Source organism: Bubalus kerabau, chromosome 8 (genome assembly GCF_029407905.1).
Source record: "Bubalus kerabau isolate K-KA32 ecotype Philippines breed swamp buffalo chromosome 8, PCC_UOA_SB_1v2, whole genome shotgun sequence".
NCBI lineage: Eukaryota > Metazoa > Chordata > Mammalia > Artiodactyla > Bovidae > Bubalus > Bubalus kerabau.
This window is the reverse complement of record NC_073631.1, coordinates 18044152-18188330: the sequence shown is the minus strand read 5'-3', so window position 1 is coordinate 18188330 and position 144179 is coordinate 18044152. Positions and strand designations below refer to the sequence as shown.

Genomic DNA, 144179 nt, shown 5'->3' with positions numbered 1-144179 from the left:
TGTGAGGTTCAGGCAATCACAGATAAGAAATGGGAGTAGAAGGCCTCATTCTCTCTTTTTCCTTTTCTTTTTCTGTAATATAATCAGATGTCTTTGTAACCTGATCACGATTCACAGAGGCTGAGCAAAATGTTAATGACTTATAATTACTTCTGTTGGCAAATGAGATTCTTGGGACCCATTTTCTCTCTTAAGAAATGAAACTCGAGTCATGTAGGATGATGACTGACATGCCTTATCTTAGAATTAGGTCTTGAGAGCAAGATTATAGGAAACCAGAGTGGGGCTCCTTCTGTTTTGCTGTTTTCCAGCATAGATCGGAGAGGTTCAAGCACACAGCAATAATAGTAAAAGAATTGCTAAGTTCTTGCATGTCCAAGAATCTGCCTACAGTGCAGGAAACTGGGGTTTGATCCATGGGTTGAACCGGGGGAAGATCCCTTGGAGAAGGGAAGGGCTACCCACTCCAGTATTCTTGCCTGGAGAATTTAATGGACTGTATAGTCCGTGGGGTCGCTAAGAGTCGGACATGACTGAGCAACTTTCACGTCACTGCATGTCCAAGGCACTATGCTAAGAAACTTACACGCATGCCCATGACATTGCTTACCCCTATCTTATAGATGGGGCTTCCCTGGTGGCTCAGTGCCAGAGTCTGCCCGTCAATGTATGTGATGTGGGTTCGATCCCTGGGTCAGAAAGATCCCCTGGAGAAGGAAACGGCAACCCATTCCAGTATTCTTACTTAGGACATCCCATGGACAGAGTAATCTAGCAGGCTACGGTCCATGGGGTCATAAAAAGGTTAGACATGACTTAGAGACTAAACAACAACTATTTTATAGATGAGGAAAGTAAGTTTCAAACTTTTCATAAATTTAAGACTCGCCACTTGGTAAGATGCACAGCTGGGATTCGCACCCAAGAAAATTGCTTAATTTCAGACTCATTAGTAAATTGGGACAAATAATTTACCATGCAGAGTTGATTGTTCAACAAATAAGTAAATATGTGGCAGTTACCTGATGTCTAGTACTAGATATTGAGACATACATTGAAAATCTATTATTAACTTTTGCTTCTCCTAAATGTCTTCTCTGCAGACTAAGTTACAGCTTCTGTCCATTTCATCTTTTCCAAACTATGGATTAAAACTCATTTAGTATCCAATTTCATTCTGTTTGCTTCTCCTTTTAAACTATTTGAGTGTGTGCTGCCCATTGTCCTGGACCTCTGCCTATCACATCATTTTTTAAATCGAAGCAAGATAAAAGAGAGGTGTCTTTTTCTTACACTCTTTTCTTTAAAAAAAAAAAAATGTTTTACCATGCATATGTATAAACTCCTCAAAAAGTAATAAGCATTTAAAAAATTGACCTAAGGCATATTGCAACATACTTGCCTACCAAACCTCATCAGTTACATGATTTCTGTGTCGCATTTCTAAAGGAAATGCTTTCCTTGAAATGTATATATTTTAGGATTGGCAAATTCTTTAGCAGTTAAGCTAATATTTTGACCTATCTAGTACTTACTTCCCCACTCCAGTGTTCTTGCCTGGAGAATCCCAGGGATGGGGGAGCCTGGTGGGCTGCCGTCTATGGGGTCGCACAGAGTCGGACACGACTGAAGCGACTTAGCAGCAGCAGCACTACTTACTTAAGGAGATATATTTTCATCCAGAAAGTGTTTATGCAATTGAGTATCACCAACACCTAAATCTCTCTGGAGAGGCACTGCAAAAGTCCCAAACAGTCGACATCCAGACCTGAGAGGAAGACTTGCTATTTGTCATAGATAAACGTCCTTCTTCAATCAAGACATAGTTGATTTACGTTTAAACAAAACTTTCACACCTGTCCATCAAAAGCTAACACTATTGTTTCAGGAACTCTTTTCTTTGGAAAACTACCACTGTCTCTAAAGGGTCTCAGCATTTCTCAGGCTTTAGCTATTAAGGTTTCTAGCCATCCAGGTAGGCCAGCTCTGTGTGTGTCTCTTCTTCCTGGTGGGGCCAACTGCAGATCCAGGCCTGTTGAGAGTTAGGGTTTAAAGACCATATACACATACAACTGACAATTTTAATCTGACATAGAATCAGATCTCATGTTACCTCTTTGTATGCCCTTTAATTTCTCTAAACTTCCTGATGGCTCAATCTCCATGCAATGCTGGCCTGAAATTAGTACTCAGTGAACTTGTGGGGGAGGAGAATTTTGCCCTTTCCCCTCCTCAGTTCTTCTGGCTGGCAATGAAAATGACATAAGGCAGTTTAACAGGAGAAAATTAAATTTATTACTTGTGTACAGGGAAACCACAAGAGCATGAAGAATTCAAAGATAGCAAGGCAAGATAGAGTGTATATATACATATACATACCATTCTGAATTCGGGAAGGGGAGGCTGGGGTTTGGGACTTTGAGGGGAAGTTCCAGGTGGCTCAGTGGTAAAGAACCTGCCCGTCATGTATTGACACAAGAAACATGGGTTTGATCCCTGGATTGGGAAAATCCCCTGGAAAAGGAAATGGCAACCCACTCCAGTATTCTTGACTGGGAACTCCTATGGATGGAGGAGCCTGGCAGGTGTAGTCCATGGAGTCACAAAGAGTCAGACATGACTGAGCACACAGTTATCCACCAAATATCCTGGATTACACATTCCTAAGTGCTTCCCTCCATGCGTGTTAATAAGGCAATTTCAGAGGAAGATGAGAAGAATTAATACTTTGTAAACAAATGTTTGCTGAGTCATTTAAAGACAATGTGACACAGAGAAACTTTGATCAAAAGGGACTTGCTAGCTAAGAGTCGGGCACGACTGAGTGACTTCACTTTCACTTTTCACTTTCATGCATTGGAGAAGGGAATGGCAACCCACTCCAGTATTCTTGCCTGGAGAATCCCAGGGACGGCGGAGCCTAGTGGGCTGCGGTCTATGTGGTCGCACAGAGTCGGACACGACTGAAGCGACTTAGCAGCAGCAGCAGCAGCAGCAGCAGATTCTTCCCTGTGTCGCTGAGTGCATACTTTCTGATAGTCATCTATGGTGATAGCTACTTCCTGGAATAAGCCTTCTATTTTAAATTCTTTAAGCAGTAAAGGGGAAGTTCAACGGTTCTTCCTGAATCTTTTGAGCCTTGCTTGTTTTCAGCTCAAAATAATCCACATGCCAGAGTGGCACATCTTGGTGTGGTCTCCCCTGAACCCCATCAAACTCATTCATTCAACAAAGGACTTAATCTCATAGTTTTAGGCCAGTAGGCCCTCACTCACTGTAAATATAATTTAAAACTCAAGTAGTGGATAAAGCCAACTTCAACCATTCCCACTGTATTAATCTTTTGAAAAAGGAAACTAGTAAGTAATATTGTTGCAGTGAAAAGGAAAAAGAGAAGAATGAGTGTTTTTTTTTTTTCCCTTTCCTGAGAACAAAGAAGATAAAGAGGACAGTGAACAGGCCTGAACATTCTTAGCTTTTTACTTTAATTGCTCCTAACTCTGCATGTCCGTAACTAAGTTTGCTTTTCTGCCCCCATAACATTGCAGAAGCTACACTTCACATCTATTTTCCTTTGACTCTATGCTAAATGCATTCTATATCTGGTGTTTAGCATTACAACACCCTTTCCCTTGTAGTTCCATATCAGAAAGAAGGCCACAGGACCACAAACTGCCAGACTCAATTACTGGGTTACTGACATCAGCCCATGACTGTCTTTAAAACAATGCAAGAGGAAGAAATTAAGATCCTAAGACCTTTGTTCCTCATCACTGACTCCTGACTGTGAGCCCTTATCTTATATAAGCCCCTAGACTTCTCACGGGGTGGTGGTGGGGGGGCACAATTCTTGAGGCATGAGCCTACTGTGTTTCCCTGTCCATCAGCTGAGGATTAAAGCCATCTTTCTATTTCCTCGAAACTCTGTCTCCATATATTTTATTTGGTGGTCAGAGAAAACCAAGATTTTGGCCAGCAACAATATTAAAAACAAGGGCCTCGGTGGTTGGGGCAGTGGGGGTGTCAGGGAGTTGCTCAGGAACAGGAAAGGCAGGTGCCTGCAGATAGCTTTGCCTATGCCATTGCAGTCCTGCTTCACTGTGCTTCTCCTGGCACCCCATGGGAAAGAGCCCCTTCATCAGGGAGAAGGCTGTCCTGACCAATGTGGAACAGATAACCATTCAGAGATCAAATTGCCAACATCTGCTGGATCATCGAAAAAGCAAGAGAGTTCCAGAAAAACATCTATTTCTGCTTTACTGACTATGCCAAAGCCTTTGACTGTGTGGATCACAATAAACTGTGGAAAATTCTGAAGGAGCTGGGAATACCAGACCACCTGATCTGCCTCTTGAGAAACCTATATGCAGGTCAGGAAGCAACAGTTAGAGCTGGACATGGAACAACAGACTGGTTCCAAATAGGAAAAGGAGTACGTCAAGGCTGTACATTGTCACCCTGCTTATTTAACTTATATGCAGAGTACATCATGAGAAATGTCGGGTTGGAAGAAGCACAAGCTGGAATCAAGATTGCCAGGAGAAATATCAATAACCTCAGATATGCAGATGACACCACCCTTATGGCAAAAAGTGAAGAGGAACTCAAAAGCCTCTTGATGGAAGTGAAAGAGGTGAGGGAAAAAGCTGGCTTAAAGCTCAACATTCAGAAAACAAAGATCATGGCATCTGGTCCCATCACTTCATGGGAAATAGATGGGGAAACAGTGGAAACAGTGTCAGACTTTATTTTTGGGGGCTCCAAAATCACTGCAGATGGCAATTACAGCCATGAAATTAAAAGACTCTTACTCCTTGGAAGGAAAGTTATGACCAAGCTAGATAGCATATTAAAAAGCAGAGATATTACTTTGCCAACAAAGATCTGTCTAGTCAAGGCTATGGTTTTTCCAGTGGTCATGTATGGATGTGAGAGTTGGACTGTGAAGAAAGCTGAGTGCCGAAGAATTGATGCTTTTGAACTGTGGTGTTAGAGAAGACTCATGCGAATCCCTTGGACTACAAGGAGATCCAACTAGTCCATTCTAAAGGAGACCAGTCCTGGGTGTTGATTGGAAGGATTGATGCTGAAGCTGAAACTCCAGTACTATGGCCACCTCATGTGAAGAGTTGACTCATTGGAAAAGACCCTGAAGCTGGGAGAGATTGGGGGCAGGAGGAGAAGGGGACGACAGAGGATGAGATGGCTGGATGGCATCATCAACTCGATGGATGTGGGTTTGAGTGAACTCCGGGAGTTGGTGATGAACAGGGAGGCCTGGCGTGCTGCGATTCATGGGGTCACAAAGAGTCGGACATGACTGAGCGACTGAACTGAACTGAAGTGAACCATTCAGACAACCAACATTTACGGGACCTAAGATATAGGTCCAAATTGGTCAGAACAGCCTTCTCCCTGTATGAAGGGGTCTTTCCCATGGGCTCCCAGGAGAACCATTCAGACAACCAACGTTTATTGACTATATCTTAGGTCCAAGTGCTCCCCTTGTGGCTCAGTTGGTAAAGAATCTTCCTGCAATGCGGGAGACCTGGGTTCGATCCCTGGTTTGGGAAGATCCCCCGGAGAAGGGAAAGGCTACCCATTCCAGTATTCTGGCTTGGAGAATTCCATGGACTATATAGCCCATAGTGTCACAAAGAGTCGGACGTGACTGAGCAACTTTCATTTTCACTTTAGGTCTAAGGCCTTGTCCTGGACACTGTAGGACACATAAAGACACAGACTGAGTCCTTGCATTCTAAGAAGTGCCAATCAATTTAATAGAAGATAAGAGGCATACACTAACTGGTTCTGACAAGTGCCATGGGAAAGACAGGAAGAAGTGGTGGGAGCTCCCTGGAGCATCTGAACTGAGCCTGGGGAGACAAGGAGGACTTGAGCAGTTGGAGACACAGAATGAGGACGTGCAAAGACAGCGAGCACAGGCAGGAGGGAGGTGTGTTCTGCAAGCACCGCAGGGTCACTGAGAAGCAAGAGGCTGTCAGTGACGTTGGCAGGAAGCACAGGGCTGAGTTCTCTCCATCAAGTGAAGGAACTCCCCCAGCTCCTTGAGACTCAGCGTCTCCATCTACACAGTGTAAGGGTTAAACAACACTGGATGAGAAACTATGGTGATAGGTTGTTATTTCCCCACATATTCCTCCAAAAATGAGTTGTCAATTACAATTCAACAGGGAAAGTGTGTCAGTTTTATTATTGGACAGGAGGCCAACCCACAACCAAGAATATACGTCTTCAATTCATTGGAAAAGGTTTACTTCCCTCTCAGATGATCCACTAATTCTTTTGATATTGGAGCAGTTAAGAAACTTGAATTCTGAGTCCTCTGTTTGTTGTCGTTTGTTTTCCAGTTTATAAAAACTTTGCCAAAAGGTAAGAAACATCTCTTTGGTGAATCTGGGGAAAATGAGTATTCTTTAAAAAAAAAGTTTCCTAATTTATTTTTAAGATCATTTTACTCTTTGACCATTACAATCTACTATAAACAGCAATTTTAACATATTTCCATTTGCTATGTAAGGTTTGTTTCCTTGTTGGTTTGTTCTGTCCTCAAATAAGTTCTCTCAGGTTTGGAATGGACTTTCTGGTTTGGGAACTCTTGAATGTGATCTGTAGGATCTGTACTATCTTTGAGAGGCTATCTGTCTGAACTGGGGAGGAGGTCTTCTTGCTCTCACACAGCAGAAATCCCACACTGATCAAAGGGGCTCTTACGTGATGTCTGGAAGGGGACAGCTAGAACTGTCTGCACTAGGAAAACAGCAGCTCCTCCTGACCAAGCTTGATTTCATCCACATTTTAAGGATATTTAGGCAAGTCTTTCTCTTGATATTTAGCCATCATGGACCAGAATCCCTGTTATGATGTACACATTTTTCTTTTAAATGCCAGAATGTTATTTGCTGAGGGTAAAGAATTTCCTCTCCTCTCCACATAATCTTCATAGAGAAGATATGTTGGAAGTTAGTTTTAAAGGAGGGTGATTTTGAATGGAGTTGGCTTCAGACTATACCACAAAACTATAGTAATCAAAACAGTATGGTACTGGCACAAAAACGGAAATACAGATCAATGGAACAGCATAGAAAGCCCAGAAAAATAAACTCACACAACTGTACAACAAGAGAAGCAAGAATATAAAATGGAGAAAAGACAGTCTCTTCAATAAGTGGTCCTGGGAAAACTGGACAGCTGTATGTAAAAAAATGAAACTAGAACATTATCTAATACCATACACAAAAATAAACTCAAAATGGATCAAAGACCTAAATGTAAAGCCAGACATTCTAGAACTCTTAGAGGAAAACATAGGCAGAACACTCTTTGACATAAATTGCAGCAGTATCTTTTTGGATTCACTTCCTAGAGTAATGAAAATAAAAAACAAAAACAAACAAGTGGGACCTAATTAAACTTAAAAGCTTCTGCACAGCAAAAGAAACCATAAACAAAATGAAAAGACAACCCACAGAATGGGAGAAAATATTTGCAAATAAAGTGATGGACAAGGGATTAATCTCCAAAATATACAAACAGCTCACTCAGCTCTATGTTAAAAAAAACCCAGCAATCCAATTTTAAAAAGTGAGAAGAAGACCGAAATAGACATTTCTCCAAAGAAGACATGCAGATGGCCATAAAACACATGGAAAAATGCTCAACATCACTAATTACCAGAGAAATGTAAATCAAAATTATAGTGAGGTATCACCTCATACCAGTCAAAAAAGGCATAATCAAAAAAAAAAAAAAACCCTATAAATAATAAATGCTGGAGAGGGTGTAGATAAAAGGAAAGCCTCCTACACTGTTGGTGGGAATGTAAGTTGGTACAACCACTATGAAGAACGGTATGGCAGTACCTTAAAAAACTACCATATGATCCAGCAAACCCACTCCTGGGCATATATCTGGAGAAAACTATAATCCAAAAATATACATGCACCCCAAAGTCCACTGTGGCTCTATTTACAACAGCCAAGACATGGAAGCAACCTAAATGTCCACTGACAGAGGAAGGGATAAGGAAGATGTGGTACATACATACAATGGAATACTTTGGTGGTGGTGTTTCGTCACTAAGTCATGTTCACCCGGCCATAAAAAAGAATGAAATAATGCCATTTGTAGCGATGTGGATGCACCTAGAGATTATCATACTAAGTGAAGTAAGTCAGGCTGAGAAAGATAAATATATGAAATCACTCATATGTGGAAACTAAAACAAGATACGAATGAACTTGTTTACAAAACAGAAACAGACGTACAGATATTGAAAACAAACGGACAGTTATTAAAGGGGAAACACGGAGGGGGAATAAATCAGGAGCTTGGGATGAACACAAGCACACTACCATATATTAATATAAGATAACTGATGAGGATCTACAGCACAGGTGATTCTACTTGATATTCTGTGACAATCTATATAAGAATCTAAAGTAGATTGAATATATTATGTATAACTGAATCACTGTGCTGTACCCCTGAAACTAACACAACACTGGAAATCAGCTGTACTTCAATAAAATTAAGCCACCAAAAAATAAAGAAAGAAGGGTGAATTGGGCATTGTGAGAAATGAGTCTGGGAGGAGGAGCAGGGAATAAATACAGACAGAACTGGCTCTGCAACTGTTTAGCTCCGTGACCTGTAGGAAGTACTTTGTTCTTCAGTGTTGGGGCTCTATCTGAGAGAATGAACTAATGACACATTCCTGGTGCTTCACAAAACACCAGTTCCCAAGAAGGCACTTGCTCTCTGGGTGTTTGGGACTTTGCAGTTGACTCTGGGTGAACACCTTCTACTTTGTTCAAAGCACTGTGCTTTAAACTATGGATAGGATAACAAACAAAAGGGAGATGGCTGCTCTTTTCAAGGAGCTAATATACAATTTTCTGTGTGTTGAATCACTTCTAAATTGGTTAAATAGAGAGGGCTCTGGGGGTCAAGATGAAGATATGACACTCCAAAAGGTAAGTCTGTAAGATTTTTAAACAAAGAGATCTTGTCTCTACATAGCTCTAGATAACTAGGGTGTGTTCTGATATGTGGAGTTAGCATATTAATTAAAAGTTGTGTGAACTGATTATTCTGAGCATTTTCAGAGACCCTGGGAGCTGTATCCTTCATCAGATCCTCTGCAATTTTTATAAAAAGTGAGTGCTATTTTGATTACTCTCTCTCTTCCCTCATCCCTCCCCACAGACTGTTGTTGTTCAGTCACTCAGTCGTGTCTGACTGTTTGCTACCTCATGGACTGCAACACGCCAGGCTCCCCTGTCCTTCACTATCTCCCAGAGCTTGCTCAAACTCATGTCCATTGAGTCGGTGATACCATCCAACCATCTCATCTTCTGTCATCCCCTTTTCCTCCTGCTCTCAATTGTTCCCAGCCTCAGTGCCTTTTCCAATGAGTCAGCTCTTCACATCAGGTGGCCAAAGTATTGGAGCTTCAGCTTCAGCATCAGTCCTTCCAATGAATATTCAGGATTTCCTTTAGGACTGACTGGTTTGATCTCCTTGCAGTCCAAGGAACTCTCAAGAATCTTCTCCAACATTGCAGTTCAACAGCATCAATTCTTCAGCGCTCAGCCTTCTTTATGGTCCAACTCTGACATCCCTACATGACTACTGGAAAAACCATCAGATCAGATCAGTCGCTCAGTCGTGTCTGACTTTTTGCGACCCCATGAATCGAAGCACGCCAGGCCTCCCTGTCCATCACCATCTCCCGGAGTTCACTCAGACTCACGTCCATCAAGTCAGTGATGCCATCCAGCCATCTCATCCTCTGTCGTCCCCTTCTCCTCCTGCCCCCAATCCCTCCCAGCATCATAGTATTTTCCAATAAGTCAATTCTTCGCATGAGGTGGCCAAAGTACTGGAGTTTCAGCTTTAGCATCATTCCTTCCAAAGAAATCCCAGGGCTGATCTCCTTCAGAATGGACTGGTTGGATCTCCTTGCACTCCAAGGGACCCTCAAGAGTGCTTTCCAACACCACAGTTCAAAAGCATCAATTCTTTGGCGCTCAGCCTTCTTCACAGTCCAACTCTCACATCCATACATGACCACAGGAAAAACCATAGCCTTGACTAGATGAAACTTTGTTGGCAAAGTAATGTCTCTGCTTTTGAATATGCTATCTAGCTTGGTCATAACTTTCCTTCCAAGGAGTAAGCGTCTTTTAATTTCATGGCTGCAGTCACCATCTGTAGTGATTTTGGAGCCCAGAAAAATAAAGTCAGCCACTGTTTCCACTGTTTCCCCATCTATTTCCCATGAAGTGATGGGACCGGATGCCATGATCTTCGTTTTCTGAATGTTGAGCTTTAAGCCAACTTTTTCACTCTCCTCTTTCACTTTTATCAAGAGGATTTTTAGTTCCTCTTCACTTTCTGCCATAACGGTGGTGTCATCTGCGTATCTGAGGTTATTGATATTTCTCCTGGCAATCTTGATTCCAGCTTGTGTTTCTTCCAGTCCAGCGTTTCTCATGATGTACTCTGCATATAAGTTAAATAAACAGGAGCCTTGACTAAATGGACCTTTGTCAGCAAAGTGATGTCTCTGCTTTTTAATACGCTGTCTAGGTTTGTCATAGCTTTTGTTCCAACAGACCTATTATTTCCCAATTTATATGCAAATACACATTTTACAAACAGTTTTTTTCAATTTGAAAGTTATAGATGTGTTTTCTCCAGTTTCTTTCTTTACCTAATATTGCCTTGTGTACAGTTAGAAATGCTTTCAGGTGCAAGCCACAGAAGATACAATAGTAATCTAATTATCTCAAGTAACAAGTCTACTAATAACAGTTCCAGGGCTGGCGCAGTTTGGAGGTCATCAGGGTCCCAGGCTTGCTTGCTTTCTATTCTACTGTCTCAGCGCGTCGGCTTCGCACCTTAGAGCTCATAGCCATGACTGATGCTGTTCCCTGTGCTCCATTTAAGAATGGCACCAGGCAGCTGGTGCCCCATCTTTGTTTTCCAGGAGAAAAATCTTTCCTAGAAACTCCACACCATGGTAGAGTCTCCTTATATGTGTTTGGCCAGAACTGTGTTACTGGTTGCCTCTAGCTGCAAAGAGATAGGAAGGTTTTTGAGGAAGTGCAATGGGATAGCATGGCTAGAGTATAAAATTGAGCGACTATGATTTATCCCCTAAGGTAGGGCACATAGCCACTGGAACAGAACTGGGACTGTGTTGTACATGAAGAAGTAGGGGATGGTTGTCACAGAGACAACAATTGTGCCTGCCCCAGCACTGAGGGGGACTCCGACACAGGTGTGCAGGGACCACGATTTAAACCAGGGATTCTCAAATATCACCTGCTTACATCAGAATCATTGAAAGACGTTTAAAAAGTGCCAGGAGTGCATTTCTATCCTCACTGCAGCATTATTTACAACAGCCAAGGTATGAAGGCAACCTAAGTGCTCATCAATAGATGAACAGATAAAGAAGATGCAGTATATATACACAATGGACTACTACTTATCCAAAAAAAAAAAAAGATGAAATCTTGCCATTTGTGGCAACATAGATTGACCTAGAGGGTATTAAATGAAATGTCAGACAAACATTATATGATTCACTTACATTGGGAATCAAAAAAACCAAAGCAAATGAATAAACAGAAATAGTCACAGATAAAAGAGAATGAACAGATGGTTATCAGAGCAGAAGAAGATAAGATAAGGGGGATAAGAGAAATACGTGCAGGGGATTAAAAGGTAACAAATTTTCAGTTACAAAAAAATGAGTTCCGTGTATGAAATGTGTAATTAATGTGGTGAATAGAGTCAATAATCTTGTATTTTATGGTGACAGATGGTAACTAGACTTATCATGGTGACCATTTTGAAATGTAGAGAAATACTGAATCATTATGTTGTATACCAAGAACTAAGCGAGTGCAACAGATCAGCAATATTTCAAAAACATGTAAACTCACAGAAAAAGAGAACAAATATCTGATACCAGAGGTAGTAGGTGTTGGGGAGGGGGAATTGGAGGAAGGCAGTCCAAAGGCACAAACCTCCAGTTATAAGATATGCAGGTAGTAGGGATGTAAAGAAAGGCAATGCCAAGGAATGCTCAAACTACCACACAATTGGACTCATCTCACACGCTAGTAAAGTAATGCTCAAAATTCTCCAAGCCAGGCTTCAGCAATACGTGAACGGTGAACTTCCAGATGTTCAAGCTGGTGTTAGAAAAGGGAGAGGAACCAGAGATCAAATTGACAACATCTGCTGGATCATCGAAATAGCAAGAGAGTTCCAGAAAAACATCTATTTCTGCTTTACTGACTATGCCAAAGCCTTTGACTGTGTGGATCACAATAAACTGTGGAAAATTCTGAAAGAGATGGGAATACCAGACCACCTGACCTGCCTCTTGAGAAACCTATATGCAGGTCAGAAAGCAACAGTTAGAACTCAACATGGAACAACAGACTGGTTCCAAATAGGAAATGGAGAACATCAAGGCTGTATATTGTCACCCTGCTTATTTAACTTATATGCAGAGTACATCATGAGAAATGTCGGGCTGGAAGAAGCACAAGCTGGAATCAAGATTGCCGGGAGAAATATCAATAACCTCAGATATGCAGATGACACCACCCTTATGGCAGAAAGTGAAGAGGAACTCAAAAGCCTCTTGATGAAAGTGAAAGAGGAGAGTGAAAAAGTTGGCTTAAAGCTCAACATTCAGAAAATTAAGATCATGGCATCTGGTCTCATCACTTCATGGGAAATAGATGGGGAAACAGTGGAAATAATGTCAGACTTTATTTTTGGGGGCTCCAAAATCACTACAGATGGTGACTGCAGCCATGAAATTAAAAGACGCTTACTTCTTGGAAGGATAGTTATGACGAACCTAGATAGCATACTGAAAAGCAGAGACATTACTTTGTCAACAAAGGTCCGTCTAGTCAAGGCTATGGTTTTTCCAGTGGTCATGTATGGATGTGAGAGTTGGACTGTGAAGAAAGCTGAGCACCGAAGAATTGATGCTTTTGAACTGTGGTGTTGGAGAAGACTCTTGAGAGTCCCTTGGAGTGCAAGGAGATCCAACCAGTCCATTCTAAAGGAGATCAGCCCTAGATGTTCTTTGGAAGGAATGATGTTAAAGCTGAAACTCCAGTACTTTGGCCATCTCATGTGAAGAGTTGACTTATTGGAAAAGATTCTGATGCTGGGAGGGATTGGGGGCAGGAGGAGAAGGGGACGACAGAGGATGAGATGGCTGGATGGCATCACCAACTCGATGGACGTGGGTTTGAGTGAACTCCGGGAGATGGTGATGGACAGGGAGGCCTGGTGTGCTGCGATTCATGGGGTCACAAAAAACTGGACATGACTGAGTGACTGAACTGAACTGAGGGATGTAAGTACAACATGATAAAGATACTGGCAATGGCACCCCACTCCAGTACTCTTGCCTGGAAAATCCCATGGGCGGAAGAGCCTGGTAGGCTGCAATCCATGGGGTCGCTAAGAGTCGGACACGACTGGGCGACTTCACTTTCACTTTTCACTTTCATGCATTGGAGAAGGAAATGGCCACCCACTCCAGTGTTCTTGTCTGGAGAATCCCAGGGATGGGGGAGCCTGGTGGGCTGCCATCCATGGCGTCGCACAGAGTTGGACACGACTGAAGTGACTTAGCCATAGCCATAGGTATATGTTATAACTGAAAGTTAAAGTCCTAAGAGTTTTCACACAAGAAAAACATTTGTTTTTCTATTTCTTTAATGTTGAGTCTATGTGAGATGATGGATGTTCACTAAATTTATTTTGCTCATCGTTTCATGATGTATATAAGTCAAATTATTATACTGTAGACCTTCAACTTATACAGATCAGATCTGTCGCTTAGTCATGTCCGACTTTTTGCGACCCCATGAATCACAGCACGCCAGGCCTCCTTGTCCAACACCAACTCCCGGAGTTCACTGAGACATCCATCGAGTCAGTGATGCCATCCAGCCATCTCATCCTCTGTCGTCCCCTTCTCCTCCTGCCCCCACTTATACAGGGCTATATTTAAATTACATGTCAATAAAATTGGAAGACAAGTAAACAGTAAATAAATAAATAAGCCCTGTGACTAAAACTGAGTAAAAAAAAAAAATTAAAAGTGCCAGAGGCCTGGACTGCACCGACTCAGGACTGTGCCATAGGAATTTCAAAAGCTCATGAGGTGATTTTGGTGTGCACCAAGACTGAGAGCTCACTGGACTCATCTCTTAGTTTCTGTGAACACCAGTCAGCAGTCTATGATGGTACTAGGATGCTAACAGCATTTGCCACATAGGATAGGTGTTTGGAGTGCAGGTACATAAAGCTCCAGCTCAAGTCAGCACATAATGATGCATAATACACTTTGGATCTCAGGCTACCCTCCCCTCCTGACAGACTGGTTTTAGAGGCAGATGTTAATTTTCTCCAAAGAAACAAGGGCTTTACAAAATAGTGAGGAGTGAACTTGTTGATTTTGGCTACTGTACTAGCTCTCTGTTGTTGCAGTAACAAATTACCACACATTTATCAGCTTAAAACAGCACCGATCTGTAATGTCACAGTTCTGTAGGTCAGAAGTCCAGACAGGCTCCTGCTCCGGGTCTCCTATCCGGCAGCTTGGGTAAAAAATACACTTCAGGCTCACTGAGGGTGATAGCACGACTCAGGCCCTTGCAGCTGAGGACTGAGACCCCGTTTTCTCACTGGATGTCAGCTGGGGTTCGCTCTGCGGCTAGAGGACATGCACGTTTATTTTCACGTGGTCCCCCTTAGCTTCAAAGCAACAACAGGGTGTCAAGTTTATCCATGCTTCAGATCTGACGTCCTTTTCTACTCTGGTTGGAGAAAGCTCTCTATTCCTAAAGGCTCTTGTGATTACACTGAGTTCATCTGGATAATGCCAGATAATCTTGTTTTAAGAAAGTAAACGATGATTCTTGGCACTTTTTTTTTTTTCACACTTTACAATATTGTATTGGTTTTGCCATACATTAACATGTGTCTGCCACGGGTGTACACGTGTTCCCCATCCTGAACCCCCCTCCCACCTCCCTCCCCATGCCATCCCTCTGGGTCATCCCAGTGCACCAGGCCCAAGCTTCCTGTTTCCTGCATCGAACCTGGACTGACGATTTGTTTCTTGTATGATGTTATACATGTTTTAATGCCATTCTCCCAAATCATCCTCCCCTCCGTCTCCCACAGAGTCCAAAAGACTGTTCTATACATTTGTGTCTCTTTTGCTGTCTCACATACAGGGTTATTGTTACCATCTTTCTAAGTTCCATATATATGCGTTGGTATACTGTATTGGTGTTTTTCTTTCTGGCTTACTTCACTCTGTATAATAGGCTCCAGTTTCATCCACCTCATTAGAACTGATTCAAATGTATTCTTTTTTTTGGCACGTTTTTGCCTAGGAACCTTCTATGAATGTGAAAATGTTCTTAGTAATGACAGACAACCTCGTTGCAGACTGCTTTGTATACAGCTTCCTTTGGTTTACACAAAGTGGATATTAAAATTGGATTTTGATGCCAAAAAAAAAAAAAAGAAAGAAAGTAAACGATGATTTGGGCTTCCCAGGCGGCTCAGTGATAAAGAATTTGCCTGCCAATGCAGGCGATGTGGGTTGGATCCCTGGGTTGGAAAGATCCCTTAGAGGAGGGCGTGGCAACCGACTCCAGTACTCTTGCCTGGAGAATCCCATGGACAGAGGAGCCTGGCGGGCTACAGGCCATGGGGTCACGGAGTCAGATACGACTGAGCGACAGCACAGCACGGCAAACTATACTTTAGCACGACAGAATCACGCAAGTGTTATTTCCTCAGATTCACAGGTTCTGGGGATTAGGCTGGCACACTTTTGGAGAGGGGAGGCTATTTTACAAATTCTATCTACTGTAACTGCCCATCTGCTTCACAGTTGAGCACTCCTTTACCCCAGAGGCCCTCGTTCATTCTTCAATCGTGTTTTCAGCAGGTATTCAGCAATCCCCAGGTAAGTGCTAGTACCTCTCATGTCTTTTACTACAGCTCCAACAGGTACAATTTAGCTCACGTATTAGGTAAAAACCAGGGCAGGAATGATGTCAGCTTCACATGTGTGCCCTTTCATGGACAACAGAGGAACAGCAGGCTGACCTCACCTCGAGGTGTCAGAGGTATCAGGCAGCCAAGCCTGGAAATCCCAATCAGACACAACGTGATGAACAAAACGAAACAGTTCGCCCTAAGGGCAAAGTGAATGACACTGACGGGTGAGCAACACCAGGGTTTCAGAGGTAGTTATGAATGGAGACAATTTCAGAACTGAGTGACCCTGGGCAATCTCCATGACCATCCTAGCCACTCTGCACAGGCAGCTCCCAACTTTCCTACCTACTCAATTCACTTTTCTCAGAAGCCCAGATTGGTTCAGGACACTATTCTTTTGAGCAAAGCATACCTGGGAGTTGTTCAGAGCAGTCTAAGGGGTTCCCAGGCAAGTATTGTTTTAAGCTTCACTCTCAGTCTTTAAACTGGGAATGTTTTAAAGCATTGAAAAATCAAAGCACAAATGGTGAGGGAGTGGGAAGAAGGTCTGGATACTCTTGAAGAGCCAAAAGAAAACAAAACGATAAAGGACTGAAGACAGAAGCCACAGGTGAGCTTTCATGGCCAGATTTTTACTGAGATTCTTTAGTGGACACTGCTACAGTGGATTCTGTAGTGAGGTGGGGTCCAGTCTCCCCTGCATGTCTGAGGCACCTGTTATTCCCCAGCTGCTGGGAATGAGAGCAGCTGATGGTTCTCAATCAAGTTCCAAGAATTACCCTCAACTGAAGAGAGCTACCTTGTCCAAAATCATGCCGTTTCCTTGGGCAGTCCTTATCCAGTGACCAGCTAAATAGAGGTTTCCTGGCTCTCTGAAAGTGCAGCATTCCTATGAAAGCTTTTATAAGCTGAAATGGCATAATGCAAACAACCAATTACCTGGGGACACATCTTGCTAACAGATGCACAAAATAAATTGAGATGGAGCACAGATGCTCACAGACACAGTTCAAAACGAGGGTGGTGTGATGCTGAGATACTGAGTGCAGTCCCTGGGGAAGGGCTTGGGGCCATGCTCCCCCCTCTCAGGAGGGTGTGCTCTGTCTCTGTAATGGCTCCATCGCAGCAAAATCAGTGCTGTGGAATGGTATTTTCACTTTTCTTACCTTCTCCATAGAAATGAAAATCTTCTTTGGATTTCTGTGTGTTAGCAAGTGAAAGTCGTTCAGTCGTGTCCGACTCTTTGCAGCCCCATGGGCTATATAGTCCATGGAGAAAGGCCAGAATACTGGAGTGGGGAGCCTTTCCCTTCTCCAGGGGATCTTCCCAACCCATGGATCAAACCCAGGTCTCCCACATTGCAGGCGGATTCTTTACCAACTGAGCCACAAGGGGAGCCCAAGACTATCTTACCAGGGAAACAGGTACTAATATAGGTGTCTTGTAAAAGCAAAGTGGAGGAGAGCGACTTTTAAAGCGGGGGATACCTGCATTGGTATCTAAGGGCCAGGCAGCCTTGCCCCAAGTGTACAGAATATGAAAGACTGAAGGGCCCACCCTCCTCCAGGGGATCTTCCTGGAGAGTTTCCCTGTTCCCTCTCCCTAGGTGTGACTCTCAAGGCCACTTACCATCTACCTTTTTGCATGCTCTGCTCAGGTCAGCAGCAGATCCTCACAAGTCCCATTAATCCTGACAATAGATTGTTCACCAGAGGTCACCCAAGTGTGTGCGTGTGTGTACAGGCACGCAAGAGTGTGTTGTGCTTAATTCAAGAAAGAATGGGCAAATGATCTGGCAGTTTAACATATGACTGGAAAATAAATTTGTTGTATTTTAAAATTGCATTATGAGCTTTGCTTTTGCTTTTTTAAAGCCTCAATTTCACCTACCAAAAACGGTACTGAAAGCTAACAATGAAAAGGTGAAAAATCCAGAGGTGCAGAAGTTGTAAATATATTTTGACTCTGTATGTTCAAGTCACATGCCTGATGTGATTTCAGCTTGACAGCACAGTTGATTGGAATTATTCACCAATACTCCCATTCACCACCCTGGTCTTGATCTTAGAGTGGAGAGATGAATTGAAAGCAAAAAATAAAATTACTAGTTGGAACTGTATGAGTATTAAACGATGTCCAGGAGACAATCTTACACGAAGAACTGCAAGAATAAAGAGTATTGGGGGAAAATTCAATTACATATTTAGTTGAAAATTAGAAAGACATTGAAGATTGAGAAAGCACGAATTATATCTATCCTTTTATCTCCCACAGAGGCTTGCAGAGAGTAAGTCATCCATAAATATTTGCTCAACTAAAGGATCTAAGATTGTGACTTCATTACACCTTATACCACACCCATCTGCTGTGGTTATAATCCAAGAGGTTTGGGCTAGGTAACATTCCTCTAGCCCTAAAGCAAGCCATCCTATTATGCCAGTTTTTCTTATAGCTTAGTGTACCTTGACTCTAGAAGCCGGATTGTTTCTTGTTGTCATTCTTTCTCATGTGGAAGAGAATACTAATTGACGGGCTTAGAATTAGGGTATTAGGAGATCTGAAGTCTCTATTACCACACCCCAGCTGCCTGGGTGTGATTCTGACTTATATTAATCTAACAAAATAAATCAAATGTTTGCTGACCTTCTGTACACAGAATAGCTTGGGCTGAACCTTGGGAAGAATTACCTATGGAGAGATGAAAGAAGAGGTAACCATGACAGCTCCTGATTTTAACGTGATATGCCATGGGGTGAGGTTAATTTTTAATTCTTAGGTGTGAGAAGTACAGTCACTTTTAGAGGAAATCACTAACATCTTTCTATCCTATCACATAAGGTGGAGTCTGGAGAAAACAGTGTCAAAGTAGACCAATCTACTTTAATTTCATTAAAAAAAAAAAACAAACTCACTGATGATAATAACTGTGCTTTTGGGTAAAATCACCGCCTTATATTTTCACACCTTCTATTTCCCTTGCTTCGCTTATTTGGATTTAAGTAATGGCAAGAAGTCTGGGTAATTCTACATCAAAAGTTCTACATGCAAACAGTTAAAAAAGAAAACTCTTGAAAAGATACTCTGATAAGTGAGTTTCAAATAATCTATGTGGTGATCTAGAGTTATTAGAGAGCAAATTTATTTACATTATTATGAGATAATCAATTAGCCCTAAATGAGGTCACTTGTGATCTTAAAATTTGTGAGCACCAAGTAATTTTTCATTTCATCCCACTTTTAAGTCAGTAAAGGAAACTGGGTCTTGGTGTTTTTTGAAACTGCAGACTCAGATTAAATTTCACTACTCAGTTCTGCTTCACTTGTTGAGTCACTTGACTTCTGAACAGCTTTCCATCTGGTAAATCTGAGGATTTAGTAGCCTAAGAGTGTAAGGACAATAAAACATGAAAAGAAAGTCTAACTTAGTAAAATTATGAGACTCTCAGATGGAAAATAACACCAAATGTCATTATTACTTACAGATTGCAGAAATAGCAGGGCACATGTCTAATTTAGGATCACTAAGGAAACACAGGTGATTCACTCATTATTTCCCAATTCTTTTGTTCTGCTTCCACTTCTAAAATTTTGACACCTTAAAGATGATGAAGATTTGAAAGTGGCTAATTTTTAAAGAGGAAAATGATATAAATGAAGTTATCAAGCAACCTCTGTTAAGTTTCAAGGTTGATGACTATTATAGTGAAGTGAGCATATAGCTGAAATTGGATCCTAAGACCAGTTTAAAACCCTTACTGCGGTGAGACAGAACAGGTACAGGACTGAGCCTGGCATGCCTTCACCTGGCTTTGGCTGTTGCTGCTCCACATGGGATTTAAGAATGAACAACACAGACTTCACGAAATACACTGAAGTCAGATTACTGGCTATTTCCACATGGGGATCACAAATCCAGACACACTCCTCTGGGTAAAGATGGGATTTCCTCTGAAGACTTGGGCTTCCCTTGTGGCTTAGCTGGTAAAGAATCCGCTTGCAATGTGGGAGACCTCGGTTCGATCCCTGGGTTGGGAAGATCCCTGGAGAAGGGAAAAGCTAACCACTCCAGTATTCTGGCCTGGAGAGTTCCATGGAGTCACAAAGAGTTGAACACGACTGAGCGACTTTCACTTTCACAGATTACTGGGTATTTCCACATGGGGACCACAAATCCAGACCACACTCTTCTGGGTGAAGACGGGATTTCCTCTGAAGACAGTGAATGTTTTCCCTATCAGTTTCCCAGGAGAGGAGTCAGTTTTCCAGCAGGAAGTGAAGTGTGAGAGCTGTAACCTGGGGTGAAGGAAGAGCTTCTTTATTTTACACAGGGTAGATGTCAATTGGGTGGACACTCTACAAAACGTAGCGGTATCTGGAATGCTTCTAGTGGGGGTAGTTCAGCTACTGCTGGTGCTTTGGAAATAAGGCAAGGGAAAGACAGTCTGGTGAGTGGCAAGAGGATCCCAATCCTTCTAGGCAGCTCTCATAAATTATTCTCTGCACCCTTTCTTCTGTTATTCTGGAACATCCAGGAACATCTGGCCTCTGCTCTGCTGCATAAGGGAGAGGACAAGTTCCTTCCTCAGGACCAAACACGGTGGTAGGTGGAAGTCACAGCACAAGACGACAGCACACAGAGAAGCTGGCAGCAGCCAACCAGAGGGGAAGTCTCCGCCTCACTGTTTCAAATGAAACAGAAAAATACTTGTGATCCTGTTCTGGAGGGATACCTCTGCCACGATGAAAGTGCAAGTCGCTCAGTCGTGTCTGACTCTTTGCGACCCCATGGACTATACAGTCGTCTCCAGGCCAGAATACTGGAGTGGGTAGCCTTTCCCTTCTCCAGGGGATCTCCCCAACCCAGGTCTCCCACACTGCAGGCGGATTCTTTACCACTTGAGCCACAGGGAAGCCCACGGGTGCCACGAAGAGCACCACTCAAAGCCTCGCGCACCACTTTTGCCAGACAAGATGATACCAACTTGGGGTTAAAAACAGGAAAGCAGATTCTCACTGGTTTTCAAATACTGAAAAAAAGAAAATGCACCTATATTTTTGGAGAGGTAGGTTCTAGAAGGAAATGTTTCCATACAAAAGAGAAAATTCTAGGATTCTGATGACATGTATTCTCTGAGTCCTTTCTACTAGTTCTAGGAAATTATTTCTTCCTTCTCCTTTCTGTTGATTCTAGGAAGTTTCTTCAGCTGGTGGGAGGGAACTGAAATTCACCAAAAAACACGTGATTAAAAAAAAAAAAATCTTTAAAACACATCTGCTGATAGGAAATGGGGGCAAAAAAAAAAAAAAAAAAAAAAGCCGAAAGAAACGAAAGTACTGCTGCCAATGGGAGGAAAAGAAAAAAGCAAAGACATGGGATGAGAGAAGCAAAGAACAGGGGAAGGTTCAAAGAACCAGAAATTCAAAGGCAAGAAGTGAGGAAAATTCAACCAAGTGAGTAGGTTGCAAACATTAATTTTTATGAACAACAAATCATTTCTGTGCCTAATTATTCTAAGCATATACCTTCATCTCATCAAATAAAATTACTACATAAATCTTACCAGTATGAAAAAGTAACAAATAATACTTTAAAGAAAAAATTCAACTATTAAAATACTCACACCTTTCTAGTCTTATCTCTCAAACACATGTCCACTGAACAGTACAGTTATAAGGATGATATTCTTGCATAAAACTGAAGAAACTGAATCATTAGTTCTTTTTCAAACTCCTGCCTAGATTTTACCATTGCTCTACAATCTGACAGCAACAATGAAATTCAACCCTAAATGTTACAAGGAGTATGATTCCAGTGCTACAGGAATAGGAGGAAAGACAAGGAGGTGAGCCTTCACATATGCCCAAAGCATGATTAAGCAGAGGTGGGAAACAATATTATTACTATTTTTTTACATAGGAGGAACAAAGAACTTCATAGATATAAATATCTTTGAAGTATATAAAATGTCTGTCATTCAGGTTAGCTCAAAGATTACCTCTTCAGAGGTGTTCCCTGACCCCACACCCAGAAAATTCTTCTACCATATCACAGTTTTATTTTCCTAACACCACTCTGAACCATGGTGTTCCTTCATCTACTACCTTGTTTATTGCCTCACTGTAGAATTAAGGCCCTATGGGAACAGAAACCTTATATATGTGGCTCACCTCTGTATTTCTAGTACATTCTGGGCACAATTATTAAATAATTAGCTGAATAAATAAATTTCTCAAGTGTACATGACAGATAAAAGCATACCAAGAAATAGGAAAGCAATCTTTTCTTTTCATATGTTCTTTCTATAACATATATGTATACCTGTAAACATACATACACAGATACACACTTACCTGGACAAAAGCATAAGTGTTTCTGTTTTTTTTAATGTAGATTATTCAAAATCAGAAGTGGAATGTTTTGTTGCTTTAAAGAAAAATAACATGTTGCAGTAAAAATTATTTAAGCCTATTTAAATTGAATAACTTTGATGGGAAAACTGCTTAATATTTTTGGTAAAATAACCCCAAAACTACCCGTTAAAGACAATGTTTCTCCCACAACTTTTACATCAGTTAAAAATAATCAGATAAAGCAGCTTTAAAATGGTAATTTATTTTATGCAGTTTTTTAAATCCATTGTTTAAAAATGTTCAAAAGGCACTTTAAAAAACATTTAAAAATACATTTTTTCTGACTTATTGGTGATCACTTAAAATAAGCAAGTCACCAGACATTTTAAAATCATTCATGATACTATTACGTTACATAATTTTTAAATTCCAAAACACAAACATTCTCTGGGCAATATAACACACTGCTTAGCAGTAAGATTAGTTCCCCTCTAATAATATACTTTATATGGATCGCTGCAGGGCCCTGTAAAGTTATTTAAACTTTGCTGATATAAACTAAAAACTAGAGAGGTAAAGGAGTTGAAACAGAGCCCTATTCAACTGTGAAACTAGTTTTAGAGTTGGTTTCTCTAAATAGAATTTATAAAATTTCTCATTCATATCTGAACTAAAATTTCTATTTCAACTCCAATATATAAACATAAGCCATCTTTTTAATTAACAGAGGTTATATTTAGTCCAACATAAACCACAGGTTGTCTCCCAGATTTCTTAAGTACGCTTCTGTGAAGCCTACTATAAATAAGCAGTGAAATGAGGCAAATGAGGGGTTTTTTTTGTTTTTTTTTTTGAGAAAAAGGGAAGTTGGGGAGTGGAAGAATCCAAATAATTTAAAATAATTTTACTTCATTTAATTGAATATCTAAAATTAGTTTAAAATTGTAGACTTTTAAGTAGGTCAAGTATCCTGAGAGCCAGCAGGCATTGTTCTTAGACAAACTTTTACTTCCAATCTCATAGGGAAACAATATCAATAGGTATAAAATTATGTAAGTGATATATACAAACTCTAATCACTAAGAATAGCTGAATTAATCTTGTGAGGGCAGCATTAGGAGTAATTAGAAAGCGGAAGTTAGTTATCAAGGAAATAAAGATGGGCAATAAATACAAAGAAGTAGAAATTGTCAATATTCTAAAGAAGTAAAATATTCTAAAGAAATGAAAATTTAAATGAATAAAAGGGTGGATTTCATCTAATCTATCAAATGAGGGATTTTTCAAGCCTCAGTCTGGTAATAATACAGTATAACAGGCTCAAGGAAGTGAAAAATTAATACTTAAAACAATTATGAAAATAACCAATTAGCAAATTTAATGCTCAAATTCAATTACCATACTTTTAAAAATATTAAAAACTGGTCAGTCATTTATTTCCAAATCTTCTTACATGTAACAGGAACTCCTCTGAAGTTCAAGGCATTTGAAAACAACTGAACTCTGGGAAAAAATCTGCTTTGTATCATCTACAAACTTCCCACTTGCAATACAAGTATACTGTTATTGGAGAACAAAAGACAGTGAAGCCTGTTTTAGGACCATACTAAAGTCATTTACCCAGATGACAAAAACCTTCATTTAAAAGAGAGTCATTATCCTCATCAAATCTGGTTTTATGTGCTCTATTAAATACTTGGAGAGTTTTTTGCTTTACTACGTCCTATAGGACAGTCAACTGATCCTTGAAAGTGATGAATTTTGATAGAATTAGCAGAAAAACATTCTGCATTTTATATAATAGTACTTTACTATCTCTATTGAAAATTTTTTTTTACCACCAATTGTGGACATTTTTGATGACATTCATTTAGGTATGCTTTTAATGAATTAATGTGTACTTAACTAGCAATTACTGAACATTTTCTGCCCTAATATGAAACTACTAAACTTCATATTTTACTGTGGGCCCTGATATTAGTCACCCTGAAGCAGCTAAAGGATTTTGTCAAACAAATGATTCACTGACCTTTTATATTATCTTTAGTCTCTTACTAAATATATTTATATTATCTTTAGTCTTTTACTAATATAGTGTGATTCTATATTAGATCCATAGTACAGAACTACATTATACTATGCTGTATCTAAATTTTGAAAGATAACCACACTTAAGGGGAAGTAATCCTCAGTGTGTTATAAGGATGATTTGCATATGATCACCAGGTTTAGTGGGGAATTGGAGGGCTTATTTAAACATAATTCTTTGCTTCCACCACTCGAGTTTCAGAATTCAGCAGGTCCGGGGTGAGCTCCAGGACGCATTACTGACAAGTTCCCGGGTGATGCTGCCACTGCGGGTTGGGACCACTTTGAGAACTGGTGCCCAAGGGAATCTGGGAGAAGGCATACTTCTGGGTCCCAAGAAAGAATCAAAATTTCTGGAATTGGGGTCTTGAAACCTCCAGTTTAACAAGTTCCCAGGCAAAAGTATATGAACCACAATTTAAGAATCATTATGACAATTTGGCTGGTTAATTTGACAACTACTGGCCAATGTATCAGATGTCACATGTCATTAAGTAAAAATGGAAGTAATGTTACATGATTAACCTCAAGGCTGACATGGTGCAAAGAACACACAGGCTCTGAATATAAACCTTAGCTCTGTTACTTACTAACTTTCTGACAGTGGAAAAATGACTGTAGTTCTCTGAGCCTCAGTTTTCTCATCTATAATATGGGAGTAACCCCCAATTTGTGAGGATTAACACAGAGTATCTAAGCACATTACCTGGTGTATAGTAGGCATCAAATAAAAACTAGCTATTACTTATTATAAGAAATGTATGAAATATTTCCTTTGATATCCGATTTCATTAAAGCAGATTTCTCACTCATGTAAAATAAATACACTCCAAGGTAAAGAATAATAAAAAAAACTTTACACTTAGCACTCCACACTCTGGGACAAACAGTGTTCTTAAAACCCATACACATAGTCACTCATTTAATCCTCATAAAAGTCCTGTGAGGTAGGTAGTATTCCTGTCCTGTCCCTAGTCTACAGATGAGGAAATTGAGGCACAGAGTTAAGATTAAGTTAATTGCTCAAGGCTACAAAACCAGTGACGGAACAAGAATTTAAACCCAGGTGGTCCCACTCCAGACCTCAGGATTCATCACAATGCTGATTTCATATGAGTCAATTTTAAGGTTTTTGGATGTTTATGGTAAACAATTTATAATTCTAGTACAGAAAAGTAGCATATATGGACTGCAAGTAAATTCATATTCATACCAAGGTAAAGAGTTGCTCAAAGAATAGAACGCCTTGAAAGTTTGGCAGCTGATATCACCAAGAAAATAACAAAACACAATTTAATAGGTAAAAACTAGGGTAAGTTTTCACTATGTTGACAGAGTAATGCCATCATTAGCCACTAGGATGAACATTCTCTCAAATACACAACACAAAGAGGTCTTGGTTTTGACATATTTTGGCACAATAAATATAAACCATGTAGCTAAGCAGCAGAATCAATGGCATGACAGCCACATAAAATTAGCATTATGATAAAACATAAGAGAAATGTAAATTATTTGTAACATTTAAGATAATCATATAGAAGGTGTATTCTGTTATGATACACTCAGATGATAGTTGCTAAAAACAACTAAAATTTAACATTTTCTTTCCTTCCAGAAATTCTTTAAATAGAGGGTTAGATGAAATAGAGGGTTAAAATTAGAATGAAACATTTATGTGTTTTTGATGACAGTCTTGAACGGGTATTCTGGTCTATTCCAACTGTCCAATGACAAAAACAATCATCCTCAAAGAAGTCAGCATCAAAATTCAGTGTTACTCATAAATTAAGCATTTGGTCTTTTAATATTTGACACATTTCAGTTTGTTTAAGCATTCTGCATTTTTTAATGTTTTTAATTAACTCTGGTCAAAATCTTACAAATTACTTAGCCAGTGTAACTAACAGCCACCTCAGAACCGAAAAATGAATCTCAAATCTCTGCTTTAAACAAGTTATGCAAGGCACAAACAAGTTCTCATCTCTCAACAGAATGAGAAAGAAAGGAACTATAATTATGTATTTGGACAAAGTTTTAAATAATCAATTAAAAACGTTACTTATTGATTCCTGAGAATAGCACTATTATAAGAAATGCATCTCCAAACAGCATTAAATTTACTATTCATTAGTTACCCATAATTAACAACGGGTAAAACTAGGAATAAAATATTTTAAAATGCATGTTTATAGAATGCTATTAATGCTTTCAGTAAATAAATATTAATAGTTGAAATGGCATTTGAGAATGGTTAAGCATGTTTAGAAAAGAGGCAATGGGGACTCCGCAGAAGATTAACTATTAGAATGAAGTATATAATACAGTCAAGGCCCATGATAATTTCAAAATGTGGTTTTATTAATGCACTTAAAGACAAGTGCCATTCTTATTCTACCTTCTTCTGGAAGAAATACTACCAATTATAAATAGTCACAGCAAATTTTCATTAGACAAAAACTGTACGTGTGTGTGTCAGGGGGTGGTTGGTTCATTTATATCATACTGCGAATATAAACTCATGTTCTGAGTCTACAGACAACACTGAGCAACAGTATTTCCTTCTAAATTTTCTTTAAGGCAGATCTGTTTAGCATCGTGTGTGAGTTACTAACATGGTGCAGTGTAGTTTTAGCAAATTTAACTTTTAATTGCCCAGTGAAAGTAATACATGTGGTCAGGAATAGGCAACAAATCTCTCTTCTAGTCCCTCTGCCTGGCCACCATTTTAAAAACACAAGTTTTTTTTATACATATATATATTACTGTATCAAAACACATTTTAACAGACTTCACAGCGCACTTAAAGCTTCAGTTTACAGTCATTCATACGAAAGGTTTCTAACATGGAACGTTCACTTGGAAAGAATTCCTCACTGGGGTTCCAGTGTTCTCGATCAGAAGTGGAGAGGTTCTTCTTCAGTGCAACACTAGGCATTTTACCTCTGTTCATTTATGTTTTTCTTTCAAGGGCTCCTGATTTACTTTTGTATCTTCATTTTTGTATATCTGACTTACTTCCTTTAGCATCTTCTCAGGTAAGGCAGGTTGATATCTGTATAAATAACCATACGGACGAAGATGATAAACGAGGTATTCTAACTCATACATAGTTGTAGGATCAACATAGTGAAAAGAAACTGCAAGATCGGAACAGCAACCAGGACCCTAAAAAAGTAGCAGAAACAGGCATTATTAATAAATGGCATATTATTACGTACAATATTAACATACGGATAAAAAAGGAAACACTAGTTTTAACAGAATCAAAGCATTAAAGCTGGCAAACTAAAGCAGAGCCACATGCTTTATTAGACCCATGAAAGAAACCAAGCGTTTTCAGAGTTCCCAACAATGTAAAATCAAACATGAAATTGCTGAAGTATATCTAACTGAAATAAAATTCTCTCATACCCTATAGATTAGCGCCCCTCCAAAAACACCAAACCTAGAAAACCATGAGACTTCTTCAAATGAAAGAGTCAGCTATACAAAGGACAAAGTTCTGTTTCTCCAAGTTTTGCTTTCTCTTCATAATTTTCTCATTATAAATTTTTGCTTGGCTCAGCCTGAGAAAGACACCTTTAGAACATTGACTACAAAGCCTTGCCCATAATGTATCTGCAAGCTAAAACTTCATCGATACATTAACCCAAACAATCTGGTATTTTTTTAAAAGAGGAAGTGCTAAGTCATACCTAGGTTTGAGCCTGTATTTTGCCTACTAGTGTATAATCTGGGGCAAGTTACTTAATCTCTATAAGCTTCAATTTCGCCACGTGCAAAAGAAGATGGTTACTTAGAGGAGACAATGTGTATAAAATGGCTGGTACCATGCTTTACCTGTGGTAAATACTCAATAAATGTCAGCTTACACTGTCAGAATAATCACATTCAGGTGGCCCTCAGTTAAACTTTTGTTCAGTTATATAATTCTCATAGATTTCTGAGCTGGCATGAGAGCAGTTAAGTCAAAGAAGACAGAAACAAAATAACAACAAAAATACAAAAGCAGGAAAGAATAAAAAAGGAATAAAAGAGAATTTAAAAAACTGGTCCCAGAATTAAGTAGTCAGAAACAAGGTCATTCTAGGGTCAAAACTGGCATCTGGAGACTGTTTCACTCAGATAACTCCAAGAAAACTTAAGACTATCTACCGTCTTTGCAATGACCCACGGAGAAAAATAGTCAGGCAAGTTCCCAGAGAAGATTCATAGTGATCCACTAAATCAAACATTTAATAATTCATGTTTGGAAGTATGCAGCTTACAATGCAGTAAAAATCATAAAGAAATTGTCCATTGTATTTTCTCTGGCCTTTTCTCTAAACTCCTTTGAAACAAACACTGAATAGATGGGTTTCTTGGACCAACATGTAGACACTGAAAAATTATCTGGTGTCTACTTTTTACATTTTTAGGGAATTTAAAAGTAGAAATAAATATGAAAAGTAAACAGATAAGTCAACTTGTGATTATCAAACCAGTTCTATTCAGTAGATATATGTAACCAAAAAATGCAGCAGTCATACTTAAAAAGTAGATAGAAATAGGTGAAATTAATTTGTTTTAACTGAATAAATCTGTATTATTTTAATATTTAGATAGGTGATCAATATTTTCTAAATTATTGATGAAATCATTCTTTTTATTTGTGCTAAGTCCTTGAAATCAAGTATGACTTCTATTACTGGGCACATCTAAATTTCAGAAGTCATACTGCAAATGCTCAATAGTCATATGTGGTTAGTGGCTACTATAGTGGCCAGTGCATAGTAAACTTGGAGAAGGCAATGGCACCCCACTCCAGCACTCTTGCCTGGAAAATCCCATGGACGGAGGAGCCTGGACAGTCCATGGGGTCACTGAGGGCCAGACACGACTGACTGACTTCACTTTCACTTTTCACTTTCCTGCATTGGAGAAGGAAATGGCAACCCACTCCAGTGTTCTTGCCTGGAGAATCCCAGGGATGGGGGAGCCTGGTGGGCTGCCGTCTATGGGGTCGCACAGAGTCGGACATGACTGAAATGACTTAGTAGCAGCATAGTAAATTAAAGAGTAGAACAAAAGCGGTTAGTATTAAATTCCTGGATTCTCTCTGGAAGCAATTTTATATAACTCTGAAATATTATAATAATATCTTGCTTAGATTTACTGTAGTAATTATGTTATACTCCATTGTGCTGTTTTTTTTTTTACTGGATGGCCAGGATAACTGCTTAATGATAACGGTTTTTTATTTATTATTTATTTAGTTAATATTTATAAGCAATAAAAGGCAATATAATAAAATAGTTATAATCCTTAGAAACAAAGTACCTAGTTCTTTGCATATGATCATGGATACCCCCAAAACTCAACAGAGTTGAGTGAAAAATCACCAGAAATAAAAAAAAATCCAGGAACAGAGCCAGATTTTAAAGATGTTCCAGTGTTCTTGCCTGGAGAATCCCAGGGACGGGGGAGCCTGGTGGGCTGCCGTCTATGGGGTCACACAGAGTCGGACACGACTGAAGCGACTTAGCAGCAGCAGCAGCAGGGGAAAAAAAAGAGCTTTCATATATATACACATATACACACTAGTTTAAAAGTATTAAGCAAAGAAACCAATTACAAGAGTAACAAAAATTCTAAAAACCTAAGGAGATATTTAAGAAGTAAAGATTTACTTGAATAGAACTATAAAAATTTACTAAGGGACCTAAAAGGAAATTTAAAAAATAATGGGGAAAGATATCCATTGTTCCTAAAGTAATTAGTTTATGCACAAGTATAAAACTTGAGAGTTGCCAAAACAATTTAAAAGAAAAAGAGAGGGAGCAATAAAGGAGAAAAGACACAGTCTTAGATGAATAATTTGAAGACTTTGTAAAGCTACAAGGTTCAAAACAATATGGTACTGAGCCAAAACCAAATAGAACAATGGAACAGAACTGAAACCTCAGATATCGACCCCACTGTAAGTAATGCTATAGTGAATGATAATAATGGAGGTATTTTTAAATCAGCAGTGAACAAAGGACTATTAATAAATGGCACTGGAATAATTAGTTAACAATCTGGAAAAATCAGGAGTTCTGTACATCAACCATATACACTAAGTTTCAAATGGATTAGAGGTAATATAAATAAAACTGAAGAATTAATATGCTAAAACCACATTTGATCATTTCTGACCTATAAAAAAGGCAATTTCACACATAGAGGAATGTTTTTTAATATCTGAAAATCCACTATATTTTAAATCTGCTGTATTAAGACTGACTTCAAAATTTTCTTGTGAAAAAAAATCTACTGCTAGGAAACAGACTGGAGTCCTAGGGAAAAGATTTCATTCCTAGGAACAGATTCACTTCTAAGTGAGAAGGTAGTGTGAAAGGGAACAGCATGAAAAGTTCTGAACAACTAATATAAGAACATAACTTTTTGATTAACTACAGTATTTCACACCCTAACCTGCTAGATAAAATCTTCTTTTTAGGAGCTTCTTTTTTTTTTTTTTTTTTTTTAAATTAGAGTATAACTGCTTTATAATGTTGAATTACAGACAAATCTTTCCCACACTGTATTTTTAGTGACTACTAAGGAAAGAAAGCAAGTATGTATGAGATTCAGGACAGCTTTGCAAACAGCAACTCCCTTAGAGAGAAGACAATTTATTAAATGATGAATAATAACAGAAGTGTGGTTTCACTTTGGGTTTATATAGAACCTCCTGAGAGAGAAGAGGCAAAATTAGGCTGGGTCAATTTTGGAACTTACAAGTCTGTTTTACAGATTTTAAAATAACTTATAAATTTTTAGAGAATAAACGTAAATTTTCCCATCCATTTAAAAAGCTAGTACAATTTAAATAAGATATGTGCCTGGATGGGAGAAGGGTTTGGGTGAGAATGGATATATATATACATGTATGGATGAGTCCCTTTGCTGTTCACCTGAAATGATCACAACATTGTTAATCAGCTATATCCCAATGCAAAACAAAAAGTTCAAAAGAAAAAAAAAAAAAAAACAAAAACATGATACAACTAAAAATAAATAAAATATGTGCTCTGTAAATATTTGTTAATATAAACTATATTATTAGGTGTACCTTATTTGCAGGTGGGAACTGTTGGCAGTACTTTTAAAGGCCAAGTGGGATATCTTACTGGTTAAAAATAATAACAATTATTATGCTCCTTTGCTATTACTGTTATGTGTATCCAACATCAAAAACTCTTAGTGAAATCTTACATGCATTTAGGTGTTTTCATTATTATGTACTTGTAATGTTCTTGAGTGTAGGTATATTTTTGTATGGTAGGGGTACAGAATTGAGATGGGAAGAGGTCAAGTAATCCTGGATAGCTTAAAAAAACTTTGCACTGAAAAAGCATCCCAAGTAGTACCTCACTAAAACCAAACCAAAACAGACTATCAAGAGTCAGACTTGGGAATACATGTGTTTTACAGTTTAGGAAATTCTTGCATCTATAATAGCAGTAAGATGCTAGCATATGGATTCAAAGAACCTCATTACATAAAACTGAACTTTAAAATGTTTGTTTATTCAAGTGGAATTTATCCCAACAAAAATATATTTACTCTAATACACTCTACACTCCTTTGGGGAGCACATATAAGATTAATCAGACTGCAGTGGCCATGATAGAAATAATAAGATCTTTAAAAATCAGAGAGGGATTGCAAATACTGCCAAGGCTACTCATCAGGATAGTCAAGTTACGTGACTCTCTTGAGTCTGTTTTGTCACTTGTTAAATGTAGGTTTACCGTTAAGGATTAGCTATCACTTCTGTGTAAGTACCAGGAACACACTGGTGGTTGAGAGCTGAAAAAGTAGTAATTTGCTTTAAAATTTCTTTTTAAAGCTGAAAACTTAAAAGCTCAGGTCAGATGTTTCAGGTCAAGGTTAGAAACTTCAGTGCTACTGACATTTTGGGCTGGATAATTCTCTGTTGTGAGGGGCTGTCCTGTGCACTGTAGAATATTCAGCATCTAGTAAGTTTACAATCTTGTGGATTTCTACCCTTTAGATGCCAGTAGCAACCACTAAGTAAACAACCAAAATGGTCTCTAGATTTTCCCAAATGTCCTCTGGGAGGCAAAAAAGAGCCCCTGGTTGAGAACCACTGTTTTAGATGGTGATTTGAAAACAATGGCTTATAAAGAAGAGAACAGTACCATAAAGTGTATTATTGGACCTCAGGGCCAGAGAAAAGGTAAACAGTGCCAGTAACTTGCCTCAAGACATTAATCAATAACAGAACTGAGTCTAAAAGCTAGACTCTGTGATTCCTGGTCTCCAGTCAATCATTGATGTAATGCTCATATAGTGAAAAAATGGCAACAGCTTACTAAATATATACAGGCAGGAGGATGGGTAAGTTACAGTATATTCATGTATTAGATTATTATACAGCAGTCTAAAATTAATGAAGCAGAGACATATATTAATGTTGATAAATTTTAATGTTGCATGAAAAAAGCATATGTTCAAATATGCCTATGGTACAACTCTACTTATTTAAAAACCTGCAAAACAACATACTATGTATTATTTACAAATAGGAAACATGTAGGAAAAACATAAAAACACGCATGGTAATGATAAATACTAAACTCATTACAGTGGTTAATTCTCAGGAAGGAGCTAAGAGAAATGGATTGGGGCAAGGACACTGGCCTCACCTATTTCTACACCTTTTTGTTTTTTTAAAAAAAATCTAAAGCAAATGTGGCAAAAGACTAATATCTGCTAAAGCTGGTTGTGTTGTGTGTGCATACCCAGTCATTGGTGGGTACAAAACAGTATATCCACAAATACTTAGCTGTGCATTTGAAATATTTAATAATTTTTTTAGACAAAATTCTCAGGAACGTAAGCTAAGTGTCAAGTGAGGTCCAGGACTTCAGGTCCTCCCTGCATGACAGACACTGTCCTGTATCGTGATGACCACTGATAAGACAGGTAGATCAGGTCCATCTTACAAATGAGGAAACTCCGGGGTTAGGCAAATTCTGTCCATCCAAGGTCATTCAACTATTAAGTGGGAGAGCAGGCTTTGAACCTAGGTCTTTCTGAACCTCAAAATCTTTGCAGGCATTGTTCCTAAAGATGAGAAGGCTCTTTACCTAGATCTTCCCATAGCCTGCTTTCTAACCTCACTCAGGTTTCTGTTCAAAAGTTACCCTTCTAGCAAAGCCTTCTTCATTTGCCCAAACTGAAGTATCCCTTCCAACTCTGGGCCACTCTCCATCCTCTTACCTGGCTCCACTGTTCTCCAGGGCACTTGCACTACCTAAAATCGTTTTATAACTGGACTTGTCCACCTGTTTATTGTATGCCTCCTCATCAAGAATGTAAGGCTTATAAGAATTGGAACTTGACAATACTTATTGCTATCTTCTTAGCACCAGGCATGCAGCAATACTAGTATTTATTGGAATTACTATTGCCGACACCTTTGTTCATCTGCTCTGTTATACTGCCATTCGATATAAAAAGACTAAGGAAGATTCTTGACTACTGATACTAAAGAACATCACATTATTAGTTTTTTAAATAAACACAAGTCAAAGTACCTATACAGTAGTAAAATTTCTAAACTTACCTCTACAGGAGGATAATAGTTATAATTCCAGTACCAAAAGGTTCTCGGCAGATAACCCTTGATTAAGTGGTGTTCTGGTACAAAAGGATGAAAAGTTTCTTTTCCAGTGGTATCTCTGGAATCTCCTGCTTCTACATTTATAATTTCCATGCATCTCCCCAGTGCTAAATCTTCGATTGAGGAACTGTGCGTACATTTGTCTGTTTTAAATGCCTCAACAAATCTCTTCAAAGCTTCTTTGCTCAGTACATATCCTGCTCCTCCACTCATGTAGCCCTGCTTTACATAGGGCTTAAATCTTCTCCCAAAGTAAATGGGTTCTTCAGGGTTGTATTTTGAGAGAAGCCATCTCAAGTTATCTAGTATAACGTAAGTATCATCATCTGCTTTCATAAACCAATCAGCATCTTCTAAATAATGATCGTGAACATACTGAAAGGCTTTAATTGTTTTCCAGTACAGTTGGTCTCTGCCTTCTCTGGTTTTTAATCCCACAGCAGGGAAGTCCTTGTTTTCTTCTGAACTCATAAACAACACTTTATTACAACGCTGGGCCCATGTGGCTTTGACATGTTTAGCCTTTTTTTCTAGATTTTGAGGCCCTGTCATTACCCAGCAAAGAATTTTAACCTTCTGATAGAGCTTTTCAGCGATGTCAGTGTTCTCATCTATTAAACAAAAATTGCTTAAAGTTAATTTACATAGTTGTAAATTCAAAATAAATTATACCAAAGAAGACATTTTCTTGAACAATTTCAAAAGACTCCCCTCCCCCTTCTATATACCTCTCTACTGTTAGTGATTCAGCTGAAAGAAACACAACATTGACAGGAAATTTTCACTGCTCTGAATAAGCTTCTGAAGGGCAGGAAACACGGACTAATGAAGTGGCAGTTCATCTCGGAGTCCACATCTTGTGTTATGCATTTCTACAAGTACCCTGAGGTGATTTTAAAAAGATTTTCATGACTTCCCCAGTTCGAAAAAGATGAGTTAATGCAAAGCTGAGATAATTTCTTACAGTAACATACCTCATTCCAAAGTGCAACTCCACCAGAAACAGAACAGAAGAACAAGCAGAGGTAGTATTTCCAAGATTGTCAAGAGCAGTGTTTTTCATAGTATTGGTTTGCAAAGAAACAGGGAGCTTATGCCAAAATATAAAGCAATACATTGGGCTTCCCTGGTGGTGCAGAGGACAAGAATCCGCCTGCCAATGCAGGGGACATGGGTTCAATCCGTGCTCCAGGAAGATGCCACATCCCTCAGGGTAACTAAGCCCATGCGCCACAACTAGAGAAAGCCCATGAGCAGCAATGAAGACCCAGCACAGCCAAAAATAAAACAAACAATTAAAAAAAAAGTAAAGCAACATCTTACTTCTTTCATCAAGGAAGTCTTGCTACAATCTACCAAAAAGTCCATTTAACTAAGCAGTAAGCTTAACTGAGTTACTTTCTGGTGCAAGCTTCTAATCAGGATGCAGACAGGTTAACAAACAATTCACAGGCTGTTGGGCCAGGACTACATTTTGAGTAACACTGCTCCAGAGAAAGACTCCAACTATGAGATTCCAGATCAGTGCTTGGTGAAGGATCAATTTTTATTTCCAGTAGTTAGAGACCTATACTTTTGCAACATGCCAAAAATGAATAATAAAATAAAATTTCAAAAATAAATACAAAAAACACAAGCCCTAAGTTTTTATGTTTAGATTTACACAAAATTATTGTCCAATTACCATAAAAGGTTCTAACTGTTTAATTCTGAGGTCAATACTTTTTTAGTTGTAGAGCAAACCAGCATGACTCTACAAAATTGCACTTTGTGTAGCAACGCTCTAGGCAGCATGCTGAGGAAATGTCCTTGAAGTTAAGGTCAATCAGTTACAAAAGCTCAGTCCTGTGAAAAATTAACAACTGGAGGCATACATTTCTAGTTAACTGACTGAGAGCGAGTAAAGGGAAATGCTGGGAAGGGGATGAAAATATTCTAATTGTCCCTCTGAATATCAAGAATTTGCAATCCAAAACCAGACAAAACTGCCCTCTTTTCAGGCAGAGAGCATTCATATTTCATACAGAGGAGGGGTTCAATCTCCTAGTTGTACATATACGCCAAATCCTGGGCGGGAAGGACTGTGGTGGGAGCAGAAATCCTTAATATGTTTCACATAGAGCAAGACATCCTTTTCCCTACAGCTGCAATCTGGTAGACAGCGTTTCTCATTCTTTCAATTACTCACTCATTCATTACTCTGTGATGGGCATGCGCTGGTAAAGGAGATTAAAAGATGAATAAAACACATATTTTGCCACAGAAGAATTCATTCTAGCATGGGAACTTGGCATGCAAATCAATACTCGCTGTATATTAAGAGATGATGTAACAGAAGTATGTGTAAAGGTTTCAACGAACTGAGGGGTAAAGTAATGCCTGATAAAGACTACAGAATAGTGAATGGGAAGCTGGCTAGAACAGAGAAGAAGGGGATATAAGGCACTATCAGGAAAAATAAGAGACGATGCAGAAATTAGGTCTTTAAATGAAATTCACCAGAAGAAAGGACAAAAGACACGGTGAAGTTTGCTTGAGTGCAAGTACATGGATATAGCTGAAGGTCTGATTTAGGGGAAGTATGCTACAGACTGAGAGAAGTAACCTAAAAAACGGCAAAGAAGTAGACTGTCAACATTTATGAGAAACAGGATTGATTGGTAAGCAGAGGAAAGCACCTACCATGACTTAGGCAGAAAGTAGTGAGTTATATAAAAATAGGAGGAAGAAAACATTTTAAGATTGTAAAAGAAAGGAAGGAGTATGATTTACATGTTAAGTCTGTGAGAAACCTTTAGCATACCTACATTTTGCAGACCATCAAGTAGGACAAGTAGGTCCTAAATTATGTGCCTGCAGTGAGGCTGATCTAGAACAGCCTACCAGTAGAGAAGCCTGGCTCCCACTGAACAACTAGAGCCTAGTAACGGTGCAGAGCCAGTGCACAGCAATCAAACTGCACTATGGTAAGAACACAGCTGCTCAGAGATGAACCACTGTCACAGAATCACTCACACACAAGACACTTTGTCATTGTATGCATGTACTTGCTAGTTCATAAAATAACCAGGATGTGTACCTCACCCTCAACCTTAGACTGAGAGGTAGGAAAGAAGCAATTTACTGCCAAAAAGATAAGACAAACACCCCTTAATGTGGGACCCCGTTGCATCCCAGAATTCCAACCTTTTTTTCAAGCTACTGTATTTTCTGTCAAATAAATCACCATTTGCAGAGACCTTTGAATTGTGAATGCCTTCTCATACTGTCTGGAACTAGGTTAAGGGAAAGACAGCAAGGAACAGATGGAAACTAAAATTATGAGGACTGATGACATCACACAGGCAAAGAAAGAGCCAAAGAACAGAGGCTGAGAGCAAAGCAGCATTCAAGGGGCACGGAGAGGACACGGTTGGGAACACCTGGTCGGAGGCAGAGGACCAGGGGAAAGTGAAGTCACATCATATCGATGTAACACATGCCTGGTTCTACTTCCCTAACAGTTTTATGCCTCTCAAAAGGAGAAAAGAGTAGTTATGTCAGACACTGATAAACAGTAAATTGAAATTTATATATACCTCTTGAGTTTCTCTAGGAAAACAACACTAAGCAAAAAAAAAGACTAAAACAAGGTAACAGCAAAAACCAGACATAGATATGAACCATGAAAACAAAATTAAAATTTTTAGAACTAAATCTAATCTGAAAGTTTTGTCTTTCTCCAAGTTATGTTTTCTGAACTATTTAAAAATAAATTCAAAATTAATGTCTTACATCCTAAATAAATCTGGGTTTTAGTAATTTCTTTCTCCTGAGGCAAACCAAGAATTGTCATTTAATATCTGGAGTTAAGCTCATTTCCATCAAAAGATACAGTGATATAACAAGATTCATGTAAGCAACTTTTTCTAATTCTCTCAACAATTAAACATATTGAAAAATACAGTTTCTATTTACTCCTTAATACAGTAAACCACACCTTTATGTTGGCTGGCATCTGCATCGAAGTTCATCTGTCCTTCTAGATGATTCTGTTCATTGTCATCTGAATGCCTAGCATGAGGATCATTATGAAGAATACTAGGCTGGATGTCCTTCTGTTCTTCCAACAAAATACTAAGTAGCTGAGAGCATAAAACAAATCCGACTGCTGATCCACAAAGGAAGGTTAAAATATTCAGCCAAGATTTAGAGGCCATTTCCCGAAAATGTATCTCTGTAAGAAAAAAATTATTACGGTGTTATAAATTATAAAGTAATACACATACCAAGAGGACTGGTAACTGTTAGCTATGTTACTGATGTTGTTGTTTTAGTTGCTAAGGCACATCTAATGCTTTGCAACCCTATGGACTGTGGTGGTGCTGGTGGTAAAGAACCTGCCTGCCGATGCAGGAGACAGAAGACGCAGGTTTGATCCCTGCATCGGGAAGATCCCCTGAGGAGGGCATGACAATTCACTTCAGTGTTCTTGCCTGGAGAATCCCATGGACAGAGGAGGCTGGTGGGCTACAGTCCATGGGTCGCAAAGAGCTGGACATGAATGAAGTGACAGAATGAAGCAGCAGAACTGTAACCCACCAGGCTCCTCTGTTCATAGCATTTCCCAGGCAAGGATACTAGAGTAGGTTGCCATTTCCTTCTCCAGGAGATCTTCCTGATCTTGGAATGATAATTCCTTTACAAGGAGAACATTTCTAAGAGTATTTAACTTTCATCCCTCTATTTGCTGCTGAAACACACATTATGGACAGTTTGATAAAATAAATGAGTAGCAACTAGGAGGATCACTGTTGGGGCAGCACACAGGTAAATATGTCTCTATTTGCACACAGAATTATCTATTCTTCTCACCAAGATCCTCCATGGATCCAAGACAGATTGCCACATTCTTTTTCTTTCTTTGCTATCAAAGTACTTATATATACTTTTTTCCTCTACGTACTCTAATAAGGGGTCAGCAATTTTTTTCTATAAAGAATTAGAAATAAAATACTTAAGGATTTGTGGACCACAGATGGTCTTTTGTATATTATCTTTCTTCCTTTTTAAACCACCTTTAAAAATATAAGAAACAGTCTTAGCTTGTGAAGGCTAGAGTCAGCACTGTTTCAGGACTTTTGGGCCAAACCTATCTGCCACCTGATTTTGTAAATGAGGTTTAACTGGAACATACCCAGGCCCAATTTGGAGAACGGCTGCTTCTGCTCTACAACAGCAAAGCTGAGTAGAGGCAGAGGCGGCAGTTTGTCCCACAAAGCCTCATCTAGCCCTTTAAAGACAAAGGTTGCCAACCCCTGTGCCCCAATGCCTGGGGCTCACTGCAACGTTGGATGCGGCCACCCTCTGCTCACTGCTGAGGGTGTTCACTGTTATCCCACTGGACTGCAAGACCCTGAACAGCTTCCACATATCACTAGGATTAAGGGGGGTGCCTGGAACAGTGGCTGCTGGATAAAGGCCTGCTGAACTGCCTGACAACCAAACGGGTCCATTTTAAGGGTTTGCTAATAATCACTACATGCTGAACTTATAAATTCCTATGAGAACAGTCCTAAATCTATAGTTTCCAATGCCCCAAGATAATATTTTTAAATGTTTGCTAAGCATCGACCACATGCCAGATGCAGTCCACACTTCATTCCACTTGAAAAAAGTTTTAATTTCACTCTTCATTCTCACTGTGACCTCTGTGCAGACAAGAGAACAGGAACAGAAATTTGGGACTTCCCTGGTGGTCCGGTGGTTAAGAATCTGCCTGCTAATGCAGAGGACACAAGTTCCACGCCCGGTCTGGGAAGATTCCACATGCCTCAAGGCAACTGAGCCCATGGCCACAGCCGCTGAAGCCTGCACACCACAGTACTGAGCGAGCCGACGTGCTGCAAGTACCGGAGCGTGCACACCCCAGCGTCTGTGCTCTGCGACAAGAGAAGCCACCACCACGAGAAGCCCACGCACCACAACGAGAAAGGAGACCCCACTCAACACAACTAGAGAAAGCCCTCACGCAGCAGCAAAGACCCAGAACAGCCATAAAATGAATAAGTAACTTTAAAAAAGAAAACAGAAAAATTTAAAAACCTAACTTGCACAGGCTGACACAATCGATAAAAGCTATGACTTGAATCCAAGTCTGTCTGCTTAAAAAGTCAGCGCTCTTCCCACTGCGTTTTTCAGACTCTTTACCCACTCACCACTAACAGCACAGGACAATGGACGTGTGTAGTGAAGGCAGGGGTCTGGGAAATATGACCATCAAAATAAAAATTGTTTTGAAATATTTTGTAAAATAAACAAACCAATGATCACCACTGGAACAACAAACAACTTCATGTGGTACAACCAGCAAAACTGAACAAAATGTAAAAAGATATAAATCTGGTGACAGCGCTAAGATATCAAGGCCGTGAGAATTGCAGAGGGCTGGGGGAGGCAAGATCTGGAAACAGAAAGAAGCCAAGAAAGGAGGGCTGGACATCTAGCGTGGCTTCATTCCTCAAGACAACCGCTGACTCTGATAGAGAAAAGAAGAGCTAAGGCAAAAAAGGTAAGGAAAAAATGGAGCCCAACATCTGCCTAAGAGAAGAGGTTCTGGAAAACACCCAGGCTTTTATTTGGACCCTGAAAAGCCACAATCTAGGAACAAGGATGGAGCAGAAATTAGGCCAACTTTCACCAGGACTGAAGCCCAAGTTGGAATCATCTTAACCACTGACGGATTAGGGTGATCTGGCCCTAGCCCAACTGCAAAACATAAAAGTCTTCTGGAGAAGTAAAAAATTATGGAGCACTTCAAATTATCACTATAATTTTTTATAGTGATAAATTTTTATAAATTTTTAAAACCTTGAATGAAGACAGAAAATAGTAGGAAATAGAAACAGACCCACAGGAGACTTAGGTAAGAGATTTTCCTACTAATAACTTTTAGTTAGTCAATAAGTTAAATGACAAGACAAAGATATAAGGTATAGAAAAAACACAGATAAAGAGAAAAATTAATAAGCCAAAAGCCAGGTCAGAAGAAATTACACAGACTAAAGTACAAAAAGAGACAAAGATGGTCAGTAAAGAACTGAGCAAAAGAAACATAAGAAACAGAATAAAAAGGTCTAACATATGTGTTAACTGGGATCTTTGAAGAAAAAAAGATAACTGATTGATGAGAAAGAGCATGTGAACAACAAATGACTGAACATTTCCTAAAACAGACAAAAGACTACCAACTCTCAGATTCAGGAGGCTCCATAAAACACACACACACACACACACACACACACCCCTACAAAGAAAATGATACCAAGATAAACCACAGCAAGACTGCCAAAAATCAAAGACAAAGAAAGCATTCTATATCTAGCAAAAATAGCCTTCAAAAATAAACCTGAAAAAGATTAAAAAACAAAAATCAGTTTTATTCTTAAAAGAAATACTAAAAGGAGTACTTCAGGCAGAAAGAAAAGAATTTTAGATGAAAATTCAGAATTGTAAGAAGGAAGGTGAACCATAAAAAGTTACTGTATGTATTGATGTGTATGAGACTGTTTGCAACCCTATGTGCTATAGCCAACTAGGCTCCTCTCTCCATGGGATTCTCCAGGCAAGAATACTGGAGTGGCGTGTCATGCCTTTTTCCAGGGGATCTTCCCAACTCAAGAATCGAACCTAGGTTTCTTACGCATCTCCTGTTTCAGCAGGTAGGTTTTTTTTTACCACTAGTGCCACCTGGGATTCCATATATGTATTGCTAAGTAAATCCAAATGAACACTGGCTAGATAAAACATTAAAATGTTCCCACAAGACATTGTTACTATTATCATTACAATAAATGATAAAACTGGCACAAAAACTGTGAGGCTACAAGGAGTTTAAGTGTTCTAAAATCATTTTGTTGTGTAAAAATACTAATATCAGACTGTAAAAGACTAGGAGAGTATAAAAGGAGGACTATTGTAATCATTAAAAAAAAAGTAAAAATATGTAAGTAAAACTCTAACAGAAAAAAATAAAACAACACTTAATGATTAATACATTAATCAAAGGTATTTTCAAGGCAAGAAAAAAGGAAGAAATGGATAAAAATAAATGAGACAGAAAGAAAACAAATAGTAATATGACTGACTTAAACACAAGTTTATTGGCAATGGCATTAACTGTAAAAAGACTAAAATTCGAATTCAAAGATAAAGATTACCTACCAGTCTAGAAGAAAAATAAACCCAAGTATACACTGCTTACAAGAGACATACATTAAATACATACAGAAAGTTAAGAGCAAAAGGATGGGAAAAGATATGTTATTCAAACACCTATAAAAAGAAAGTATTTTATAATCAGATAAAACAAATCAGTAGTGGCTACATGATGTTGTCTTCAAGATATTAAATTCTGCATTTATGATTTACATATTTTTCTATATTAATATTTATTAGGAAAAGCTTTATATAAAAATACTTTCATATGACCTTTTGTTTTATCAATTTAATACATATTTACTGTATGTATGTTTGATATGGAAATATTTATTCCAATGGGGCTTCCCTGATAGCTCAGAGGGTAAAGAATCTGCCTGCAATGCAGGAGACCCTGGTTTGATTCCTGGGTCTATACTATGCTTATTCTATATCTTGTATCTCAGGACCTCTTTTGAATAGTAATTCCAATTTGCAAAGAATGACACTAAGGGGAAGTAGAGAATACAGTTGCTCAATATCAGAGATGGAAATTACCAATATGAAACGAGCAGGCACTTGTTTACTTCTTTTGCTTTATCTTACCTGTAACTTTAAGTTCATGGGTAATAAAGTATAGATGAGTACAGATGTCCTGCTCAACTTCCCCCATTTAATTTCCCAGAGGAAAGCAGAAATCAGTTTGTCCAGTCTTCCTGCTGTTTTCCCTGAGGGCCAGGGCCCTCAAATTCTTCTTCCTGCTGTCCTTATCTCCATTCAGATTTCAAGAGGTGTAATCTACTATTTCAGGAAAAATACCTTTCCTGCTTTAAGTGCTTCTTTTTGAAATTCTAAAATTTTCTAGATTATTTGAAGCCCTGTTCTTTAGACTTTGCTGTAACCAGAATCTTGGTCTGAGATTACATTTTAAAACGTCTGTTCAATTCTGTTTGCTATTATGTGGAGTGTGCATTAACACCTGACCTACAATTGAGGTTAGTGATTTGAAAGCACCATGAATTGAAAACAAGCTGAGAGAAGTAAGTGAAAGGTATCGTAACTCCAAATTTCTTATGGTAAATATAGAAAGACTGGCAGGGTAATACTGAAGTGGTGAACCAGGAGGAAAGCTACTGAGGTAACACTAGCAGACACTTAAGAAGCCAAGACATCGACTAGGAGTCAGACTGCAACCAAGTCCCCATGTTATCTGATTCTCCCACTGACACTCAACTCTGTCTTCTAACACAGTAGTTTTGACTTTTTCTTCTTTTTGTACTGGCTGTGACTTTCCTTATCTTAACACCAAATATAATTACGTCACAGCCTCAGAAGGGAACAAATCCAATTGAAATTTCCACGGCTGCAGAGTCTACCACTCCAGGTACAGGAAAGCAATAGTTACAATGGTATTCAATAATAGTAACACTCAGACAAGAAGCACTGTGACTGAGAAGAGGATGTAAGGACTGCAGGGCCAGAGAAAATTCTTATTTCTATCATCACAGCAACTATCTGAAGTGAAGGAAGTGCTGATCGAGCTCCAGTAAGCATGAATACTAACCTGTTACCCAACCATTTCCCAAGATTCTGTGCTTCAAAACAAGCCTACTTTGGAAGCATGGAGGTTTTATTATTTGTAGAAAGCTAGTGACATGTTATGGACAGGGTTTTCTTAGTTGAGGTGGCACTTTTTGAGAAAGACACCTGTTCTGGGGTGAATGGAAGGAAAGTTAACTTCTTGATTTTATGAAATTTGTTTTTAACTTTAAAATATTTTGTGATGCTGTTTGATGCCTGACATAGTCTTACCCTTTCCTGTCTAGAGAAGTTTCAGCCGGCATGGGTTGACTTATCCCTACTGCTTTTAGCCCATTTCCTTTCAAGGGCTCCTGTCTTATGACTAAATTTCTGTATACCTTCACTTTTCTTTCCTGTTCCTGGCATAAAAGAGCTATTTCATGTCAGTGGAATGTACCCCAAGCCTCACTCCAATTTTTGGCCAAAATCATCACCCTCGTCTCTTCAGATTCTTGACAAGAGTGCTGAAGTAGACCACACTGGAGGAAGACATAGCTTACCCAAACCACACTTTCTAGGGGCTTCAATATATACTAAACAGAACAGAGTGCAGGGAAATTATTAATGCCAATCACTTTCCAAATCTGATGCATAATCAGAATCATTTGAGGAGACTTAAAAAATATAGATTTTAGATGCAAAAGTGCTGGAACAACTGAAATTCAGTTTCATTTTTTAAGGAACAGTTTTGTGCTCTTTACTGGTTTAAAAAAAAAAAAAAAATCAAGCAAACACAGAACTACCTGAGAAAGAAACTGCCCCAAATCCCATCACTTAGAAACAATTACCATTAACACATGGTGAGTACCCTTACACACATGAATAACATCTTTATGAATAACAGAGATGAAAGGAACAGGTAATTGTACCTAACATTTGAGCCCTGTACTGATAACAGCTTTATATAGATCACCAACAAATCATGAACTAGGGACTATTAATCCCATTTTACAGATGAACTCAGACACAGAGAGATTAGTAAGCTTCCCTGGGTCATACTAGCAATCGGAAACAAGAGGTCAGACTCTTAACCACTGTACTATCATTTTACAGAATTGGGATTATATTAGTCATGTTACTTTAAAGATTTAACATGTTAAATTAGATTTGAATTTATAGAATAAAAGGAAAATTAAATGAATCTAAATTAACTTTGAACATCAGCTAAACATGTATGATGTGATCTCCCTCCTCTAAACAATCCCAGTAAAGAGAAAGATTATGAAAAACATAAAGCAATCTGAGGCCTTATTTTTATTACACAGTTCAAATTTAGATTGATTTCTTGCTTTGGGAATGTGTAAATCAGCATACATACACACATACACACACACACACTTCCAACGCAATCAGTTTTTGTGAACTACTTTTATTTTGTAAAATTTACATAGATTATATTCTATAAATTACACTGGAATTCCCATGACTGCTTGATCTTAAATATATTTTAAATTGGATTCTATGCTCATTAATAGTTCTTTTATCACAGCTGCTCTAAAGGTGAGTTCTTCATTAATGTCACATTTTTGTTGGCTGGGTTTCAGCAAGTAATTTTTGCAATGGCACTCATTGGTGCTATATTCTAAACTTCTGCAGGCTGGCGAATGTTTATTACTGCCTTTATACATGAAGTACAACTTGACCGAGTACAGTCTCTCATCTTAAAACTCTGTAAAAATCACTCATGGTCTTCCCATTGGTGCTGAAACTGAGGGCAGACTGATCTTTTACCCTTGTAGATAAATGTTCCTCTTTTCCTATGCTTGCTTTTCAGTCACTCCATTGGTCACTAATGTCCTTCTCACCAAGACTTCAAAGCCCTTTATTACATGAGCAAATCGTTCCTCCAGTTCTTCAGGCTTTAAGAAAGTCGGTGAAATTCACAACAAAGCCCCTAAAATCCTAGACTTTCAGTGTTTTTTTTTTTTTTTTAATTTTAGTACTTTATATCATATCTTGCTAGGGTTGTCAGTCTAGTATTTATAAATCTGTTCTGGATTATCGTATTTACTTGTGTCATTTACATATTCAAAATATATTTCTCCCTTCAAACCACATTAAAATGATTTTCAAAAACTTTTCCCCCCAAACACTTTCCTTGTAAAGCTGGGATGAATCTTATACAGTGACACAATTATAAATACTTATGAATACACTATATGTGAGGTGCTATATTTGAAACTTTCATGTTTTCTCTGATTCTCCCTCTGATTCTCACAGTAGGAGGAATCAGTCAACCTGAATTCAAGACATCATAAAGCTACTGAAAACAAGTACTGAAGAACTGAAATCAATTTTACAGTACTGGTGGAGGGACAGACTTGTGGATCTATCCATGGAATAGAATAGAGAGAACCAGAAACAGACCACCTAAATATGCTCAACTTACATTTGACAAAGATACAAAAAGCAACTAAATAGAGAAAAGATAAACTTTTTGATAAATGGTGCTGGATATTTCTAGGCAAAAATTAAACCCTGACCCAAATCTCATATATCACATAAAAATGAAATCAAAATGGATTATGGACTTAAATGTAAAACATGCAGCTTTCCCTGGTAGCTCAGTTGGTAAAGAATCTGCCTGCAGTGCAGGAGACCCGAGTTCAATCCCTGGGTCGGGAAGATCCCCTAGAGAAGGAAATGGCAACCCATTCCAGTACTCTTCCCCAGGAATTCCACGGACAGAAGAGACTGGCGGGCCACAATACATGGGGTCGCAAGAGTCGGACACAACTGAGCACTTAAACCACCAATAAACCACAAATGTAAAACATGGACTTAAATGTAAAACATGCAACTATAAAATTTTTATAGTTTCATGAGAAAAATTTTTATAGTTGCAGAAGAAAAATCTTTGAGATTGAGAGCTAGGCAAAGAGTTCTTAGACTTGACTCCAAACGCACAATTCATAAAAGGGAAAAATTGATAAACTTTTGCTCTGTAAAAGACCCTACTGAAAGAATGAAAAGATAAGCTACAAACTGGAAGAAAATACTTACAAATCACATAACTAACAAAGAACTAGCATTTAGAATATATTAAAAAATCCTAAAACAGCAAAAAAATAAATAAATAAATAAACAATCTAGTCAGAAAATAGGCAAAGGACATGAACAGATAGTTCACTGAAGAGGATGTACAGATGACAAGCACATGAGAAAATGTTCAACTTCATTCAGCAGGAGCAAAAATGCAAATTAAAACCACAATGAGATATCTCTACTTACCCATAAGGATGCCTAAAATAAAAAGTAGTGATACCATCAAACGTTGGTGATGTGGAAAAGCTAGATCACTATATACTGCTGATGAGAATGTAAAATGATGTCCAGTCACTATAGATCAAAGGTAACTATGCAGAGAAAAATATTCTGACCCATAAAACAAACCCAGCCTCTTCTTAAGGTGAACTATTAATCCTGACAGAATGGAAAGCAACAACAAATTTGAATGATATGCCTTCAATCTGGTAAGGCCCCTCTACTGCCTAGAGTCTTAAAAAAAAAAAAAAAATTAAAAAGTCAGAGACAAAGTTCCTAGTTGCAGCTGTCCAAGGTCCTAGTTCCCCAATTTACCTCTCTCAGGTAACTAAATGACTAGAAACAGAAGCTGTCAGCCAGCAGCAGCACAGATGTCTAGCTCAAAATTTAAAGGAAAGATCCAAATGGTGCAATAAAACAATTATCTATACGTAAAAGGTAATAAAGGGCTTCCCAAGTGGCGCAGTAGTAAAGAATCTGCCTGCCAATGCAGGAGATACAGGAGATGCAGGTTCAATTCCTGGGTCAGGAAGATCCCCTGGAGTAGGAAATGGTAACCCACTCCACTATTCTTGCCTGGAGAAACACAAGGACAGAGGAGCCTGGCAGGCTACAGTCCACGGGGTCACACAGAGTCAGATGCAACTGAGCACACACACACAAGGTAAAAAGAGATTTTCATCTACATAATTTTTAAGCAAAGCTACCTGGAATTGATTCTATTTAAAAATTAAAAAGCAGAAATAAAAGGAACCTACATAAAACCTTGTAGTGGGAAAAAATTTATAAACACAGGATGCAAAAGACAAGGGAAAAGCACAGACCTGAATGCTTACTCTACAAAAAAGAAAATCTTAAGCTAACTAGGACCATTTTGTAGTTTTTTAGAGACTGAAGGGATTGAAGCAATTATGGAGAAACTGAGAGCTATAAAAGATGGGCAAGGAAGAGCCAACAGAGAACTTATTTCTCAAGACAGAATACAACAAATGAAACCGAAAACAAAGTCAAAGATATAAAGGAAAATGCACTGAAATGAAGGCTATGCATCAAAATATTTAAAGGTCTCACATACAACCAAGAAAAATGTAATATAAATAGATGGGGCAGTGTTGAGAGATTCTGAACTTCACTTACAGCAAAACAAAACAAAACAAAACTCTAAGTATCCAGGACAAACCAAGCATGTTAAATGGAAAAAAACAGGCATAAATGCAAGGAAAAAATTATTAGGCAGCTTTCTCCTGTGTATCCTCGTATGTCAAAGAAATGGTGCAAAACTCCCAAATTTTTGAGGGGAAAAACACGCCCATAGACTTAAATATTCAGCAAATTGTCATTCAAAAATCCATGTAACAGGAAGACATTCTCAAATATGCAAAGGACTTAGTATCCACACATCCTTGGTACATTATCTACTTAAAGATATAATCCAGGGGGAGGAAGAAGATGGCAGAGGAGTAGGTGGATGTGGAATACATCTTTCTCCATGGATACATCAGGAATAAACCTTCAGACACAGAAGAGCATGCAGAACACCAGCTGAGAATGGACAGGAGTACCTGACCAGCAGAAAAGAATATATAGACCCACGCAAAACTCAGTAGGACGAAGGAACTAGTGGGAAAACAGAAGTGTGAGTAGGACTGGACCTGCCCTCAGGGGTGGGGGAACTGAAGCAGGGGTCCGATCCCCACACTGGGGCAACTTGCTGAGTCAGAGGAGAAACATGTAAGGCTGAGAGTGAAACAGCTGATCTGTGGCAGCCTAAATGGAATGAGAATCAGACAGTCCTTGCTGCTGCCATACATACCCTGGAATCAGACAGTCCTTGCCACAGCCATACATACCCTAGATGCTGCAGTGGCTGGGAGCTGGAGTTTAGGGATTGTGGAGCAATCCCAGGAGGAGGGCTGCTGTTGACTGCGGAGAGTGGGATGTGAGGGAGGAGACTGTGGTGGGAAACGCCTGTGAAGGAAAGCTGGGCAGCCATGGAAGCAAGGCGATACTGCTGAGTCATGCACAGGGGGGTGGAGCCATCACCATAGCCTCTATCCCCCCACACCAACACTGGCAGCTGAACAATAGAGAAACCGGCCCATCAAACGCCTGATACACTGATTTATATTGTAGGACCCCAGGCGGGGGCCCCTCTATGTGCCTGATGCACTGAACAACAGAGAAGGACCCCAGGCAAGGGAGCCCTCTAAGTGCCTGAACGGGTGGAGCTATGGAGAAAAACTGGCCAAAGAGGCCTTCTGATGGCCAGCTACAAGAGGCTTGAAAAAAGACTCTAATGGGGCCATAACTCCTGTGACAGAGGCAGTCATGTCCCTGCACACTTGGCGGCGCCAGGGCCTGCGCAAGCCAAGCAGCTGCGCCACCTTCACGCTCAACACTCATTGGGGCAGAGCTGCCACAGGCAAAAACGTCTGGTGCCTATGCTCACAGGTTTGCTTCGGTAGTGTCTGACTCGTTGTAACCCTGTGGACTGTGGCCTGCCAGGCTTCTCTGACAGAGAGGGGTTCTCTAGGCAAGAAGACTGGAGTGTATTGGCCAATACTGGTTGCCACACCCTTCTAGAGCACTATATATGTCCTGCAGCCCTCGCTGCCAACTCCCCTGAGTACCTGGTGCTGCCAGAACTCCTGCAACCCCGGCAGCTGCACCACCTCCACACCTGGCCCTCAGAGAGGCAAACCCAAGTCCTCCAGGGCAGCCTCAGGAGCAAACTCCAGTGGACGACCCACGTGCAGAGGTGGAAATAAAATCACAATTGAAAACCAGGGGCAGTGTGGCTAAGGAAGAAGACCCCAAACCCTCCCACCAGCTGTACAAGCTGCAGATTAAACCCATATGATCAACCAGGCAGACTCTGTGTCTGTGGAATATATAAAAGGTCATTGAGAGCTCCCACAAAAGAAAAAGCACTAGTTCTGATAGCTGGACACTGGAGGCAAGAACATAGAGTAGGAGCAGATCAGAATCTGAGCTGCCCTCACAGCAGACCCAGAGATCAGCAGTGTTGGAAGGCATCCTAGGGAGGCGAGGTGGACTGTGACTCCCAGCTGGGGAAAGGACTCTGACAGCAGTGACTCAGGAAAAACATTTATTATTCTGATGTTTTGACTTGTTCTGTAGATTCTTTAGGATTTTTCCTTCTCCCCGCTGCCGCCCGTCCACCCCTCCCCCCGCAGTTGTAGTTGTCAATTTTATTGGCACTACGAAATCTAACCAAGTTTTTTCCTTTTGTTCTCAGTCACATTTTTTATTGGTATTATAAACCTCTGCCTCTTTATCAGGCTTTTGCAGTTCTGGGGAAATTCCCCCCCTCCTTTTTAATTGTAATTTTTTTAAACAATTATTATTATTCTACATTTATTCCTTTGTTTGCTTTTCCTACTTTTTTTTCCCCTTGCAGTTAATTTTTTAATATATGTAAATATCTTTATCTACTTCTATTTAATTTGCATATCTATTGTTTCTTTCTTTTCTTTCCTCTCAACATATTTGTTAATTTTGTTTTCATTGCTTTATTCCTCACTTGGCACCTTGCTTTAGTTTTGTTTTTCAGTTTGTGTTTTAGTTAGTTTTGTTCTTAACCAGTAAATATAATTTTTTTAACTTCGTTTGTTAACCGGGTCAATCTATTATACTTTATTTTCGTTGAACTGTTTTGACTTTGCTCATGGGCGTTTATGTATATGTGCATATTCCATTATTTTAGATATTATTTGCCTGATTTTGTAACTGCCATTTGTCTGGGGTTCATCTTTGGTTTCTTGTTTTTGGATATTTGTTTGCCCGCAATGCAGGAGACCTGGGTTCGATCCCTGGGTTGGGAAGATCCCCTGGAGAAGGAAATGGCAACCCACTCCAGTACTCTTGCCTAGGAAATTCCATGGATGGAGGAGCCTAGTGGGCTATAGTTCATGGGGTCGCAAAGAGTCGGACACGACTGAGTGACTTCACTTCTTCACTTAATGCCATAACAAACCACTTGTGGAATCTTCGTTCCTGACCAGAGATCAAGCCCTGAGCCTTTGCAGTGGGAGCACTGACTCCAAGACCCTATACTACCAGAGAATTAACCCTAGGTGGGTATCAAATAGTGAGAACTCATACAAAGGAAACCACTGTAATACAAGACCCAGCATCACCCAACCACCAGTAGCACCCCATGCAGGATGCCTCATCTAAACAACAAACAAAACAAAACTACAAACCCAATCATCAGCAGACAGGATTACCACCTCACTCAGCCTTGCCCATCAGAGGAAAAACAAACAAACAAAAACTCAGCACAAATCTCACCCTGTGAGAAACTTACACAAACCCCTGGATCAATTTTAGAGGGGAGAAATCAAAAAGGAAGAAAGAATTCAACCTTGAAGCCTGGGAAAAGGAGAACTCAAACACATAAGTTAAAAACAAAAAATGAAAAGGCAGAGAAATACTATACAAATGAAGGAACAAACTAGAAACACAGAAGTCCAAATAAATGAAGAGGAAATAGGCAAACTACCTGAAAAAGAATTCAGAATAATAACAGTAAAGATGACCAAAAACCTGGAAAGCAAAATGGATAAAATTCAGCAATCAATTTAAAAAGATCTAGAAGAATTACAGAATAAACATGCAGAGACAAACAACACAATTACTGAAATTAAAAATACTCTAGAAGGTATCAACAGCAGAATATCTGAAGCAGAAGAATGAATCAGTGAGCTGGAAGATAAAATGGTGGAAATAACTTCTGAAGAGCAGAATAAAGTGAAAAGAATGAAAAGAACTGAGGACAGTTTCAGAGACCTCTGGGACAATACCAAATGCACCATCTTTTGAATAATAGGGGTCTCAGAAGACGAGAAGAAGAAAGGGTATGAGAAAATTTTTGAAGAGATTACAGTTGAAAATTTCCCCAACATGGAAAAGGAAATAGTCAATCAAGTCCAAGAGGCACAAAGAGTCCCATACAGGACAAACCCAAGGAGAAACACACCAAAACACACACTAATCAAACAAACAAAGGCTAAACACAAAGAAAGAATATTAAAAGCAGCAAGGGAGAAGCAACAAATAACATACAAGGGAAACCCCATATGCTTAACAGCTGATCTTTCAGCAGAAACTCTGCAGGTCAGAAGGGAATGGCAGGATATATTTAAAGTACTGAAAGGGAAAAACCTACAACCAAGATTACTGTACCCAGCAAGGATCTCATTCAAAATTGATGGAGAAATCAAAAGCTTTTCAGACAAGCAAAATTTAAGAGAATTCAGTACCACCAAACTAGCTTTACAACGAATTAACATTCGTTAATTCGTTATGGACTTGCATTTCTCTAATAATGAGCAATGTCGAGCATCTTTTCATGTGTTTGTTAGCCATCTGTATGTCTTCTTTAGAGAAATGTCTGTTTAGGTCTTTTCCCCACTTTTTGATTGTGTTGTTTGTGTTCCTGGTATTGAGTTGTATGAGCTGCTAGTATATTTTGGAAATTAATCCTTTGTCAGTTGTTCCATTTGCTATTATTTTCTCCCATTCTGAGGGATGTCTTTTCACCTTGTATATAGTTTGCTTTGCTGTGCAAAAGCTTTTAAGTTTAATCAGGTCCCATTTGTTTACTTGTGTTTTTACATGTTACTCTAGGAGGTGGGTCATAGAGGACCTTGCTTTGATTTATGTCATCGAGTGTTCTGCCTCTGTTTTCCTCTAAGAGTGTTTATGGTCTTGCATTTAGGTCTTTAATCCATTTTGAGTTTATCTTTGTGTATGGTGATAGGAAGTGTTCTAATTTCATTCTTTTACGTGTAGCTGTCCAGTTTTCCCAGCACCATTTATTGAAGAGGCTGTCTTTGCCCCAGTGTATATTCTCACCTCCTTTGTCATGAAGATCTTTATTGTACAGTTCTTCTGTGTATTCTTGTACCTCTTCTTAACATCTTCTGCTTCTGTCAGGTGCATATAGACCTAACATCTAATATATCCTTTACTGTGCCAATCTTTGAAATGTTCCCTTGGTATCTCTAATTGTCTTGAAGAGATCTCTAGCCTTTCCCAGTCTATTGTTTTCCTCTGTTTCTTTGCATAGATCACTGAGGAAGCCCTTCTTATCTCTCCTTGGTTTTCATTGGAAATCTGCATTCAAATGGGTTGAATTTTCTCCTTTGCCTTTAGCTTCTCTTCCTTTCTCAGCTATTTGTAAGGCCTCCTCAGACAACCATTTTGCCTTTTTGCATTTCTTCTTGGGGATGGTTTTGGTCACTGCTTCCTCTACAGTGTCAGGAACCTCCATCCATAGTTCTTCAGGCACTCTGTCTATCAGTTCTAATCCCTTGAATCTATTTGTCACTTCCACTGTATAATCATAAGGGATTTGATATAGGTCATACCTGAGTGGTCTAGTGGTTTTCCCTACTTTCTTCAATTTAAATCTGAATTTTACAGTAAGGAGGAATGGGCGAATTTAATTCAGATGACCATTATATCTACTACTGTTTGCAAGAATCCCTTAGAAGAAATGGAGTAGCCCTCATAGTCAACAAAAAAGTCCAAGATGCATTACTTGGGTGCAATCTCAAAAACGACAGAATGATCTCTGTTTGTTTCCAAGACAACCATTCAATATCACAGTAATCCAAGTCTGTGCGCCGACCAGTAATGCTGAAGAAGCTAAAGGTGAACGGTTCAATGAAGACTTACAAGACCTTCTAGAACTAACACCCCCAAAAGATGTCCTTTTCATTATAGGGGGCTGGAATGGAAAAGTAAGAAGTCTACAGATACCTGGAGTAACAGGCAAATTTGGCCTTGGAGTACAAAATGAAGCAGGGGAAAGGCTAACAGAGTTTTGCCAAGAGAATGCACTGGTCATAGCAAACACCCTCTTCCAACAACACAAGAGAAGACTCTACACATGGACATCACCAGATGGTCAATACTGAAATCAGACTGATTATATTCCTTGCAGCCAAAGACAGAGAAGCTCTATACTGTTAACAAAAACAAAACCGGGAGCTGACTGTGGCTCAGAGCATGAATTCCTTATTGCAAAATGACATGTATAGAGATTTCAGTTATCTTTTAAGTATCTACTCTAAAACATAAATAGCCAGTTAAGAGTCACCAGATATTTTAAAGAAAACCTGTAATATGAAAGAAAAAAATTAACATAGTCAAATTTAAAGTAACTTGAAAAGGACTATGTAATGACATGAAAACTTAATCATGCCATCATATTCTTGAAATAAGAACAAGACACCACCTTAAAATTTTTATTCCTGACAATAAAAAGTGCAAGGGACTTTCCTGGCAGTCTAGTAGTTGAGACTTTGCCTTCCACTACAGAGGGTGCAGGTTCGATCCCTGGTCAGGAAGCTAAGATCTCATATGCCTCTCAGCCAAAAAACTGAAACATAAAACAGAAGCAATACTGTAACAAACACAATAAAGACTTCAACATGGTCTGTACCAAAAAAAAAAAAAGAGAAGTACTTCAAGAAATTAAGATATAAGAAAATAAAAAACCTCAATACAACAGCTATAGGAAAAAGTTAAGAAAATTACCCTAAAAGTGAGCAAAATGGCCAGGTAATAGGAAAACAAGAAATCTGATAACTAATGATTATAGATGTAGATAAAACAGAGGACGATACCAACAACCAAACATTTCAAGGAAATTTCCAGACTGAAAAGATTCAGTAATACCCAGCACAGTGAATAAGAAAAGACCCATAAAGATACATTATAATAAAATTTCACAACAATTGAGTTAACAAAACCATTCTGTAAACTTTCATAGAAAGGGGCAAAAGGTCACATATAAGAGATCAGGAATTCAATGGTTTTGAACTTTCAAACAGCAATGATGAAAGCTGAAGATAATGGAGAAACTCCCTAAAAATTAGGAGAAAAAATGATTTTGAACCTACAATTTTATTCTCTGCCAAACTATCCAATAAGAATGAAGGATAAGTAAAGGTATTTTAAATACATGACAGGCTTGGTCAGGTCAAATATCCAGTGTATCACACTATCTATTTTAAAGCATTAGTAGGGGACTGATGCAGAAATGATGAGACAGCATCAGTGAAGAGATGCAGGTCTGCAACTTGGGAAACATTCAGTTGGTCATCTGTATATCTGAAATACAACATTAAAAATAAAAGCCAAATCTATAATAAAATATGATCTAGCAAATAAAAATAGGTAACATTGAATGATGATTCAATGCAAAGAATACTGTTCTAAGTGATTTAAATTCATTCACTTAATCTTTCCCTAGCATGATATAGGTTAAACGAGTTACATAAATTTCTGATACTTTTGATATTTTGCCAAGTGACCTGATCTGGTATCATTAAAAACTCAAGACAATTTAAAATTTTCTATAGTGTATTCCCGGAGAAGGCAATGGCACCCCACTCCAGTACTCTTGCCTGGAAAATCCCATGGATGGAGGAGCCTGGTGGGCTGCAGTCCATGGGGTCGCTAAGAGTCAGACATGACTGAGCGACTTCACTTTCACTTTTCACTTTCATGCATTGGAGAAGGAAATGGCAACCCACTCCAGTGTTCTTGCCTGGAGAATCCCAGGGACGGAGGAGCCTGGTGGGCTGCTGTCTATGGGGTCACACAGAGTCAGACATGACTGAAGCGACTTAGCAGCAGCAGCACAGCGTATGTCTTCAAACTGTAGCTTAGTAGCTGAACACTTAATATAATTGAAGGAAATCATTTTAATAAAATATAGAAAAGCATTTAAACAATGCCTGTACAAATCAAATCCCTTATGATTATACAGTGGAAGTGAGAAATAGATTTAAGGGACCAGTCTGATAGACAGAATGCCTGATAACTATGGATGGAGGTTCGCGACATTGTACAGCAGACAGGGATCAAGACCATCCCCAAGAAAAAGAAATGCAAAAAAGCAAAATGGCTGTCTGAGGAGGCCTTACAAATAGCTGTGAAAAGAAGAGAAGCGAAAAGCAAAGGAGAAAAGGAAAGATATAAGCATCTGAATGCAGAGTTCCAAAGAATAGCAAGAAGAGATAAGAAAGCCTTCCTCAGAGATCAATGCAAAGAAATAGAGGAAAACAATAGAATGGGAAAGACTAGAGATCTCTTCAAGAAAATTAGAGATACCAAGGGAACATTTCATGCAAAGATGGGTTCAATAAAGGACAGAAATGGTATAGACCTAACAGAAGCAGAAGATATTAAGAAGAGGTGGCAAGAATACACAGAAGAACTGTACAAAAAAGATCTTCACGACCCAGATAGTCACGATGGTGTGATCACTCACCTAGAGCCAGACATCCTGGAATGTGAAGTCAAGGGGGCCTTAGAAAGCATCACTACAAACAAAGCTAGTGGAGGTGATGGAATTCCAGTTGAGCTATTTCAAATCCTGAAAGATGATGCTGTGAAAGTGCTGCGCTCAATATGCCAGCAAATTTGGAAAACTCAGCAGTGGCCACAGGACTGGAAAAGGTCAGTTTTCATTCCAATCCCAAAGAAAGGCAATGCCAAAGAATGCTCAAACTACCACACAATTGTACTCATCTCATATGCTAGTAAAGTAATGCTCAAAATTCTCCAAGCCAGGCTTCAGCAATATGTGAACCATGAACTTCCAGATGTTCAAGCTGGTTTTAGAAAAGGCAGAGGAACCAGAGATCAATTTGCCAACATTTGCTGGATCATGGAAAAAGGAAGAGAGTTTCAGAAAAACATCTATTTCTGCTTTACTGACTATGCCAAAGCCTTTGACTGTGTGGATCACAATAAACTGTGGAAAATTCTGAAAGAGATAGGAATACCAGACCACCTGACCTTCCTCTTGAGAAACCTGAATGCAGGTCAGGAAGCAACAGTTAGAACTGGACATGGAACAACAACAGACTGGTTCATCATGAGAAACGCTGGGCTGGAAGAAGCACAAGCTGAAATTAAGATTGCCGGGAGAAATATCAATAACCTCAGATACGCAGATGACACCACCCTTATGGCAGAAAGTGAAGAGGAACTAAAAAGCCTCTTGATGAAAGTGAGAGAGGAGAGTGAAAAAGTTGGCTTAAAGCTCAACATTCAGAAAACAAAGATCATGGCATCTTGTCCCATCACTTCATGGCAAATAGATGGGGAAACAGTGGCTGACTTTAGTTTTTTGGGCTCCAAATCACTGCAGATGGTGACTGCAGCCATGAAATTAAAAGATGCTTGCTCCCTGGAAGAAAGTTATGACCAACCTAGATAACATATTCAAAAGCAGAGACATTACTTTGCCAACAAAGGTCCATCTAGTCAAGGCTATGGTTTTTCCAGTGGTCATGTATGGATGTGAGAGTTGGACTGTGAAGAAAGCTGAGCGCTGAAGAATTGATGCTTTTGAACTGTGGTGTTGGAGAAGACTCTTGAGAGTCCCTTGGACTGCAAGGAGATCCAACCAGTCCATCCTAAAGGAGATCAGTCCTGGGTGTTCATTGGAAGGACTGATGCTAAAGCTGAAACTCCAATACTTTGGCCACCTCATGCGAAGAGTTGACTCATTGGAAAAGACCCTGATGCTGGGAGGGATTGGGGGCAGGAGGAGAAGGGGACGATAGAGGATGAGATGGCTGGATGGTATCACCGACTCAATGGACATGAGTTTGAGTGAACTCCAGGAGTTGGTGATGGACAGGGAAGCCTGGCGTGCTGCGATTCATGGTGTCGCAAATAGTTGGATACTACTGAGCGACTGAACTGAACTGAACTGAAACTTTTCAAATTACATAACATAAAATACAGTTAGCATGCAAGTGAAAAAAGGCTACAAAGTTTTATATATAATATTATTATAGTTTTGTGCTTTAAAAAAAATCTATCCTAAAAAAAAGCAACTATATATATATATATATATATATACCAAAATGTTAAAATTTTCTCATTTCTAATTTCAACTCTAATTTCTAATTTCAGTGGTGGAATTAGTGGTAACTAAGACTATTTTTCTTTCCAAAATTTTTCCAAATTGAGTGAGATGAATTTGAATACCGGAGTGATAGTGATAGCCATTCCCTTCTCCAGGGGATCTTCCCAAACCAGGGGGCAGATTCATCACCATCTGAGCCACCAGGCAAGCTCATACATTACTTGTGCAGTTCTCAAAAAATTTAGTCTCAAGATCCCTTTAAACTCTGCATCATGGAAGATCTCAAACAGCTTTTATGTGGGTTACATTTATAGATTAGATTTGTATTAAAAATTAAAATGAGAATATATATTAATTCATAAATAGTAGTGACAAATCCACTACCTGTTTTATAAGTTATGTTTACAACTACCTGCTTACAACTTATTTTATGAAAAAAAAAATTATATTTTCTAAAAAACTTATTGAGAAGAGTAGCATTGCTTAAAATTTTGTAAATCTCAGCATCTGGTTTAATAGAAGACGCCTGGATCTGGAACTCCATATCTCCTTCTGCATTCAATTTGCTGCAATATCATATATTATGTAGCTACTTAAATAACCAGACTGCAAACTTATATAAGAATGACTGAAGAAAAGCAAATAATATATTGATATTAGTATAAATAGACTGACTTTATCAACCTCCTAAAACAATATAAAGGACTTCACTTTTCCTGGACCACACTTTGAGAATTAGTTACTGCATTATTTTGAAAAAAATTCTTTCTCTGCAAAAATACTGAATGGTGGCTGGTAGCTTGCTACATCATGAAACAGAGACTTAAGAGTTCTGATTTCTGGGTGAATAAAACTCAAAAAAGAAGATGCTGTATTCAACTTTCCTTCTTGACTCAGAGAGTAATGTTTAAAGTAAGCCTTTTTCCTTAGTTCGATGCTCTTTTCATTGGGTTTAGATTTAATTCTCTTTGAGTTACTGGTAGTTATACTCAGGCTTGGAAATCCCAGTCTGAAGGTTAGTCAATAAGTAGAACAGATGTGAAATGAAATCTGTATGGCACTCTTTCCCCTTCTCTTTTTCTTCAATTTGATATAAAGCAGTATAATATAGCACTAACTTTGGGTATTACAGAAATCACTAAGGATGCAAAAAATATCTGTGAAACTCACAGAACAGCAAAAGGCATTCTCACATTTTGATCATTTAACCTAGAACTGGTGGGAACATTTTTTTAAACGTAGAATTACACTTTGAGATTTACACAACTTGATTTTTAACATGACCATGAGGTTTTACGAAATCTCTGGGAGGCACTACTGACTGAGTACCTTTCAATTTGTCAAATACTATCCCAGGAACTAAGGATTCAGTCATTGGTATATTTTCTCATGTTCACAGAATGTAAACTCCCAGAAGGCAAGAAATAGCTTCCTACCTCTCAGAGTTGCTGACTAAGATGCTTTTCACAAGACAGTGGTACAAAACATATCAGCTGATTTGAACTGAGAGGGCATGTCCTTATTCATGCCCCAAGTCCACAAACCTGATCATATTTCCACATCTATTTTATACTCTGTGGACACTTTTATCCCTCCATTCCTTGATAATTTTCCCTTGGGCTCAGCTCTTTTATTGCTCTTTCCCAACAACTAATAAAGGTTTCACATAGCAGTCTTATTCTTTAAAAAATGTTTCCCAATGCCACAGGATCATGCCCATACTGCTTACTTGGTGGACAAGATCTAGCTCTAGTTTACCTAAAGCCTATATTCAGACATCCTCCAATCTGCCATGGTCTTTCATATGGATGACTTTGGGCTTTCTATTCTTTCTGCCTGGAGTGCCTGCCTCAGTTATGTCTACCAGATAAATGCAGGATTATCTTTCATGGTTACCTTGGTTTCAGTACTTTTTATGACCAGTCTTATCCATTGCCCATGATCAAATTAACTGCTCTTCAATCAAATGTTTTCTTGTTCCTTCATTCACATCTCCTGCTATATACTTACACTGCATCACAGTATGTATGTGCATACATGTATGTATGTGCATCTCTTTCCTCTAGACTATACATTCTTCAAGAACAACAGCTATGACTCTTTTATCCCTATCTCCTCAGCATCTAACACATTGCCTGGCTTATAAAATGCAAACAAATGTCTGTTCTAAGTGTGTGTACGTGGGAGGCACAGTTGTTGTTGTTTAGTTGCTAAGTCATGTCCAATTCTTTGTGACTCCATGGACTATAACCCGCCAGGCTCCTCTGTCCATGGGATTTTTCTAGGCAAGAATACTAGAGTGAGTTGCCATTTCCTTCTCCAGAGGATCCTCCCCACCCAGGGATTGAACCCACATCTCTGGTGTTGGGAGGCATATTGTTTACCACTGAGTCACCAGGGAAGACTGTGCAGTTGAAATTATATTTTCCAAATAGGTTATCTTCATCTATACTACCTAATTTACTAAATACTAGGTTGGTGCAAATGTAATTACAATTTCAGACTGTGAATTTTAAATCATTTTGACTAGGCTCAAACACATTATTTATTAATCAAAATAGGAACCATTACAATCAACACATTTTTGCCAACAAGAAGTAAGTTTGTTCACTCCTATAGCATAAAAATCCATGTCTTGGAATTCGAGGAACTCTTGGAACACATTTTCTGCATCCTGCTGCTTGTGGAAGCATTTTTCCTGCAAAAAGTTGTCAAGATGCTTGAAGAAGTGGTAGTTGGTTGGCAAGACGTCAGGTGAATGTGGTGGATAAGGCAAAACTTAGTAGCCCAATTCGTTCCACTTTTGAAGTACTGGTTGTGCGATGAGCAGTTGGGTATTGAGGAGAAGAATGGAGCACTTTTTGTTGACCCATGCCCGCTGCAGGCACTCCAATTTTTGGTACTTCTCATCGATTTGCTGAGCATACTTCTCATATGTAATGGTTTCTCTAGGATTCAGAAATCTATAGTGGATCAGACCAGCAGCAGACCACCAAACAGTGACCATGCCCTTTTTTTGGTGCAAGTCTGACTCTGGGAAATGCTTTGGAGCTTCTTCTTGGTTAAAATCACTAGTTGGTTGTTACTGGTTGTCATATAAAATTCATTTTTCATCACACATCACAATCTGATTGAGAAATGGTTTGCTGTTGCATAGAATAAGAGAAGACAACACTTCAAAACAACAATTTTTTGGATTTTTGGTCAGCTCATGAGACACCCACTTATTGAGCTTTTTCACCTTTCCAATTTGCTTCAAATGCAGAACCACAGAATAGCTGACACTGAGTTCTTCAGCAGCTTCTCGTGTGGTTGTAAGATCAGCTTCAATGATGCTCTCAGTTGGTCACTGTCAACTCCCGATGGCCGGTCACTACGCTCGTCATCCTCACGGTGCTCGCTTCCCTGGCGAAACCGCTTGAACCACCACTGCACTGTACGTGTGTTAGCAGCTCCCAGCCCAGATGTGCTGATGCTGTGAGCAGTCTCTGCTGCTTTACGACCCATTGTGAACTCAAATAAGAAAATCGTTCAAATTTGCATTTTGTTTAACATTTCTATAGTCCAAAATAAACATAAAATAAACAGTAAGTAATAAGTCATTAGCAAAAAAACATAAAGTGACAAATGCACATTAAAATGATGTGTAACATAACCACATTTATTCAGGATGTATTCCAATATCAAATGGCAAATTTTAACAATGCAAAAATTGCAATTACTTTTGCACCAATCTAATAAAAAATCATATAGTCCCATCACTTGACACTTTTATACACATATAATCCAAAGTTTATGAACTAGACATATAGCATGAACTATATATTATTTTCTTTGATGTGTATTCAGCTTGTACAAATTATAATAGAAGTACATATTATCTGAGAGATAGACTAAAATATTTTCTATTAGTAATTTATTAAAACTACAGAAATAGAAAATATTAACAAATAGCCTTCACTTTTATTTTAAAAACTATTCCAATTTCAGATTCAGAAGATCAAAAGTGAAAATACCTTTTTTGTTACTTTTCAATGAGAACATTCATATTTTTTGCATCTTCAGCAGAAATTAAAGAAGACACAAACAGAAAGACATCCCGTGTTCATGGACTGGAAGATTTAATATTGTTAAGATATCAATACTATTTAAAGTGATCTATAAGTTCAATGCAATTTGGATCAAAATCCAATGTTGCTTTTTTAAGAAACAGAATTACCCATCATAGAATTTATATGGGATGTCAAAGTACCCCAAAGAGCCAAAACAATCTTGAAGAATAAAACTGGAAGACACATACTTTCTAATTTCAAAACATACCAAAAAGCTACAGTGATCAAAACAGGGTGACACTGACACACAGCCCAGTGGAACAAAAGAGAGAGCCCAGACATAAACCCTCACATCCACGGTCGAAAGAGTTTTGACAAGAGGGACCAAGTCCATTCACTGGACAAAGGACAGTCCGTTAAACAAAAGGTACTGAGAAAACTGGATATCCACACACTGAAGAATGAAGTGGGACCCCTACTTTACACCATATACAAAAATTAACTCAAAATGGATCAAAGACCTAAACTAAGCCCTAAATGTATAAAACTCTTAGAAGGAAACATAAGACAAAAGCTTCACAACACTGGAGTTGGCAGTTATTTTTTGGATATGACATCAAAAGTGCATGCAACAAAAGAAAAGGCAGTCAAACTTGGCTTTATAAAAACTTAAAACATTTGTGCATCAAAAGGTATTATCTATAGAGTAAGAAGGGAATCCAAAGAATGGGAGAACATATTTGCAAATGTATCTGGTAAGGGATTAATATCCAGAATATATACAGGACTCCTAAAACTTAACGATGACAACAAAAACACAATTCAAAAATGGGCAAAGGTCTTGAATAGATAACTTCTCCAAAGAAGATACACAAATGCCAATAGGCATGAACATGTTGAGCATGAAATAAAATGCTCAACATCACTTACCATTAGGGAAATGCTAACCAAAACCACAATGAGATACGGCTTCACATCCACTAACGATAGCTACTATCAAAAGGAAAAGGAAAATAACAAGTGTTGGTGAGGATGTGGAGAAATGAAAATGTTTGTATGCTACTAGTGGGAATGTGGAGAAGGAAATGGCAACCCACTCCAGTGTTCTTGCCTGGAGAATCCCAGGGACGGCAGAGCCTGGTGGGCTGCCGTCGATGGGGTCGCACAGAGTCAGACATGACTGCAATGATTTAGCAGCAGCAGCAGCAGCAATGGGAATGTAGAATAGTATATCAACCGCAGGAAAGAGCATGTGGAAAAAATTAAAATAGAATTACCACATGATCCAACAATTCCATTTCTGGGTATATGCTCAAAAGAATTCAAAGCAGGGTCTCAAAGAGATATCTGTATACCCATTTTTATAGCAGCACTGTCATAATGGCTAATATGTGGAAGCAACCCAAATGGTTGAATGGATACGCAAAATATGTTATATATACCTGACAGAATATTATTCAGCCTTTTAAAGTAAGGAAATTTTGACATATGCTACAACATGCATGAGCCTTCAGCATATTATGCTAAATGAAAGAAGCCAGTCACAAAAAACCAAATACTATGTAATAATCTCACTTATATGAGAAACTTAGCTAAAATCATAAAGACAGAAAGTAGAATGGTGATTACCAGGGAATGGTAGGAGAGGAGAAAGTGGAGCTACTATTTAATGGGTATGAAGTTTCAGTTTTATAAGATGAGAACTCTGGAAGATGGTGGTCATGGTTGGCACAAGTTAAATGTACTTAACATCACTGAATTGTACACTTAAAAATGGTTAAGATGGTAAATTATACATATATATAATACTGTCCCAACTAAAATATAAGATATTTAAAAGTTAAATAATGTAACTGAAAAGTTTGGAAAAATAAACGTGTGAGTAAGGACTTCCCTAGTGGTCCAGTGGTTAAGACTTTGCTTCCCAATGCAAGGAGTGTAGGTTCAATCCCTGGCTGGGGAGCTAAGATCCCATATGCCTTGTGGCCAAAACCCCAAAAAACATAAAGCAGAAGCAATATTGCAACAATTTCAATAAAGACTTTACAAATGGTCCACATAAAAAAAATCTGAGGAGTATACCTGGGAAAGGGGTGTGAGGGTGGACTAAATCTAGGCAGATCTACTTAAGACACAAGATTTTTAAAAATTAAATAATGTGGTAAAAAATATTTTATATGTTATTTGGAAAAATAATCATGCGAGTATAACGTGGTAGAGTAATTAAAACAATTTGATATTCTGGCTGAACAGGCACATCAGTATACCTGTGGATTGGAAAAAATGTTTTTAATGCTTCTATTAATTCATACTAAAGACATACTGCTGTGAAACCTTTTTTCTCTACAGACTGCCAGAATTATTTGAAAGTGTTATCAGTGAGACTGGAACACCCCATCTTGGATGATGAATCATTAATCAGAAGCAGCCTCAATTTCCAACCCAGAGCTTCAGATAAGGGTTTCCCAGACACAACATTCCACACATTCATCTTAACTTTGTAGTCTCCAAGGAAACGGGACTCTTAAGTCTGTTTCTCAGCCCAAGCCTGATGTTAATTAACCCGGTACACAGTCTTGCTGTGCTTTAAACTTATCAAATATTGCTTCATTTAAATTTTGTCTAAACTCCACCCCTCCCCAGAATGCTATAATAACACTATCCCTTCTGGCAGTTCCTCTGGTGTGTGATCTCCCTCTCAGCAGCAAGTTAATTAACCTCACTTTGTTAGCCTAAAGATATATATCCCTGGTGGTCCTTATCAGACTGAAATAGAGTTTGTTAAAAAAAGAAAAAAAAAAGTACATATGGAAATTTAATGCATAGTACACATAGCATTTCAAATCAAGAAAAAGATGGCTTATTCAAGAAAGGATATTGAAATAATAATCTTCTGGGGAAAAGATAAAAAAGCAACCATCTGGATCTCCACCTATTTCTTTCAAATTCTGTTTCTAAGATTTCAATACTTAAAAAAAATGAAATTCAAACAGAACTAGAAGAAAACATCTTTTTTACATTTTTATATCATGAACCAATTTTTTCAAATCCCAAAAGGTAAAAATATAGTAAAAGTGTATGAGGTTATTCATTTAATTAACTGGCAGTGAAACTGCTAGTTGAAATGTACGTTTTGTATAAAATGTTTAAAAAAATCTGTACAGCAAAAAATAACAAAAACCATCATGAAAAAGATAATCGACTTAATGTAACAACAGTTAAAAAAAAGTAAAGGATTTGAATGAAAAAAAATACAATGGTCAAGGATGTTCACATTTCACTCGTATTACAGAAATGTAAACCTCAAATGAAGAGATACTATTCTTAACCTATCAGAATGGCAAAAAATGTTAAGCTTAGTAACAGCCAGTATTGACACAGACATGAGAGAAAACTGACGCTCCTATAATGTTCCTCAGAATACACATACTTACTGTCTTTTTAGAAGAGCAGTTTGACAGTATCTGTAAACTTTTTCAAGTGTGCCTTGACACATCATTTCATGATCAGAAATTTTTCTTATGGACACAAACACAGAACTGTGCAAAGATATTCATGGCAGCCATAGCCACAGATGTTTGTTGATGAGGAGCTAGTTTAAAAAAAATATATGGTACATCTCTACCAGAGAATACGCTGTAGATGTTAAGAACAATGATTGATTTGCACTAATTAGGAAAATCTTGGTACATTTGGCAATTACAATTTTTTGTTAGTAAAGTATTGCTAATATACAGGAAACAAAACAAACCCAAACTGAAAACATAGATTAAACATACATATACACACATGTATATATATACATACATACACATACATACAGAAAAGAGTATGTTTTCATTCCTATCTCTACCCCAGGTTCTCATCAAAGGTAACTACAGTTGACCCTTGAACAACATGGATTTGAACTGGCTGGGTTTACTTTTATGCAGATATTTTTGAATAAAAATACTGGAAAACTTCTTTGGAGACTAGTGACAATTTGAAAAATTTGCAAATGAACTGTGTAGGCTATAAATATTAAAAAACATTAATACAAAGAATGCAGAGTTCCAAAGAATAGCAAGAAGAGATAAGAAAGCCTTCTTCAGCGATCAATGCAAAGAAATAGAGGAAAACAGAATGGGAAAGACTAGGGATCTCTTCAAGAAAATCAGAGATACCAAAGGAACATTTCATGCAAAGATGGGCTCGATAGAGGACAGAAATGGGATGGACCTAACAGAAGCAGAAGATATTAAGAAGAGATGGCAAGAATAAACAGAAGAACTGTACAAAAAAGATCTTCACGACCCAGATAATCACGATGGTGTGATCACTCACCTAGAGCCAGACATCCTGGAATGTGAAGTCAAGTGGGCCTTAGAAAGCATCACTACAAACAAAGCTAGTGGAGGTGATGGAATTCTAGTTGAGCTATTCCAAATCCTGAAAGATGATGCTGTGAAAGTGCTGCACTCAATATGCCAGCAAATTTGGAAAACTCAGCAGTGGCCACAGGACTGGAAAAGGTCAGTTTTCATTCCAATCCCAAAGAAAGGCAATGCCAAAGAATGCTCAAACGATGGCACAATTGCACTCATCTCACACACTAGCAAAGTAATGCTCAAAATTCTCCAAGCCAGGCTTCAGCAATATGTGAACCATAAACTTTCGGATGTTCAAGCTGGTTTTAGAAAAGGCAGAGGAACCAGAGATCAAATTGCCAACATCTGCTGGATCATGGAAAAAGCAAGAGAGTTCCAGAAAAACATCTATTTCTGCTTTATTGACTATGCCAAAGCCTTTGACTATGTGGATCACAATAAACTGTGGAAAATTCTGAAAGAGATGGACATACCAGACCACCTGATCTGCCTCTTGGGAAATTTGTATGCAGGTCAGGAAGCAACAGTTAGAACTGGACAGGGAACAACAGACTGGTTCCAAATAGGAAAAGGAGTTCGTCAAGGATGTATATTGTCACCCTGTTTATTTAACTTATATGCAGAGTACATCATGAGAAACGCTGGACTGGAAGAAACACAAGCTGGATTCAAGATTGCTGGGAGAAATATCAATAACCTCAGATATGCAGATGACACCACCCTTATGGCAGAAGGTGAAGAGGAACTCAAAAGCCTCTTGATGAAAGTGAAAGTGGAAAGTGAAAAAGTTGGCTTCAAGCTCAACATTCAGAAAATGAAGATCATGGCATCCGGTCCCACCACTTCATGGGAAATGGATGGGGAAACAGTGGAAACAGTGTCAGGCTTTATTTTTCTGGGCTCCAAAATCACTGCAGATGGTGACTGCAGCCATGAAATTAAAAGACGCTTACTCCTTGGAAGGAAAGTAATGACCAACCTAGACAGCATATTGAAAAGCAGAGACATTACTTTGCCAACAAAGGTTCGTCTAGTCAAGGCTATGGTTTTTCCTGTGGTCATGTATGGATGTGAGAGTTGGACTGTGAAGAAAGCTGAGCGCCGAAGAATTGATGCTTTTGAACTGTGGTGTTGGAGAAGACTCTTGAGAGTCCCTTGGACTGCAAGGAGATCCAACCAGTCCATTCTGAAGGAGATCAGCCCTGGGATTTCTTTGGAAGGAATGATGCTAAAGCTGAAACTCCAGTACTTTGGCCACCTCATGCGAAGAGTTGACTCATTGGAAAAGACTCTGATGCTGGGAGGGATTGAGGGCAGGAGAAGAAGGGGACGACAGAGGATGAGATGGCTGGATGGCATCACTGACTTGATGGACTGAGTCTCAGTGAACTCCGGGAGTTGGTGATGGACAGGGAGGCCTGGCGTGTTGCGATTCATGGGGTCGCAAAGAGTCGGACACGACTGAGCGACTGATCTGATCTGATCTGATGTAATGAATACATAAAATATAAATACTAGTCTACCCTAAAGGTGAGTGATGCTTAATATAAAATTAAAATATATTAGCTTTCCTACTGTTTCATAACTTTGCTTTCAAAGAACTGCATTACCATATAGGTACAGTATGCACCCCCCCAGTCTCTCCCCTGCTTATAATTTATGTTTCAGCAATTCTGAACTATTTACAGTTCAATAAACACTCAATGCAGTGAGCTCCTCTATTCCCACTGTCTTTTCCATCTATACAAAACACCCTTCCTCTGCTATCCATGCCCCAACCTCTGTAAATCCCATTAAGCCAATGTTTCTTAACCCTGACATAACTGACATTCTGAGCTGGGTAATTCTCTGTTGTGGGGGTGCCGTGTTCACTGTAAGATGTTCAACAGCATCCTAGGCCCATACTCACTAGACATCAGTAGCACTCCCCCTAGTTGTGATTCAAATGTCTTCACATAGTGCCAAATGAATGTATAAAATATATCTAGATTATATACTAGTCTATTCTTACACAGGCAACTAGGTTCAACCTGGCATCCTACTCCTGCACTTTTCTCTTGCTCTCCTAGTATTTGGTGTTTGCAGGTTAAAAAAGAACAAATAGAAATTTCAAAAACTTAACCTATTACTATCTGCTCCTTGCTGTGTTCTAACTTTGGACTCTCTGCTGTTCCTCAAATACCTGAGTGTCCTTATACTTGCTGTTCTCTGTTGGGAACACAACTCACCCAGATACTCACATGGCTTACTCCCCAACTCCTTCCGGCCTTTACTCCTGGTGGGGGGGTGGGGGGGCGTGTCTTCCTGAGCCACCCTATTCTTACTGACAGCACCTATTAACATCTAATATATTACATATTTTACTTACTCATCTTGATTATTGTCTCTTTTCTCCATCTCGATCAGTGGTTCTCAAACCTGAGTCTACACCAGAATCACCTGAAAAGCTTGTTAAAAGAATTTCTGAATCAACAAATCTGTGGAATAGAGCCTAAAAATTTGCATTTCTGACAAGTTCCCAGGTGATGCGGAGGTTCCAGGGACCACAGTTCGAGAACCAAGGTTTTAGAACATAAGTTCCATGAGGACAGAGATTTTTGCCTACCTAGCAGCAGTCATTGTTTTATTTCTATGACCTAGCATATAGTAGGTACTGAGATAGGTAAATGAATTTAGCCTGTTCTCAATGCCCTCTCTGATTTGGTCTGCTATATGGTGCCAAAGACTTTCCAGGTGGTGCTAGTGATAAAAGAACTCGCCTGCCAATGCAGATGTTAAGAGATGCCAGTTCAGTCCCTGGGTTGGGAAGATCCCCTGGAGGAGGGCATGGCAACCCACTTCAGTCATCTTGCCTGGAGAATCTCATGGACAGAGGAGCCTCGTGGGCTATAGTCTAAAGGGTCGCAAAGAGTTGGACATGACTGAAGCGACTTAACACGCATGCAGCAGGGTGGACTCTAATTCAATATGACTGAAGTCCTTACAAAAAGGGGAGAACACCACATTAAGAGAGAGACATACAGGGAGAACGCCATGTGACAACAGAGGCAGAGGCTTGTGTAATATAACTTCAAGATGAGGAGGGCCAGTGACACACAAAGCTAAGAGGCACAGAACAGATAAAATTCCCCAGAACGTAGAGCACGGCCCTGTCAACACCTTGATTTCAGACCTGTAACCTCCAAAACTGTGAAATGATAAAGTTCTGTTGTTTTAAATAACTCAGTGTGTTGTACTTTGTTATAGCAGCCCTAGGAAGCTAACACAATGACCAAAAATGCAAATGACTCTATCAAGTTGTATATAGTTTCAAATCTGCCAATTATCCAACTTGCACCAATTTAAATATTTTAACATGTAGCTTTCATTGTGAACTAATCAGATTTCCTGTTTCAGAATCTCCCTGATTTAATATCACCTCTCTCTGCCCTCAACATGTCCTTTCAATGTGCCAGGTAGCTCACACTACAGAGTCTAGATCACTTACTTGGATTTTCTTTTTGGTTTCTTCTACCTTCCTATAGGCTACCCTATTTCACATATAACAGCTTCTTTGTACTTTTTTCTTCAAGGGACGCTTCTTATTTTCACACATTATAGATTTTGGCCTGCATTTTCCTGTAGGACATCTGAATTAGCTGTAAAATGAAAATTTAAGTATATATTTGATACTCATTTAGATTCCAAGATAAAATGCTAACTTCTCTTTCATGGAAGAATTATGCATCCCCCCACCCCCTTATTTTAAAAAGAATTTTGCCATATTCCTTCCACTTTGCTATAGTTTGTATACTACCCTCTTTACTAAAATCTCAACAAATATTATAAAAGTAACATGGTTGTATCGGGAAGCTTAAAATTTTAAGTGAATCAGAATTAAATTTCAGCATCAAGCTGTCCATTTTCCATTTAATGTTTATAGGTGCACTGTCACAAGAATTCCAATCAATGATTTCTCCACACTGAGACTCTAAAATCACCATGGTCCATGGAGTGTATAAGTTGTATAATGCAATTTTTATGTGAGTGAGCACAAGTCAATACACAAATAGTAGTACTGTATATACCTAAAAGGCACACTTTTCTATTTCTATGACTAGGTGATCATTAATTGATATGTACTCCTAAATGACTTCGTGATAGTCTAATAATTTCTGGATACTGAACTTACTCAGAAATACAGACTAGTACAAACAATACCCGCCAAAAAGCATATCTATCTTTAAATGAATAGTACCCACAAAATATTTTTAAAATGCTGAACCCAAAGTAAAAAGATACAGAAAAACACAAATTTCACGGAAATTTAAGAGAAACATCTTAAATGGTTCTCCACCGTAACTAAAAAACCACACACTTTTCCTGTGAAGAATTTTAAGTGAGTCATACTTTCCTTACTAAATCACTGTCTTACTTAACATATGGTAAAAAGAGTTAACTGTTTGGTAGCTTGAAACTTTACATTCAATTAAACTGTACATTAATATACACTAAGGCTGGCAGAAAATGAAATAAATACAATTACTATACACAATACTTAGAACACACATCACGTACATAAGGCTCATTTGACTTATCTGATAAAAGTGTAAAAGTTAGTTTTACCTCCTAAATACTCAGATTCCCACCCTCTAAACTAACACCAGAATTAAATAACTTGAAGTTACCCAGGCAGAGCTATCTATATTCAGTGCCCAACTTCTGGTAAATGAACACATTTCTGTCCGTTTCACATTGGCCTAATTACTCACTCTATTGCATTAAAGTTCTAACTTTTTAACTAAGTTTTAAAACCACGATGAAACCAATTCATGGTTAGGATAATAGTGTTCAATCTGAAAAGCTCTAAAACGATATACCACAATAACTACAAGGCACTGAGAGAACTAGATTATAAATCCAGTCAACTTTTCCAAGGCGTGTGATGTTTAAGTTCCAGTCTTTTGAAAATAATAATAGAGAGGGTAAGTGCTGGGCAAGAATAAATCCCCACCCCTACATTTGGTTCATTTTCTGAGCAGACAATGTATCCAAATTCAAAGCTGTAAAGTCAATTTTGTCAGCACCTACTAATCTCATCTGGTGGGAGAGGAAGGCGGGAGGTAAAAAACTCGTCCCGCGTCCTTCACGGAGCAATGCCGCAACACACCTGCCTAGCTTATTCTGTCAGGGGCAGGGGAATTTAACAAGAACAAATCAGCCAGACAAACCTGATGATCCAGAGAGCTCAGAGGAAGTCCCCCAGCACTTGCGCAAGGCTCCGGCTCGCTGGGCGCTGGCGCGACGCGGCAGCCCGGCGGCTCTCCTGGAAGGTGCCCACACCTGAGCGCCCGCAGCTCCGCGGGGGGAGGGCCCGGCGGGGCAAGACCGCTAAGTGGTCCAGCCGCGCGCTCCGGAGCGCAGCCCGCGCCTCACCGTCGCCACCCGACGGCAGGCGGCGCGCGAAGAGGCGAGGGGCACCAGAGAGCGAAAGGGAAGGACCTGCGACTAACAGGAGGTTACAAGTCAACAAAATAGCGGCCCGGCGGGCAGGCGGCCCCACTGGCAGCTCGCGGACACGCCGGGAGCAGGAAGTGCCCCGCGCCTCCCTCAGGAGCCCGCACGTCCCCAGACCGGGCAGCGACTCCGAGACACCTGTTTGGCGGCGCCAGGGGTGGGGTTCCACCCTCCACGCTCCCCCCATATTCACTCTCCCACAGGGAAGGGCGAGGGGACCCGAGACCTTGGACCCACAGCCTGAGGGCGCCTCCGCCGGCCGTACCTGACATCAGCTTCGGCTCCCTCTCGCCCCTCCTGGGGGGCGGAGAGGGGGACGACACGAGACCGGCGACCTTCGCTCTGCTCGGCAGCCGCAGAAGTGGCTCGTGGCTGCTGGCCGGGGCAGCCCGCTGCCGCCCAGATTATTCCCCGGCAGCGGCGGCGGCGGCGGCGGCCGAGGCGGGCCCAGTGCACGCTCCCGCCCGCTCGCTCCGCCCCTCCCCGCAGCGCGTTCCGGCCGCGGGCCGCCGACGGCGCAGCCGCCACCCAGGGGTCTCCTAGCGCTGACGTCATCGCCGCCGCACCAGCCCCAGGGAAGGGCGGAGCGAGAGGGGGCAGGGTGGGGCGGGGCTACGGCGACGTGCGGGCGCGGGGATTGGCGGCCGATCGCACGCCCCTCCCTTGTGCGAAGGGGTCTGGGAAGTCGGATCTTCTAAGAGGGGTAGTCACAACCCACTTGCGGCATCTCCGTGGCGGCCTCCACCTTCATCGCGGTGCTGTAGGGTCTTGCAGTAGCTTCCGGATCTTGAGAGGGCCCAAAGCAGTGAAACATCAGGGACCAGGGCTGCGAATACCCTTGGGACCTTTGTCCAAAAAACAGGCTCTTCCCTTTCAGGAGTCTGATGGGCTCTAGCCTGCTTTTAAACCGTTCTTTTTACCCCTGTTATCCCCTCCTCCCGATTCTCTTAACTCGGTACCTCTCTGGCCTTAAGGAGAGGAAATACGCAAGATGAGGTACGCAAACGAGTTGGGTAACCAGGTATGTGAATCAGCAGGGGCTGAGAACCCAATTAATTATACCACAAAGCCTCCTGAAGGCACACATGGTCTTTGGTTCCGTAATTACTTCACGGCTGTTAGGCAGTGGGCCGGAAGAGTTTCTTCGGAGCTCTCCAAAACCTTACCGTCTCACCTTTAGTTGGCAAAGGGACTTTGTATCAGAAAACTGTTTTTGGATTATAGAGCTAGGAGCCCTCAAGCGATTGAGGAGGTGGGATCAAGTCTTGACTTTACTGGTGTTATCTAACACAGCCTAGTTTGAGGGTGAGAAAACTACCCTGCTTCCTAGGCAGTTCTTTAGTGCCTTGGCCTCTGGGCTGCAGTCTTGATTCCCGCCAAGCTATGTAACCTTGGCAAGTTACTTACCACGCAGGAGAGGAATAGTAAACAATGTAACTAAAGTATTGTTGAAAGTGAAGTCGCTCAGTCGTGTCCGACTCTTTGTGACCCCATGGACCGTAGCCTACCAGGCTTCTCTGTCCATGGGATTTTCCAGGCAATGGTGCTGGAGTGGATTGCCATTTCCTTCTCCAGGGGATCTTCCCAACCCAGAGATCGAACCGGGGTCTCCCGCATTGTAGACAGGCGCTTTACCATCTTGTTTAGATTCAGCTTTAGTGTAGTTTACCAGGATATATCATTAATAGATCCGAAAGAATCTTCGGGAAGAACTTTAAAACATCTAGATTCTTATCCAAACCTCTCATTTTTTCAGATGAGAAAACTGAGGTCAGAAAGGTAAACTTGAGAAGCCTGTTTTGGAAGAGAAGTGCAAGTCTGTGAGATCCAGGTTAGTGCTCTGTTGGATCCTCACCTCCATCTCTTCTCTCTTCCCCAACCTGTATGTAATTATTGCTTAGCCTCACCCCCATTGCCTTCCACAGCCACTGTGAGACAGGGAAAAGAGACCCTTCGAGGTCAAAGTGTACCAAATAGAAAGCAAAATAAAACAAAATGCCTCAGGATTCTTATTTTAATTTTATTAAAATTTATAAGGAATAAGGAATAATCTTTTTCTAGTGAGAAAATATAGGAAACCCTTCCAAGGGTAAGGTCAGCTACAGCATGTCTAAGATAATTTTCTTTGGCAAGAAGATATGTTGATAGAACTACCAGATCAAATCAGGCCCCTCCTACCCTTCTAGGTATTATTGAAAATAGCTATTATTTTCATGAAAGCAATGTACACTTATTGAAACAAATATTAAAAAATCCAAATGCCATAATTCAGAGATAACAATTTTAAAAAATTCATGTTATACTCCAGATGTATCTAAGAATCAGATCAGATCAGTCGCTCAGTGGTGTCTGACTCTTTGCGACCCCATGAATTGCAGCACGCCAGGCCTCCCTGTCCAACACCAACTTCCGGAGTTCACTGAGACTCATGTCCATGGAGTCAGTGATGCCATCCAGCCATCTCATCCTCCTGCCCCCAATCCCTCCTAGCATCAGAGTCTTTTCCAATGAGTCAACTCTTCGCATGAGGTGGCCAAAGTACTGGAGTTTCAGCTTTAGCATCATTCCTTCCAAAGAAATCCCAGGGCTGATCTCCTTCAGAATGGACTGGTTGGATCTCCTTGCAGTCCAAGGGACTCTCAAGAGTCTTCTCCAACACCACAGTTCAAAAGCATCAATTCTTCGGCGCTCAGCCTTCTTCACAGTCCAACTCTCACATCCATACATGACCACAGGAAAAACCATAGCCTTGACTAGATGGACCTTTGTTGGCAAAGTAGTGTCTCTGCTTTTGAATATGCTGTCTAGGTTGGTCATTACTTTCCTTCCAAGGAGTAAGCATCTTTTAATTTCATGGCTGCAGTCACCATCTGCAGTGATTTTGGAGCCCGGAAAAATAAAGCCTGACACTGTTTCCACTGTTTCCCCATCTATTTCCCATGAAGTGGTGGGACCGGATGACATGATCTTTGTTTTCTGAATGTTGAACTTTAAGCCAACTTTTTCACTCTCCTCTTTCACTTTCATCAAGAGGCTTTTGAGTTCCTCTTCACCTTCTGCCATAAGGGTGGTGTCATCTGCATATCTGAGGTTATTGATATTTCTCCCAGAAATCTTGAATACAGCTTGTGTTTCTTCCAGTCCAGCGTTTCTCATGATGTACTCTGCATATAAGTTAAATAAACAGGGTGACAATATGCAGCCTTGACGTACTCCTTTTCCTGTTTGGAACCAGTCTGTTGTTCCATGTCCAGTTCTAACTGTTGCTTCCTGACCTTCATACAAATTTCTCAAGAGGCAGATCAGGTGGTCTGGTATGTCCATCTCTTTCAGAATTTTCCACAGTTTATTGTGATCCACACAGTCAAAGGCTTTGGCATAGCCAATAAAGCAGAAATAGATGTTTTTCTGAAACTCTCTTGCTTTTTCCATGATCCAGCGGATGTTGGCAATTTGATCTCTGGTTCCTCTGCCTTTTCTAAAACCAGCTTGAACACCAGGAAGTTCACGGTTCACATATTGCTGAAGCCTGGCTTGGAGAATTTTGAGCATTACTTTACTAACGTGTGAGATGAGTGCCATTGTGTGGTAGTTTGAGCATTCTTTGGCATTGCCTTTCTTTGGGATTGGAATGAAAACTGACCTTTTCCAGTCCTGTGGCCACTGCTGAGTTTTCCAAATTTGCTGGCATATTGAGTGCAGCACTTTCACAGCATCATCTTTCAGGATTTGGAATAGCTCAACTAGAATTACATCACCTCCACTAGCTTTGTTCGTAGTGATGCTTTCTAAGGCCCACTTGACTTCATAGTCTCTAAGAATAAAAACATATAAATGTATAGAAATACAATGTATGATAAACTGGATTTTATTTTGTACACAGTACTTTTTTCATGAACAATATATCATGAATAACATCATTTTTAACAGTTGCATAGTGTGAAGTGGACGTACCACTGTTTATCTAACTGATATTCTATTGATTTATTTCTGTTTTTTTCCCCAAATGTTTACTATTTTAAACAACTCTGTGATGAGTTTCTTAATGCATGTACCTTTGCACAACTGTACCGCTGTCTTCTTGAATAAATTCCTTGAAGTGACATTAATGTCAGCCAATTTTTCTTCATTATCAACTAGAGAAAAAGAAAGCTGTGGTTACTTTGAAAAATATAATTTACATGTGAGACACAAAATGACCATATTCTCCCATTTGAAACACAGATTAACCTTGAACGGTATGTTTATCTATCTGGAGTGTGTTTCAGTAATGTGTGTCATAGCTCCTTGGAGCAAGGTGATAGAGACTGATAGTTGATTTGATTCTATACAAAATCCTTTCTCTATTACTTGCAGAACTCTGACTTTTTTTCAGGGTGACTGTGTCCAGTTAAAAATACTTGTTTACTCAGGCTCCTATAAGCCATGGTTTCCCATGTGACCTGTCAGCAGAATGAAAGTAGATGTTGCTAGGAGAGGCTCAAAGTTTTATGGAAGAAATTTCTTGTTAGCCATTGGACCTATACCTGTCCTTTATCTTACCTGGAACAGTGATATGATGCTAGATGTGGAGCAGCCCTATTTCAACCACAGTAACAAAATAATAGCATAGCCAGAGGAACTGGTTTGTGATTGCTTTGAAGGGTCAGCTTATCAGCCCTGGTCTGCTCACTTCTGGGTTTGTTGTTATATGAAGGGGTTTGTTGTTATGTAAAGGAAAATAAATCCATTCTCTTTAAGGTTTTTGTTGTTTTTGTTATAAGCACTGAATAAAATTCCTAATTGGCATAAAAAGATAGGAAAAGTCATTATTTATTTAGCACTATAGGTAGAATTTTTTAATAAACAGGGTAAGATGAAAAGGGGAACACAAAATGGAAACAAGCAACAACAAAAAACCACTCTCTAATAAACTTAGTTTTCCTTTAAATATCCAAATATTACAATTAGGTTAATAACTTTTTAGTAATAATTAGATTAAATTCTATAAATTATATTTATATAATAAAGTATAGATTAAATGGACTTCCTTGGTGGCTCAGATGGTAAAAGCGTCTGCCTACAATGTGGGAGACCTGGATTTGATCCCTGGGTCAGGAAGATCCTCTGGAGAAGGAAATGGCAACCACTCCAGTACTTTTGCCTGGAAAGTCCCATGGACAGAGGATCCTGGTAGGCTACAGTCCATAGGGTCGCAGAGAGTCAGACACAATTGAGCAACTAAATTTCTAAAACTATAGATTAAATTATTTAGAATTTAATATAAATTGAATTTAATTATAAATTAAATTTAAACTACTGGTATAGTAGTTTTAAAATATGTTCACAAGTTCTTTGATACTTCTTTCAAAAATTGAGCTTAATTCCCCTCACCTAGAGGTTGGACTGTACTTAGTGACTTGTTCTCATAAAGAGAATGTAGAAATGTTGTAATGTGTCTTCTAAGCGGAGACTATATATGTGCCAGCTTTATTCTTCCTCTCTCTGGGATTGCTCACTGGGGAAAGGTAATTGTCATGTCATAAGGACACTCAGCAACTTAGAGAGAGGCCCATGTTGTGAATAACAAAGGCTTCCAGCCAACATTCAGTGCGGAATTGAGAACTCCTGAAAACAGCCATGTGAGTGAATTTGGGAGCAGATCCCTTCAGCCTAGCCAAGCCTTCAGATAACTACATCCCTTGTCAGTATCTTTATTGTACCTGAAGAGAGTCCATGAGCCAGAATCACTCAGTTTAGCCACTCCCAAATTCAAGTCTGCAGGAAGTATAAAATAATAAATGTTTGTTGTTGTAAGCCATGTGCAGCAAAAGTAACTACTAAAAAGCTGGATATAGTGGAGCCTACCTAGCACAATCCAGGTATTTGATTATTTGTTGTTCTGAATGAGTAAAACAACTGAATGAAGTACAATATAGTATCTTTTTCACTTAAAGGGTAACATACCATGCTTGTATTATTTTTGACCCCTGACACCTGTATTGTGTAAGGCTTTTCTGACATGATCATAGGGAGGTGAGTTGTGAATCTTATTGAAATCTGAACAATGACAGTCCTGGAAGAAACATATAATGAATAGTGCAATAGAACCCTTGAGATGTGAATGATGCTCCCAGGTTTTGTTTTGTTGTTTTTTTTTTTTTTTTACTATTATTTGCATTTATTTTTTGCAGCATTTGTTCCTTGGGCCATAAGTTTTTGTTTCTTCAATTTCTTCTGGGATATCTTTTTCTTCTGTGCAACCTTCTCTTCTGGTTTAGGAACAGTCTGTTCTTTTTCAGTAAGGTTCTCAGTTTTATCAGTAATTAGCTGAGTAACAAGTTATCAACGCCCTCTAAATCTCAATTTTCCTATTGATAAATTGGAGAAAGTAATCCTGACTGGCCTCAAAAGGTAGTCAGTGGGATTATATGTGACAGGGATTATATCATTCTTTTAATTACATTAGATTCATAAGTTAAATATTTTAGGAGTGTGTACCATGAAAACTTTTCTTTTAAGAAGTGATAACAAATAACTAATTTTACTGGTGGCTTAGATGGTAAAGAATCCAACTGCAATGCAAGAGATGGTGTTTCAATCCCTGGGTCAGGAAGATCCCTGGAGAAGGGAATGGCTACCCACTCCAGTATTCTTGCCTGGCGAATTCCATGGACAGAGGAGCCTGGCAGGCTACAGTCCATGGGGTCGCAAAGTGTTGGACACGACTGAGTGACTAACACTTTGTAAAATATTAGTATTGTTCATAGTAAGAAGTTAGGATTTAAGAGTATAGCAGGATGGTAAGTTATTATATGTCAGATCTCATTTTATTACCTTGTTGAAATTTTATTGCGGGTTAAAAAGAATACATAATTATGACTGGCTCCTTTCTCTTTTCAAGAATTAATTTGTAATTGTGGTTGGGTGTGTGTCCCTCTTTATGGTAACAGTGGTAGTTAAACATACTTAGTAATAAACATACATTTAACCAATAATTTAGTTTGAGTCTAAGCTTTTATTCTAGAGCAAAATTGCACCCAACAGCAAGAAAATAAATAGTAGAAAACATGTCTTTCTCTTTCAGAGAGGAGGCCTTGGGCACAAAAGGGGAAGCATTATATAATGGAACATCAGAGGTAGACATTATGCAATTACAGACAATGCACAATTTGGTGATGTGGCTAAGTCCAGAGGTAAATATATGAGGATGAGTAAGACAAGACTTAAGTGTAAGATTCAAGTCTTGATAATGTAATGGTGAATTGTCCAAACTTCCAGGTTTGTTGTGTTTATAACTGTAAATTAGATGAAACTACAGACTCAACTAGATAGCAGAGTATTTGTGGTTGTAGATGACCCCAACGACCTACCATCTTTATTAACTTGAATAGGAAGAAGAACCCAAGAAAAAAGAGACAGAGCTTCCTTCTCTAGAGACAGCATGCTTTTCAATAGAGCTTCTCATTTCGTTAAAAATTCCTGGTAGGATATAGTATTTTCATTCTGTGGAACCCAAGAGAGCATTTTCCAAATAGTTTTTATTCCTTGCAGCTACATGTGCACAAAATCAACCAAGATTTTGAGACAGTTGGAAAGTCTAGTGTTATTTTCTGAATTGACTGACATGTGAAGGGGATAAAGGTGGAGAACAGAGGAGGAGATAAGGAAAAAAGCAAAATCTAGGAAATACTTTTAACCTCAAGGGAAGAGGACTCAGCATGACTCACAAGTTATTAGTTTGAAAGCAGAGTCTGCCACGTGTGCACTGAGGAACCGGAGAAATAGTCTCAGCTTAGAAGGTTGGGCTTCCTGGGGTTGTCCTGTGTTGCTCTAGTTCTCTGGAATAAGCATCAGAATATGCCTTAATTATTTTCCCTGGTGGCTCAACAAAAGCAGAAAACATTTGTTGTAAATGAAGTAGGTGATGCTTTAAAATCCCTAAGCAGTGCATTATTTATAAATGTGTTCATTACCTCTGTTAGTGTAAAAAACTGACAAATTTTAGCTATGTAAAGTGGCACAATTTTTTTCTTCTTTCTCTTAAGTTGTATTTAAAGGTTTTTAGATCTAGGAATGGGTTGGATAGATACTTTGTTGGGTTTCTGTCCATCATCCATTGAGAAGAACTCTCTTGCTTTTCCTCCAATTCCCATTTAGAGGTTTGGTCTCTTTAACCATGTGTGTGTGTATATATATATACTACACACACTATAGGACCCTTGTCCCTTCTTGATTGGATAGAGTTTGATCCTTGAAGGAATCTGACTCAATCAGATCCTTTCCTCTGAGGATTTGGAATTGGAAGAGAAGTTTTAGTTGCTCTCTATTGAACACTGAAACTATAACACTAACGGGGGCTTGTAACCCAAACGTGTGAACTCAAGGTAAGGGGAACCCATTACAGACAGAGAGAAATGAAGCAGACTATCTGAGAAATGACCCTGAGCTTTGGTGCTGTCACAGAGACAGAGAAAGAAAGGGAGGAGAGTCATTTTCTAGCTTCTCAGATTTCCGAAGACCTCCATCCCACTAATGGCCCAATTGCTCTTGAGATCCAAGAATCCCTACATTGTATTCTTATATTAAGTTACACGTTTTTGTTAAGTTAGAGTGGATAATTTTTCCATTCTTCAAAACACATTTCATCACTTCATTTAAGAGTGATCTGAATCGTTCTTTTCATTTACAAGTAAAAAGCCTTTTGAAAGCTTTGGCCTGAGGAAAACATAAATCTTTGAAAAGCATGCAAAATTTCAGTCTTTTGAATGAAAAGAGCAAAATGGCAGAGTAGGAAGCTTCCCGCTCCCATTCTTCCACAGAAACATTGAAAAATAAGCAGAAACCATCAGTTTTGTGACAACTCTAGAAAACAGTTGAACGTTTACAGCCACCACATGAGCACTGAATCAAGAAAGAGGCACTTCAAAATAATAGGAAGGTTTTGTGGTGATTTATTTGTCCTTCCACTACCACTGCCCCTTCATGTATGTGTACGAACGCAGTCCTGTCCGACTCTTCTCAACCCCATGGACTGTAGCCCGCCAGGCTCCTCTGTTCATGGGATTTCCCGGGCAAGAATCCTGGAGTGGGTTGCCATTTCCTCCTCCAGGGGATCTTCCTGACTCAGGGATCGAACCCGCATCTCTTGCATCTCCTGCATCTCCTGTACTGTCCAGGTGGATTCTTTGCCATTGCACCACCTGGGAATCCCACGGTAGAGGTTAAATGAAGTAATAACAGTGAGACTGTCATCCCGTATGCTAGTACCTTTGTAAGAATAAGGGACTCCAAAGCTGTCTGCCTGTCTCCTCATCATGTGAGGACACAGTGAGAAGACAAACTGAATTGACAGGAACCTTGATTTTGGACTTTCCAGCCTCCAGAACTATGAGAAGTGTCTGTTATCTAAGGCATCCAGGCTGTGCTATTTTGTTATAGCAGCCCAAGCAGAGTAATACAGGGAGCAGCCTAAAGGACGACGCTCGGTCTTCCACTCAGAACTCAGGAGAAAGCTTGAAAATACTGCAAGCCAAATGAAAAATCTTCAGACACTTGGGGCAGAAATTATGGTTGAAACATATAGTAGATTGGCTAAGGTAAAAACTGGGGAGACTTTCTTTGGGAAATTAGGACATTTAAAAGCAACTATGGGGACTTCCCTGGTGATCCAGGGGCTAAGGCTCCTCATTCCCAATGCAGGGGGCTTGGGTTGGATCTCTGGTCAGGAAACTAAATCCCACATACTGCAACCAAGATTAAAGATCCTACATGCTATAACTAAGACCCAGCACAGCCAAATAAATAAAAATAAATATTTTTTAAATGTTTTTAAAAATAAAAGCAACTTTGTAAATGGGGGAATTTAGAAAACCATGTATGTGCCCAGGATAAGACACATGCTCAAAAAACACCCGAGAAGACCCTCAGCTTTTTCTTGGGCTGATCCTTTGGCACAGTGCAAGCCTGGCAAGTTGAAGATCAGTGCCAATTTGCCAAGACTTGGAGGTTCCCAGCGTTCAAAGAAATTTCTATCAAAACACTAGCTGAACACAAGCTAAGAAACAGACTTCAGTGACCACATTGACAAAGAATATAGTCTTTTAATAGTTTGGGATCAGCATTGAATAATCTGACTGCTACAGCCTTTCAGCAACCAAAAAGTAGCAAGCCTTGTGAAAAGGAGAGAACCTTCCTTCCAAGTACATACTGTGAGTGAGTGAAGTTGCTCAGTTGTATCCAACTCTTTGTGACCCCCTGAACTGTAGCCTCCCAGGCTCCTCTGACCATGGAATTCTCCAGGCAAGAATACTGGAGTGGGCAGCCGTTGCCTTCTCTGGGGGATCTTCCCAACCCAGGGATTGAACCCAGCTCTCCTGCATTGCAGGCGGATTCCTTACCCTCTAGCCACCAGGGAAGTCCCAAGTACATACTACAATAGTAAAATTTCCTGTTTTCATTAAAAAAAAAAAAATACAAAGAAACAGGAAAGTATGGCTATTTCTAAGGAATGAAATAAATTGGCAGAAAGACTGAAGGCAGGAGGAGAAGGGAACCACAGAGGATGAGAAGGTTGGATGGCATCACCCACTTGATGGACATGAGTTTCAGCAAGCTCTGGGAGTTTGTGACTGACAGGGCAGCCTGGTGTTCTGCAGTTCATGCTGTCACAAAGAGTCAGACATGACTGAGCGACTGAACTGAACTGATCTCTGAGGAAGTCCAGACATTGAAATTACTGGACAGAGATTTTAAAACCACTGTCCTGAAACATGCTCAAAGAACTAATAGAAAACATAGACAAAGAACTAAAGCGATAAAATGAGTGGAATTACATAAAACTTTTTGGCCACCTCATGCAAAGAGTTGACTCATTGGAAAAGACTCTGATGCTGGGGCAGGAGGAGAAGGGGACGGGAGGAGGAGGGGACGACAGAGGATGAGATGGCTGGATGGCATCACCGACCCGATGGACGTGAGTTTGAGTGAAATCCAGGAGTTGGTGATGGACAGGGAGGCCTGGCGTGCTGCAATTCATGGGGTAGCAAAGAGTCGGGCACGACTGAGTGACTGAACTGAACTGAAGCAGCATAAAAAAATCAAGTCTCCTAGATGCCTATTTCTATCCCAAATAATCCCAGCAAAGTAGGTCAAAGTCTTTCCAATTTTTATTTTGGTGTAATTTCAGATTTTACAAAGTTGCAATAATAGTACAAAGAATCCTCATACAACTTTTCTCTTGATTATTGTTTTAAAATTTTAACCACTCACGTGAACTGTTTTCTTATTTTTCTGCCTCCAAAATTTAGGCTAATAGTGGCTTAACGTAAATACTAAACTTGATATGGTAATAAATATAACAATAATAACAATTCCAAAAATTACTTGCTGAACCTGATACATGCCAGACAACAAGTGTTGAACTTGCACTCTCACATACTCCTAACCCTATAACTCAGGCACTATTATTATGTTAATTTAATAGATGAAGATACTGAGACACAGGGAGTTTTAGGATCTTGCCCAAGGTCACAGATAAAAATCTTCTGGTGTTGAATGCAAATGAAACCATTCAGATTCCTTGACCCTACCTACGTTTTACCTACGTTTTTAACACTGATCTTTTAAATGAGGTGTCAGCAAACTACAGCCTTTTGACTAAATGCAGCCCATAGAAGATCTTTATTTAGTCCCAGATCTGCTTGTACAAGGGTTGCCCATCCTCTTACACAGATGAGTGGGCACAACCTGGTCTCTCTATCCTAACCCGGCTGCTGTCTTTCAGGTGTCTGGTCATTTTTTCTAACTGATTACTGTGATTTCTTGTCCTGCTCACAGAAAAACAGCAGCCGGACTAAGTTGTAATTTCTTAGACACTGTTTGGTCCTTCTAGTGAATGTCTCTGGTCTAAAGGAAATACCTAAGTGCCCAATAGAGTTGACAGGCAAGGTTAATCCTCACCAAGCTGGGGCATTCCTGGGGCGTTTTATGGTGACCCACTCTAGACGTCTTAAATAATAAAAACAACACTGTGCGTGTGATCAAAGGCAGCACACCTGAGGTGGGCATGGTGTGCATTGCTCTGGCCTTCCTTCAGGACTGAAAGGCTTATACCCCCAGCTACTGGGAATGCTGCCAACAGACAGCCATCAGGTGTCAGCCTTCTCAGAGAACTGCCTCTGATGCAGGTGCCTGCCTCAAGTCAACATCATGCCTTCTTTCAGGGCACCCATATCCAGTGACTGATTAGCACAGGGGTATAAAAGCCCAGCCTCCCAACCTCAACATATAATGTTGTCTAGAGCCGTTCTGTCATCAGAGTTCCCCGCCGGATTGACTAAGGCCTCTGTTAAGATTGCGTCATGGTATAGTTTCTCCTTCTGTCCAGTCTTATTTCTTTTTTTCTATTTCACAGGCACTGACCTCAAAAGCACTCCCTAATAAGCTATATATGGAACTCAGCCTATGACAAAACCTAAAGCAAGAGGAGAGCTATTTCTCAACCCTCTAGAAATTCAAGCTTCTTTTTAAATGTCTCTGGTTCATAGATAATACAATTGTGAATGACTTCTGTTTACCTGGAGTTACCTCTGCAAGCATTCACCTCGGTGCTGCACGTGAGAAATAAGGAGAAATAGATCCAAGGAGCAGTGCTGTCAGTTATCACAGATGCCCCACAGTCATTTCACCATGCTGTCCAGTGTGATTTGGACAATTACTGAAGCTTTTGGGTTGTTTATATTTAATCAGAGGTAGAATTCTGAAATACTTTCAGTATGCCAGGCTACTTTATAACTGTCTTTGCCTTAGGGTAAACATCAAGGTATTTGCAAACAATGGCACCCCACTCCAGTACTCTTGCCTGGAAAATCCCATGGGCAGAGGAGCCTGGTAGGCTGCAGTCCATGGGGTCGCTAAGAGTCGGACACGACTTCACTTTCACTTTCACTTTTCACTTTCATGCACTGGAGAAGGCAATGGCAACCCACTCCAGTGTTCTTGCCTGGAGAATCCCAGGGACGGGGGAGCCTGGGGGGCTGCCGTCTATGGGGTCACACAGAGTCGGAAACAGCTGAAGTGACTTAGCAGCAGCAGTTGATTTTCAATGTTGTATTAATTCAGGTGTGCAGAAAAATGAATCTGTTATACATAACACACTCCAGTGTTCTGGTCTGGGAAATCCCATGGGCAGAGGAGCTTGGTGGTCTGCAGTTCGTAGGGTCACAAGAGTCAGACATGACTTAGCAACTAAACCATCACTATATGTACACACATACACACATATATATGTTTAATACATATATTCACTCTTCCCATAGAGACCATTACAGAGTATTGAACTTCCTGTGCTGTACAATAGGTCCTTATTTTTTTCATAGATATTAATAGTAGTGTGTCAATCCCGATCTTCCAATTTAACCTCCCCATACCCCCCAGTAACCATATGTTCATTTTCTTCATCTGTAACTCTATTTCTGTTTTGTAGCTAAATTCATTTGTAGCCTCTTTTTAAATTCTACATATAAGTGTATCATATATTTGTCTTTCTCTGACTTCACTCAGTATGACAGTATGACAGTCTCTAGGTTCATCCATGTTACTGCAAATGGCATTATTTCTTTTTTTATGGAGGAGTACTGTTCCACTGTATATTTGTACCACATCTTCTTTAGCCATTCCTCTGTCAGTAGACATTAAGGTTGCTTCCATGCCCTGACTGTTGTAAATAGCGCTGCAGTGAGAATAGGGATTGTGCACATCTTTTAAGGAAACTTGAAAAATCACCTACTAAAGTAAGTATGGACAGTATTCATGTTTTCCTATCTTTCTGGTATCTTTTTAAAAAATGTTTCCATGGTGATACAACCTGATAGATACTGAGTGCTAAGTTGCTCAGTTGTGTCAGACTCTGAGACCCTGTGGACTGTAGCCCACCAGGCTCCTTGTCCATGGGATTCTCCAGGCAAGAATACTAGAGTGGGTTGCCATGCTCTTTTCCAGGGGATCTTCCCGACCCAGGGATTGAACCCGCATCTCTTACGCCTACTGCATTGACAAGTGGGTTCTTTACCACTAGTGCTACCTGGGAAGCCCCATGATAGATACTGGAGGTTAGGTAAAAGGTGCTTTAATCCTGGCTTTGAGACTTAACAGCTGCTTTCTGAGCCTCATGATCCTCCACTATAAAAGGGAAACGATGATGCCCATTTTTGAGAGTTATTGTGTTGTTTAAATGAGAGGATATTTGCAAAGGGCCTGCAATATTCAAGTACCTAATAAATGCTGCTGCTGCTGCTGCGTCACTTTAGTCGTGTCCGACTCTGCGCGACCCCATAGACGGCAGCCCACCAGGCTCCCCCATCCCTGGGATTCTCCAGGCAAGAACACTGGAGTGGGTTGCCATTTCCTTCTCCAATGCATGAAAGTGAAAAGGGAAAGTGAAGTCGCTCAGTCGTGTTCGACTCTAGCGACCCCATGGACTGCAGCCCACCAGGCTCCTCTGTCCATGGGATTTTCTAGGCAAAAGTACTAGAGTGGGGTGCCATTGCCTTCTCCGCAATAAATGCTAGCTATTTTTATAAAAAAGTATAATAATGATGATAAGTGGACTGACCAAAGGTTTTTGAAAGGAAATATCTTTACGACAAATACTGTAGTTTATTGCTACATATTTTATTAGCAAACAAAGATAGTCACTATAAAGATTTCTATACTGAAATATACATAAGTGATTTTCATCCAAGAGGCAATGTTTTGAAAGTAGAGGAGTTGAATGAAGTGATTTCCAAAGTATTCCTCCCTGCATCATACCCCGCGGTGTTTAAAGCCTTGTGAGTCTATGGATTAGGATGACCCTCCAAAAATAAGAGCAACTATTTCTTGGAATTTGAGTTTTTCTCTATTGAGAGTGGGTGCATGTCGACAGAACACTTGTTCTATTAGTCTCTTGGATAATAGTCTACTCGCAAATAATTCAGACTCAATCTATTGTAACATTGTCTGCACACCTGACAGTGCAGAAATAGTAATGATTAAACTCTTATAAAAATGGAAGTTACTGCCCATTATTTTGTCCTAACCTTATGGTAGCTTAAATTCTATTTAAATTGATTGTATATTATGGCTCATTATTTTTCTCTCAATAGTAACCACTTCTGATTAGTGCCGTGTATGTATATGGAGGCAATTCTGCCCAAACAGAAGGAAAGAATTCTGCCTTCCTTCTGTCATCTGTTAACCTTGTTCTCAGGAACTAATTTCTCTGATACAGTCCCTGCATCTACTGTACATCTTTGTATGTGTCCTTGGACACATGCTCTCTTTTTCATCCTTTTCGTCTCTAGAATGAGTTGCATGTATAAGTCCATCCTTTAGAGCCAATTTAGAGTCAAGTACTTTACCTCAATTTTGAGCTGGATTTACAGTCTCTCTCACTGAGTGGATCCAGGTTAACAGACACACAAGACCATCTTTGTTTTCCTCCCCTTCTGTCTCTATATCCATCTTTCTACTTCCTGACTAAGAATAGGAGTCTTTCTTTCCTCATTTCTCAAAAGAAATAGCACAGCATTTTGTCTCTCTCTCTGCTCTGTTTCAGCCACTTAATATACGTATTAGAGCATTATCAGTCAAGATTGCATTCCCTGTTCCCTTATATATTAGACTTTGGTTGGGGACATAAGTGATGGGGGGAATGGTGGGGGTGGGGGTTGAGGATGGAAAGTGGAGGCTGGTGAGCAGATAGCACTTTATAGTTGAAGCCTGAGAGATCTCGATGGGAATTGAGGATGGTATACAAACACAGAATAGAAAGAAACTTCTAGAGTTCAGAAGAACCAGAACTCCATTCTGTGAAGAGACTGAGATTTGTACTCAATATAAACGGTGGAGTGGCTCAGTGGTCAAGAGTCCACTTGCCAACGCAGGACACATGGGTTTGATCCCTGTGTTGGGAAGATCCCCTGGAGAAGGAGATGGTAACCCACTCCAGTATTCTTGTCTGGGAAATCCTGTGGACAGAGGAGCCTGGTGGACTAACGTCCATGGGGTCTCAAAAGTGTCAGACACAACTTAGCAATTAAACACCACCACTGTAAAATGTGGAGTGGGCCTAGTGGCAAGAAGCACACACATGTCAGGCAGGAAAGAGCTGAAGGATGGAATAAAGGTGAGGAAATTTAACTCATTTTGTTTCTCATGTACAAATGGCCTTTTATGGTGTTGCTGGGTTTTATCTTTGAAGTGCAGACATATCCCCCAATTTATTAACACGAGTGAGTACAGAGCTCCCTGGAGTATGAGAAAGGAAATGAAAAAAGAGCTGTGCTCCAGCCTACCAAGCTCCCAGCTGACTGAAAGGCTTGTTCCCTTTTTCATCCATTATATGTTGTGTGTTTATATGAACGGTTGTGATACTGCTTTAACACTGTTTCTTTAGGAAAATGCATCCATATTTGAGTTGGATCACCTTAAAATGAATTCTTGAAATACAGCTCACACAGAGATAGGGGACTTCTTCTGGCTTACTATTAATAACATTAATCATCTAGATGTTGCGGATAAAGAAAATGCAGGTGGTAAAACAATGGCTTGGCAAAGGCATCATGATCAAATCAAGCTAAAATTAGAACTTCATGCCCCTTCATTCAGTCTGTGAAACGTCTTTTTCTACTGGCTGTCTAAGGAGCATTCGCCTTGAAGAGATTATTGGGGGAGGAAAGTCCAATGAACAGACCACTTCCTTTCTCTCTCTTCTTTGCATTGCTGTTTCTCTTCCAGTCTATAAATCTTTCCTCCTCCCCAGCTCCTTCTCCTCTGTTTGGGGTGGGGGGGATGAATTTTTAGTTTTTCTCTTCTTCTTTTTCTTTGCTTTCTGGTCTTTTACTGCTCTCAGTACTTGGGCTGCCTCTTATTTTTCAGCCCCAATTTTTATACCTCCCACTCCTAGTAGAGAAAACATTGTCACTATTAGGATCTTTTTTTTTTTTTTTAAAGTTTACATTCTGAACTCTTTCTGGCTCTGTGCAAAGCTTTATAAAAAAGGAAATTTTTTTATACAAAACTGTAGACTGTGTGTGACTTCCAAAAATATACAGTCTGTTATGAATCCCAGCCATGATTTTTATAACCACCCTCATGATTCTTGACTTTTGTTTCTCAATCCCATTAAAAATCTGGTGATAGCAATGAATTGCCTCCCTTCAAGAATGTGTAATTTACAAATATACCCAATTTGCATGCAATTTCACAAGGTGCAAAAACTCTCTGAACCCCTTAGGAGTTTATGACCTCATACCTAGAACCCTGCTGGTTGTCTCAATACATTTTACAAATATCACACAATTTGAGATAGGAGGAGTATCTTAAAACATAGTCCATTTTAATTCATTTTGTGTTTGCAGAGGTAAAGGGGGAAGAAACATTTTCAAATTACAAGTGCATTGTAACATTGTCCAAAAGGAAGAAACATTTATTGAGTACTGCCTACTACATACATACCTATTTCCAACATTATTATAGCTGTTTTAAGAATTGTATATATACATGTATATGTCTATAAATATACAAATATATACATATGTATACATTTGTGTATGTATTTATGTATGTGTAAATTTTTACGACAGCTATATCGTGTGGGACTCATTACACTCAGATATGGAAATTGAACTCAGTGGGATCAAACAGCTAATTCAGGTCACCTGCTAGTGAACAAGAGGTGCAGATTCTAACCCGCATCTAACTCCAGTGCCCCCTTGGAGGATAATTTCTTATCTTTTCTACTTAACACAAAATGTAGCACACAGGAGGTACTCGTGAAAGGTTGAATGTTGACCGGATTAAACTGAAGGAGGTTAAGTACAGAGCCCTGCGGTAGATTCCTAGAGACTAGAGACCACTCTCCCCACTGCCACCCCTCAACCCCATTTAATTTCATTTCTTTAGAGAAAAGGAAGGGGGCATTCTAATAAGTTCTTAAGAACAGAGAAGAATCTACAAAATCGCAGAGAAATGTAGTAATTTTCCTCTGTTCATCAGAGAAATATGTCATTTCCAGCAGTGTGAGGGTAACAGGCTTGAATATGCCAGTTTTCATTTGGAAGGAATGTACTGCAAAGTTCATGCAATATTAACTTGAGGAAGCCATTTTCAATTTAGTGAGTCCTCTGAACATTAAAGAAAGCATTCTGACTGAAGCTACTGCAATATAAAGAACAATTTGAAACATGCCTAGGAGGAAAATACAGTAATTTTAGCATAAGGAAGTTCTCAAATGAAGTCTAATTTTAAAGGAAAAAGAATCTCTTTGATTGAAGAAATTGTTCAGAACATATATGTACATATTCTACCTGAGGCTAGCTAATGAAGGAAGCTATAGTTTGAAGAGAGTTGGTGAGGAAAAGGAAAGCAATATTAGAGTCAGGCAACTCTGAGATAGAGGCTGATTATACTTCGAAGGAATATCTTTAGTGAAGCTAATAAATATTCAGCTAAGTTGAACAGAAACTCCATTGGAAGTAACTATATTCTTAGAAGCCAGTCAAGATAACAGAATGATGCAGAATCAGTAACTGTTTCCTTGATTTAAAAATAAGCCCATCTTGACTTTAGGTCAGGGCAAAATCACGATGGTAAAGCTTTTTAATTTTTGTAATCTCTTCCTAAAAACATACTAAATAATTAGAATAGCAAAAGAAAAATTATATTCACAGTATCCTCCAGAAGACCAACCAAAAACATCCACACTAACCTCAGAACACCAGCGAGTGTTGTCTTACCCAAACCACAAATGAAGCAGGATCAATGCAGAACATGCCTAGGTTTAGTAGCTGTGCAGAGCTAGTACAGGAGAAAGAGTTTTAATGGTTCTATAAACGCTGCAATACAGCAGTTGCCAACAGGTCCTCAAAAAGAGAGAGTCCCTCCATGAATAGGATTTTCAGCAAGTGAATGTTGTGAGAATAGCAGTGAAAAGGAGCAGGCTCCAGACTCCAGTAATGGATGAGTGGAATAAAAGGAGCACAGCTCTACACTGAGGAGATCAGAAGATACTGAGGTGATCAGAAGATACTGAGGTGACTGAAATGCAGTGAAAGGAGAAGGTTCCAGACTTCAGTTATGCATGAGTGGAATAAAAGGAGCACAGCTCTACACTGAGGGAGAGATCAGAAGATACTAAGGAGACTGAAATGCAGTGAAAGGAGAAGGTTCCAGACTCCAGTTATGCACGAGTGGAATAAAAGGAGCACAGCTCCACTCTGAGGGACTGTGAAGAGATCAGAAGATACTGAGGTGACTGAAATGCAGTGAAAGGAGAAGGTTCCAGACTCCAGTTATGCATGAGTGGAATAAAAGGAACACAGCTCCACACTGAGGGACTGTGAAGAGATCAGAAGATACTGAGGTGACTGAAATGCTGAAGACAGAAATATCTAATGAAACTCCTTTCCTAAGGAAAATGCTGCTGTGAGAAGGATTCAAATTGATCAGGACAGGAACTCTGAGGGCAAAGGGAGAGAAAAGGATCACATATAGTGGGGAGATGTAGGACTCCACAGAAGGCAGATCTCAGAAAACGGGAATAACTACACAGAGAGGCTATTTGAATATATATTTGTGTATCTGTCTATCTTTCTATTTCTTTGTGATAACAATAGAAGAGAGAGCTCTCAAGCAGTAAAAGTAGGAAAGGTACCTTGGTATCTCTCAATCCCCTACAAGGGAACCATTTTCTAAAAGCACAGCATACTCAAATTATTTATACATGAACAACAGAAAAGAATATTGTTGAACAACAAATATACTAATTTTTAAAAAATGGACTAAATAATGCATTTCAGAAAAATATACAATCAAAAAGCAGCTAAAAACTAAATAATATAACAATTATCTAAAAGAACTCAAGAAAACAATAAAAACTACAAAAGAACAGCATGTAGTACAATAGAATTAGGAAACTCAGAAATTAAAAAGAAAGAAAAGAGATTCAATAGAAAAAAGAATACAGAAGACAGGAAAAGAAGATCCAACATAAGTCCCATTTATATTGCAGGAGGAAAATGAAAGCAATGGAACAAAACATACAAAATTCCATAGGGCAAGATTTTCTTAAAATTATAAAAAATGAACATCTACATTGAAAGAGCACACCATTAACCTTAGAAAATGAACCCAGAGTTGTCAATACCAATATTCTGGTAAGATTGGACAGTAAAGAAAAACCCTTTGGACATTCAGGCACAAAGATCAAAGTCTCTTTTAAAGGAAAGATAAAATCAAATATTCATACATACAGCTTAGGACAGTTAGGGAAACATGAAAACTGGGCCACAATTGTTTTTCATTAACTTTAAAAATGTACAACAATTTATTATAGAAAAATGGGGAAAATTCACTCAAAGCCTCATCTTTACCTTCCATTTTACTTTCTTGAGCATTGGATAATTTCAAGTCATTTAACATAAATAGAGCTTCCCAGGTGGCGCAGTGATAGTGTATTCGCCTGCAATGCAGGAGACAGTCCCTGGGTCAGAAAGATCCCCTGGAGAAGGAAATAGCAACCAACTCCAGCATCCTTGCCTGGAAAATTCCGTGGTGGGCTGTAGTCCATGGGGTCACAAAAGTCAGAGCACAAACAATAAATAGTTTAACTTTTGTCTGTCTCTAATTTATTCTCCCTTTATATTTGATTGATGTAAATCTTAAACTTGCCAAACTGATTAGTGATAGCTCCTTGGTACTTCCAGAAACCTGAAGGTAGTATCATCAGATGGGGTTTTCATTGGGTGGGGAAAAAGAGAGTAAATGAGAGTGGGGGAGAACCGCTGCGTGCTGAGGGAAAAAGTGGCTATGGTGAGTAAATTGGAGGCAAGTATGTTTGGCCTGTCTCTTCCCCGGGGCCACATCCGATTTTGGCATCTCCGTACTGTATTGTTGGCACCCTCTCAACAGAGCTAGGGGGCCACATCCATAGCCATGCCTAAGAGATACGGTGACAGGAGGCACCATGTAGCAGAGGGGCAGAGACAGGTGTTGCGTATGTGACGCAAAAACAGATAAGATCGTGGCTAGAAGAGCTTCTGCTGACAGAGCAGATTTTCCTGTTTTGTTATGTTAAATATATCCCCAATCCTAAGTAAACCCCTTGAGGAGGAAATAACTTTCTTGATTTTGTGATAGAGAGATAGAGGCCAAAAATATTTAGTTTGAATATTTTTAAAATATATTTTAAATATCCAGCAATTCTTTTCTTTCTTTTTTTTTTTTTTTTTTTTGGCCTTGTGGCATGTGTTCCTTAGTTCCTTGACTAGGGATTGAACCTGAGCCCCTGGTATTGGAAGTGCAGAGTCTTAACCACTGGACTGCTAGGGAAGTGCCTAGTGTGAATTTTAATGTGTATTATGTGTCCAGTTATTGAACAAGTACAAATGGATTAGTTTTAGATAGTTGATACTAATAACTTAAAATTTTACCAATAGCAGTAAGTGTCTGAATAGTAGACTGCTTGGATTGAATTCCCAGCTCTGTCAGTAGCCACTGAGTCATTTAAGAAGGTTATTTCACTCTGTAAATCTCAGTTTTCTCATGAAATGTGAAAAACGAAGAGTACCTCAGTCAAAGTCAAAAAGGGAAACACAAATATCATATATAATGCGTATCTATGGAATCTAGAAAATGGCACTGATGAGCCTAATTGCAGGGCTGCCCTAGAAACCAGAAATACAGAACAGGCTTGTGGACACAGATGGGGGATGGAGAGGGTGGGCAAATTGAGGGAGTATCCCTGAAACATGTACTTTACCATGTGTAAAATAGATGGCCAGGGGGAAGCTGCTGTGCAACTCCCGGAGCTCAGCCTGGTGCTGTGTGGCGACCTAAGGGGGTGGGTGTGAGGGAGGTTCAAGAAGGAGAAGACATATGTAAACCTGTTGCTGATTCATGTTGATATGTGGCAGAAACCAACACAATATTGTAAAGCAATTATCCTAAGATTAAAAAAAAAAAGAGTAGCTAAATCATAGGATGGTTGTGAGAACATCGTGAGATAATGCGTAAACATCACTGTAGTGCCGGTATTGGCATCTGTCCATCCCTTTGTAAATATTAGCTGTATTGTTGTTAGTGTAACTTTTAGGGGTCAAAACATGTGATGAGTACCATCATAGAACATCTGACTAGTTTTTAATATTGCCATACCAAAAGGAGTGTTTTTATACTGGAGAGGAAGTCATACACACACACACACACACACACACACCAACACACACTCACTGAGTATGGTATACATTTTCCTTCCATCCCATATCACTCCTCTGGGTGTTAAACCCCTCCCCCCTCCTTTTCTGGCGGTTTTTGACAGGAAGAGTGTCCAAAGAGACCAGGATCTCTTGGTAACACTGGTTGGCATCTTTTTGATAAATTTTTGCACTTTCTTCTTGACTCTTCATTCTGTCTCAGAGTCTAGTGTATAATTATCACTATTATTGTTGTTGTTTGATATCTTGGGCTCTTGACTCCACAGCCCAAAGAGCAGTGCTCTTCCATTCCACCCCAGGCTCCTAGAGTCCTTGCTTGAGTCTCACATGCCAGGGCCTGTTTAATTGGGCTCATGAAAGAACTGGGACATGAAGTGTAATAAATAAGGGTTTTGAAATTGGGCAGACCTGGATTTGAATTCCATTGCCAATACTTGCTAGTTTTATAATTTGGGTCCATTACAAAACCTGTCTGTGAGATAATTTCAGTACATGTAAAATGGATTAGTTAATGTCCATCTCATTGTGTTTTGAGGGAGGTGAAATAGGATAATGAATATGCCTGGTATTAAAAAACCCTCAAATGTTAGTTTCCATCTATATTATGTATATTTAAATTTGCATGAGTTTAGACTTACATCTTTCCTTCCAGAGATATGTGTAACAGTAGTATCAAATTTGTTTTACTTCTGTATTTGAATAGCAGAGATGATATTTTTCTAACTAGTACTATATCGCTATTATGTAGATAAGCCCCTGTTATCCCGTTTTTTTATTTCTCCTTGGGCAGTTACTTTTCTTGGAACCATTTTTTTCTATGCACTCAACCTTGAGTCATTTTCTGACTTATTACTTAACATAAGCATTAGCTCATTTGATTACCTTTAATCAAGTTGTATTGGTTCTTGAACATGGAAATGCTCTTGTTTCTTGGTCAGCCACATGTCACCTTTGCAGATTTTAACACTTCAGTCAGCTCATTTTGCTCTTTATTATAAATGTGGTACTTCTGTCTCCAAGCTTCTCTCAGAACCATCACTAAAAATATATTTTAGTGCAATGAGCATTTTAATAATAGTATCTATTTTTAAAAATAGAAATGATTGATTCTTTAATTAGTAAAAATCCCATTGATGTTGTACCCTTCAACTGACATGAAAATTTAAAAAAATCAGTGTATAGATTTGTGGCTATAAGCCTCCATCTAGGTATATACACTCCTATGGCATTTAGTATGCATACGTGTGTGCTGCTTATTCATGTCCAACTCTGCAACCCCATAGCCCACCAGGCTCTTCTCCAGGCAAGAATACTGGAGTGGGTAGCTATTCCCTTCTCCCTGGTGGCTCAGATGGTAAAGCATCTGGCTGCAGTGAGGGAGACCCGGGTTCGATCCCTGGGTCAGGAAGATCCCCTGGAGAAGGAAATGGCAACCCTCTCCAGTACTCTTGCCTGGAAAATTCCATGGACAGAGGAGCCTGGTAGGCTACAGTCCATGGGGTCCCAAAGAGTCAGACACAACTGAACGACTTCACTTTCATTTTTCTTTTCTAAAACTAAATGGCAACAGTTCAGTTCAGTTGCTCAGTCATGTCCGACTCTTTGCGACCCATGAACTGCAGCACGCCAGGCCTTCCTGTCCATCACCAACTCCTGGAGTCCACCCAAACCCATGTCCATTGAGTTGGTGATGCCATCCAACCATCTCATCTTCTGTTGTCCCCTTCTCCTCCTGCGCTCAATCTTTCCCAGCATCAGGGTCTTTTCAAATCAGTCAGCTCTTTGCATCAGGTGGCCAAAGTATTGGAGTTTCAGCTTCAACATCAGTCCTTCCAATGAACACCCAGAGACTGATCTCCTTTAGGATGGACTGGTTGTATCTCCTTGCAGTCCAAGGGACTCTCAAGAGTCTTCTCCAACACCACAGTTCAAAAGCATCAATTCTTTGGCGCTCAGCTTTCTTCACAGTCCAACTCTCACATCCATACATGACCACTAGAAAAACCATAGCCTTGACTAGACAGACCTTTGTTGACAAAGTAATGTCTCTGCTTTTTAATATGCTATCTAAGTTGTTCATAACTTTCCTTCCAAGGAGTAAGCCTCTTTTAATTTCATGGTTGCAGTCACCATCTGCAGTGATTTTGGAGCCAGAAAAATAAAGTCAGCCACTGTTTCCACTGTTTCCCCATCTATTTGCCATGAAGTGATGGGACCGGATGCCATGATCTTAGTTTTCTGAATGTTGAGTTTTAAACCAACTTTTTCACTTTCCTCTTTCACTTTCATCAAGAGGCTGTTTAGTTCCTCTTCACTTTCTGCCATAAGGGTGGTGTCATCTGCATATCTGAAGTTATTGATATTTCTCCTGGCAATCTTGATTGCAGCTTGTGCTTCCTCCAGCCCAGCGTTTCTCATGATGTACTCTAAGTTAGATAAGCAGGGTGACAAAATGCAAATGGCATAGCTATATAATTTATAATTGATTAAACACCATCTTCTTTAGGGCCTTGGCCTTGTCTCATTTTTGTTTCCGTAAAAGCCCTGATTCAGTTATATTATTTTGAGTTCCAGCAGCGTTTCAATTTCTGCCAGTGTTCAAGCAACAGGATCAGCGAGGTGATGGCCCACTGAAGAAAGGAGGGGCGGGTGAGCAGGTGAGGAGTGGTAGAATGCTAGGTATTCGTACACAAACAGCACACTCAGTGTTGAGGGAGCATCAAGAAAGTCTTTGTCCTTCAGGGTTTCTAAGTTCCAGCCCTTTTACCCTGCAGGGAAGATAAACTGGCTTTTCGAAGTTCTGGGCTCTTACTCAAAGGTAATGTAATTCTGCTTTCAGAGAAGTAGGAGATCTTTTGTGCCCAAGGGCCTAAAGGAGTGTGGGTGGGGTGTCCTGGGGATTAGTTGGGGCCCAGGAAGTACACATTGAGAACACCTTTTGTGAGAGAGTATTGTTTCACACCCCATGTGGTGGCCAGATAAGGAGGCCTGCCTTCCCTGTGTTCCTGGGGTCACTCTTGGGGGCAGAGGGGTGGCTTCATCAGGCAGGAACCACATGAGAAGGGCCCTAGAAGTTTTATGCCTCCTTTGAAATTTCTTCAGTTGCTCTGATCCCTGTGACCTGTCACACTCTAGAATGCTCACTAGCAAACACCCTGGGGATTTGTGCTCACCAGGAACCACCGACAGCTCTGGAGGTCCTTCAACAAAGGTATGTTGAGGACTTTCCCGGTGGTCCAGTGGTTGGGAGTCCGCCTGCCAGTGCAGGGGACACGTGTTTGATCCCTGGTTCAGGGGAATTCCTCATGCCGTCGGGCCCAAGTGCCACAACTGCCGAGCCCGCAAGCCCCAACTACTGCAGTCTGTGTGCCCTAGAGCTCACATGCCACAAGAGAAGCCGCCGCAACGAGGAGCCCACACACCACAGCTAGAGAAGGCCCGCATGCAGTAACAAAAACCCAGCACAGAAAAATTATCAATAAATATTTTTTAAAAAAGATTTATTGAGTACTTACTATAAGCCAGGTTCTTGGTCTGGGGGTAGACCTTTAAAGCGGGAGGATAAAACCTAAAGAGATTCATAATCTCTCTCTCCCTTTCTTTATGCTGAATTTTCTTTCTTCGTAGAACTCAAACACTTTTTATGTATCTTCTGTTTATTGTTTGTTTTGCTACATTACAATGAAAAGCCCAAGAGAACAGGAACTTTATCTTGTTTATTTCTCTCTCCCCAGTGTCTAGAACAGTGCCTGGCACATACTACATATTTCACAAATATATGCTGAAAGAGTGATTGAATGAGTCAACCCCAATGTTTTAGTCAATGAAAGTCAAGTAGCTTTGTATATTATTTTTTCTCCTCTTTCTAAACTTTCTTGGGCCTTTATACCTAAAATACTGTGTTTTTCTGCTGCTTTTCCAAAAAATGCTTATACTGCTGCATTGTTTATAACCTGCAGAGCTGCACAGTAAACGTGTGAAGTAAAAGAGCACTATCTACCTTGTGGCATCTCTAGTCTTGTAGAACCTTGTAGAGCCGGTTCTTTTATGAAAGTCCTTTTGTGAAAGATTTGTGCAGTTTTATAATCTACTTCAATTTGTATTTATGGTATGAAGGAACAAAACACTCTGATTTCTACATGGAAAACAAACCCTCTTTTGGCTGCGTCTCTGTGCGATAGAAACAAGGAGGCCGCAGCCTCAGAAGCCTCCGGTCACCTCCTGCCTACTGCCCTGCTGTCACTCAGATTCTTCTTCCCCCCGCCCGGCCTCAAGGAGGGGAGGAAGGATGGGCGAAGGAGGGACGGAGCAGAATTCTAGGAGCATCCTCTCCACTGTCGTCTTTGCCAATAAAAGTTAAGATGCATCATTTTCTATTTGTACAGACGTTGTTTGCTAATTTTCTAGTAAAGGATTCATTGATGTGCGCCCCCCACACCGGCAAAAAAAAAAAAAAATTATGTAGAAAACCCCAGGGAGCACGGTGGTATCTTCTTTCATCAGACATCAATCACAGGTTTATTCAACTTAGCTAGCATGAACTTTTAAGAAAACCTGAGTTAACAGGTTTCAAACATTTCATCACTTGGTGCTTATGTACTGATTTTCTTTACGGTGTCCCTAAATCTCAATTTAAAAACGGATGTTAACCTTTTTAGTATGCTGTGGTTTTCTTTCTTTTCCTTTCTTATAGACCAGTCATTTTCGGTGTTTTGCTCTTTGAATAGCCCTCTTGACTCTTGAGATGTAGAATGCTTTACTATTTTGCCTAAACTTTTTTTTTTCTTGTAGTTGCCCCTTAAAAACTTTTTTGATATAATCTACCTCTTCCAGGGGCTTCCCGGGTGGTGCTAGTGGTAAAGAACCCTAACACACCTGCCAGTGCAGGAGACGTAAGAGATGTGGGTTCGATCCTTGGCTAGGGAAGATCCCCTGGAGGAGGGCATGGCAACTCATTCCAGTATTCTTGCCTGGCAAGTCCCATAGACAAAGGAACCTGACAAGCTATGATCCATAGGGTCATAAAGAATCGGACCTGACTAAAGCAACTTAGCACGCACCTCTTTCAAAAGATCAATACAGCATTCCTGATGAAAGAATGACATTTTTAAACTCAAATAATATTTTTAATGCTTAAATTTCTTTTGACTTTTTGAAAAAAAAAAAAATTTTATTTGGCTGTGCTGGGTCTTGGAGAAGGCAATGGCACCCCACTCCAGTACTCTTGCCTGCAAAATCCCATGGACGGAGGAGCCTGGTGGGCTGCAGTCCATGGGGTCGCTAAGAGTCAGACACGACTGAGCTCCTTCACTTTCACTTTTCACTTTCAGGCATTGGAGAAGGAAATGGCGGCCCACTCCAGTGTTCTTGCCTGGAGAATCCCAGGGACAGGGGAGCCTGGTGGGCTGCCCTCTATGGGGTCACACAGAGTCGGACATGAGTGAAGCGACTTAGCAGTTCCGGGTCTTAGTTGAGCCATGCGGGATCTTTGATCTTCATTGTTACATAGAGGATCTTTAGTTGCGGTATGCAAACTCTTAGTTGCTGCGTGTGGGATGTAGTTCCCTGACCAGGAATCGAACCTGGGCCCCCTGCATTGGGAGTATGGAGTCAACCACTGGACCATGGAAGTCCTTTGACTTTCTAATGATGAATTTTAATTACTTTTCCTCTTTTGACTTCCTAGGATTTTTGTGTCAATAAAAAGTTAAACAAAGAAAAAATACTTTGGGAGGGGTGGAATTTTATCAAAGTATACCTGTAGCCTCCCTAATTTTTTTAAGTATTGCCTTACTGTTCCATTTCCCTCTTCCTTATCTTTTGCTTAATGCTGAATATTCACTGGACCTTCATGATCCTCCTGCAATTTATGAGACCTGGGTTCAGTCCCTGGGTTGGGAAGGTCCCCTGGAGAAGGGAACGGCTACCCACTCCAGTATTCTGGCCTGGAGAATTCCATGGACTATACAGTCGCAAAAAGTCAGACATGACTGAGTGACTTTCACTTCATGATACACAAACACTGAGATGAGGACTGTACTTGCCCTATCTCTTTTCAAGCCTCACCACCATCCTGTAAAATAGGTAATATTCTTAGATTTATTTTTCAGATAAGAAAACTGAGACTTGGAGAGTATCCCACTGAAAGTGGTAGAGTATTACTTGGAGGAGCCGAACTTTAAATCAGTCAGTGTCTATCTGACTCAAGACTCTATACTTTTTGTTGTTGTTGTTCAGTCACTCAGTTGTCTCCAACGCTTTGTGACTCCATGGAGTGCAGCACACCAGCCTTCCCTATCCTTCACTATCTCCTGCAGTGTGCTCAATTTCATGTCCATTGAGTTGGTGATACTGAAGAGGAAAAGTTAAAATTTTATATAACCTCCTGTTCCTTCTGCTTCTGTAACTCAGCTTGCTCCCTGCAAAGTCTGGATCACGTAGGTCATGTAGTCCCAGAAAGTGGGGACTTACAATACTAGGAACTGGAGCTTATCTCATTTACCCTTGTCCTGCTCTTTGCAACTTCCCTGCCCCTGCAAACCTGCTCAATCATGCCTGTCTGTGTAAAGGTCAGGCCTCTCCTTCCTCATCTTGACTGCTGTTCCTGAGTGTGCGAAACCCCTTAGTTTAAACCAGCCTATTAACAGCTAGTGTTGCCTACTATAGTCTGTTTATAAAAACTCTGTAATCCCTTCTTTTGGGCTCAGAGCTTGGAGTGTTAAGTTCTCTGGGCCCGCCGATGTAATAAACCTGAGTTCTCCAACTCTCTGAGTGTGGTGCTTGGTTTCTCAAGTACCGGTTTCTGCAACAGTACCATCCAACCATCTCATCCTCTGTTGCTCCCTTCTCCTCCTGCCCTAAAGTCTTTTGTAGCATCAGGGTCTTTTCCAGTGAGTCAGCTCTTCACATCAGGTAGCCAAAGTATTGGAGCTTCAGCTTTAGCATCAGTCCTTCCAATGAATATTCAGGGTTGATTTCCTTTAGGGTTGACTGGTTTGAACTCCTTGCAGTCCAAGAGACTCTCAAGAGTCTTCTCCAGCACTACAGTTCAAAAGCATCAATTCTTTGGCTCTCAGTGTTCTTTATGGTTCAATTCTCACATCCATACATGACTACTGGAAAAACCATAGCTTTGACTATACGGACCTTTGTTGGCAAAGTGATGTCTCTGCTTTTTAATAATCTTGTCTGGATTTGTTATAGCCTTTCTTCCAAGGAGCAAGTGTCTTAATTTCATGGCTACAGTCACCATCCACAGTGATTTTCTAGTCCAAGAAAATAAAATCTGTCAATCATATAGAAGCATAGAAGCTCTACCAGCATACTGTGATGCTTCTGTATGATTGCTGTCTGGGATATTATACCTTTTCAAGTTTGTTGTTTATTCAGTTTTCAATCCTGTCTTCACTGCATTTTGCACTCTCACAAAGGCAGCAAAACTTGGTGTTTCAGAGCAAGGCTCTGGAGCCAGATTACGTGACTCCAAGCCTAGGCCAGCTCATACTAGCTGCATAATCTTGAGCAAACTCTTTAGCCTTTTGTGCCCCAGATTCCTAATCTGCAAGTGGGGAATAACATAGAGCTGAAAGACCTAAATGAACCATCAGTACATCTAGAGTGTTTAGAACAGTCCCTGGTATATGGTAAATAGCTAATGTTGCTGCTCATTATTTATTTATTTATTATTACTAATTCAACACACTTGAATTACATACTTCCTGAGTCCTTTCCTCTGCTACTAATGCCAGGCATCATGCTAAATTCTCTATAGAGCGATGGTTACCACAGAATCTTTCTATTAGGGGGTTCAGATCTAGTGGTGGATCCTAAACAACTGCGCTCAAAGGGTGGGAGTGGTGGGGTGGGTACTTAGAAAGACAGTCCAGACATTGGGCTAAATATCAGTTCACTAAATTTGAGAGGCATTAGTTAAGGAGTGGTGGAATCAGAATCTGTAGCCCCATGTGTACATCTCCCAAACTAGTGCTTTCCCACTGAGGTAGGTCACTTCCAGATAGACAGCTAACTCTTCCCCTTTCACATGCCGTTTTACAGTTCAGCTTTTCCAATCCTTCCATCCAGAGGCTGTGTCTGCTTCTTTCACCTTGAGTTTAGACTGGCCTCGTGACATGCTTTGACCAGTAGAATGTGCTGACAATGTTGTGACATGACTTACAGGCTTAGACCTTAAAAGACTTTGCAGAGCCTTTTCTGCCCTCTTGGGATCTGGCTTCCGTGTAAAGAAACCGAGACTAGATTACTGAATGATGAGAGAGGGAGTGGAGAGAAAGAAACCCCATCAGTCTCCTGCCATTCAGTCACCCCAGCTGGGGTGTCGGTCCCGTGAGCCAAACCTCCACCCTGAGTCCTGTAGCTGTTGTTGAGCTGCCCCAACCAGTACCATGTGGAGCAGAGTTAAAGGGCCCAGATTGCACAATCATAAGCGAATCAGTCAAATAAATGGTTGAGATGTTTTGGGATAGTTTGTTTCATAGCAATAAATCCTTGGAACTTATGAGGTCCTGAGCTTCCATTTTCACTGCCTTGGAAGTCGGCCACCACATTCAAAGCTTGGATTAGATAATGGAATAGTGAGAGTCCATGTGGAGAAATTTAAGTCCCAGCATTCCGATCAGCCCTGCCAAGACCCCAGATGGGAGGATAAAGCTACCACCTTCCACCTCCTAGGACAGCCTTGCCACCAGCTGATGCAGCCGCACGAGGGAGCCCCAGTGAGACCACCAGGAGAACCACCCAGACAACTCCCAGATTCATGATTGCTGTTTTAAGCCATTCTGTTTTGGGATAGTTTATCATCATGTAGCAATAGGTAACTAAAGCACCCACAATGTACCTTGACTCCCCAGAAGCAAGGGCACTGAGGTTCCAGCCTATAGTGGATTTGGGGGATAAATAGTTTTACCTTTAATCAAGTAATCATGGTAATAATAAAGCAGGTAATTTGGCTGATGGAAATTTCAGAGATGTGAAGAAACTTGCTCGGGGCCTCACAGGTAACGCCATCACAGCAGAATGGTAAGGTATAATGTGAATGCCTCATTTCAGGTTTCTCCAGCTTTCTTCTCTCTTTGGCAATGGTCTAATTCATCTCACCAACTTCCAGTCTCACATCCCTCCAGTAGACCAAATCAGTCCTCACTACTGTTAGCAAATATCTGCAGGGTCTCTGGTTCACCCTTATTAACACCCTGGTGTCCAGGATAAAGACTGCGGCACACAGTCTTTTGCTTCTTTTGCTTCTCTGGCTGCAATTCTCAACACCGCCTTTCTTTAACTTTTTAACCATGTGGAGTCACTTGCACAGCACACAGTTCAAATCCCATCTTGTGTCATCCCTCTGAGCCTGTGCACAGATCACTTTACCAGGAGTGTCCTCCTTGTCTCCCCACCTCCTGGCTTGTCCATTCGCTTCCAGGACTTGACTCAAGCTCTACCTTGACCATGAAGCCTCATTTCCTGGTCTTCCGTGGGTACAGCTGATCACTCCTCACTTGTGTCCTCACAGAAACTGTATACTTTCCTAGTAGAGTATTAGTAACATCTTGCTGTTTGTAAGTCAGTTTTTATCAACCAGACTGAAAATGAAAGTGAAAGTCACTCAGTTGTGTCCGACTCTTTGCTACCCCATGGACTATACAGTCCATGGAATTCTCCAGGCCAGAATACTGGAGTGGGTAGCCTTTCCCTTCTCCAGGGGATCTTCCCAACCCAGGGAACGAACCCAGGTCTCCCACATTGCAGGTAGATTATTTACCAGCTGAGCCACAAGGGAATGTGAGCATCAGCCAAATTACCTGCTTTATTATTACCATGATTACCTGATTAAAGGTAAGAACTATTATCCCCCAAACCCACTGTAGGCTGGAACCTCAGTGCCCTTGCTTCTGGGGAGTCAAGGTGCCTTGTGGGTGCTTTAGTTACCTATTGCTACATTTAGTGAGGACTGGTCCTTAAGGAGAGGAGTACCCCAGTACAGGAGAGAAGCGAGACCCAGAAAGGATCAGGTCACATTGTCAAGGGCCTTGAATGTCATGCTGGTATAATCCAAGTGTCTGCCACCTGGATGTCCCCAAGTCCTCCCATTCTTCTAGAGCCACCGTTTCCTCTTGGGTCCAAATTTTTCCAAGTGTCCAGCTCCCATTCCACATTACATGAAAGCCCAACATCTTCTCCCTACGAATAACCCTGGAGCTTTAGGGAAAGGGGAGTTGAGTCAGCAGCTCCCGGGCCCCCTTGTCCCCCTTCCCCGCTTGTGCTGACAGCGGCCGCTGTCCACGTTCTTCTGTGGCTCCTGCCCACTTTCTACACTGCCTCACCCAAGAATGCTGCCTCAGTTCTTTTGTTTTCCCAAAGCAGCTTGTGCACAAGGCTGTGGCAGTTGGAAGACTTCTCTTTTTCTCCTAATTGCTTTTACAGTCTTCAATAGATAACATTCAGATGGTTTAAAAATCAAACAGTATAGAAGGTACATAGTGAAAATTCTCACTCCTACCTCGACTTTGCCTGCCTGTTTCCCCTTTTTTCTGGCCCCGGTAGCTTTTTTTTTTTTTTTTTCCAGCTTCTTTGGTGTTCCTCTAGGATTTACTGATGCAAATACAATATAGTGAAAATATAGAAAGATTTTTTTTTTCTCTGTTAAGCATTGTTGGCAAGAAGCTGTCAAAGCTTTTTGTAAGTCAGTTTTTATACTGACTTACCTACTTTCTGTACCTGCTTTCAAATCTGTGCTGTCAGCTGCTCTCCATGGGGCTTTCCCCCAGAAAAGTTCTTTCTTTTCTATTTTTCTATGGGACTGATATTCCACAGTGACATTATTTTTTTTTAATTTTATTTTAAAAAATTTATGTTTTATTGAAGGATAATTGCTTCACAGAATACAGTTTTTGTTTTTTTTTAAATAAAATAATTGGGACATATGATCTGAGGTGTGAGTTTTTGTAAAATGTTAAGTTCACTTATATTTAGTGAGTTTGCTCTAGAAAATGTGGGATCAGGGTCTCCATAGTTATTCCAGCCCTCGTTAATTCCCAAGGCCTGTCCCTTTCTCTAGGGTAGCAGACTTGTAGTATCATTTAGGTTGTAGTGGCAGAGGATGAAGTGGTTAAATAACATCACTGACTCAACGGACATGAATTTGAGCAAACTCCAGGAGATAGTGGAGGACGGGAGCCTGGAGTGCTGCAGTCCAGGGGGTTGCAGAGAGTCAAATACGACTGAGTGACTGAACAGCAACAAGGCTGTAGCCTTTGAGCTGTAGCCAGGACTACAGCTCAGGAAAGAATTCAGTCATGAGAATGACCGAAACTTGGATATTAGCGATCATTGTCCTGATCCGGGGGATAAATCACTAGCCACCATTTTCTCCAGGGCTCCTGTCAGCTTCCATCTGGCTGGGCCTCCCTCTCTGTGTTGAGACCCTCTCCTCAGTCTTTTTACTTTTTTTCCAGGTTCTGGACTGCTAACTGCTTTCTTCTCTCACTAGGCTGCCCCTGAGAGCTCTTACTTCCTTTTTAGTTTTATATGTGGAGCGATTTAGTTCAGTGGAGAGGGGTCACACATGAGGTACTCCTCTGGGAACTACCAGATTAATGGGGAGCCTTTGAGCATTACTAATTTTAGCAATCAAGCCAGGCTATAATGATTTGCATATAGATAGGAAGGCATTGGAGTGCCTGCTTGTTAATATTAATGAGATCAGATTCTCATTGGATTTATCAGCTAACAAACATTGGGAGTTAGTGTAATTTACACCCTCATTCCCTGTGTAGTTTTGTGGCAGAGACAAAGAGTATCCCCCCCCAGTATTCCAGGTGTTCTCCTACATTAGCCAGCCTCCGGGCCATGTGATTTGTTCTGGCCAGTGACCCATGAGCAAAGTTGGTGTGTGTGTCTTCTGGACTGAGGCAATTAAGAGCCAGGGTACCCTCTCTATCACCCACCTCCCCTCAGTGGAGGCCAAGCATTCCAGATGGCATAGCTACAAGCTGCAGGAGGGCCATCTGATGCACATTGGACTGGGATATGAATGAAAAACAAACATTTATTGTGATAAGCCACTGAGATTTTTGAGGTATTTTTATTAATATCTAATTGCATATCTATGCTACTTGAGCCAATTTTTGTTGGAAATCAAAGCTCAATACCTAAAATCTCTAAAATGATAGTGTGTTTGTGTGGGTCTTGTGTGGAACATGCAAATATGTCCCCACTTTCTGCATGAATTACAATTTGAAAATCTTTATAATTGTTTGTTTATCTGAAGGCCCCATGTATATATAAGTGAATTTTGTTAAAGTGTCCTAGTATCTCAATACTTCTCAAAGCCAGCAAGAACATTAACTATTCAATGTAAGCTTATAATGCACTGCCTTTTCATTCATTCCTAGTTCTCTACATTCAGATACAGGTACTACTTCCTATTTGGCCCCCTTCCAAATTTCCTTAAACTTTTCCAGAAACAGTTATATAAAATTCTGGTTGGAGATTTGTTTGGTTAAAAGTTTTTTAAGGTAAATTTAGTAGTCCTTCTCTATTAGGAAAGTGAGATTAATTTAGGAGCTTTCTACTTAGCAGCCCATCCAAAGGTTCCTAATGATCAACATAATTTTCTGTCATCCAGCACAGAAAAATAGCAGGCCCCACTCTGCTGCTCCAATACCTTTCCTTCTCTTAGCTGCTCAGGTGTTTTCTCCCAGGACTTATTTCAACTGGAATTTCAGTCATATTTCCATGGCTGTCACATAGCTGTTTTATTAGTTTTCTGCTGCTGCTGCTGCTGCTAAGTCACTTCAGTCATGTCCGACTCTGTGCGACCCATAGACGGCAGCCCACCAGGCTTCCCCGTCCCTGGGATTCTCCAGGCAAGAACACTGGAGTGGGTTGCCATTTCCTTCTCCAATGCAGGAAAGTGAGAAGTGAAAGTGAAGTCGCTCAGTTGTGTCCGACTCTAGCGACCCCGTGGACTGCAGCCTACCAGGCTCCTCCGTCCATAGGATTTTCTAGGCAAAAGTACTGGAGTGGGGTGCCATTGCCTTCTCAGTATTAGTTTTCTAGGGCTTGCGTAACAAAGTGCCACAAACTGAATGGCTTGAAAAATAGATTTATTGTCCCCTAGCTTGAAGGCTCACAGCCCAGTATCAAAGTGGCAGCAGGGCCATGCTCCCTCTTCGGGTGCTAGAGAAGAATCTGTTCTAGACCTCTCTCCTAGCTTCTGGTAGTTCCTTTGCTTGTGACAGCTTAACTCTTGTCTTTCATGACTTTCTCCCCTTGTGCCTTTCTGTGCTCAGATTTCCCGCTTTTTACAAGGACAGCAATCATATTGGAATAGAGGCCTACCCTAGTCTAATATGACTTTATCTTGACAAATCACACTGCAACAACTTCCTTCCCTGGGCTTCCCTGGTGGCTAGGACAAGTTCCACCCCGGATGAGGAAGATCCCCTGGAGAAATGAATTACAACCCACTCTGTATTCTTCTTCGTGACCCCATGGACTGCAGCTTGCCAGGCTTCCCTGTCCATCACCAGCTCCCAGAGTTTGCTCAAACTCATGTCCATTGTGTTGGTGATGCCATCCAACCGTGGTCCTGGGGGAACATAGTTCAGTGTTTACAGCGTCAAACATAATGACAATGGCTAACCACAAAGCCCTTACAGTCATACCTATTTGTGCTGGAATTCCATTTTCTGCCATTTGATCCTCTGTTTTTTTGTTTCTAAAACAGAAGCTTTAATCATTACCTTATAAGAGGATTTCTGTGATAATTAAAGAATATCTTGCTTCAGTTTTGGCCATGAAGACCAAAAATTCATGACTTGCTAAACCAAAATCAAAAAATTGCAAAATACCTCCACATTCTAAACTGACTTGCTGAGCCACCTATGCAAGGCTAGAGAAAGTCTGAGAGTTTGAGACTGTGAGCACTGACGTGGGGAATCACCCATCTATACTGACAGAGAAGTCGTAGTTGATAAGGTCAGAAAGAGAAAAATTATTTTTTAAAGAGCTACTCTCCTGCTTCTCATGTAGGAGGGGAGGGGAGTATTTTCCTCTCATCTCAAGGAGGAAGATAGGAAGACTTCAGAGAGCTTGAGCGAAGTAGGAACTAATGTTTGACTCATGCTTTGGGAATTGGACTTCCCTGGTGGCTCAGACTGTAAAGCATCTGCCTACAATGCGGGAGACCCGGGTTCCATCCCTGGGTCAGGAAGATCTCCTGGAGAAGGAAATGGCAACCCACTCCAGTATTCTTGCCTGTAAAATCCCATGGATGGAGGAACCTGGTAGGCTACAGTCCATGGGGTCGGAAAGAGTCAGACATGACTGATTTCACTTACTTCACTTTTGGGAATTAAATGTGAAAGGCTATGGCTGCAGGCACCCAGATGCTCCCCCACTGATAGAACAATGAAGAGGGAAAGTTTCTCATGTGTTCCATGGACTGGCAAGATGGAGCTATGTGGGAATCATTTGGAAAGACTGTCCAAGAAGGCTTTCTGCTAAGCTTCACCTCAGCAAAAAGAAGTTAGAGTATACCACTGGCTGTAGAAACTGAGGAGTATTCCTCACTGGGCAGCCTAGAAGGAAGCTGGTTGGATGTTGGAAGGCAGCAGTGGGGGCTCTCTGAGGGAGCTATGTCAGTACAAAGAATTAGCACTGAGAATCTGCCAAGTCCAGAGGGCTCCAGTGCCGGGTCATATCTAGACTTCTAGAGACTAGTTGGACCTCTTCCCAGTGACATTCCCAGAGCTTCCCTGGTGGCTGAGGCCGTAAAGAATCTGCCTGCAATGCAGGAGACCCAGGTTTGATCCCTGGGTCAGGAAGATCCCCTGGAGAAGGAAGTGGCAACCCACTCCACTATTCTTGCCTGGAGAATCCCATGGACAGAGGAGCCTTGTGGGCTACAGTCCATGGAGTCAAAGAGTCAGACATGACTGAGCGAGTAATGACATACTCATAATGTCATACTCACATGTCACATAATGACATTTCAACTCCAGAGGAACCTGGGTAGTCTAGTAAAGGAGGGGACATGGAAAGGAGGAGGGAGATGAAGAAACATTTTAGAGAGAATTGGAGCAGAAGTCAACCGTGTTCTCTTCCTCAAAATGACAGGCCAAAGGAAGCTCAAGCTGGGGGCATAAACAAGTTTTAAATTGGATGAGAGCATTGGGTTACATGTTAACAACCTTGAATTGGACATTTTAATGAGTGAAATGAGGTGATTTGGGGGGCTGAAATGAATTGAAGGACTTTTTAAGATCTAAGAATGGCTTAAAAAGTGAGGAGATCTTCCTCATTTCATTCATGGAGGAGCAGACAGATCAATCTGAGGAGTTTTGAGTAGAATGGGGAGAAGAATAAAGCTGTCCTCAACCTGTGCTTTATTGAATTCATTCTGGCAAAAAAGCAGTACTCAGTAAAACTTGCTATCAATCTGATAATGCTGGTAATTACATAAGTTATTGGGTTGCCTGAATAAACCTCACACCATCTTTCATGATAGTGTCAGTGTGTAGTTTGAGGAAAACAGAAATCATTCCCACAACAATTTATAAGTAGAAAGGGACTTAATATAGGTAATTAGGTGCTTGCAAAGTTGTTAGAAAACATGAGGCTGCTGCTGCTGCTAGTCACTTCAGTTGTGTCCAACTCTGTGCGACCCTGTAGACGGCAGCCCACCAGGCTCCCCCGTCCCTGGAATTCTCCAGGCAAGAACACTGGAGTGGGTTGCCATTTCCTTCTCCAATGCAGGAAAGTGAAAAGTGAAAGTGAAGTCGCTCAGTCGTGTCCGACCCTCAGCGACCCCATGGACTGCAGCCTACGAGGCTCCTCCATCCACGGGATTCTCCAGGCAGGAGTACCGGAATGGGGTGCCATTGCCTTCTCCGGGAGAACATGAGGAATAGCCTCTAAACTGAACCACCGCAAATTACTACCAGGAGATAAACATCAAAATGATTTGCCAGGGGAGCTATCACCCCTTCCAGTCATAAATGTGTGAAATCAAGAGTCTCTCAGGGAAGCTATTGAATTCTTGGTCACGTTGCTATAGCTGCAGTCTGAGGATTGAGAAGACACTGTCATCCTTGCAGCTGTTAACTTGTAACACTCCTGAAGCTGAACTCTGGACATTGAGATGCTGTTGCAGAAAAACCCGATGCCTGCATGACTCTACTCAGTAGCAGAAACAAACAGAGTAGGCAGGTGGCCCTGGACTCACTCCTGCCTTCCTAGTCTCTTTTGAGTATATTTAACGCACACTCTGAACATTAGCTGTGAAGGAGTCATAGAAATGTAATTTTGAGCTTTTCAGCCTTTGCAATACCAGAAGGTATCACAGAAGGTGGCTGGAATGGATGTTAAGAGCTCATGTTTCAGGCCTCCCTGGTGGCTCAGTGGTGAAGACTCCGCCAGCCAATTCATAAGACACCAGTTTGACCCCTAGTCGGGAAGATCCCGCATGCTGAGGAGCGACTAAGCCCACATGCCACCACTGCTGAGCCTGTGCTCTAGAGCCTGGGCACCGCAACTACTGAGCCTATCCCTTAGAGCCCATACCTCACAAGGAAGCCACCACGATGGGAAGCCTGCGCACCGCAACTAGAGAGTAGCCCCCGCTTGCTGAGACTAAAGAGCTCACACTAAGCAGCAGGACACAGCACAGCCACGAAAAAGGAGCTCAGCTTTCATATGCAAACAGTGATCCCATGCATGTGAAAAGACAGGTGAGGCCAGCGGCCCCAGCTTCTGTCCCGAGTACCAAATACTAGATTCACTTGGGGTTTTTTTTTTTGTTTTTTTTTTTTACAAAATCAACTTTCAGATCAGATCAGTCACTCAGTCCTGTCCAACTCTTTGCGACCCCATGAATCGCAGCATGCCAGGCCTCCCTGTCCATCACCAACTCCCGGAGTTCATTCAGACTCATGTCCATCGAGTCAGTGATGCCATCCAGCCATCTCATCCTCTGTCGTCCCCTTCTCCTCCTGCCCCCAATCCCTCCCAGCATCAGAGTCTTTTCCAATGAGTCAACTCTTCGCATGAGGTGGCCAGAGTACTGGAGCTTCAGCTTTAGCATCATTCCTTCCAAAGAAATCCCAGGGCTGATCTCCTTCAGAACGGACTGGTGGATCTCCTTGCAGTCCAAGGGACTCTAAAGAGTCTTCTCCAACACCACAGTTCAAAAGCATCAATTCTTCGGCGCTCAGCTTTCTTCACAGTCCAACTCTCACATCCATACATGACCACAGGAAAAACCATAGCCTTGACTAGACGAACCTTTGTTGGCAAAGCAATGTCTCTGCTTTTGAATATGCTATCTAGGTTGGTCATTACTTTCCTTCCAAGGAGTAAGCATCTTTTAATTTCATGGCTGCAGTCACCATCTGCAGTGATTTTGGAGCCCAGAAAAATAAAGTCTGACACTGTTTCCACTGTTTCCCCATCTATTTCCCATGAAATGGTGGGACCGGATGCCATGATCTTCGTTTTCTGAATGTTGAGCTTTAAGCCAACTTTTTCACTCTCCACTTTCACTTTCACAAGAGGCTTTTGAGTTCCTCTTCACTTTCTGCCATAAGGGTGGTGTCATCTGCATATGTGAGGTTATTGATATTTCTCCCAACAATCTTGATTCCAGCTTGTGTTTCTTCCAGTCCAGCGTTTCTCATGATGTACTCTGCATATAAGTTAAATAAACAGGGTGACAATATATAGCCTTGACGAATTCCTTTTCCTATTTGGAACCAGTCTGTTGTTCCATGTCCAGTTCTAACTGTTGCTTCCTGACCTGCATACAAATTTCTCAAGAGGCAGATCATGTGTTCTGGTATTCCCATCTCTTGAAGAATTTTCCACAGTTTATTGTGATCCACACAGTCAAAGGCTTTGGCATAGTCAATAAAGCAGAAATAGATGTTTTTCTGGAACTCTCTTGCTTTTTCCATGATCCAGCAGATGTTGGCAATTTGATCTCTGGTTCCTCTGCCTTTTCTAAAACCAGCTTGAACATCAGGAAGTTCACGGTTCACATATTTCTGAAGCCTGGCTTGGAGAACTAGACCATTCAGGTATGAGCTAAATCAAATCCCTTATGATTATACAGTGGAAGTGAGAAATAGATTTAAGGGCCTAGATCTGATAGATAGAGTGCCTGATGAACTATGGAATGAGGTTCGTGACATTGTACAGGAGACAGGGATCAAGACCATCCCCATGGAAAAGAAATGCAAAAAAGCAAAATGTTTGTCTGGGGAGGCCTTACAAATAGCTGTGAAAAGAAGAGAAGCGAAAAGCAAAGGAGCAAAGGGAAGATATAAGCATCTGAATGCAGAGTTCCAAAGAATAGCAAGAAGAGATAAGAAAGCCTTTTTCAGCGATCAATTCAAAGAAATAGAGGAAAACAACAGAATGGGTAAGACTAGAGATCTCTTCAAGAAAATCAGAGATACCAAAGGAACATTTCATGCAAAGATGAGCTTGATATAGGACAGAAATGGTATGGACCTAACAGAAGCAGAAGATATTAAGAAGAGATGGCAAGAATACACAGAAGAACTGTACAAAAAAGATCTTCACGACCCAGATAATCATGGTGGTGTGATCACTCACCTAGAGCCAGACATCCTGGAATGCAAAGTCAAGTGGGCCTTAAGAAGCATCACTATGAACAAAGCTAGTGGAGGTGATGGAATTCTAGTTGAGCTATTCCAAATCCTGAAAGATGATGCTATGAAAGTGCTGCACTCGATATGCCAGCAAATTTGGAAAACTCAGCAGTGGCCATAGGACTGGAAAAGGTCAGTTTTCATTCCAATCCCAAAGAAAGGCAATGCCAAAGAATGCTCAAACTACTGCACAATTGCACTCATCTCACACACTAGTAAAGTAATGCTCAAAATCAACTTTATTGAGGTATAAAATGCACTTACTTTAAGTGTACGTTCAGTGAGTGTTAACAAACATAGTACATATGTAATGAGTGCCATAATCATGATGTAAACTTTCGCCAGCATTCCAAAAAGTTCTTTTGGTCTCTGCAGTTAACCCCTGCTTTACCTTGCCAAGCAACCAGTGATCTGCTTTCTGTCTCCGTAGACCTGTTTTCCCTGTTCTAGAATTTCATATAAATGAAAGCATACAGTAGGATGCAGCTGTTTTTAATATTTGCAATTTTTTTCTCTCTTGCCAATAATACAGCCTGGCATAGTGGAATAAGTAGGATTCTTGAAGTTAGACAAACTCAGGGTTGAATCCCAACCCACCTACCTAACAGCTCTTAAGCTATTGCAAGTTGAAATGAACCCAGATTTCTTAACTGTAAAATGGACATTTAAAACAGAAATAAAAACAAAAGGCACATATTAGGGTTGTTGTCGTTTTTGTTGTTGAGTCGTTCAGTCATGTCTGACTCTTTTGTGACCCTGTGGACTGTAGCCCATCAGGCTCCTCTGTCCATAGGATTCTCCAGGCAAGAACACTGGAGTGGGTTGCCATTTCCTTCTCCAGAGGATCTTCCCAACCCAGGGATTAAACCCACGTCTCCTTCATTGCAGGTGGATTCTTTACCACTGAACCTCCAGGGAAGCCCCCTGGAAAGGTTAGAGTTAATAAATGAACAACACACAAATGGCACTCCAGGAACAGTAATTATCATTCTTCTTGATGGTGGCTTATTATTTTCTTTTTATGCTCATTTTCCAGTCAATTGCACTTAAACTGTAGTGCTGTTGTGGGGAGTTTTGTCGCCAACTGCTACCTGTGACTGCCTAAGAGTGATTAGAAGCTCTTCTTTGAAATACCAGGTTGCGTCACATTCTGGATTCTGCCACTTGCTGTATGACCTCATGGAAACTCTGAATCTTCCTGTGCCTCGGTTTTCTTTTCTGTAAAATGGGAATAATCATAGCTAGAACTGTTATGGGAATTAAATGAAATTATACTTTTCACCTTAGTAAATACTCAAAGTGACTAACTATTACTAATAACATTGTTATTTCACATTGAAATTTCTCTAAGATCCCTTACAGTAGATTCTGTCCCTATACCTTCACTCCAGTTCTGTCCCCTGAGAGAAGTGACTCTCTTTTTCTGACTAATTAAAATGTCCTATATTAGCCTCCAGGAACCTCTCTTTCCTACAAAATACATTTGTGCCCTCTCATCTGGCATGTATCCCAGGCTTTATATTATCATTGAACTGTAGAATGTTTGGGATTGAAAAAATGTTTCACTTGAACCCTCTCATTTTACAGCTGGTATAATAGAGGTCCAGTAAAGATGAATTATTTATCAAGGTCAGCTTTAGAGCAGAAAGCAGATTAGAACTTGGGCTCCTAATTCTCAGTCCTGTGTCTACAACGTGATTTAAAGGGCTTATCACATAATAGTCAGTGGTTTGCTGGCTTTTTATTTGAATTCTTCAACTCTCCCGTGCTCGGTTGATTTCTGGAGCCAAATCCAATGACTTTCGTTGTCACAGTGGCTAAGCGCTTGTCACTCTGCGATTAAAAAAATGATGCTCAGCCTTGTCAAAATATAATCAGAAAGTTTACCAGAAAGATCATCTGAAAATAAGCCACCCGTATTATAACAACGTGAGATGGCTATGCTGCATTGCAGGTATAGATTTTGTGTGGCAAATAAAAATCTTGCTAATGCTGTAATACCAGTACTTTAGTGACTAGCCATAGATTTATGAAGTCTTGTTCTCTAATTGCAAAGAAAATGCTTTTTATCACCAGTTCAGTCTTTGGGTAAATATTTTAAAAGAAATTTCCATGATATCTTCAGCCTAATAAGATAAATAAGATAAAAGCTCTTATACTCCACCCACACAAGGCAAACACAATTGGATAAAAAGTAAAAGGCAGGTGAAGAAGAAGAAGTGAAGTTGCTCGGTCATGTCTGACTTTTTGCGACCCCATGGACTGCAGCCTACCAGTCTCCTCTGTCCATGGGATTTTCCAGGCAAGAGTACTGGAGTGGGGTGCCATTTCCTTCTCCAGGAGATCTTCCTGACCCAGGGATCGAACCCCAGTCTCCCGCAATGTAGGCAGATGCTTTACCATCTGAGCCACCAGGGAAGTCAGGTGAACCACTGTTATATTTGTGTGCAAGATAAGCAGTTAAACAGCTTTCTTAGGGCTGAAGAACTAAAACTGTCTCCTCCAGCCATGTGTTTCTGCCCACATACTGCTATGGACTTGGGCAGGAGGAAGATTCAATATGTGTATCCTTGGAAGGAGGGAGAAAGAAGGAGGACATGAACTAGTTAGGAGGGATGCCTAGCCTTTTATGAAAAAGTTGAATGACTCTTCAGTATGTGTTTCATAATTTCTAAAACGCCATGTATTGGGGGACCCCAAGACCACCCCACAGGCACAGCGATTTGACAGCTGGCCTCGCAGAACTCAGCATCTATGTGTACTCTTAACTAAGATTCATTACCATAAAAAGATACATGTTGATGTATGGCAGAGACCAACACAACATTGTAAAGCAATTTTCCTCCAATTAAAAATAAGTAAGTTTTTTTTAAAGATAACAAAGTAAAATCACAAAAAGGAAAAAGTGCTTGGGATAAAGTTGGGAGGAAACCAGGTGTTAGCTTCTTAGTCCTGTCCCAGTGCAGTGGCTTTCTTCCTTCAGCAGTGAGTTGTGACCACACATGCAAAGTGTCGTCTGGGGCAGCTCTTTAGTGACTTGGTGCTCAAGGTTTTTACTGGGGGCTGGTCAATAGGCACTCTCTGCCCACTGCATACCCAAATTCCAGATCCCAGAATAAAGGCAGATATTTAGTATAAAGCATATCACTGCACGGTCTAGACCTACTAAGCTGCCTTTGTCATTTAGGGAAAGTTTTCTGTCAGCATAGGGAACTGTTTACTAGCTAAGTTCCCAGATGCCCACGAAGGGCCAGTCTTTCAAGCAGACCTTTCTAAGGATAATAGTCTCAGGCCTGCTATGCTCACTCTTCTCTGCACACACTGTTTTCCTCATTCAAACATGTACAGAGGCATAAAAAAGGCGACTCTTGTAATCCCATTAGAAATAAGTCATCTGAACTTCCCTGGTGATACAGTGGATAAGAATCTGTCTACCAATGCAGGGGACATGGGTTCAATCCCTGGTCCGGGAAGATTTCACATGCCACAGGGCAACTAAGCCTGTGCATCCCAACTCCTGAACCCGAGCTCTAGGGCTCCAGTCCTTTGGCCACCTGATGCAAAGAACTGACTCATTGGAAAATACCCTGATGCTGGGAAAGATTGAGGGCAGGACGAGAAGGGGGTGACAGAGGATGGGATGGTTGGAGGGTATCACTGACTCAATGGACATGGGTTTGAGCAAACTCCAGGAGATTGTGAATGACAGGGAAGCCTGACGTGCTGCAATCCCTGGGGTCGCAGAGTTGAACACGACTTAGCAACGGAACAAAAACTACTAGGGCCCAGGAACTGTCCTGAGCCCACATGCTGCAACTCCTGAAGCCCACGCACCCTAGAGCCTGTGCTCCACAAGAGAAGCTGCACAGTGAGAAGCCCGTGCACTGCAGTGAAGAGTAGCCCCTGCTCCCGACAGCTAAAGAAAGCTTGCACACAGCAAGACCCAGAGCAATTGAAAAATAAAAAAAGAAAACATTCACTTCAAAAAAATAAAAAATAAGTCATCTGTAGCAAAGAGAGTTTACATGGCTTATCTAACGCTGTATCTGGTTAGTTCGCTTGGGGGGCTTTATTGGGGCCACAGGACGGAGGACTCAGATCTGGCTGGTGCTATCTGGTTACTGGGTTCTTCTGCATATTGACCTTCCTGGGGCTACCAAGATGCTGCCAGGACAGGTTTTTTTGTACTCATGTCTGATTCCTGGACTGGGATGTGTTGCCTGAAAAAAGAAAAGCACAACCTAAAAGGTGAGAATTATATTTTACTTTGAGGACTTCAAGCCTGAGAGACAGAACTCTCAGATCACTTTGAGAGACTGCTCTGAAGAGGCAAGGGGGTGTGGAATCAGGATATATAGGAGTTTTTGCAGCAAAGACTAGGTAGTTGGAACATTAAAAAATTACTGTTAATTAAAGAAAACCAAATATCTAATGGGGAAGGAAATGGCAACCCACTCCAGTATTCTTGCCTAGAAAATCCCACAGACAGAGGAGCCTGGTGGGTTACCGTCCGTGGGGTTGCAGAGTCAGACACGACTGAGCAATTAACACACACGCACACAGATATCTCAAGTTAATGAGTTCACTGTTTTTCTATGTATGGGAAGCTGCAAGCCTGGGCTGACTGAAATCTTTCCTTTGACACACCCCTCAGCTATCTGGGGTTGGTAGCCTGTGTTTACTCATCTTGAGTTTCTTCAGGATACACTGTCAGGGGTGGCTGTAATGTGATGGCTTGATGGCCGCAGCACCCTTTGCTATATGGCAGGCAATATTTTTCATTCATAGATGGATGGAACAGCCAGGCCTAGTGCTCTGTCTGTGTGTGTGCTCCAGATCACTGTCTTGGGCTTCCTTACAGCTTGATGATTCCAGACACTTGGGCTTCTTGCATGATGGCTGGCTTCCCTTGGGGCAAACATTCTAAAAGAGCAGAGCAAGATCCTACAGCATTGCTTTGGTTACACTATTATTTAAGCAAATTACTAAGACCAATGCAGACTTGAAAGAGAAGTGAATTAGATCCAATAGCAGGATAACAAAGGATTTGCAACCATCTTTAATGAATACTTACAATAAGTAATTTATCTGATTATCTTAATATCCATTTCTGTTACAGTTAGCTACTTTGCATGCTTCATTTCTCCCACCAGCCTACAAATTCCTTAATGTTAGGGATTCACTCTGCCTTAGTGTCCAATTTGATACAATGTTAAATAGTACTTTAAATAGCACACATTAATTATTGATTAAATAAATACTATTAAATGTTTACTACTTGCCAACCACTATACTAAGTTCTTTATTGTTTTGTTTAATCTTTATGTTAATCTTGAGAGGCATTATTTTTATTTCCATTTTTTAGATGAGGAAACTGAGGTATAGAATGGTTAAGTTGTCTGCCTAAGGGCACATAACTAGTGCCAGAATTTAAACTCACACTGACTCTAGAACGTGGGCTAAATCATTGTGTTGTACTGGTTCCAGCACAGACTTTGCATGAAGAGGGAGTCTCCAAAGAATCCAAATTATGGTATTCTGCTGTGTAGGAAGTTAAAGAGGTCTTAGGAGTATGAAGCCTTTAATTTAGCTCCTTTTCTGATTTTATTGGAGAAGTGGGGAGAGAAGAATGAAGAGAAGGATAAATAATAATAATAGGAACAAAAGGCATTCTAACTGAGTCATGTTCTGTAATCCTGAGTATTATTTAGTCTTGAGGCATTTGTAATCTTAAAAAACCACTCTCTTTAAAAAAAAAAAAAAATGGTGGTGTAAACACAAAGCATGAGATAAAGAAAATAAGTTAAAAAAATGGAAATATATTCCATACTGTGTTACACAAGTTTTTGGTTAAATTTGATCCTGAACCATTGATCATTTTTAACACATTATTAACTAGGAATGAATTAATACATCTTTTGTTGTTGTTTAGTTGCTCAGTCGTGTCTGATTCTTTTGTGACCACATGAGCTATAACCCTCCAGGCTCCTCTGTCCGTGGGATGTCCCAGGCAAGAATACTGGAGTGGGTTGCCATTCCCTTCTCCGGGGATCTTCCCTACCCAGGGACTGAATCCACATCTCCAGCATTGGCAGGTAAATTCTTTACCACTGTGCCATCAGGGAAGCCCATATCTTTTGTTACCCAAACATTATTGACCACAGACGTTTCAATATTCACTTGCATAACAAATTGATGGCCAAAATACTCCAAAAATCCCCTGATCAATAGTGTATTAAAATCATATGTGCTAAGATATGGAGTCTAAGGGCAAAATGCCTGCCTTCTGATATATCTGTCATCAGGAAACTGTTAAGAATAGAAACTTTTTTTCTTCAAACAGTAATGGTGAGGGAGGCCCCCACCAAAGCAACAATGTCACAAAGCACCCTTCTTGAGTATTCTCAGAAGAGCTTGAAGAGGAGTACAAAGTATTTGAAAGTAGAGGGTGGAGGGTGATGGTGGAGCTAATCCTAAATACAGAAGAAACAAGCAGGGGGAAGGGAAGTGAAATCAGGGAAGGTGTCCTGGGAAATGTCTTCCTGGGATGGTGACTGGAAAGTACAGGATTATCAGGACAGGTTTCTTACATGACTAGCAGAAAATATAAGCTGATAGCTAGCGTCTGACACAAGTTGGAAATATATTTCTCTGGCATAAAAACACCGCTGGAGGAGAGAGGTCCAGAGTTCTATGGTGGCTCCATGGACTTAAGGAAATCTAGCTCTTTCTCTCCTTGCTCTTTACCGTAAATTGACACAAGCTAGTTGAGTTCTGCATGATACTTATGGGCTTTTTGATAAAGAGTAATTTGGTAGAGAACAATAAAAATGGTCACTTTGTCAACTTTCCTACCAGATGATATGAAAGCAAGTCTCAAAACAAATTCTGCCACAAACAGAGACATCTATTAACAACATTTACTTATAAACAAGCATAATCGTTTCTGTTATCTAAACTTCCCTGGTGACTCAGATGGTAAAGAATCCACCTGCAATGTGGGAGACCCGAGTTCCAGCCCTGCATTAAAAGATCCCCTGGAGAAGGCATGGCCACCCACTCCAGTATTCTGCCTGGAGAATCCCATGGACAGGCAGGCTACAGTCCATGGGGTTGCAAAGAGTTGGACACAACTGACCAACTAAAGATAGCACAGTCAATTCAACTAAATCTCTACTTATATCTCCTCTAATCTCCAATCTCAACTATAGTGAAAAATTCAATCAAGGCAAGCATGACAACATTCCAGAAGCAGGAATGTTATCTAGAGAGCTGATATCAGTCAGTTCAGTCCCTCGGTCCTGTCCGACTCTTTGCGACCCCATGAATTGCACCACGCCAGGTCTCCCTGTCTATCACCAACTCCCAGAGTTCACTCAAACTCACGTCCATCGAGTCGGTGATGCCATCCAGCCATCTCATCCTCTGTCGTCCCCTTCTCCTTCTGCCCCCAATCCCTCCCAGCATCAGAGTCTTTTCCAATGAGTCAACTCTTTGCATGAGGTGACCAAAGTATTGGAGTTTCAGCTTTAGCATAAGTCCTTCCAAGGAACACCCAGAACTGATCTCCTTTAGAACGGACTGGTTGGATCTCCTTGCAGTCCAAGGGAATCTCAGGAGTCTTCTCCAACACCACAGTTCAAAAGCATCAATTCTCCTGTGCTCAGCTTTCTTCACAGTCCAACTCTCACATCCATACATGACCACTGGAGAAACCATAGCCTTGACAAGATGGACCTTTGTTGGCAAAGTAATGTCTCTGCTTTTTAATATTTTATCTGAGTGAAGTGAGTGAAGTCACTCAGTTGTGTCCGACTCTTTGCAAGCCCATGGACTGTAGCCCATCAGGCTCCTCCATCCATGGGATTCTCCAGGCAAGAATACTGGAGTCAGTTGCCATTTCCTTCTCCAGGGGATCTTCCCAACCCAGGGATCAAACCCAGGTCTCCTGCATTTGCAGGCAGATGCTTTAACCTCTGAGTCACCAGGGAAGCCCAATGTGCTATCTAGGTTGGTCATAACTTTCCTTCCAAGGAGCCAGCGTCTTTTAATTTCATGGCTGCGATCATCATCTACAGTGATTTTGGAGCCCCTAAAAATAAAGTCAGCAACTGTTTCCACTGTTTCCACTGTTTCCCATCTATTTCCCATGAAGTGATGGGACCGGATTCCATGATCTTCGTTTTCTGAATGTTGAGCTTTAAGCCAACTTTTTCACTCTCCTCTTTCACTGTCATCAAGAGGCTTTTTAGTTCCTCTTCACTTTCTGCCAGAAGGGTGGTGTCATCTCCATATCTCAGGTTATTGATATTTCTCCCAGCAATTTTGATTCCAGCTTTTGCTTCTTCCAGCCCAGCATTTCTCATGATGTACTCTGCATATATAAGTTAAATAAGCAGGGTGACAATATGCAGCCTTGACGTACTCCTTTTCCTATTTGGAACCAGTCTGTTGTTCCATGTCCAGTTCTAACTGTTGCTTCCTGACCTGCATACAGGTTTCTCAAGAGGCAGGTCAGGTGGCCTGGTATTCCCATCTCTTTCAGAATTTTCCACAGTTTATTGTGATCCACACAGTCAAAGGCTTTGGCATAGTCAATAAAGCAGAAATAGATGTTTTTCTGGAACTCTCTTCCTTTTTCCATGATCCAGCGATGTTGGCAATTTGATCTCTGGTTCCTCTACCTTTTCTAAAACCAGCTTGAACATCTGGAAGTTCATGGTTCACATATTGCTGAAGTCTGGCTTGGAGAATTTTGAGCATTACTCTACTAGCATGTGCTGCTGCTGCTAAGTCGCTTCAGTCGTGTCCGACTCTGTGCGACCCCATAGACGGCAGCCCATCAGGCCCTACCGTCCCTGGGATTCTCCAGGCAAGAACACTGGAGTGGGTTGCCATTTCCTTCTCCAATGCATGAAAGTGAAAAGTGAAAGTGAAGTCGCTCAGTCGTGTCTGACTCTTAGCGACCCCATGGACTGTAGCCTACCAGGCTCCTCTGTCCATGGGATTTTCCAGGCAGGAGTACTGGAGTGGGGTGCCATTGCCTTCTCCGACTAGCATGTGAGATGAGTGCAATTGTGCAGTAGTTTGAACATTCTTTGGCATTGCCTTTCTTTGGGATTGGAAAGAAAACTGACCTTTTCCAGTCCTGTAGCCACTGCTGAGTTTTCCAAATTTGCTGGCATATTGAGTGCAGCACTTTCACAGCATCATCTTTCAGGATTTGAAATAGCTCAACTGGAATTCCATCGTCTCCACTAGCTTTGTTCATAGTGATGCTTTCTAAGGCCCACTTGACTTCACATTCCAGGATGTCTGGCTCTAGGTCAGTGATCACACCATCGTGATTATCTTGGTCGTGAAGATCTTTTTTGTACAGTTCTGTGTATTCTTGCCACCTCTTCTTAATATCTCCTGCTTCTGTTAGGTCCATCCCATTTCTGTCCTTTATCGAACCCATCTTTGCATGAAATGTTCCCTGGGTATCTCTAATTTTCTTGAAGAGATCTCTAGTCTTTCCCATTCTGTTGTTTTCCTCTATTTCTTTGCATTGATTGCTGAGGAAGGCTTTCTTATCTCTCCTTGCTATTCTTTGGAACTCTGCATTCAGATGCTTATATCGTTCCTTTTCTCCTTTGCTTTTCACTTCTCTTCTTTTCACAGCTATTTGTAAGGCCTCCTCAGACAGCCATTTTGCTTTTTGCATTTCTTTTTCTTGGGGATGGTTTTGCTCCCTATCTCCTGTACAATGTCACGAACCTCTGTCCATAGTTCATCAGGCACTCTGTCTATCAGACTAGTCCCTTAAATCTATTTCTCACTTCCACTGTATAATCATAAGGGATTTGATTGAGGTCATACCTGAATGGTCTAGTGGTTTTCCCTACTTTCTTCAATTTAAGTCTGAATTTGGCAATAAGGAGGTCATGATCTGAGCCACAGTCAGCTCCTGGTCTTGTTTTTGCTGACTGTATAGAGCTTCTCCATTTTTGACTGCAAAGAATATAATCAGTTTGATTTTGGTGTTGACCATCTGGTGATGTCCATGTATAGAGTCTTCTCTTGTGTTGTTGGAAGAGGGTGTTTGCTATGACCAGTGCATTTTCTTGGCAAAACTCTGTTAGCCTTTGCCCTGTTTCATTCTGTACTCCAAGGCCAAATTTGCCTGTTACCCCAGGTGTTTCTTGATTTCCTACTTTTGCATTCCAGTCCCCTATAATAAAAAGGACATCTTTTTTGGGTGTTAGTTCTTAAAGGTCTTGTAGGTCTTCATAGAACCATTCAACTTCAGCTTCTTCAGCATTACTGGTTGGGGCATAGACTTGGATTACTGTGATATTGAATGGTTTGCCTTGGAAACATTCTGTCGTTTTTGAGATTGCATCAAAGTACTGCATTTCAGACTCTTTTGTTGCCCACGATGGCTACTCCATTTCTTCTAAGGGATTCCTGCCCACAGCAGTAGATATAATGGTCATCTGAGTTAAATCACTCATTCCAGTCCATTTTAGTTCGCTGATTCCTAGAATGTCAACATTCACTCTTGCCATCTCCTGTTTGACCACTTCCAATTTGCCTTGATTCATGGACCTAACATTCCAGGTTCCTATGCAATATTGCTCTTTACAGCATCGGATCTTGCTTCTATCACCAGTCACATCCACAACTGGGTATTGTTTTTGCTTTGGCTCCATCCCTTCATTCTTTTTGGAGTTATTTCTCCACTGATCTCTAGTAGCATATTGGGCACCTACTGACCTGGGGAGTTCCTCTTTCAGTATCCTATCATTTTGTATTTTCATACTGATCATGGGATTCTCAAGGCAAGAATACTGAAGTGGTTTGCCATTTCCTTTTCCAGTGGACCACATTCTGTCAGACCTCTCCACCATGACCCGCCCATTTTGGGTGGCCCCACATGGCATGGCTTAGTTTCATTGAGTTAGGCAAGGCTGTGGTCCATGTGATTAGACTGACTAGTTTTCTGTGATTATGGTTTCAGTGTGTCTGCCCTCTGATGCCCTCTCGCAACACCTACCGTTTTACTTGGGTTTCTCTTACCTTGGATGTGGGGTATCTCTTCATGGCTGCTCCAGCAAAGGACAGCCACTGCTCCTTACCTTGGACGAGCGATATCTCCTCACGGCTGCCCCTCCTGACCTTGAACATGGAGTAGCTCCTCTCGGCCCTCCTGAGCCTGTGCAGCCACTGATATCAGACAGTTTTAAAACCAAAAACCTGACCTTGTTTAGGAATCAAGCCTTAGGCACCATTTCTAAAGGTTCAAACATTGCATTCTTTTACTCTATTGTTACAAGGGTGTGGAGGGTCTCTAAAAGATTTTAGAGAACAAGCTGATATTTTAAGTATCTTTATGTTAACCAATGAGAATTCCTTTCTGCCATTCAGTATACTGGTTAGTAGACTTTTAAATTGCTGATATCTGTTGGATCATAGAAAAAGCAAGAGAGTTTCATAAAAACATCTACTGCTTTTATTGACTAGACCAAAGCCTTTGACTGTGTAGATCACAACAAACTGCAGAAAATTCTTCAAGAGATGGGAATATCAGACCACTTTACCTGCTTCCAGAGAAACCTGTATGCAGGTTAAGAAGCAATAGTTAGAACTGGACATGGAACAACAGACTGGTTCCAAATTGGGAAAGGAGTATATCAAGGCTGTATATTGTCACTCTGCTTATTTAATTTATATGCAGAGAACATCATGCGAAATGCTGGACTGGATGAAGCACAAGCTGGAATCAATATTGTCAGGAGAAATATCAATAACCTCAGATATGCAGATGACACCACCCTTAGAGCAGAAAGCGAAGACGAACTAAAGAGCCTCTTGATGAAGGTGAAAGAAGAAGTAATTGAAAAAGCTGGCTTAAAACTCAACATTCAGAAAACGAGGATCATGGCATCCAGTTCCATCACTTCATGGCAAATAGATGGAGAAACAATGGAAACAGTTACAAACTTTATTTTCTTGGCCTCCAAAATCACTGCAGATGGTGACTGAAGCCATGAAATTAAAAGATGCTTACTCCTTGGAAGAAAAGCTGTAGCAAACCTAGACAGCATACTAAAAAGCAGAAACATTCCTTTGCCCACAAAGGTCCATCTAGTCAAAGTATGGTTTTTCCAGTGGTTAAATATGGATGTGAGAGTTGGACCATAAAGAAGGCTTAGCGCTGAAGAATTGATGCTTTTGAACTGTTGTGTTGGAGAAGACTCTTGAGAGTCCCTTGGACTGCCAGGAGATCCAACCAGTCAATCTTAAAGGAAATCAGTCCTGAATATTCATTGGAAGCTAACGTTCCAATACCTTGGCCATCTGATGCGAAGAACTGACTCATTGGAAAAGACCCTGATTCTGGGAAAGATTGAAGGCACGAGGAGAAGGGGACAACAAAGGATGAGATGATTGGATGGTATTACCTACTGGATGGACATGAGTTTGAGCAAGTTTCGGGAGTTAGTGATGGACAGGGAAGCCTGGTCCATGGGGTTGCAAAGAGTCGGACACTGCTGAGCAACTGAACTGAAGTGAAAACCCCATTTCTGAAATTCATGGAGAACATTACCAGAGAATCTGGTGTTGATCCAGATTTAGATGGCAGAAACACTTGGAGTAGTCACTTCCAGGATATGGTTTTTCAGTTGGAACATTAGTAACAATCTCTGGAGTATGCACTTTCCTTTAAAATTTTAGTTGACTGTAACTGGGCTATAGTTTATCATAACCAGAACAAACAAAATCTTTTAATTTCATTTGATTTGTTGCCATTCTCAAACCATGGATTACACACCCTTCTGTTTAGATTCCATTGGCTGGGAGTTGGTAATGTGGTCACGTTCAGCTGCAAGGGAGGCTGAGAATTATAGCCTTTTTCTAGGAGGCCCTGTGCCCAGATATCATATATGTTACTACCAAGGGAAAAGAGAAGGGTAGATACTTTGTGAACACTGCAAGGCTTCCAGTGCTGAGGATTCACAACAGTTGCTCAATATTTTAACTTGCATGGCAATAAAAGTCCTTACTCCACCCTCAGCCTATGGGAAACTTTCCAGGTATGAGAAATAGTCCCATGTTTTCCCAGAAATGGATCGGGGATGTGGCAATGGCTTAATAGTGGATAGATGTGAGAAGGCAAAAATTTCTTCTTCCACCAGTTCTCTTATGTCCCAGGTTATATTAGGATCTTGCTGCTAAAAGTGTGCCCATGAATTAGCATCTTCTGCTAATCACCTGGAAGCTTGTTTACAATGCTGACTCTACGCTTCGCTATACAGCAGAGTTGGGTCCAACATTGGAAATCAACTATACTTCAATTAAAAATAAAATTCTGACTCTGCATTTTAAAAGGACCTACAGATGGTTCCTAGGCACAGTGAAATTCAAATGTTTTCTCCTGCTTATCCAACATAGATGTACCCAGACACACTGTGATTGGGGGTAATGTGTTTCCTTCAGCAGAACTCCTTAGAGCACAAAAGAAAGTTCAGGAGAACTCACAGACAACTGGTGTATTACCACTTAGATCATAAATAACTCATATTTTATGCAGATTAGCGTATTCTATGCAAAAAGCAAGTAACATACATGGTTTTTTGGTCTATCAGAAGAAAGTAGCAAGAAGAATATGTTAGGAGTGGATCTGTTTGGTAATATATAACATGATAAATATAATTAATATTACTGTGTGTTATACACAAAAGTTGTTAAGGGAGTAAACCCCAGGTTCAGTCATGTCTAACTCTCTGTGACCCCATGGACTATAGCCCACCAGGTTCCTCTATCCATGGGATTCTCCTGGCAAGAATACTGGAGTGGGTTGCCATTCCCTTCTCCAGGGGATCTTCCCAACCCAGGGATCGAACCCAGGTCTCCCACATTGCAGGCAGATTCTTTACTGTCCAAGCCACCAGGGAAGCCCATGTTATATACAGAAGTTGTTAAGAAAGTAAATCCTGAGTTCTCATCACAAGGAAAATTTAAATTTTTTTTTTATTTTTTTGCATCTATATGAGATGATGGATGTTCACTAAACTTATTGTAGTCATCATTTCATGATGTATGTAAGTCAAATCATTATGCTGTACACCTTAGACTTATACAGTGCTCTATGTCAATTATATCTCAGTAAAACTGGGAGAAAATAAGAGATGTAATAAAATTCTTTGCATTACACATGAAAAAAAAGTGTGGATCTGTATAGATGATGGAGCTCTGGATAATTATTTTTCTAACTTTGTCATACTTGTCAAAAAAATTTTTAATGAGTGTAAACTATTTTAAAGTAGAAAAAAATGGTGTTTGAGAATGATATGGAACAGATTTGTTTTAGCTTTAGTAATCAGTTATGTCGCTGCCTGAGAAATAAATCTCTAACTGGTCGGGAGAGAGCAGCCGTGGCGTGGGATCATTATGTATCCACCCAAGGCAAGCTTCTGCCCTTGCCAAAATAAACTGCTTATTCACAGGAGATGGGCAGTGCTTATTTTGGAACATTACTCTTAATTGCTGACTTCTGCAACTCAAAATTTTAGTGTCATTTCCTAACTTTGCTTTAAATGTATTTTCATCTTAAAACTTGGCACAAAGGTTTAATAAAATTTTCTTTTCATAATTGAAATTATTCAATTCAACTAACATGTATTGGATAGCTGAAGGTTACACAGCTCTAAATCATTTTTTTTTCTTTTTGGAGGGAAGGTAGAAAGGACTCAAAAGACATGGTCCCTGCATTTGGGAACTCACTTTGCAGAACTATCATGAAATTAGGATTTAAGTGTGTGAAGTAATTTCCTTCTGAATGGGTATTCCTGTAACTATATACATTTTTTTTTCAAAAGCCCATGATATATCTGATCCATGTGATATGAAAACAAGAATCCACTCTAGCTTTAAAGGTCAGATGCATATAGAGAGTAGTACTGAAGTAAGATAATAATTTCACAAGAGCAAATGTGGGAACATGTTGAAGGTACTGGGTCTTTCTCCTGCTGCCTCTGAAGAAAGATGAAGAGGGGCAGGTGAAGGGAGCAGAGAAAGCACTGGGTTTCCTTAATAAGTTCTTGGCAAGACCTCTTACAGGAGAGCTTACAATGGAAATTTTGTGCCTGTTCTCTTGACTTTTGAAACAGTTAAACTAAGTTTCCCCAGAAGAAATTTTTACTACAGCGGTGGAATTAGATTGTCAAAGATTAATGAGAAAGATGCTACAGTCTATCAGGATTTTTAAAAATAAAGCATCTAATTCTCTGACATTTTAATTTGTGTACTGATTGAGATGTAAATTTTTATGTATAATATGATTAAAAAAATATTGCCTTCCATATCAGTAAATAAAGGATGTTGCAACCAACAAACCAGCTATCACTGTCAGTTCAATTTAGTTCAGTCGCTCAGTCGTGTCTGACTCTTTGCGACCCAATGAATCGAAGCATCCCAGGCCTCCCTGTTCGTCACCAACTGCCGGAGTCCACCCAAACCCATGTCCATTGAGTCGGTGATGCCATCCAACCATCTCATCCTCTGTTGTCCCCTTCTCCTCCTGCCCTCAATCTTTCCCAGCATTGGGGTCTTTTCCAGTGAGTCAGCTCTTTGCATCAGGTGGCCAAATTATTGGAGTTTCAGCTTCAACATCAGTCCTTCCAATGAACATCCAGGACTGATCTCCTTTAGGATGGATTGGTTGGATCTCCTTGCAGTCCAAGGGACTCTCAAAAGTCTTCTCCAACACCATAGTTCAAAAGCATCAATTCTTAGGCGCTCAGCTTTCTTTACAGCCCAATTCTCACATCCATACATGACTACTGGAAAAACCATAGCCTTGACTAGACGGACCTTTGTTGACAAAGTAATGTCTCTGCTTTTGAATATGCTGTCTAGGTTGGTCATAACTTTCCTTCCAAGGAGCCAACGTCTTTTAATTTCATGGCTGCAATCACCATCTGCAGTGATTTTGGAGCCCCAAAAAATAAAGTCTGACACTGTTTCCACTGTTCCCATTTATTTGCCATGAAGTGATGGGCCTGGATGCCATGATCTTAGTTTTCTGAATGTTGAGCTTTAAGCCAACTTTTTCACTCTTCTCTTTCACTTTCATCAAGAGGCCTTTTAGTTCCTCTTCACTTTCTGCCATAAGGGTGGTGTCATGTGCATATCTGAGGTTATTGGTATTTCTCCCGGCAGTCTCGATTCCAGCTTGTGCTTCCTCCAGTCCAGGGTTTCTCATGATGTACTCTGCATATAAGTTAAACAAGCAGGGTGACAATATACAGCCTTGGTGTACTCCTTTTCCTATTTGGAACCAGTCTGTTGTTCCATGTCCAGTTCTAACTGTTGCTTCCTGACCTGCGTACAGGTTTCTTAAGAGGCATGTGCCCTGAGGGATTCAGAGTAGAGAAAAGCAGGATACTAGCCCTAGATAGTTAAGGTGCACATCAAAGGAATGACTTCAGTGAGCACATACTCTCGCATCTTCCTATACACAGTAAAACACTAAATTCGTTAACTTGAGATACCTAGTTTATTTTTTTTGACCTCGCCTTGCAGCATGCAGGATCTTAATTCCCTAACTGGGGTTCTAACCCACACCCCCGGCAGTGAAAGTGCGGAGTCTTAACCACTAGATCACCAGGGAAGTCTCTGGTTTTCTTTAATTAACAGTAATCTTTTGATGTTCAGACTATTACAGAACTCCTATAAATCCTGGCTTCTCTCTTAACTCTTGGGAGCAGTCCATCAGGGCCATCTGAGAGGCTACTTCTGGTCATAAGTTCTCAGTTTTGTCACCCAGATAAAATATAGCTCCCAACTTTTAGGTGTGCATTTTTTTTCAGCCAACAATAGCCTTGTTCTTTATATTTTAACCCTCACGCTAATGGCAGAAAGAAAAGAGGAACTAAAGAGCCTCTTGATGAAAGAGGAAAGTGAAAAAGCAGCTTAAAACTCAGCATTCAAAGAACTGAGATCATGGCATCCAGTCCCATCACTTCATGGCAAATAGATGGGGAAGCAATGACAGACATTATTTTCCTGGGCTCCAAATCACTGTGGATGGTGACTGCAGCCATGAAATTAAAAGGTGCTTGCTCCTTGGAAGACAAGCTATAGCAAACCTAAAAAGAGTATTAAAAAGCAGAGACTTCACTTTTCTGACAGAAGTCCATCTAGTCAAAGATAATTTTTCCAGTAGTCATGTATAGATGTGAGAGTTGGATAATAAAGAAGGCTGAGCACTGAAGAGTTGATGCTTTCAAACTGTGGTGATAGAGAAGACTCTTGAGAGTCCCTTGGACAGCAAGGAGATCATACCAGTTAATCCTGAAGGAAATCAACCCTGAATATTCATTGTAAGGACTGATGCTGAAGCTCCATTACTTTGGCTACCTGATGCGAAGAGCCAACTCACTGGAAAAGAACCTGATGCTGGGAAAGATTGATGGCAGGAGAAATGGGTGACAGAGGATGAGATGGTTGGATGGCATCACCGACTCAATGAACATGAGTTTGAGCAAACTCTGGGAGATAGTGAAGGACAGGGAAGCCTGGTGTGCTGCAGTCCGTACGGTCACAAAGAATCAGACATGACTGAGCAACTGAACAACATATTTTAAAAAACAAAACCAGGAAATTAACACTTTTTACTTTTTTAGTTACAAGAGATTCCCACTCAAACAAGCTTCATTATTAGAAAGATGTAAGTCAATATTACAGATATTTCTGTAAGTTATAGAAATATATAATGTTACAGAATTCTGTACAAATGGGTTTCACATAAACTAGAAAGTTGTTTAAAACAGGTACATTCTCTCTCACTTAGTCTCAGCTTCTCCATATCTGTCTCATTTTCATCTCTCATTTTCTTACTCATCATTTTGCAAATGGCTGCCTCAGTCACTAAGCTGGCATGGCTTTGTCAGTCCAGTACTCACCATGGACTAGCAACAACTTCTGTGTTTTATGGTTTGAATTCATGATGAAGGGAATCTGATTGGTCCAGGTCATCTGTTCAAGTCTCTGATCAACCAGTGGATTGGCTGCCTGTTGTGATGAGCTGATAACCTGGTCCAGTCAGCCATGACCAGGAGGTGGAGAGATTGCATGTGATGTGGTGGTTTCCCTGTTCTTCTGGGCATATCCTTATTTCACTCAAAGTATATAGAAAGGAATAAATTGTATTTGGCCTTAGTAAACCTAAATCTATAAGATGATGCTATAGAAGACAATTCACATGAAATAAATAAATAATGTAACTTGACTAAATTACCAAGTAAATAGTATGACAAATGCCAGGGGCTGAGAGTTCAGCATGATCTGTAGTGATTGGAGAAAGCTTATAACAATATCAGATGTGGAAAAGCTAAAGGAGATTTCCAGATATTCCTCCCCATCCTTCATCCCCAGTATGTTCCTTGAGTAATAAGTTTTAGATTAAAATTAACATTAAATTGTCCAAAGAATTCTCATTTGAGATGGCTGAAGAAGCACATGCCTAGGAAGAAAAATATATTAAAAAATGAAAAAAAAAAAAAGCACAATGAGAGAAATAGGGTGGGGGGAGTTGTTGGTAGACAAGAGATTTCAAGAACTTTCTGGAAAATGTAAAATGGATTAATGAGGGTTGATTGATGAGGCTGAGTAGAGGAGGCCATAGCCTAGAACACGCTAGGGTGCTGACCATCTGGAAGAAGCCCAGACAGGCTCTAGACCTTGACAACAGATACAATAGGGGACGGGGCTGAGAAATTGGACTGAAAGGGTCTGTAGACAGCCATTAACCCCAGGCGAAAAATTGGAGGGTTCAAATAGTCTTAACAAACCGCCTAGGAAAAACTAGGGCAGATGACTAGAAAACATTCCCAGGGTAAATGCCTCCTTATTCTGGCATTTAAATGTTCCTAGAGTTACAGGACTCAGTAGGTAAAGAATCTGCCTGCACTGCAGGAGACGTGGGTTCTATCCCTCGGTTGGGAAGATCTCCTGGAGGAGGGTGTAGCAACCCAGTCCAGTATTCTTGCCTGGAGAATTCCATGGACAGAGGAGCCTGGCGGGCTACAGTTCATGGGGTCGCCGAGAGTTGACACAACTGAAGTGAATTAGCACGAGTACAGTTACAGCTGGCTTCACGCCTGCACAAACTTTACCTCCCATTAACTAGCGCATCTATAAATAGCTCCTAGAGTCTTTCTACTGTAATATATTTTTTAAAATTTTTACTTTGGCATAATTTTAGATTTACAGAAAAGTTAGAGGAAATAATTCTCATATACATTATATCCAGTTTCCTGTAGTATTAATATGTTAATATGTTTACTTTTTACTTTATCTTTTCTTGACAAATAGATAGGTAGATAGACATACAAACATTTCATTTTTTCCCTGAACTGTTCAATTAGTCAGACATGATGCCTCATTTTTTAAAATGAGGCATCATTTTTAAGGTGTATTTCCATTAATGTATATTTCCTTAAAATATTAAATACTCCAATGTGTATTTCCTTAACATATTCTTATACAAGTACAGGAAATTGATTAAAAATCAGAAAGTTAACATTGACAAAATACTATTATCTAGTTGTTGATCTTATTCAGATTTTGCCAATTAAAAAAATGTTCCAATTAGCAATAGAAATTTCCATCACATTGCATTCAGTTGCTATGTCTCTTTTTATCTCTTTGAGTGATGACCAGCTTCATAGCCTTTGTGTTTCATGGTATTGACATCTAAGATTACTCTGCAGTTATTTTGTAAAATGTCCCTCAGCTCTGGTTTGTCTACTGTTTCCTTATGATTAAATTCAGGCTCTACACTACTGGCAGCAAATCACAGAAGGCAGAGACTTTTCTCAGTGCATCTAATCAGGAGGCATCTGTTGTTAGTTTGTCCCATTATTGCCTAAGTCTTAATGTGAACAGCAACCAAGGATCAACAGATATCAGATGAAGGTCTCTAACATGAAAAGAAAAACCCCAGTATCACTAACATGAAGAAAAAAACAAAATTCAGGGAACAGAGGTACACTTTAGAATAGGAGAGATTTTCCAGTTGGTAGCTTCTGAGATGTCAAAAACAAAAGGTAAAGTATAAAAGATAAATATAAAAGGTATAAAAGGTAAAAGGTGTAAGAGGTAAAATATAAAAGACATAGCAGATCAGTGAGTGCTGGGATCATGCATTAGGATCAGATTTGCTGTATCAAACAACAGAAAATCACTTAAAAAATCAGAGATTGACAACGTAGAAGTTTCTCACTTGTATAAAAGAAGTAGATAGCTCTCAGGTGACTGGTGACTTCAGTGGGTCACCAGGAATGTTAGCGTGTTACTTTCCTATTCTGCCATCTAGTAGATGCTCTCTGTTTTCAAGGCCTCTCACAGTCCAAGATGCTGCTGGAACTTTAGCCATTGTGTCTGAATCAAGGTCAAGCAAGAACTGATTTTTTTTTTTTAAAGGAGTGGGGGTTGTTACAGTGTCAGCTATCTTTAAGCAGCTTTCCCATATTTTTGCTTACATCTCTTTTGCCAAACCTACCTGCAAGGAAAGCTAAGAAATGTAGTCCTTTATTCTGGGCAGCAACGAGATCACATAATAATTATGGTACTCCTACTAAGGAAGAGGATATTGGTATTGACTTAGGCAGCTAGCAGATTCTGGCAGTTAGTTTAATAGGCAGCATAATTTCCACAGCAGAAAGGAGATGCAAATCATTAAGTATCTAGTACATACCTGCTATATGTGTGCTCAGTCATGTCAGACTCTTTGTGACCCCATGGACTGTAGCCTGCCAAGCTTCTCTATCCATGGGGTTATCCAGGCAAGAATATTGGAATGGGTTGCCATTTCTGTCTCCACTAGTACATACCTAACAGCATATGTTTTTGTACACATAGTCATAACAGTTTGAAATTTCAGAAATCTAGTGACTAAAAAAAAGAACAGTGTAATTCCAAGCAAAACAAAACATGTTTAACAAATACATAAAAGATGTTTAACCTTGTATACAAAATTAGAGGATGACAAATAAAAATGAAATTTTTTCAGAATCAGCTTGGAAAGATTAAGATATTGAAAATATCTTATGTCAGTGAAGGTTTTGAACAAGAGTTTTCTCTTCAACTATTGGCATAAGTATAAATAAAGTCAGCCTTTTGGAAGGAAAATTTGGCAGCACTTACCAAAATATGAATGTATTGGTTTTCTGTTGCTGCTATAACAAATTACCATAAACTTTAGAGACTTTATATATATTTAAAGCACACACAGATTTATTAGTTTAAACTCTACAGGTCACAGTTTAGTGTGGCTCTCACTGGATTAAAATCAAGGTGTCCTCTGGTCTGTGTGTCTTTCTAGAGGCTTTAAGGGAGAATCTGTTTCCTGTTAATCTCCATTTCCGGGACATTCAGTTCCTTGCAGATAAGTCTGAGGGCTTCGTTTTCTTGCTGTCTGTCAGCCCAGGGCAGATCCAGAGTCCACTTGTGGTCTTTGGCTCAGGGTCTTCATCCACTGTCCTCAAACCAGCTGTGATAGCTCAAGTCCCTCTCGCACTTCACACCTCTTCCTTCTTCTGTCCCAGCTCTGACCCAGTGGGAAAAGTCTCTTTACTTTTAAGGACACATGTAATTAAATTGGGCCCAGCCAGATAATCCAGGATAATCTCCCCATCTCTAGGTAGATAACCTTAATCATGTCTGCCAAATCCCTTTTGCTATGTGAGAGAATGAATTCTCAGATTCTAGAATTAGAACATGGACATCTTTGGAAGGGGGTGGGAAGCATTACTCTGTTCACCTCCATAAAGTATACACTGTGTTGTATCTAGAAATTACACAGAGAACTGCAACAGACACTTTAAAACCTGAAGTGAGGAGGGTGGGAAGACAGAGAAAATGTAAGACTTATAAAGAATAATTATCATTAACACCTTCAAACTTACCAGCAGCATGAGATGCTAAGGAAAATATGGAGAAAGGCTTTCAAAGTTGTCTGGGGAAATTTTTAAATCCAGGTTATTGCTATGCTTAATCAAACTATCGATTGAATTTGGGGGGAAGGGGGAAGGGCATTTTCAAATATTCAAGAATTATAATTTTTCCTCTAACACACCTTTCCTTAAAAAGTTACTTGAGATGGATTTCAGCAATAAGAGAGAGTAATCTAAGGAAAAGGAAGACGGGGGACACAGGAAGCAGAGAAATAAAGTCCCAGGATGGTTTCTGGGCAGCAGCCCACAGGGAGCCCAGCTCACATTGGGTCAGGAAGATTGAGGACTCCAGATAGAAATGGTTTCGAAAGACTTCAGGGTGGATAGGACTAGCTCGCAGAGGGCGAAAATACTGAGGCTATAATAAAGGTCCAGAGTGCATGCGTGCTTTAGTTGCTCAGTCATGTCTGACTCTTTTTGTGACCCCATGGACTGTAGCCTGCCAGGCTCCTCTGTCTGTGGGATTTCCCAGGCAAGAATATTGAAGTGGGTTACCATTTCCTTCTCCAGGGGATCTTCCTGGCCCAGGGATCAAACCCGTGTCTCCTTCACTGGCAAGTGGATTCTTTACCACCGAGCCACCAGGGAAGACCAAGGTAGAGAACACATGGTCCAAAGTGAAAGTAACATGTTCTGATTTAAGTAACTGATGAAGTGTAAAAGACCTCAACTGTGTTTAAACCACAGTTTTTTACCAACTGTGTTTTAAACCACTCTAAGCAGCAAATAAGTAGTCCCTTTTGTGTGAAATACTGCAGTCAGGGCAGTGGGACTGTAGGGGAGAGTACAACGCCTGTACATATTCATATGTGATGACTGTGTGGGAACATGTCTGGAAGGATGCCTGCTATGATGTTAATAACGATTGTAGTTGGAGATGGGATTTAAGTGATTTCTTTTTGTTTATCTGTGTTTTTCAAAGTTTTCTTTTTTTTTTTTTTCAAAGTTTTCTAACATGATCCTCTGTCAGCTGTTTGATTTAGATGGTGTCAATGATTTTAAAAACAATGTAGAGAATATTGTGTTATTGTTATGTATAAAAAATGTAATGGAAATAGAAAATATATTCCAACTTGTGGCTTCAGGGCTAATGAGCAAACTGGGAGAACTGGTCACCCTGTATCCTGTTGAGACCTAGCAGGACCAGCAAAGAGCCTAAAAGCACACAAAGGGTGTTCCGTGCATACGTTCAAATTGACTGTGTCTTAAATTGCCAAGTGCTGTGCCAGGCACAGGAAACAGGAGCGAGATATCGTCTCTGTCCTGAAGATACTCCAAGTCAGAGAAGGAGCAGACCAGGAAAGCTTCAGTCACGTCACGCAGTGAAGAGTGCTGTGCTTCATGTAAACATGGCATGCCCTGGAACCCCAGGAAAATGGAAGCCCCCCTCAAACCAGGGAAGGTCCCGTGCAGCTTCCTGTAGGAGATGACGTAAGACGTGTTCTCAAAAGCAAATAGCAACAAGCCAGATGGAAAGGGCATTCTTGGCAGGGCAGTGGTGTACACTGTGGGTTGGAAAGACCATGGTGGGCTTCCCTGGTGGCTCAGTGGTAAAGAATCCGCCTGCCAATGCAGGAGACACGGGTTCGATCCCTGATCCAGGAAGATCCCACATGCCGCGGAGCAACGTGCGCCACAACTATTGAGCTTGTAGTCTAGAGCCCAGGAGCTGCAACTGTCGAGCCCACGTGCCCTAGAGCCTGTGCTCCACAACGAGAGAAGGCACCACAGTGAGAAGCCCCACACTGCAACTAGAGAGTAGCCCCACTCACTGCATCTAGAGAAAAGCCTGAGCATCAGTGAGGACCCAGCACAGTCAAAAATAAATAAATAAAATTATTTTTTAAAAAAAGAAAGACCATGGTGATCCTGTAGCTGCTAGTGGCGTGAGGGGGTTAGAGCCTCAGGGGCATGTGATCCTGGCATGGTAGGTAGGAGATGGGTTGTAAAGAGGCTACAAAACCTACTAAAGTGTCTGGGCTTTTACAGCATTTACTCTGGTGGTTGCGTACGAGATGGAGTGAAAGGGAATGGGATCAAGGTTATTTATGATGTGAGGGTTTAGAAAGAATATATGTGACCCTCATGGAAGCCCCTCCCAACCCACCCTGTCTAGTCAGATTCCTCTACCTCCCCTACCCTGTCATTGCACCCTACCTGTTTCCTTCTGAGTGCTTAGCTTTCTCTTCTTAAACTATTTTGATCACTTACCTGATTATAGTCTTTCTCCCCCATTAGGCTGTAAGCCGCACAGGGCAAAGATTGTTTTATCCACCAATGCAGGGCATATAGCTTGCACCTAAAGAGTTGTGGGCACTCAACAATTGCCCAGAATAAGGCAGCAGCGATGGAGGTGGAAAGAAGGCAGATTTGAGAGTTTAGATACAGACTAGAGAGAACCTGGTGATTGATTGATTTAGAGAGTTGCACCGGGTTGAGAGCTGGGGTTGGAGAGCATAAAGATGAGTCTTCCAGGGGCCCGACTCAGGAGACATCAGACTCAGCTGGTGGTTGTTGGGTGAGTGTGGGTGGGGTGGAAAGGAGTGGGTTGGGGTGAGAATGTGTTCTTACTAGAGAGCAATTGCAACCCTGAACTCACCCCACAGGTTTAACTCCCCTGCCTTCCTGCTCTTTCAGTGATTCTTAAACTTTGCTGCACTTTAGAATGACGTGTTAAAAACCTGACATGGGGGACTTTCCTTAGATCAGTGAAATCTATCTACCAGTGAAGATAGGGATAGAGCCTCCTAATTTTTAAACTTTTAAAATATCAATATTCCAGTGAGCACCATTGTCCCATGAGTTTCCAGATGAGCAGTCCCCTTCCTGCCCTTTGTCTGGAAACCCCAGGCTTATCAGTCATCTCACTCTGCCGGCTCCTGGCTGAGCCATCAGCTGGCTTCCATTCCTCTTCACCAGGGTTGGGTCCTGGCACTGAAACCCTTCTACAAATATTTGTGCTTTTAACCTGCCACTGCCTGGCATGTATGTCACCTCGGCCAATATTTACACTTGTAGATGACTATACTTAATGCTTAATGGTGTGTTCCGCTTAAAAGGTGTAAAGGATGTGAATTACTTGAGTCTTCCTGTTTCCTTTTGAACCTTGGAAAACATCCAGATGGTTTTCTTTAGCCCTTATTCACTTTCTTCAAACATTTCACAACTGGGGCCGGTAAACGTAGACCCAGTGACGCGATACTCAGTGTCTAATTTCTTGCCAATGACCAGGAGCGTCTTGTGGGTGGTGGTGTGGCGAGGGAGAGGGACAGCATGTTGTGCAACATTGTGTACCAATGCAAAATTGGGCTGTGGTTATCTGCTGGGGTGACCCTGGTGGGTTTCCAGTGTGGACATGACTACAAGTGTCTGTGGTTTCTCAGGACCCCAGATGAACTACTGAAAGTGATGAGGTCCGGGAATGAAACTTCATTGTTTAAAAATTAATTTTAAAAATTAATAGGGTTTTTATTTTCCTTCAGAATCTGTACATGATTTGATATTTGAAAGTGTTTGCATCTTACTTTCCGTATTTGGTTTCTACACACATTCTTTGATCCTGAAGACAAATTCTGTACTTGGAGACTTTGATTTGTTCTATGGCAAAGCTTCTGGAGGATCTTCCCTAGTGGGTCAGATAGTAAATAATCTGCCTGCAATGCAGGAGACCTGGGTTCAAGTCCTGAGTCAGGAAGATCCTCTGGAGAAGGGAATGGCAACCTACTCCAGTATTCTTGCCTGGAAAATTCCATGGACAGAGGAACCTGATGGGCTACAGTCCATGCAGTCACAAAGAGTCAGACACAACTGACCAGTCTCTCCCCAGTGCTCAGTTTGGCACTGCCTGGTCCATAATGATTTTTGGGTTTCTCTGGTGGCTCAGACGGTAAAGAATCTGCCTGCAGTGCAGGAAACCTGGGTTCGATCCCTGGGTTTAAAAGATCCCCTGGAGAAGAGAACAGCTCCCCACTCCGGTATTCTGGCCTGGAGAATTCCATGGACAGAGGAGCCTGGCAGGCTACAGTCTATGGGATCACAAAGAGTTGTACGCGACTGACAACTTTCACGCACAAAGCTTCTGGAAGTGCTGCTGGGAGGAGAGATGGCTCATTTTCAGGGTGAGCCTAGTGAGGGGACAGAGAAAAGCCCTTGCAAGGGTTTGGAGCCCCAGGTGCAAAGCCCGGAGGCTGGATTTGGTTGGAGGAGCTGCAAGTGATGGGATGACTGGCTTGTAACAGGTTAAGATCAGGTGAAAGGCTAGAATAAAGAGGTGGGTGGGCACAGGGGTCTCATGCACTCAAGTGACATCCCTACAGCCTGCAATTACGCCTTCCTCTTCTGCATCCCGCACATCCAGCTTCCCAAAGAGTGAAGTGTTAGTCACTCAGTCGTGTCTAACTCTTTTCAACGTCATGGACTATAGCCCACCAGGCTCCTCTGTTCATGGGTTTTTCCAGGCAAGAATACTGGAGTGGGTAGCAATTCCATTCTTCAGGGGATCCTCCCAACCCAGGGACTCAACCTGGGTTTACTGCATTGCAGGCAGATTCTTTACCATCTGAGCCATTAGGGAAACTGATAAGTGTAGATGTGATCATTCTGCTGCTGCTGCTAAGTCACTTCAGTCATGTCCGACTCTGTGCGACCCCATAGATGGCAGCCCACCAGGCTCCCCTGTCCCTGGGATTCTCCAGGCAAGAACACTGGAGTGGGTTGCCATTTCCTTCTCCAATGCATGAAAGTGAAAAGTGAAAGTGAAGTTGCTCAGTCGTATCCGACTTCCAGTGACCCAATGGACTGCAGCCCACCAGGCTCCTCTGTCCATAGGATTTTCCAGGCAAGAATACTGGAGTGGGGTGCCATTGTCTTCTCTATGTGATCATTGTGCTTTTCCCTTAAAAAACAAAAATAAAACAAAAACTTCACTATGTTTTCCAGTAAGACCAAATTCTTTAGACTCCCTCAGTCTAGTTGTGAGACTTTTTTCCTGCTTCTTTATTTAAAGGCAAAGTGTAGAATACAGAAAACAAAAACAAACAAAAAAACCCAAGGACAATGCAGGAAGGCACTGGAGTTCCGGGAGACATTCCACAAGGTGACGTAACCAAGGCCATTTATTTCGCACACACAGGACTGCACAGCCTCTTTGACTTGAACATGTCAAATTCCTTGCAAAGAATTTTGCCTTTGGGAGAATCCCTGAAAAGTCCTTCAGTGTTTAAGTCCCTTAAAGAGTCAAGCAATGCTTGCCCTTGAGAACATGTGGATTATCTTAAAATATCTTCTGATATTGACTTCTAATATAATTCCACAGTGGTAAAATAACAGACTCTGTATTTCAGTATCTTTAGACCATGAAATTTTTGCACTTTGTTTTATGTCCCTGGATATGTTCCAGCATCTCCTAGTTTATAGTCTATGGGAATTTGAATAGAATTTGTATCCTACTGTTGTGTGAAAATTGTATAAACCTTAATCATGTTGAATTGGTTCATAGTGCTTTTCAAATCTACTGTATCCTTCTACTTCTCTGTGTATTCATTCTATTAACTTTTGAGAGTTTGATATTGAAACTCCAACTAAAAATCTTATCTACTTAAAAAATAATTGTAATATATAGTGGAACTACATGTAACCTTGCTCTGTATTTTCCAAGTCTGTGGTAAATGTGTTACCATAGTTTCATAATTTAAAAAATAAGAAAGAGGGGAAAAAAAGAGAAGAAATGCTAATCAAGCGGGTTATTACAAGAAAGAAGCAAGATCTGCTATTTAAGACCTTGCTTCTTTCTTATACCAATCTTATTCTTTGGCCAATTTTGTCATTTTGCAAATGTTCCTTACTCTTTTAAACCTCCATGTTTTTGATTAAAGGGTTCCTTTTTTTTTTTCCCCCATAATGCCTGTTCTCCATCTCTACCTGGGAAGGCTTATCATGTTTGAGGACCTAACTGAAATGTGATTTCCTTCATCCGATTGCATTGTCATTCCAGGTGGAAGTGCCTTTTATCTGTACTTGATTAGAGTTTAATATTTTAAAACTTTAATTAGAGTATAATTTACATGAATTGGCCAAAAAGTTGGTTTGGATTTTTCTGTAAGATGCTACAAAAAACCTGAACGAACTTTTTAGTCAACCTGATATTTCCTAAAGGTAAGTGTACAGGTTGATGAAGTTTCATAAGCTGAACACACTTGTGACGCCAAGAAGCAGAATGTCACCAGCACCGAGGAAACCCTTTCTCCCATCCCCACTCCCATCCAAGGGTAGCAGCGGTCGACAGGTCAGGACACAGATTAATTCTGAACATCATCAAAGCAGGATCACAACTGCTTTTTAAGAGTATATATTCTTTCATATGGAGAAGGCAATGGCACCCCACTCCAGCATTCTTGCCTGGAAAATCCCATGGTTGGAAGAGCCTGGTGGGCCGCAGTCCATGGGGTCGCTAAGAGTCGGACAAGACTCAGCGACTTTACTTTCACTTTTCACTTTCCTGCATTGGAGAAGGAAATGGCAACCCACTCCAGTGTTCTTGCCTGGGGAATCCCAGGGACGGAGGAGCCTCGTGGGCTGCCGTCTATGGAGTCGCACAGAGTTGGACACGACTGAAGCAACTTAGCAGCAGAAGCAGCATTCTTTCATATCCATATCTTTCATATCTTTCCCCTAATATTATGTTTGTGAGATTCATTCATGTTGTTATAGTATTTGTGGATGATTCATTCTTGTGGCTGTATAGTGTTTCATTGTGAGAATATACCACAAGTCAGTCATGCATTCTACTGTTGATAGCCTATTTGCTACTTTGAACATTCTAGTATACACCTTTTGGTAATAGGTGCACGTACACAAATACTGCCAGACAAATTTCCCACGTGACTGCCTCACTGTACACACCCACCACTGATGCACTCTTCTAGTTGCTCCACATCCTTACTGTGACTTGATATCTTCCATCTCATCCATGCACTGAATACACGTCCCAAAGTGTGTACCACAGAGTTTCTATTCAAGGCTGCAAAGAGACCCAGATCAACGTATAAAGTAGAACAACCCCTCCCTCCCTTCAACTCCTCTGCCTTGTGAGGCGTTTTTTGTTTGTTTGTTTGTTTTGTTTTGAGTATTGAGAAATAAAATTTCTTCCTTATTTTAAAAACTAAAGACAGCATAGGAAACCTTCTGATGTGCCGGAAATGTTCTATATCTTAAGTATGATGGTTACATAAGTTCATAAACATGAATGAATTAAAAAACTAATAGAGCATCAACAAATTTGTATACCTTTCTCCAGTCCCATCCCAGTGATCAGTGTAAAGAAGAGACTTATGTGAATATATATTCAGAATAGGTTCTTGCCAGGCTGGGGAGAAGGTTAGTGATTTGAATGTAACCCAGTCTGGAGGTTCTCAGAGAAGCAGATTGACCACTTGCAACATGGTGCCTATTTTTCTGCCTCAATTGTCACTCTAAGTTTACTTGATGGAAAAGGGGAGAGGAATCAGTGTGCATTTCTTCCAAAGACAAGTTGGTTCTAAATGAAGGGGTGATACTAGTAAACTCTTCAGCTTCCTTCAACTATCATGTTTGCGCCTGGTTTACTCCACTGCTATTTGTATTGAGCACTCCGAAGCCTAGACTTCTGGAATAAAATAAAGATCAAGCATAGATCTGCCGCTGCTGCTGCTAGGTCACTTCAGTCGTGTCCGACTGAAGTGTGTGTGACCCCATAGACAGCAGCCCACTAGGCTCCCCCGTCCCTAGGATTCTCCAGGCAAGAACACTGGAGTGGGTTGCCATTGCCTTCTCCAATGCATGAAAGCATAGATCTAGAAGTCTTTAAAAAAAACAACTGTAAGGTGTGTCATTTTTATTTATTTATTTATTTTTTTCCCAAAACAATATTGCCACCTATTGGTAGAAAAGGAGAACTTTATTTCAATGTTTTAATTGCAAGTAGTAATGATATGACCATGGATGAAAATAAGCTGTATTAATTCAACATTTTCACCCTGACCTGCTCCCACCACCTTTCACAAGAGATATAGCTCATAGGATTCTTAAATGTCACAAAATCAAATACTTGATAGGGCATTACGAATCCTTCCGGAGAGCTGGCATCACTGCCTTCTATATTTGCTTGAGAGAAAATTTTGTTGTTTCATTGTTAGCTATCATTCCATATAACAATATTTTAAGATCAAGAAACTGCTTTTTCTGTCATGTGTGTCAGTAAATTCTCCCAGTAAATCTCACACTTATTAGCAGACATGTGTCGTCACACTGTTTTGTTTACAATATTGTTTTGTTGAAAGTTTTCACTTTTGTCTCAGATTCAAAGGATTTGTTAACAAAGTGATCCACTTGTTATATAAAAATAAATAATACCAGTATTTATTAGAAGATTATCTGGCTTACTTTCAGTATACTAATACTAAAAGAAAAAAGAAATAGAAACAGCAGAGGATACATCACCAAATTGGGTTTTGACCAACATCCAGACTCGAACACAGCACTGGGAAGTCCATGACACAGCACATCTGGAGTCCTACCTGGGAAAAGGTTCCAGGCAGCCCATCAGCTCTGTGGGTGGGCCTTCAAAGACTGAGTTCCTGCTTATAATCCTAGGATATAAACTGATATCATCATCAATCTGTGAGCAAATTGTAGCTCTGGTTTCATGTTCAGTTCACTTCAGTCTGTCACTGTTTCCATTGCTTCCCCATCTATTTGCCATGAAGTGATGGGACCGGATGCCATGATCTTCGTTTTCTGAATGTTGGGTTTTAAGCCATTTTCTACTCTCCTCTTTTACTTTAATCAAGAGGCTCTTTAGTTCTTCTTCACTTTCTGCCATAAGAGTGGTGTCATCTACATATCTGAGGTTATTGATATTTCTCCCAGCAATCTTGATTCCAGCTTGTGCTTCATCCAGCCCAGCGTTTCTCATGATGTACTCTGCATATAAGTTAAATAAGCAGGGTAACAATATACAGCCTTGACGTACTCCTTTTCCTATTTGGAACCAGTCTGTTGTTCCACGTCCAGTTCTCATGTTGCTTCCTGACCTGCATATAGATTTCTCAGGTGGCAGGTCAGGTGGTCTGGTATTCCCATCTCTTTAAGAATTTTCCATAGTTTGTTGTGATGGTTTCATGTTAATGCTGTTTATTTTGTCTTAAAAC

General features: G+C 40.4%; 1 protein-coding gene and 1 long non-coding RNA gene across 14 annotated transcripts; one reads left to right on the top strand and one right to left on the bottom strand.

Moving 5' to 3' along the window:
- Positions 1 to 22685: 22685 nt before the first annotated feature.
- On the bottom strand, positions 22686 to 72600 carry C1GALT1 (core 1 synthase, glycoprotein-N-acetylgalactosamine 3-beta-galactosyltransferase 1). Of its 6 annotated transcripts, none has more exons than XM_055589808.1 (6): positions 72332 to 72600; positions 71781 to 72057; positions 70058 to 70208; positions 38190 to 38426; positions 34154 to 34821; positions 22686 to 27699 (listed from the first exon to the last, which is right to left on the bottom strand). In XM_055589808.1, exons 4-6 carry the CDS (start codon positions 38407 to 38409, stop codon positions 27481 to 27483), a joined length of 1107 nt encoding a protein of 368 aa, XP_055445783.1. In that variant the 5' UTR covers positions 38410 to 38426; positions 70058 to 70208; positions 71781 to 72057; positions 72332 to 72600; the 3' UTR covers positions 22686 to 27480. The 6 variants fall into 6 exon arrangements, with proteins under 6 accessions (XP_055445783.1, XP_055445785.1, XP_055445786.1 ...); XM_055589810.1 differs by having other exon boundaries at positions 71781 to 72051; XM_055589811.1 differs by having other exon boundaries at positions 71781 to 71875.
- A 137-nt stretch (positions 72601 to 72737) lies between these two features.
- Positions 72738 to 136829, top strand: LOC129658930 (uncharacterized). 8 transcript variants are annotated; one of them, XR_008717593.1, is made up of 4 exons: positions 72738 to 73087; positions 73823 to 73897; positions 97076 to 97119; positions 97437 to 97770. It is a non-coding gene; the product is annotated as an uncharacterized LOC129658930 (long non-coding RNA). The 8 variants fall into 8 exon arrangements; XR_008717595.1 differs by lacking the exons at positions 97076 to 97119; positions 97437 to 97770 and adding an exon at positions 135505 to 136829; XR_008717591.1 differs by lacking the exons at positions 97076 to 97119; positions 97437 to 97770 and adding an exon at positions 114027 to 114269.
- Positions 136830 to 144179: the final 7350 nt, after the last annotated feature.

What these genes read in the sequence shown, in the direction of transcription:
- C1GALT1 (XM_055589807.1), bottom strand. An exon ending in AGATGCCAGCCAACATAAAG is followed by an intron (nt 34,822 to 38,189) that starts GTGTGGTTTACT and finishes TTTGTTTAATAG; the next exon opens with ATGAGAACACTGACATCGCT. An exon ending in ACTATTATCCTCCTGTAGAG is followed by an intron (nt 27,700 to 34,153) that starts GTAAGTTTAGAA and finishes CTACTTTTTTAG; the next exon opens with GGTCCTGGTTGCTGTTCCGA.